Source organism: Chiloscyllium punctatum, unplaced genomic scaffold (genome assembly GCF_047496795.1).
Source record: "Chiloscyllium punctatum isolate Juve2018m unplaced genomic scaffold, sChiPun1.3 scaffold_154, whole genome shotgun sequence".
NCBI lineage: Eukaryota > Metazoa > Chordata > Chondrichthyes > Orectolobiformes > Hemiscylliidae > Chiloscyllium > Chiloscyllium punctatum.
In genome coordinates this window covers 48,962-162,638 of record NW_027309888.1, presented here as the reverse complement: position 1 = coordinate 162,638, position 113,677 = coordinate 48,962, and the positions used below count along the sequence as shown (strand labels likewise).

The 113,677-nt window shown below is 45.3% G+C and overlaps 1 long non-coding RNA gene across 4 annotated transcripts; it reads left to right on the top strand.

Annotated features, from left to right (window-relative positions):
* Positions 1 to 4,036: 4,036 nt before the first annotated feature.
* On the top strand, positions 4,037 to 80,680 carry LOC140471685 (uncharacterized). Of its 4 annotated transcripts, XR_011957171.1 has the most exons (10): positions 4,037 to 4,168; positions 5,145 to 5,260; positions 11,037 to 12,444; positions 26,961 to 27,083; positions 31,006 to 31,118; positions 40,894 to 41,166; positions 54,741 to 54,875; positions 69,205 to 69,387; positions 76,331 to 76,439; positions 78,693 to 80,680. It is a non-coding gene; the product is annotated as an uncharacterized lncRNA (long non-coding RNA). The 4 variants fall into 4 exon arrangements; XR_011957168.1 differs by lacking the exon at positions 11,037 to 12,444 and having other exon boundaries at positions 40,894 to 41,030; XR_011957170.1 differs by lacking the exon at positions 11,037 to 12,444 and having other exon boundaries at positions 69,205 to 69,316.
* Positions 80,681 to 113,677: the final 32,997 nt, after the last annotated feature.

Below are 113,677 nucleotides of genomic sequence, written 5' to 3'. Positions count from 1 at the left end.
TTTGCTTTTCTAAAATGCAGCACCTCACATTTATCTAAATTAAACCCTATCTGCCACTCCGCAGCCCATTGGCCCATCTGATCAATATCCCATTGTATTCTGAGACAACTTTTATCACTGTCCACAATACCTCCAATTTTGGTGTCATCTGCAAACTTACGAACAGTACCGGCTCTATTCACATCCAAATCATTTAAATGGATGAAGAAACAAATCCAAGAAAACAAAACATCAATTTCTCTGGGTTTGAATGTGCTCTTGGTAAATCCTACCCTCTGAATCTCTACCAGGGAGGGCTGCACATACATCCCTCTGAACTTTGCCCCCAACAAAGCTGGCGGCTGCGCACGTGTCCAGTGAATCTTTGCCCCGAATAAAGATGGCAGCGATCACACAATGAGGTTATTTTCCAGTTTACTGCAAAAACGGGACTGTATGTTTCAAATTTGTATTTTCCGATGTGCACCAAATGTTTGTAAAACCTCTCAGCCCATACCAATACCATTTCCCTCCCACTTCCTGCTGTTTATTTCTTTCCTTACCAACAGCTCTCCATCCACATGTCCCGCACATCCGCGCCCACCGCAAGGATGATCACGTGGTATAGTCTCGTCCCGTCCTTCTTTTACTCTGATTGGTCGGAGGACCAAATGCCCCGCCAGGTCCTCCAGCTCTGCCCCTGCCTTTCCATTGGTCTTCCGCTGACATCAACTACCAGGGGCCCATTGTTGCCTGGAGCATGCGCACTGCTTCGTGGCTTTTGTTGCTGTTTATCAGTTACAAGAGTGAGACACAAAGTTAAAAATCACACAACCACCTGATGAAGAAGCTGCAAAGCTAGTCCTTCCAAATAAACCTGTTGGACTATAACCTGGTGTTCTGTGAATTTTAATTTTGTCCATCCTAATCGAACACCAGCACCTGAAAGTCAAGAGTGTGGGAGGAATGCAAAATATAACAACAAAAGAACTAGGAACAGGAGAAGGCCGTCCTGCCCTTTGAGCTTGCTCTGCCATTCATTAAGATCATGGCTGATCATTTTGTGGACGCAGAACCATTTACCAACGTTCTCACCATATCCCTTAATTAATTAAGTAATTCTTTTTTAAAAAAAAGCTACCTTAGCTTTAAAAACGTTTACTGAACTAGCATCAACAATTTCCTTGGCAATGAATTCCACAGAGGTCAAGAAGTTCTTCTCAATTCAGTCCTAAATTTGCTGCCTCTAGGCTTATGGTGATGCCCTCTTGTCCTAGATTCACCTGCCAGTGGAAACATTCTCTCTTCTTCTGTTTTATCTATTCCATTCATTATTTTATATGTTTCTCATTCTCCTGATTTCCAATGAATATAATCCCAATCTACTCAGTCTCTGTTAAGCTAACCCCCTCAACTCCGGAATCAGGGTATGCAGACAATGGAAATGTGGAGCTGGTTTAAGGTATTGCGTGTCCTTCAGCGGTATGTCCCTGTCAGGCAGGCGGAAGTGATAAGGTAAAGGAACCTTGGTTTACTGCGGAAACTGCATCTCTTGTTACGAAGAAGAAGGCTAAGATGTTGATGAGGCAAGATGGTTCAGATGAGGCGATGGAGAATTAAGATCAGCTAAGAAGGATTTAAAGAGAGAGTTAAAAAGAGCAAAGAGAGGACACGAGCAGTCTTTAACAAATAGAATAAAAGAAAACCCTAAAGCTTTGTATAGGTATGTGAGGAATAAAAAGATGATTAGGGTAGGAATAGGGCCAATCACAGACAGAATGGGAAGATGAGTGTTGACCCTGTGGAGATTGGAGAGATGCTAAATGAACATTTCTCATCAGTTTTCACTCAGGAAAAGGAGAATATTTTGGAGGAGGAGAATGAAGTATGAGATATTAGACTAGAAATTATCAAGGTTAGTTACGAACAGGTGTTATCAATGCTGGAAGGAGTGAAAATACACAAGTCCCCTGGGCTGGATGGGATTTATCCGAGGATTCTCTGGGAAGCTAGGGAGAAGGTAGCATAGCCTTTGGCTTGGATATTTGAGTTGCCATTGTCTGCAGATTTGGTACCAGAGCACTGGAAGATTGCAACTGTTGTGCCCTTGTTCAAGAAGGGCAGTAGAGAGCCTTACTTCTTTTGTAGGAAATGTTTAGGAAAGGATTATAAGAGATAAGATTTATAATCATCTGGCAAACATCAATTTGATTTCAGATAGTCAACTTGGCTTTGTCAAGGGCAGGTCATGTCTCACAAACCTCATTGAGTTTTTTGAGAAGGTCACCAAGCATGTAGATGAGGGTAGGGCATTTGACATGGTATACATGGACAAAAGTAAAGCCTTTGACAAGGTTCCACATGGTAGGCTGTTGGAAAAAATGCAGAGCCATAGAATTGAGGGTGATTTAGCAGTTTCGATTAGAAACTTGCTTTCTGAAAGAAGGCAGCGAGTGGTGGTTGATGTAAAATATTCAGCCTGGATTCCAGTTACTAGTCACGTGTCACCAGGATCTATTTTGGAACCACTGCAGGTATAGGTGAATGGATTAGGAAATTTGCAGATGCCACTAAAGTCAGTGTAGTAGTGGACAGTGTGGAAGAATGTTACAGGTTGCAAGGGGACATGGATAAACTGCAGAATTGGGCTGAGAGGTGGCAAATAGAGTTCAATGCAACTAAATGTGAGGTGATGCACTTTGAGAAGAATAACAGGAAGGCTGAATACTGGGTCAATGGAAAGATTCTTGGTAGTGTGGTGTGCAGAGGGATCTTTGAGTCCATGTACATAGATCCCTGAAAGTTGCCACCCAGGTTGATAGTGCTGTTAAGAAGGCAAACGGTGTGTTAGGTTTCATTCGTGGAGGGATTGAGTTCCGAAGTTGATATACCATACTGCAACTCTACAAAACACTGGTGCAGTCACACTTGGAATATTGTGTTCAATATTCCTCTAGCTTATCTCTCCATGCTTCAGGCTCTCTGCCTTTATACCTGATGAAGGGCTTTTGCCCGAAACGTCGATTTTACTGCTCCTCGGATGCTGCCTGAACTGCGGTGCTCTTCCAGCACCTCTAATCCAGAATCTGTACCCCACCACATCACTTTGCCCCACAATCGTGGTATCTGGTTGTACAGAAGGAGGAGTGGCACAGTCTGTACTGAGATGCACTGGGGCCCTGAAACACATGGTAAAGACTGAAATCACCAGAGCATTGAGAGCCCCACCACATTGTTTGCATGTTCTATTGTTTTTACACTGTTCCTGCCTTCCCTTGTTTTTTCTTAATCAAGTTGTTATTATACACACCTGCACAAGCTGTGAAATGAACTCAGCCCTCTCGATCCAAGATTCAGGATATTTTCACCACATCACAAGGCATCGACTCTAACCTCCCCTGTCCCTTAGCCTACTGAGTCGCGCCTGAATCAACTCCGCAATTGGGAGGAAGGGGCGGAACAGGAGGACCGAGCAGCAGCCGGTCGGCTAACCAGAGTGAGTTCGGAGCGGGGCCAAAGCATTCTCGGGAGTGAACGCTTCAGGATTGGTCAGAAAGCAAACTATTTTGCAGGATTGATCATTCTCACTACATAGTGGAGCATTCAACCTTTCTCATGAATCAATGTGAGATTTTTACAAAATAGTTGAGATGTAAATCTGATAACGTACATTAGGGAGATTTAAACAATCCTTGGATAAATACATGGGTGATTTTGCAAAAGTTTAGGGCGACGAGCTGAGAATAATTCACAGGTCGGCGTGAATAATTCACAGGTCGGTTAACACAATGCGAGTAAGAAATTTATTTTCAAACTCCCAGAACGATTGGTAATTTACATACCTGGCTAGTATGGTTAAATTGGACCGAACAATCTATTTGCATACTAATGATCTCAATGACTGTAACTCGACAGAGCAACTGTTAATGACTAATATTTCACCCATGATCCTGTGTAGATATGAATATTCTCTATAAACTCACCGATAATCTCAGACGCACGCGCGGTTTGGATTCTATGTGGAGCATGCGCAGTGTCACATTGATCAGGACACGGAGAGAGAGAGAGACATGGAGCTGCTTTCTCCGGCAGCGGCTGCGATCGGATTCAGAGAGTCGCGCTTAGAGCCGGTGTGAGGGAGCCTCGCTGGGAAAAAGGAGCGAAGAGAATTCACAATTCCTGGATACAGGTTAAAAATAACTCTAAAAAGGCCCTCCAGGCCCGGGTAAGGAGGTGGCGGTCTCTGATCAGCGAAGCGGCCCAGGGTCACGGCCGCCATTTGTTTGAGGGAAGAGGGAGCGCGGGCCTCAGGGCCGCCATCTTGAGAAGGTCAAGGTGCAGGAGGGCGGGGCTCTCGGGGTCTGTAGAACAATCAGAGGAAAGGGAAGCCCCATTGTTATTGATTAATTCCACGAACACAGCTTCACTGGGCGATCCTGCAGGAATATCCTCTCTCAGTCCTGCTGGGATGTTTCACCCCATCAGAACCAGCAGCTCTCCTCCTCTCTCAGCTCCCCTTCTGTCCTTCCTGCAGCATCTGTCCCCTGGAGCATTAAGCTGACTGTCCTGTCCCTCCCTCAGCTGTTGTTTCTGTAATACCTGTGATATCCCAGTCCCACCTGAGATTACTTCACTAAAGACAGGAGTGCACCCGATGGACTTTTCTTAACATCAGCAATTGTTTAATACTCACTTACAGGTTTTAATTACATTGTTTTTGAAGCATTTACTTCACATTCAACCATTTGCAATGGTGGGATTTGAACCTGTGTCCAGAGAACACTTGCTGAGTTTCTGGATAAATTGTCACACAATAATGCCTCTAGGCCATCACTTCGCCTGCTCACAGTTTGTATATCCCAGTGCAACATGAATCAAAACTCTTTCTTCCAGCACAAGTGTTTGACCCGGCACTCTGATGATGTGACTCGGTACCTCTCCATGTGGTATCCCTCACTGTGTGGGTCTAATTGCTGCCTCTGTCAGCGTCTCTCACTTTTGAAGCTACTCCAGATCATGAGCCAACAGAATTCTCCACTCCAGAGAGATGAGGCAACACAGGTCAGGATTTTCCAGATCTCTGTGGGCTCAGTGCCATTCTATATGTGTAACCCTCAAAGCATTCATCTAATTGCCCATTCTGCCCATTTCTGTGTCCTCTACAGGTACTCATGAAGTTCCAGACTCAATAGACTTGCCAACTGCTGGTTGGGATGATGGTTGGTCAGCCAGAAAGACAAAGTCAGGGAGGTCGGGAGTCTTCAATAAATCCTGCTGCCAGGTAAGATCATTCCAGTGCACAGAGCAGAAAGTAATAATCACCACGCCTGCTGCAAGTTTTGTTGCAATGAGACAGCATCGGGAGTTCCCAGTTATCAGTCCAGGCTTGTGCTTTCTTAGGGAGCATCAGAACAACTGAGGGGAAAGCAGGCCTCCCACGAGAGGGTGGTAATGCAGCCTGGGATCTTTCTGTTCCCTATTCCCTCTCCAACATTGTATCTATGGCTTGTATTGAGGACCAGTGTCTTCAATCATTCTAACTCCTATAACAGTTCCTATCTCTGTCATCTCCTCCCCTCTCTCCAATTATTTCACATATTTGAAACCTCCAGTCCAGATGACCATCCGTATCGCTGTAACTTGCTTCAGTCTCTACAACATGCCTTGTCTCGATAGTCTCCTCCTCCAATAACTGGAGACATCGGGTCTGTTTCTGTGCTGCATGACTCTTTGGCTGAGATTTCCTAAATGGAATGAGTCGGGTTTGCCTGTGTTTGGCTCATATCCCTTCAAACCTTCTCCTCTCCATGTACCTGCCCGAGTGTCTTTTCCATGTTGTAATTGTACTTGTTTTTACCATTTCCTCTGGCAGTCCATTCCGTCTATGCACCATCCTCTGTGGATAATGTTGCCCCTCAGCTCCCTCTTTAAATCCTTGCTGTCTCACGTCACGTTTATGCCTCTAGCTTTGGACACACCTACCCTTGGCAATTCACCTTACTTAGACCATACATGGTTTCATAAACTTGTATAAGGTCACCCCGTGGCCTCCTCTGCCCAGGAAAAATATTGACGACAGTGTTACCAATATCTCCAACTCATGTACTCAATGCTCTCACCAATGCTCTCACAAGTGTGCCAATTGCCGCTTTCAACAACCTGTCACCCTGTGATGCCAGTCAAAGGAACAATGTAACTGCACCCCTTGGTCTCTCTCTTTTCTACAACACTGTTCAGGGCCCAACCATTACCCGTGTTAGTCCTCCTTGGTTTGTCTGAACTAAATCCAACAACTGAATTAAACTCCATCTTTCATTCCTTGGCCCCTTCGTCTATCATTTTGGTAACATCTTGAGCAAACTCCAGTCAAGTTTGTGGGACACGTTTTCCCATGCACAAAGCCATGCTGGCTGTCTGTAATCAGGCCTTATCTTTCCAAATGCATGTAAGGCCTACCTCTTAGAATGACCTCCAACAACTGACCCACCCTGATGTCTCGCTCATCAGTCTGTAGTTCCCTGGCTTTCTCTTGCAGCCTTTCTTAATTAATGACACAACATTATAATCATAGTTGGAGGCATACCGCACTCCGCACTGTTCAGTTAACGCTAACCATACTCTAAAACAGATCTCATCCCACCTGCCTGTTTCTGGATCATATCCCTTCAAACTGTTCCTATTCCTGTACTAATCTAAATGTCTGTTAAACATTGTAATTGTCCCCATGTTCTTGGGAAGTTCATTTCACACACAACCCACCCTCTGTGTAACAATGTGCCTCTCAAGTCTTTTTTTTAAAATGTCTCTTCTCTAAACTTAAAAATGTAGTGCCTTGTCTTGAAACTCCCCTGTCCATGGGAAAAGACAACTCCCATTAACTCTATCGATCCCCCTCATGATTTTATAAACTTCTATGAGGTCATCTGTCAACATTCAGGTTTCAGTGAAAAATACCAACCTATTCAGCCTTTCTTTATACTGAAGCCTTTCGTACCCAGCCACATCCCAGTAAATCTCCTCCCAACCCTTTCCAGCTTAATAATATCCTTCCTATAACTGGGAGACCAGAACTGGACACAGTATTCCAGAAGAGGACTCACCAATGGCCTGTATAATCTCAATGCGCCTTCCCAACTCCTATATCCAAAGGACTGAGCAATGAAAGCAAGTGAGACAAGCACCTTTTTTTAAACTATCCTGTCTCTCCATGTTACAAACTTCAAAGAATTATGTAGCTGAACCCTGAGGTCCCTCTGTTCTACAACACTACCGAAGGTCTTGCTATTAATTTTATAAGCCCTACCCGGGTTTGTTGTACAAAATGCATTACCTCGCATTTATTCAGATTGAACTCCATCGACAGTTTTTCAGCCATTCATTCACACCTTTCATCAGGATCCCTTTGTAATCCCAGAAAACCTTCTTCACTGTCCACAATGCCACCCTCCAGTCTAACAGCCTATCACACCTAGCTCTCTATGGTACAAATGTCTCTGTTCGGGGCCCTTCAATTTCTTCACCAGCTTCCCACAATGTCCTGAGATCCATTTGATCAGGTCCTGGGGATTTCTCTACCTTTGTGTTTTAAAACCTCCAGCACCTCCTTTTCTATAATGTGGACTCATTTCAAGACGTTGAGTCATAGAGATGTACAGCACAGAAACAGGCCCTTCGGACCAACTCCTGCATGACGTTTCTCGTCACATTTGCCAGAATTTTGCCAATATCCCTCTAAACTCTTCCTATTCATACACCCATCCACATGCCTTTGAAATGTATTTCTATCAGCCTCCACTATTTGCTCTGGCAGCTTATTCCATCCACTCTGCGGGAGCCAGTTGTCCTTTAGACCCCTTTGAAAAGTTTCCCTCGCCTGGGGAAATGACCTTGTCTATTGACCCTGTCGATGACCACCATGATTTTAAACACCCTTTATCGGTTAACTCCTCAGCCTCCCATGTTCAAGTGAAAACAGCCCCAGTCTATTCAGGCTTTTCCCTGAAGCACAAACCCTCCAACACTGGCACCATCTTTGGTCATTTCTTCTGAACCATTTCATGTTCCACGACATCCTTCCGATGACATTGAGACCAGAATTGCACACATTATTCCAATAGTGGTCAGGCCAAACACTGTTTAGTTCCTTGAGCGCCCCAGTCTTTATCCACAGTAAGTTCCAAAGTGAAATATTTGTTTTGGATCTTGCAGTTTCACACATTGTTGCCTTCATTGATTATTAAGGAGACCGGGTTTGTCCCGAGCTCTTCTTTTGCTCTTAATACACTTGTAGAGTCTCTTTGGATTCTCCTTAACTTTCTCTGCCAACGCTATCTCGTGTCCCCTTTTTACATTCCTGATTTCTATCCTAAGTGTATTTCTACAGCCCCGATGCTCCTGAAGGGATTCCCTTGAGCCAGCCAGTTATATCTGACATGTGACCCCCTTTTTCTTGACCACAGCCTCAACTCAGCCAGTGTTTCCTAATTCAGTCAGCATTCAGCTGCACACTAACAGGAACACACTGGCGCTGAACGCTCCTTTTATCTCGATTTTAAAATATTCCTACTTGCCAGATTTCCCTTTATCTGCAAATACTCTCCCCTGATCTACTTTAAAAATTCCTGTCTAATACTATCTTGCTCCATTGAATAACTTTAACTTGTGGATCGGGCCTGTCCTTTTCCATCGCTGTTTTCAAACTAATACAATTGTGGTAACTTTCCAAAGTGCTCCCCCACTAACACCTCAGTCCCGTTCCCTCCCTTGTTTCCCAAGGGGAGGTCAGGTATAGCCCCATTCTCCAGTTGGGCCACTTACATAATGACTGGGAGTTTTCGGAACACACTTAACAAATACCTTCCATCCAAATGTTTAACTTAGAAACAATCCCAGTCCAGGTTTGGAACGGTTAAGATCCCCTATCATTACAACCCTATTATTCTAAGAGATGTCTGAAATCTCCTGACATATTTGCTCCTCCATCTCCCATTGCCTATCGCTGTAGTCTGACCGTAGAAAACTAATGACCAATTTTTATTTCTCAGTTCTACTAATATCGTTTAACTGGGCGATCCTACATGAATCCTCCCTTGAGGTACTGCTGGGATGTTTCCCCCAATCAAACCCACCAGCTCTCCTCCTGTTTTGCCTCCTGTTCTCTCCTTCCTGTAGCATCTGTCTCCGGAACATTGAGCTGCTGCTCCTGTTGCTCCCTCAGCTGTGTTTCTGTAATATCTATGGGATCCCAATCCCATGTTCCCATCCATGCTCTGGGTTCATCTGCCTTATCTGTCTGGCCCTTTGTATTGAAATAACTGCAGTTTAATCCACCACTTTTCCATAATTGTCTGCTATGTTCTTGCCTGCCTTGTCCACTTATATTCCTCTGTTGAACCTTTGTACCAGCCTCAACTTTCTTTCTGGCCTTATGACTCTTTGGGGTCACACAGCCCTGCCAGACAAGTTTAAATCCTCTCGAGCAGCTCCAGCAACGTTCCCCACCAGGATGTGGGTCCCCCTCCTGCTCCCAGTTCAGGTGTATTCCCCACCCTGTCTACCTGTGCTGACACCTTCAGACATCCAGGGACTTGCCCACCAAGGTCCCTGTGTCCCTCAGTTCTCCAGGAGGACCGACCATTCATGATGTATATCATTCATTTATTAGACTTCCCACAGTGCATTACCTCACAGTGACCAGAAGTAAACTCTGTCTGCCATTACTCTGCTCAGTTTATCATCTGATCGATATCAGACTGCAGCCTGAGTCCATCCCCCTCACTGTGGACAACACCCTCACCTTTCATGTTATCGGCAAACCTACTAATGTTACCGTCTGCTTTCACATCTGAGTGATTAATGTCCATAATGAACAGCAATGGCTCCTGCACAGATCCCTGTGGTACATCCGCTGGGCAAAAGCTTTCAGTCACAAAACCAACCCTCCACCACGTGTGGAGCCAATTTACCAACTGACCTTGGATCCCATGGGATCTTCCCTTTTGGACCAGCGTTCCGTGTGGGACCTTGTCAAAGACCTTAATGAACTCCATATAAACCACATCATCTGCACGGCCCTCATCAATATCAGAGGACAGTCGTCTAGCAAATCCATACAGACAATCCCTCATGAAATTGCGGGGGGAATCCGTTTTTGGTGGATACATTCTTCCTCTTTTTGCAGTTCTGTGTACTGCAGTGTGTTGTGGCCCTTTTGAACAGTGTCTTGATGCAACTTCTTTTGTGTGTGTTGAGGTGGTTGCTTTCATAGATCAGGACTTGGTCTGTGTGTGTTGCTTTCCTGTATACCTTTGTGGTGAATTCTCCATTCGGTGTTCTCTGTACCGTCACGTCAAGGAATGGGAGTTGGTTGCCCTTTTCTTTCTCTCTTGTGAATCGGATTGCGGTGAGTGTGGCGTTGATGATCCGGTGTGTGTTCTCTATTTCTGTGTTTTTAATGATTACAAAGGTGTCCTCCACATATCTGACCCAGAGTTTGGGTTGAATTTGCAGTAAGACTGTTTGTTCTAATCTTTGCATTAGCACTTCTGCTATGAGTCCAGAGATGGGTGAGTCCATGGGTGTGCCGTTGATTTGTTCATATATTTGGTTGTTGAATGTGAAGTGTGTTGTGAGGCACAGGTCCAGTAGTTTGAGTATGCCGTCTTTGTTGATAGGTTCAACGTCCTGTTGTCTGTTCTGTATGTCCAGCAGGTTGGCTATTGTTTCTCTGGCTAGGGTTTTGTCGGTAGAGGTGAACAGTGCCGTTACATCGAATGAGACCATAGTTTCTTCCTTGTCTATGTGTATATTTCTGATGATGTCCAAGAATTCCTGTGTCGATTGTATAGAGTGTCTGGATCCGCTGATCAGGTGTTTCAGTTTCTGCTGTAGTTCTTTAGCCAGTTTGTGTGATGGTGTCCCTGGTAGTGATACTATGGGTCTGAGTGGGATGGCTGGTTTGTGCAATTTGGGTAGTCCATAGAATCTGGGGGTGTTGTTGGTTTCAGTTTTCATTCCCTGTCGGTCAAACCTGGTTATCTGTCCGTTTTTTATTGTAGGTTTCTCAGTGTGTTGTTTATCCTATTGGTGAGCTGCGGTGTGGGGTCAAACTCCACGCAATGTCATCCACAGATGCCTCAGGGAAAGACAACGGAATGAAGACATGCCACGACCCAAAGGACTAGCCACACTACCATGCATCAGGAACATTTCCGAACTGACAGCCAGACTACTGCGACCACTAGGACTCATAACAGCACACAAACCAACAGCCATTCTCAGACAACAACTCACCAGGACGATGGACCTGACACCCAGCATGAGCAAAACCAATGTCGTGTACAAAATCCCATGCAAGGACAGCACAAAACACTGCATAGGACAAACAGGAAGACAGCTAACGATCCGCACCCATGAACACCAAACTGGCCACGAAACGACACGACCAGCTATCCTTAGTAGCCACACATGCAGATGACAAGCAACGTGAGTTCGACTGGGACAACACCACTATTATAGGACAAGCCAAACAGAGAACATCCAGGGAATTCCTCGAGGCATGGCACTCATCCACAGATTCAATCTATAAGCACATCGACCTGGACCCAATATACTGGCCACTGCAGCGGACAGCTGGATATGACAACCGCAAGCGGCAGATACAAATCACTATAAATCCCGGAGGAAAGATCACAGAAGCGCTTCACAGGAGGCTCCCAAGCACTGAGGATGTCACCTAGACAGGGGACGAAACGTCTGCAACACAAATTCCCAACTCGGCGAACAGAACCACAACAAGGAGCACCCAAGCTACAAATCTTCTCCCAAACTTTGAAGCCCTTTAGACTCTACTAAGCTCAGTCATGAACAAGCCACCATCTCTCTATTTCCTTTGCCTTGTTCAGTGTCTGCAACTTTCGCTGTATCTTCCAGTAAAGTTCTTTAGATACTGCAGGTCTGCCTAGCTCCCCAGATAACCTGTTTCATCCCCTACAGCTCCCTCAATCACTGTAACACCCTCTGCTCTGTCTAATCCTCCCCTTTCCCACTGTCTTCCAGGCACAACGGCGATCCTGTAAGAGAGCAGTGTGGAATGGGATGTTATAAATCTCAGCTGAGGCTTGAGGCCTACCATTACCTGGGAATCACAAGGGGAGAGAAGCTGAGAGAGAGCAGCACAAAGTGGGAGAATATAAATCAGCAGCGAGGGTCAAGGCCGACTGGGACTTGGCGTTGGATATAAAGCAGAGCAGGAGGCTCGAAATCAGCACTGAGTCACAGAGGGAGTGACCGTGTGAGGGAGCAACTTGGAGCAGGAGCTTGAGGCTGACTCACACCTGGGAGAATATAAATCAGCCCTGAGGATCGAGGCCTAGTTGTACCTGGGAGTCACAGAGACGCTGACACTGTGAGGGCGCAGACTGGAGTGAGAGCTGGATAATGACATGTCCGAGGATACACATCACTGTGTGTGCACGTGTCCCTCCATTGTTCTGTGTTTGTGTGTGTATGCGTGCGTATCCCCTTCCCTCGCTGTGTGTGTGTAACTCTCCTCACTTGTGTGTTTGTACCTCCCTTGCTGTGTGTGAGCATGTCCCTCCTTCACTATGTGTGTGAGCATATCCCTCCCTCACTGTGTGTGTGCATGTCCCTCCCTCGCTCTGTGTTTTTGTTTGTGTGTGCGTATGTCTGTGTGTCACCATCCCTCACTTTGTGTGTGTGTGTGTCCCCTCTCGCTTTCTGAGCAATGTCCCACCCTCGCTGTGTCTGCGTGTCTCAACCTTCTTGTGTGTGTGCGTGTCCAACCCTCGCTGTGTGTGTGTGCGTGTGCCCCTCTTGCAGTGTGTGAGGGTGTCCTCTCCTCGCTCTGTATGTGTGTGTATGCATATCACTCACTCACTGTGTGTCTGTGTGTCCGTCCCTCGCTGTGTGTGTGTGTGTCCCTCTCTCACTGTGTGCGCGTCGCACTTGCTTTGTGTGTGTGTCCCTCCCTCGCTGTGTGTGTGTCCCTCCCTCGCTGTGTGTGTCTGTGTCCCTCCCTCGCTGTGTGTGTGTGTGTGTGTCCCTCATCGCTGTGTGTGTGTGTCTGCGTGTCCCTCCTTCACTTTGCGTGTGTGTGTCCCTGTCCCTCACTGTGTGTGTCCCTCCCTCGCCGTGTGTCTGCATGTATCCCCCTCACTGTGTGTATGTGTGTGTCCCTCCATCGCTTTGCATGTGTGTGCACCCTCTCAATTTGTGTGCACATGCCCTACCCCTTGCGGTGTGTGTGCTTGTCCCTCCTTCACTGTGTGTCCCTCTCTCGCTATGTGTGTGCGTGTCGCTTCCTCGCTGTGTGTGTGTGTCCCTACCACGCTGTGTGTGTCCATGCTCCCTCCCTCGCTGCGTGTCTCAGCGTGTCCCTCCCTTGCTCTGTGTGTGTGTGTCACTCCCTCACTGTGTGTGTGTCCCTCACTCTCTGTGTATGTGCGCATGCATGTCCTTTCCTCACTGACTGTGCATGTCCTTCCCTCGCTGTGTCTGTGTGTGTGTCTCTTCGCTGCGTGTCCCTCCCTCACTCTGCGCGTGTGTGTTCCTCCCTCGCTGTGTGTGTGCGTGTCCCTCCCTTGCTCTGTGTGTGTGTGTGTGTGTGTGTGCGCGTGTGTGTGTGCGCGTGTGTGTGTGTGTGTGTGTGTCCCTCCTCACTGTGTGTATGTGTGTGTGTGTCCCTCTTGCTGTGCGAGTGTGTGCTTGGCCCTCCCTCGTTGTGTGAGCATGTGTCTCCCCCCTCGCTGTCTGGGCGTGTGTCCCTCTCTTGCTGTGTGTGTGTGTCTGTGTGTGTGTGTCACTCTCTCGCTGTGTCTGTCTGTGTTTGTGTGCTTTCTCATGCATGTGTCGCTCCCTCACTGTCTGTGTGTGCGTGTCCCTCCCTCGCTCTGTGTGTGCGTGTCCCTCCCTCGCCGTGTGTCTGCATGTATACCCCTCGCTCTGTGTGTGTGTGTGTTTGTGTGTGTGTGTGTGTGTATTTGTGCGTGTCCCTCCTTTGCTTTGCGTGTGTGTGCCCCCTCTCAATTTGTGTGCACATGCCCTCCCCCTCGTGGTGTGTGTGCTTGTCCCTCCTTCGCTGTGTGTCCCTCCCTCGCTGTGTGTGTGCGTGTCGCTCCCTCGCTGTGTGTGTGTGTGTGTGTGTGTCTCCCACGCTGTGTGTGTCCATGCTCCCTCCCTCGCTGCGTGTATCAGCGTGTCCCTCCCTCACTCTGTGTGTGTCCCTCCCTCACTGTGTGTGTGTGTCCCTCGCTCTCTGTGTATGTGCGTGGGCATGTCCTTCCCTCGCTGTGTCTGTGTGTGTCCCTTCACTGCGTGTCCCTCCCTCGCTGTGTGTGTGTGTGTGTGTCCCTTCCTCGCTGTGCGTGTGTGTGTGTTCTCCCTCAACTTGTGTGTACGTCCCCCTTGCTGTGTGTGCGTGTCCCTCCTCACTGTGTGTGTGTGTGTGTGTGTGTCCCTCCTCACTGTGTGTGTGTGTGTGTGTGCGTGTGTGTGTGTGTGTGTCCCTCCTCACTCTGTGTGTGTGTATGTGTGTGTGTGTGCGTGTGTGTGTGTCCCTCCTCACTCTGTGTGTGTGTGTGTGTGTGTGTGTCTGTCCCTCCTCACTGTGTGTGTGTGTGTGTGTGTGTGTGTGTGTGTGTGTGTGTGTGTGTGTGTGTGTGTGTGTGTCCCTCCTCACTGTGTGTGTGTGTGTGTGTGTGTGTGTCCCTCCTCACTGTGTGTGTGTGTGTGTGTGTGTGTGTGTCCCTCCCTCGCTGTGTATGTGTGAGTTACTCCCTTGCTCTGTGTGTGTCTCCCTCTTGCTCTGCATGTGTGTGTGTGGCCCTCCCTCGCTGTGTGTGCATGAGTCTCCTCCTCACTGTGTGTGTGCGTGACCCTCTCTTGCTCTGTGTGTGTGTGTGTGTGTGTGTGTGTGTGTCCATGTCCCTCACTGGCTGTGTGTGTGCGTGCCCCTCTCTCGCTGTGTGTCTGTGTTTGTGTGCTTGGGCATGAGCGTGTCCATCCCTCGCTGTGTGTACGTGTCCCCTCTTGCTGTGAGTATGTGTGACCCGTTTACAGTGTATGTGAGTGTCCTTCCCTCGCTGCGTGTGTGTGTGTGTGTGTGTGCCCCTTCCTTGCTGTGTGTCTATGCGCGTGTCCCTCCCTTGCTTTGTGCGTGTGTGAGTGTGCCTCTTGCTGTGTGTGCGTGTGTCACTTCCTCGCTTTGAGTGTGTATCCCTCCCTTGTTCTTTGTGCATATCCCCACCATTGTGTGTCCGCATCGCCCCTCGCTGTGTGAGTGCCTGTCCCCCCTTGCTGTGTGTGCGTGTGTCCCGTCTCGCTGTGTGTATGTGCCCCCTCTCAATTTCTGTGCACATGCCATCCCCCTCACCGTATGTCTGCTTGTCCCTCCTTCCCTGTGTGTGCGCGTGTCCCTCCCTTGCTGTTTATGTGCGTGTCCGTCTCTCGCTCTGTGTGTTGGTGTATATCCCTCCCTCGCTGTGTGTGTGCATGTCCTTCCCTCCGTCTGTGTGTGTGTGTCCCACTCTCACTGTGTGTGTCCCCCTCTTGCTGTGAGTATGTGTGTCCCTTTTGCAGTGTATGTGAGTGTCCCTCCCTCGGTGTGTGTGTGTGTGTGTGTGTGTGTATGCATGCGTGTCAATTCCTCACTGTGCCTGTGCGTCACTCGCACGCTGTGTGAGTTTGTGTGTGTGTGTGTGTGTGTGTGTGTGTGTGTCCCTCCCTTGCTCTTTGTGTATATTCCCCTCGCTGTGTGAGTGCATGTCCCCCCTTGCTCTGTGTGATTGTGTCCCTCCCTCGCCGTGTCAGTGCCTGTCCCACTCACTGTGTGTGCGTGTCCCCTCACTTTCTGTGCACATTTCCTCCCCCCTCGCCGTGTGTGTGCTTGTCCCTCCTTCCCTGTGTGTGTGTCCCTCCCTCGCTGCATGTCTCAGCACGTCCCTCTCTCGCTGTGTGTGTGTGTATCTCTTCCTCGCTGTGTGTGTGTGTGTACGTGTTACATGCTCACAGTATGTGTTCTTGTGTCACCCCTTCACTGCGTGTCCCTCACTCGCTGTGTGTGCGCGTGTCTCTCCCTCGCTGTGTGTATATATGTGTGTATGTGCGTGTCCCTCCCTCTGTGTGTGTGTGTGTGTTTGTGTGTGACCCTCCCTTGCTGTGTGTGCATATCCCTCCCTGGTTGTGTGTGTGCGTGCGTGTCCCTCTCTTGCTCTGTGTGTGTGTGTGTATGTGTACCTCTTGCTGTGCGTGTGTATGCATGTGTCTCCCACTCGCTGTGTTTGCGAGTGTCCCTCTCTTGCTCTGTGTGTGTCTGTGTTTGTGTGTCCCTGCCTCACTGTGTGTCTGCGTGTATCCCCCTCTCACTGTGTGTGTTTGCATGTCACTCCTTCACATTGCGTGTGTGTGTGTCCCCGTCCCTCGCTCTGTGTGTGTCCCTCACTCTCTCTCTGTGTATGTGCGCATGCATGTCTTTCCCTCACTGTGCCTGTGTGTGTGTCCCTTCGCTGAGTGTCCCTCCCTCACTGTGTGTGTACGTCCTCCCTCACTCTGTGCGTGTGTGTGTGTGTGTCCCTCTCTCGCTCTGTGTATGTGCGTGTCCCTCCCTCGCTGTGTATGTATGACTTTCCACGCTTGCTCTGTGTGTGTGTGTGTGTGTGTGTGTGTGTGTGTGTGTCCCTCTTGCTGTGCGAGTGTGTGCTTGGCCCTCCCTTGTTGAGTGAGCATGTGTCTCCCCCCTCGCTGTGTGTGTGCGTGTCCCTCTCTTGCTGTGAGTGTGTGTCCCTCACTTGCTCTGTGTGTGTGCATGTCCTTCCCTGCCTCACTGTGTGTGTGTTTGTGTGTGTGTGTCACTCTCTCACTGTATGTGTACGTTTCACTCCCTCGCTGTTTGTGTGTCCCTCGCTCGCTGTGTGTGTGAGTGTGTGTGTGTCCCTCCCTCGCTCTGTGTGTGTGTGTGTGTGTGTGTCCATTGCTGTGTATGTGCGTGTCCCTCCCTCGCTGTGTATGTGTGACTTTTCCCCCTTGCTCTGTGTGTGTTTGTGTGTGTTTGTGTGTATGTGTGTCCCTCCCTTGCTCTTTGTGTACATCCCCCTCACTGTGTGAGTGCATGTCCCCCCTTGCTGTGTGTGCCTGTGTCCCTCCCTCGCCGTGTCAGTGTGTGTCCCCTCTCACTGTGTGTGCGTGCCCCCTCTCACTTTCTGTGCACATTTCCTCCCCCTCGTCATGTGTGTGCTTGTTCCTCCTTCCGTGTGTGTGTGTGTGTGTGTGTCCCTCGCTGTGTATGTGTATGTCTGTCCCTCGCTGTGTGTGCCTGTCCCTCCCACACTGTTTGTGCATGTCCTTCCCTCCCTAGCTCTGTGTGTGTGTGTTTGTGTGTGTCCCTCCCTCGCTGTGTGTGCATGTCCCTCCCTGGATGTGTGTGTGTGTGTATGTGTGACTTTCTCCCCTTGCTCTGTGTATGTGTGTGTGTGTCCCTCTTGCTGTGTGTGTGTCCCACCCTTGCTCTTTGTGTATATCCCCCTCACTGTATGTGCGCATCTCCCCTCGGTGTGTGAGTGCATGTCCCCCCTCGCTGTGTGTGCGCGTATCCCTCCCTCGCTGTGCCTGTGCGTATCCCCAGTCGCTGTGTGTGCGTGCACCCTCTCAATTTCTGTGCACTTGCCCTCCCCCTCGCCGTGTGTCTACTTGTCCCTCCTTCCCTGTGTGTGGGTGTCCCTCCCTCGCTGTGTGTGTGCATATCCCTCCCTCGCCGTGTGTGTGTGTGTCCCTTCCTTGCTGTGTGTGTGTACGTGTCATATCCTCACTATATGTGTTTGTGTGTCCCCCCCTTCACTGCGTGTCCCTCCCTCGCTGTGTGTGTGTGTGTGTGTGTGTAAGTGTGTCTCCTCCCATGCTGTGAGTGTGCGTGTCCCCCTTGCTGTTGTGTGTGTGTGCGTGTCCCTCCCTCGCTGTGTATGTGTGAGATCCCCCCCTTTGCTGTGTGTGTGTGTGTGTGTGTGTGTGTGTTTGTCCCTCTTGCTGTGCATGGCCCTCCGTCGCTGTGTGCATGTGTCTCCCCCTCGCTGTGTGTGTGTGTGTGTGTGTCCCTCTCTTGCTCTGTGTGTGTGTGTTTGTGTGTGACCCTCCCTCGCTGTGTGTGCATGCCTCTCCCTGGCTGCGTGTGTGCGTGTCCCTCTCTTGCTCTGTGTGTGTGTGTGTGTGTGTGTGTCCCTCTAGATGTGCACGCGTGTGTGTGGCCTTCCCTCTTGTGGGTGCATGTGTCTCCCCCTCGCTGTGTTTGTGAGTGTCCCTCTCTTGCTCTGTTTGTGTGGACCTCCCTCGCTGTGTGTGCATGTGTCTCACCCTCGCTGTGTGTGCGTGCGTGTCCTTCCCTCGCTGTGTGTGTGCGTGTGCCTCCCCCCTCGCTTGTGTGTTTGCGAGTGTTCCTCTCTTGCTCTGTGTGTGCGTGTTTCTGTGCGCGAGTTCCTCCCTCGCTGCATGTGTCTGTGTTTCTGTGCTTGCACATGTCCCTCCCTCACTGTGTGTGTGCCCCCCACTTGCTGTGAGAATGTGTGTCCCTCTAGGAGTGTATGTGCGTATCCCACCCTCGCTTTGTGTGTGTGTGTCCCTCTTGCTCTGTGTGCGTGTGTCACTCCCTCGCTCTTTGTGTGTGTATGTGTCCCTCCATTGCTCTTTGTGTATATCCCCTCATTGTGTGTGCGCATCCCCCCTCGCTGTGTGTGCGTGTCCCTCCCTCGCTGTGTGTGTGCGTGCCCCCTCTCAATTTCTGTCCACATGCCCTCCCCCTCGACATGTGTGAGCTTGTCCCTCCTTCGCGGTGTGTGCGTGTCCCTCCTTGCAGTGTATGTGCGTGTACCTCCCTCGCTGTGTGTCTGCGTGTATTCCCCTCACTGTAAGAGTGTGTGTTTGTCCCTTGCTCTGTGTTTGTGTGTATGTGTGCGTGTCCCTCCTTCGCTTTACGTGTGTGTGTCCCCGTCCCCCGCTGTGTGTATGTGCGCGTCCCTCCCTCGCTGTGTGTGTGTGTGTTCCTGTCCCTCGCAGTGTGTCTGTCTGTATTCCCCTCACTGTGTGTCTGTTTGCGTGTCCCTCCCTCGCTTTGTGTGTGTGTGCCCCCTCTCAATTTGTGTGCACATGCCTTCCCCCTCGCTGTGTGTGTGCGTGTCCCTCCCTTGCTGTGTGTGTGCGTGTCCCTCCCTCGCTGTGTGTGTGCGTGTCGCTCCCTTACTGCGTGTTTCAGCGTGTCCCTCCCTCGCTGTGTGTGTGCGTGTCGCTCCCTTACTGCGTGTCTCAGCGTGTCCCTCCCTCGCTGTGTGTGCATGTCCTTCCCTCTCTGTCTGTGTATCTGTGTGTGTTTCCCTTCACTGCGTGTCTGTGCGTGTCCCTCCCTCGCTGTGTGAGTGTGTGTGTGTATCTCCCTCGCTGTGTGCGTGTCCCTCCCACGCTGTGTATGTGCATGTCCCCTCCCTCACTGCGTGTCTCAGCGTGTCCCTCCCTCGCTGTGTGTGCATGTCCTTCCCTCACTGTCTGTGAGTGTGTGTGTGTGTGTCCCTTCGCTGCATGTCTGTGTGTGTCTCTTTCCTGCTGTGTGTGCGCGTGTCCCTCCCTCGCTCTGTGTGTGCGCGTGTCCCTCCCTCGCTCTGTGTGTGCGCGTGTCCCTCCCTCGCTCTGTGTGTGCGCGTGTCCCTCCCTCGCTGTGTGTGTGCGCGTGTCCCTCCCTCGCTGTGTGTGTGCGCGTGTCCCTCCCTCGCTGTGTGTGTGCGCGTGTCCCTTCCTTGCTGTGTATGTGTGTCCCTTCTTTGCTGTGTATGTGTGTCCCTTCCTCGCTGTGTATGTGTGTCCCTTCCTCGCTGTGTATGTGTGTCCCTCCCTCGCTGTGTATGTGCGTCCCTCCCTCGCTGTGTATGTGTGTCCCTCTCTCGCTGTGTGTGTGTCCCTCCCTCGTTGTGTGTGTGTGTCCCTCCCTCGCTTCATGTGTGTGTGTGTGTGTCCCTCCCTCGATTTGCGTATGTGTCCCTCCCTCACTGTGTGTCTGCGTGTATTCCCTCACTGTGTGTGTGTGTGTGTGTGTCCAAAATTTGCACCTTCAGTGAATTGGCCATCATAAATTGATTGTGGTATTCAGGAATGTGTGGTTTAAATAAGTTCACCACGAGAAATTCAGGGTTTAATGTATAGGTAGAGGGGTGGGTCTGGGTAGGATGCTCTTCAGAGTTTTGGAATGGACTGGTTGGGCCGAATGGCCTGGTTGCACACGATGGCGATTCTATTCAGGTTATCGTCCAGCACTGTCAACCATCCCCGTCTCTTACACCTTGCCTTATCCCCAGTATTCTCCTCAACACAGTAATCTCCTCCAGACTCTAAAACACTCCTTGCCTATGTAACCTTCTCCAGTCCTTACAAAGATCGATATGTCTGTCACCTCTTCCTGCTTTTAGAACCCTCCCTATAACTATTACCATTTGGTACAGCACTCCCAATCATTGTTCCCTCTTGAAACTCCCATAAACATTTGTGTCTCTGAAAACTAATCTGGACTGTCTCAACTTCCCTTTGACAGTTACATGCTGAGACCTGCTCTATATCAGTGAAGAAATTAAGTCTTGGCAACAACTCGCTGTTATAATCTCCCTCCAGCCTTACAGCACTGAGGATCAGTAGAAGCTCTTTTCAACCCGACAGCCATCCCTGTGTCTGTAATCTCCTCCACTCCCCACAATACATTCTCTCTGAGCTCCTCTGTAGTCCACTAAACACTCCCTAACACTGTCTGTATCAGTATAACCTTCTCCAAAACACACAACCTTCTCTATCTGTGTAAATCCCTACACCGGACCCTATCCCTCTCAGCTCCGTCTAACAATACAACTCTCCATGTCTGTGTATTCACCTTCAGCCCCTACTCTCCTCCCGATCTGTGTAACCTTCTCCATGCATTTTTGCTTCAGTCTCTTCAACTGTCCCTGTCAGTGTAACCTCTTCCAGACGAGAAAACTCTCCTCTTTTTGACTTACTCAGACCACACAACCCTCACTATCTATAACCTACTCCTGTCTGAGAAACCTACTTCTGCAGTTGCTCCAACTCTCCATAAGCTCCTGCAGCTCTTACATCCCTCCCTATCTACCAAATCTCTTCCAGTCCCTAAACACCAACAGTCTGTGGAGACCCGACCACCATCCCTATCAGTGTAATCCTCTCAGGTCTCTGCAGTAATCCTGATCTGTCGAACTCACTCCATGCCTGTGCCTCTCCCAATCCGGTCCCTACAAAATGCACTATCTATTTAACACCCTCCTGTCACTATCACCCCCATGTCAATGTAAGCTCCTTCTGTGTCTCCACCATCTACCCATCTCCATAACCTTGTCCAGCTCTTACACCACTATCTGTTTAAACGTCACCCTCCTCTACAACTTCCTCCTGTTTGTGCTATGCTCCCTTATCTGTGAAACTGTTTCTGACCAAAATTGCTATCCCAGTCTCTGAAAAGAAATCCAGATTCCACAGCCTCCATAACCCCCAGAACCTAATCCTTCCTATGTCTATAAACATCGTTAGTCACGATACCCTGCATATCTCAGTTTGTTCTTCCAGTCGATACAAATATCTTTATCTCTGTAATCTGCTCAGCTCCCTAAAACAGTCCCTGTCTGTGATTCAGCCCTGGCCTACAAACATTCTTATCCCTGTAAACTTCTCTATCCCTCCCAACATTCCCAACTCCATGAACCCCTGTCAGCCCTACAGCTCTCCACATTTCTGTAACCTCCTGTGGGTCTATGGTCCTCCCTCCCTGTGAAATCACCTCCAGTCCCCACACCCCTCCCAATCTGGGTCCTCTGCTCCAGATCAGGCCATTGCTGTCTCTGTAAACACCTCCACTCCTGACAACTCTTCCCATTTGTGTAACCTCGTTCAGACCCCATACTCTCCAGCTTCCTGAATCCTCTTCCTGCATTGCAACCAAAACCATGTTTGTGTAACAATCTCAAGTGCTTAAACCTCCCCAATTCCGTAACCTTTTGCAGTCCTAACAAAACATCTAAACTATGAAACCGCTCATTTCCATACAATCCTCCCTCCCTCCCTCCCTCCTCAAATGCCTTCATCACCATGAAACCTCACAATTACTGAAGCCTCCTTTTGGCACTGCAAACCTCCTAATATCTGCAAAATCCTCGTGTCCTGATATCCCTCCCTATCTCTGTAACTCCCTCCACCCTCCAGTGTCATTCTGGGGAGCATGGGAGAGGAGAGAACGTTTGTAGAGTTTGGACCATATTACGGAGGTAGAATTCTGGGAATTACAGATTTAGTTTTATGTCTGTGGTGTGCAGATTATTGGCGAGGACTCTAAAGACAGGATATACGACTACTTGGAAAACCATAGTTAAATTAGCCACAGTCAGTATGGGTTTGTGAGCGGTCAGGTCATGCCTCACAAACCTTATTGAATTCTTTGAGGATATGGCAGAATATGTTGATGGCTCATTCAGAAAAGAAGGAAAATTGGGATACAGGGAAATCTGTCTGTCTGGATACAGGATTGGATGGCCCAGAGAAGACAGAGGGTGGCAGCAGATGGACAGTATTGAGCCTGGAGCTCAGTGACCAGTGGGGTTCTGTAACAATCAGCTCTGGGACTCTGCTCTCTGTGAATTTTGTAACTGACTTGGATGTGGATGTTGGAGAGTGGGTTAGTAAGTTTGCCAATAACGTGAAGGTTGGTGGAGTGGTGGGGAATGTGGAGAGCTGTTGTAGAATGCAATGGGACATTGGCAGGACACAGAGCTGGGCTGGAAGTGGCAGATGGAGTCCAATCTGGAAAAGTGTGAAGTGATTCATTCTGGAAGGTCAAATTTGAATACAGAATACAGGGTGAAAGGTAGATTACTTGCCAGAGATCATGGGGTCAGTGTCAATAGATCCCTCAAAATCGCCACGCACGTTGGTAGGGTTGTTAAAAAGGCACTTGTTGTGTTGGCTCCCCTTAGAAGGGGATTGACGGTAAGAGCCGTGAGGTTTTACTGCATCTTTATAGCGTCCTGGTGAGACCACACTTGGAATATTGTGTTCAGTTCTGGTCCCCTGTTTACAGGAAGGATGCGCACGATTTAGCGAGCGTACACAGGAGATTTACCAAGATGCTGCCTGTAATGGAGGGCAGTTCTTACAAAAAAGGGTGAGGGAGCGAAGGATTTTTTCATTGGAGTGAAGAAGGGGGCGGGGCGACTTTGTGGATGTGAACAAGATGATAAGAGGCACAGAGTGAGTGAATAGTCAGAGACTTTTCCTCCTATGGCATAAATGGCTATTACAAGGGGGCGTAACTTTAAGGTGAATGGAGGATGGATAAGAGAATAGAGAATGGTGGGTGGTTGGATGGACTGCCAATGGTGGGAGTAAAATTAGGCACATCTGGGACATTTAATAGAATCTTGGACAGACACATGGATAATAGTAAAATGAAGGGTATGTAGTTTATTTTGATCTTACAGTTGGATAAAAGGTTGGCATGAAATCATGGCCGAAGGGTCTTGGGCTGAACTGTTCTGTGTTCTGTGTTCTGTCTGGTAAACTGGGTAATAAGCTCAGATCAGTGTAAAAAGGATATGGCTTTCAGGAGGAGCTCGTGAACTGGATACAAAATTTGCTTGATGGTAGGAGACAGAGGGTGGTGGGAGGCATGTTGTTTTTTTCTGGCTGGAGACATGTGATCAGCGGTGGAGTGGGTCCACTGTTGTTTGTCATTTGGATAAATGGTTTGGATGGGAATATTGGCTTCCTGGTAAGTAACTGTTTTGTGTGACACTGAAATTGGTGGTAAAGTGGATAGTGGAGAATGTTATCTGTGATACAACAGGATGAACAGTACTGCTGGGATAGTGGGCTGAAGAATAGCAGATGGAGTTTAATTAGATAAAGGTGAGGTGTTCCATTTTGGTGGAACAAACCAGGGTGGGACTTGTACAGTTATTGTTCGGGCCCTGGATCGTGTTTTCAGTCAGAGATCCAGTGACCCAGGTACACATTTCTTTGAATGTGGTGTCACAGGTAGACAGGCTGGTGAAGAAGGCATTTGGGATGGTTACCTTCATTCGGGAGAGCATTAAGTGTAAGAGTTGGGATGTCATGTTGTGGCTGTAAAAGACATTGGTGGGGCCACCATTAAAACATTGTTGATCAGTCGGAAGAACTCATCTAGTTCACTAACCTCCTTTAGGGAAGGACATCAAATATTCTAACCTGGTCTGGCCAACATGTGACTCCAGACCCACAGCAATATGACTGACTCTGAGCTGCCCTCTAGGTAATTAGCAGAGGGGCCAAATAACGTTGTTCCAGGCAGTGACACCCACATCCCATGAATGAATAAATAAAAATACCTATGTCCCTCCGTACCTCTGCAAACCCCTCCAGCTGCAGAAATCCGTCCTGGCTTTGTAACACCCTGACCACTCTCTGTAACACTCTCACCACCTCCAGCACATTCATCTCTCCCTGTTCCTATCGTGTCATTAAACCTTGACAATGATTCCCCTTCCCACTGCCCTCCTCCTGCTAGCAGACCCATTGCAATTACTCCTAAAACACTCTCTCACTTCAGGCTTTTAAGTACTTTTTGGTGATCTTCTCAGCCTCATAATCTAGTATGATTCGTTTTGTCCTGAGTAAAGGATCAGTGGGAATTTCTTGCTGAGGTTTTTACTGTTTCAATTGAATGTCCTTTTGTTGAGTATTTTGCATTGTCCCTTCAAATATTTTCCACTGTTCATTTACAGGCACATATTTCAGTCTGTTTCCCGCGTTTACCTTGGTCAGTTCTCCTGTCAAACTCATGTAATTGTCTATTTTTATTTATTGCAGATTTCCTTTCTGTGAATCACTTTAAAACTTTATTTATTTTAACTGCACTTTACCACATTTCCCGAAGGATCTCTGCAGGTGACATTACTCATTCACTAAGTTTCATTACATGGTCGCTCTGCGATAGTTATGTCCCTTAACAGTTGCACAATGTGTTTTTCAAAGAAACACTGAAAAAAAATTAACCAAACTCATCTTCCAATATCAATGGTGACTGTGTGATTGTCCCAGATTATACAAATATTGAAGTTTCCCAAAGTTATCACAATGTGTTTGTTAAAAAAATTCCAATGAGTTTGTGTGTAATGCAGTGCTGAACAATGGAATGCTGTTCAGTGGCTAAAACTGTTCTGCTGCTTGTGACCTTGGCAAGTAGTAGCCAGAATGTACATTCAGACTGACTCTACTTCATGATCTGAGGCCAAATGCTTTCTCTGTAATGCCTTTGTTATCCATTATTGCTATCGTTGCCCATTTTGCCTGAGTTTGCACAAGATTACAAACCACTGAATATTTTTGTTCACCCTGTATCCATGTCTCCCTGGTGTCTAAATCTCTTTTATCTCTGTGTCACAAATCCTTCGACCATATTGCAGCAACGTTGTCCGTTTAAAAAAAAAACATAATATATTCTCTTCCACAATTTTCCGTCACAAATCTATTTGCTGATGTACAATTTTAGATGAGATTACTTACAGTGTGGAAACAGGCCCTTCGGCCCAACAAGTCCACACCGACCCGCCGAAGTGCAACCCACCCATACCCTTACATTTACCCCTTACCTAACACTACGGACAATTTAGCATGGCCAATTCACCCGACCTGCACATCTTTGGACTGTGGGAGGAAACCGGAGCACCCGGAGGAAACCCACGCAGACACGGGGAGAACGTGCAAACTCCACACAGTCAGTCGCCTGAGGCGGGAATTGAACCCAGGTCTCTGGCGCTGTGAGGCAGCAGTGAGAACCTCTGAGCCACCGTGCCGCCCCGATAAGTCAAAACTGACCCTCCGAAGAGCAGCCCACCCAGACCATTCCCCTACACCTAACACTGTGGGCAATTTTCCATGGCTAATTCACCTAACCTGCAACTTTTTGGACTGTGGGAGGAAACCGGAGCACCCGGAGGAAACCCACACAGACACGGGGAGAATGTGCAAACTCCACATAGACAGTTGCCTGAGGCGGGAATTGAGCCCGGGTCTCTGGTGCTGTGACGCAGCAGTGCTAACCAATGTGCCATCGTGCCGCCCTCAACGTAAACATTTTCGTTAAACTCTGTCTCCTCCTGTTCCTTTCTGCTTGTCTTCAGTCACATTCCCATGCTGCTCCCATACTTCACCTTTCTTCTGTGGTTTTGGAAAGATCCTTTCACTTGAATCCTGTCCCGGCATCCTCTCTGTCAGTTTAATGCCCTGTCCATAAACCTACCAACATGATTGGCCAGGACACTGCTCCTAGCACAGTTCCAGAGGGACCATCCTAATAGATTTTTTTAAAATCAGGTATGGGATGTGTGAGTCTCTGGATGACCAGCCTTTCTTGCCCAGTCCTAGAAGCCCTTGAACTGAGAAACTTGCTCGGCCATTTCAGAGGGTAATTGAGAGGCAAATCCTTTGCTGTGGGTATATCGTGCAGACCACGTGAGGATGGGCAGATGTCCTTCTCTAAAGGACAAGTGTTTGGATTTGTTGTACATCAGTAATGGTTTCATACTTATTTGTGGATTGTTAATTATTATTTTTAAAATTATTGATTTCAAGTGTCTCCTTTTCAGATGGCGGGATTCAATCCTGCCTCCCCTGAACATTAGCTGAGGTTTTGGATACATTCTCTCGCAATAATACCACTAGGCCATTACTTCACCTGCTCACTGGGTGCTCATCCCTGAGCACTGATACCAGGGCATCATGAAGCTAAACCCATTCTTCCGACACAATTGTGTGATCCTGACATCTTCCAGCAATCTGGGACTATTACTTAATATCGCTCCATTTTCCAGATCTCTGTGGGACTCTGTGCCATTCTCCATGTGTAACCCTCACTGCATCAGTCTAATTTCCCATTCTGTCTATTTCTCTGTCTCCTGTAGGTACTGAGGAAACTCCTGAATCAATAGCCTTCCCAGCTGCTGGGTGGGTCGTCCCTCACCTCATTGAACGCAGTTGGTCTGCCAGAGAGAGACAAAGGGAAAGGAGATCTGACCAGTAGTGAGGTAAGGTCACCCACAGTGCACAGAGCAAAGAACAATGAGAGGGCTCCAAACATCTGTGAACACAACATGACATAGATACAGTGCTGGAGGGGAGCAGTGTACACACACACACCCCAGGCTCAATCACCATCCCAATGTAAGTTCTGTTATATTAAAACTCACGACTCTACAACAGTGTATCTATGGCATGTCTTGTGGTCCAGTGTCTTCGATAATTTTTAATCCTGTAACAGATCCTATCACTGTAACCTCCTCCCTTCCCGATAGTCCCTCCACATATTTGAATTGTGCTGCATTCCAGACGACCTTCCTTATCCCTGTAACTTGGTTCAGTGTTAACAACATGCTTTATCTCGGTAGTCTCCTCCTCCAATAATGTAAACACAAGGACTACAGATGCAAGAAACCAGAGTCTAGATTAGAGTGGTGCTGGAAAAGCACGGCAGGTCAGGCAGCATCCGAGGAGCAGGAAAATCGATGTTTCAGGCAAAAGCCCTTCATCAGGAACAGAGGCCGGGAGCCTGCAGAGTGGGGAGATAAATAAGAGAGGGGTGGGGATGGGGAGAAAGTAGCATAGAGTACAGTAGGTGAATAGGGTGGGGAAGAAGGTGATAGGTCAGAGTGGAGGATGGGGGAAGGTAGCAAAGAGTACAATGGGTGAATGGGGGTGGGGATGGGGGTGATAGGTCAGAGAGGAGGGTGGAGTGGATCGGTGGGAAGGGAGATAGGCCATTAGGACAGGTCATGAGGGCGGTGCTGAGCTGGAAGGCTGGAGGTGGGGTGAGATGGGGGAAGGGGAAATGAGGAAACTGGTGAAGTCCACATTGATGCCCTGGGGTTGAAGTGTTCCGAGACGGAAGGTGAGGCGTTCTTCCTCCAGGCGTCGGGTGGTGTGGAAGTGGCGGTGGAGGAAGCCCAGGACCTGCATGTCCTCGGCAGAGTGGAAGGGGGAGTTGAAATGTTGGGTCACAGGGCGGTGGGGTTGATTGGTGCGGGTGTACCAGAGATGTTCCCTAAAGTGCTCTGCTAGGAGGTGTTCAGTCTCCCCAATGTAGAGGAGACCGCATTGGGAGCAACGGATACAATAAATGATATTGGTGGATGTGCAGGTAAAACATTGGATGTGGAAGGCTCCTTTCGGGCCTTGGATGGTGGTGAGGGGGGAGGTCTGGGCGCAGGTTTTGCAATTCCTGCAGTGGCAGGAGAAGGTGCCAGGAAGGGAGGGTGGGTTTTTGGGGGGCATGGAACTGACCAGGTAGTCACAGAGGGAATGGTCTTTGCGGAAAGTGGAAAGGGGTGGGGAGGGAAATATATCCCTGGTGGTGGGGTCCGTTTGGAGGTGGTGGAAATGTCGGCAGATGATTTGGTTTCTGAGAAGGTTGGTCGGGTGGAAGGTGAGCACCGGGGTGTTCTGTCCTTGTTACGGTTGGAGGGGTGGGGTCTGAGGGCGGAGGTGTGGGATGTAGACGAGATGCATTGGAGGGCATCTTTTACCACGTGGGAAGGGAAATTCCGATCTCTAAAGAAGGAGGCTATCTGATGTGTTCTGTGGTGGAACTGGCCGTCCTGGGAGCATGTACGGTGGATGTGGAGGTATTGGGAATAGGGGTTGGGAATTTTGCAGACAGTAGGGTGGGAAGATGTGTAATCTAGGTAGCTGTAGGAGTCGGTAGGTTTGTAAAAATTGTCGGTGTCAAGTCGGTTGTCATTAATGGGGATTGAGAGGTGCAGGAACGGGAAGGAATTGTCTGAGATGGTCCAGGTAAATTTAAGGTCAGGGTGGAATGTGTTGGTGAAGTTGCTGAATTGCTCAAACTCCTCGAGGGAGCACGAGGTGGTGCCAATGCAGTCATCAATGTAGCGGAGGAAGAGGTGGGGAGTAGTGCCATTGTAACTACGGAAGATGGACTGTTCTACGTAGCCAACAAAGAGACAGGCATAGCTGGGGCCCATACGGGTGCCCATGGCTACTCCTTTGGTATGGAGGAAGTGGGAGAATTTGAAGGAAAAATTGTTAAGGGTGTGGACAAGTTCAGCCAAACGAATGAGAGTATTATTGGAAGGGTTCTGTTGTGGATGTCGGGAGATGAAGAAACGGAGGGCTTGGAGGTCCTGGTCATGGTGGATGGAGGTGTAGAGGGATTGGATATCCATGGTGAAGATGAGGCGTTGGGGGCCTGGGAAACGGAAGTCTTGGAGGAGTGGAGGGTGTGAGTGGTGTCTCAAACGAATGTGGGTAATTCCTGGACTGGGGGATAGGACAATGTCGAGGTAGGTAGACATGCGTTTGATGGAATAGGAGCATGCTGAGAGAATGGGTCGGCCAGGGTGGTCAGGCTTGTGGATCTTGGGTAGGAGGTAGAACCGGACAGTGCGGGATCCTGGACAATGAGGTTGGAAGCTGTGGGTGGGAGATCTCCTCCTGAGGTGATGACGTTCTGTATGGTCTGGGAGATGACGGTTTGGTGATTGGAGGTGGGTCATGGTAGAGGGGGTGATAGGAGGAGGTGTCTTTGAGTTGGCATCATGGCTTCAGCGGTGTAGAGGTCAGTGCACCAGACTCCCACTGCACCCCCTTTATCTGCTGGTTTGATGGTGAGGTCGGTATTGGAGTAGAGGAAGTGGAGGGCTGCACGTTGTGAGGGTGAGAGGATGGAGTGGGGGAGGGGGTAGATAGGTTGAGGCGGTTAATGTCTCGGTGGAAGTTGGAAATGAAGAAATCGAAGACAGGTAATAGGCCAGCGCGGGGTGTCCTGGTGGATGGAGTGTATTGGAGGGCAGCAAAGGGGTCCTCAGAAAATAGGCGGGAGTCTTCATTGTAAAAGTCAGCTCTGAGGCGGAGGTGATGGAAGAAGTGTTCGATGTCACGGCGTGTATTAAATTCATTGATGTGTGGATGGAGGGGGATAAAGGTGAGGCCTTTGCTGAGGACTGATCATTCATCCTCAGTGAGGGGGAGGTCCGGGGGAATGGTGAAAACTCGGCAGGACTGGGAGCTGGGATTAGGCGTAGGTGTGGAGCTGGGGGAGGCGACTGAGCCTGTAACTGGAGTGGGTGTGGTGTTAGGGGGGATGGGGATGGAGTCATGAGCAGGGGTGGGGTTCCCCTCAGGGTTCTGGGGGCAGGGATTGTGACGGTGGGACTTGGAGGTGGTGTCAGCAAAATGCAGGTGAGTGGCGTTGGTGGGGGCGGAAGTGGTGGCAAACACGGCAGTGGGGGGGGGGTGGAAGTCACTGAGTGTGTGACATCAGCGATGATGTGAGGGGCGGAAGTGATGTCACTTGTGGTGTATGAGGAATTGTGAGGGGCGGAAATGGCATTTACTTTATTTTAACCAATAATTTCCTGTCACAAATCTGTTTGACAATGTCATATTTTAATTAAACTCAGTCCCTTACTGTTTCTTTCTTTTGGTCTTCATCCACATCTCCATGGTGTTCTAATATTTCAACCTTTCTCTTTGGACTTGGGAATATCCATTCACCTCAGACCTGTCCCCCTCCTCATCTGTGTCCATTTATAGCACACTGCATAATCCTGGTACCAGAGGGGCCTATCCCAATAAAATAGCTCAGTCCTCCCTGAGTACTGGTAGCAGTGCTCACTGGTCAGAACCACTTCTGATGATGCTATTGTGTGATCCTGACACCTTCCTGCACTCTGCTGATATCACTGTCTTTCTGCATGTGGTATCCCTCACTGTGTGGGTCTAATTGCTGCCTCTGTCAGTGTCTCTCACTCTTGCAGCTACTCCAGATCCTGAGCCAACAGCATTCTCCAGTCCAGAGGGAAGCAACTGCACAGGCCAGGGACGGAGACTGGGTATTTCCAGATCTCTGTGGGACTCAGTGCCATTCTCCACGTGGAACCTTCATTGCATTAATCTAATTTGCCATTCTGTCTACTTCTCTGTCTCTTGCAGGTATTTCTGATGTCCCTGACTCAGCAGAATTCCCAATTCATGAATCGTCCATCACCACATTGAAGACAGTTGGTCAGCCAGAGACAGATGGAGAGGGAGATCTGCACCCTTCAGTAAATCCTGCAGCCGCTAAGATCACTCACAGTAAACAACACAGGGAGGAGTTAGTGGGCTTTAATTCAGACCCTGAGGGCATGATGTAGGAACAATGCTGGGCAAGGAACATGAGAAAATTCTCAGGCTTCATTATCATCATCTTGTCTGTAAATTCATCTGTTCCACAGAACCCCCCCTATGTCTGTCAGTTTCTCCATCGTCTGTTTCATTGATACCACTTCCCCTATCTCTATCAGCCCCTACAATCCTGCTTATCCCTGTAAGCTCCTCATATCAGTACAACTCTCCAAGTTTCTGCGTTTGCCTTTAATCCCGGGTTCTGTCACATCTCTCCTTTACTGGAAAAAAACAACTCTTCAGTTCCTTAAGCCATCCTGGTCAGTGTAGTCCTTTCCAGACCTCAAAACCCTCCCTGTCTTTGTGACTGTTTTGACCTCCTACTACCTTCATGATCTCTGTAACCTTCCCGTCACGACAACAAAAAAGCTCTTTTCCTTAGTAACCTCCTCCAGCTGTGAGACTCCTCCTTGTCTCTGGGCACAAAGCAGAGTGACCCTGCTTCTCTCATAAATTAGTTTCTGCATTTCTAATGATGACTATGAACTCTTCCTGTCTCTAAAACGCACTCAGTCTCTGTAAACTCTGCTGGTCCCGATTGATGTAATTTCCTTCGGTAACAACAAACCTTTATACCTTAAATCTCCTCCAGACGCGACCACACAGTTTATTTCTATAACCTCAATGAGTGACAGAGTCCTAGAGATGTACAGCACGGACACAGACCCTTCGGTCCAACCCGTCCATGCCGACCAGATATCCCAACCCAATCTAGTCCCACCTCCCAGCACCCGACCCATATCCCTCCAAACCATTCCCATTCATATACCCATCCAAATGCCTCTTAAATGTTGCAATTGTCCCAGCCTCCACCACATCCTCTGGCAGCTCGTTCCATACACGTTCCACACTCTGCGTGAAAAGATTGCCCCTTAGGTCTCTTTGATATCTTTCCCCTCTCACCCTAAACCTATGCCCTCGAGTTCTGGACTCCCTGACCCAAGGGAAAAGACTTTGTCTGTTTATCCTATCCTATCCATGCCCCTCATAATTTTGTAAACCTCTGTAAGGTCACCCCTCAGCCTCCGAAGCTCCAGGGAAAACCACCCCAGCCTGTTCAGCCTCTCCCTGTAGCTCAAATCCTCCAGCCCTGGCAACATCCTTGTAAATCTTTTCTGAACTGTTTCAAGTTTCACAACAATTCTTCCGATAGGAAGGAGACCGGAATTGCACAAAATATTCCAACAGTGGCCAAACCAATGTGCTGTACAGCCGCAACATGACCTCCCATCTCCTGTATTTAATACTCTGACCAATAAAGGAAAGCATACCAAATGCCGCCTTCACTCTTTTATCTATCTGCGATTCCACTTTTAAGGAGCTATGAACTTGCACTCCAAGGTCTCTTTGGTCAGCAACACTCCCTAGGACTTTACCATTACGTGTATATGTCCTGCTAAGACTTGCTTTCCCAAAATGCCGCACATCGCATTTATCTGAATTAAACTCCATCTGCCAGTTAGCCCATTGTCCCATCTGGTCCAGATCCTGTTGTAACCCTCTTCGCTGTCCACTACACCTCCAATTTTGGTGTCATCTATAAACTTACTAACTATACCTCTTATGCTCGCATCCAAATCATTTATGTAAATGACAAAAAGTAGAGAGCCCAGCACTGACCCTTGTGACACTCCACTGGTCACAGGCCTTCAGTCTGAAAAACAGCCCTCCACCACCACTATCTGTCTTTTACCTTTGAGCCAGTTCTGTATCCAAATGGTTAATTCTCCCTGTATTCCATGAGTTCTAACCTTGCTAATCAGCCTCCCATGGGGGACCTTGTCGAATGCCTCACTGAAGTCCATATCGATCACATCTATCACTCTGCCTTCATCAATCTTCTTTGTTACGTCGTCAAAAAACTCAATCAAGTTTATGAGACATGATTTCCCACGCACAAAGCCATGTCAACTATTCCTAATCAGTCCTTGCCTTTCCAAATACATGTGCATTTTGTCCCTCAGGATTCCCTCCATCAACTTGCCCACCACTGAGTTCAGGCTCACCGCTCTATACTTCCCTGGCTTGTCTTTACCACCCTTCTTAAACAGTTGCACCACTTTTGCCAACCTCCAGTCTTCTGGCATCTCACCTGTGATTATTGATGATACAAATATCTCAGCACGAGGCCCAGCAATCACTTCTCTAGCTTCCCACAGAGTTCTCGGGTACACCTGATCAGTTCCTGGGGGTTTATTCTCCTTTTACTGTTTCAAGACATCCAGCACTTCCTCCTCTGTTTCTCTGGACATTTTGCAAGATGTCACCATCGATTTCCCTCCAGTCTATATCTTCCATATGAATTTCTACAGTAAATACTGATGCAAAATATTCATTTCGTATCTCCCCCATTTTCTGCGGCTCCACACAAAGGCCGCCTTTCTGATCTTTGTGAGGCCCTATTCTCTCCTTCGTTACCCTTTTTTCCTTTAATATATTTGTAAAAACCCTTTGCATTCTTCTTCATTCTCTTTGTCAGACCTATCTCATGTCCGCGTTTTGCCCTCCTGATTTCGCTCTTAAGTATACTCCTACTTCCTTTATACTCTTCTAAGGATGCACTCGGTCTACCCTGTCTATTCTTGACATATGCTTCCTGCTTTTTCTGAACCAAACACTCAATTTCTTTAGTCATCCAGAATTCCCAATAATTACCAACCTTCCCTTTCACCCTGACAGGAATATACGTTCTCTGGATTCTCATTACCTCATTTCTGAAGGCTTCCCATTTTCCAGCCGTCCCTTTAGCTGCGAACATCTGCCTCCAATCAGCTTTCAAAAGTTCTTGCCTTATACCGTCAAAATTGGCCTTTCTCCCATTTAGAACATCAACTTTTAGATCTGGTCTATTCTTTTCCATCACTATTTTAAAACAAATAGAATTATGGTCGCTGGCCTCAAAGAGCTCCCCCACTGACAGCTCACTCACCTGCCCTGCCTTATTTCCTAAGAGTAGGTCAAGTTTTGCACCTTCTCTAGTAGGTACATCCACATACTGAATCAGAAAATTGTCTTGTACACACTTAACAAATTCCTCTCCATCTAAACCTTTAACACAATGGCAGTCCCAGTCAATGTTTGGAAAGTTAAAATCCCCTACCTTACCTACCCTATTATTCTTACAGATAGCTGAGATCTCCTTACAACTTTGTTTGGCAATTTCATTTTGACTATTGGGGGGTCTGTAATACAATCCTAATAAGCTGATCATCCCTTTCTTATTTCTCAGTTCCACCCAAATAACTTCCCTGGATGTATTTCTGGGAATATCCTTCCTCAGCACAGCTGTAATGCTATCCCTTATCAAAAATGCCACTCCCCTTCTCTCTTGCCTCCCTTTCTATCCTTCCTGTAGGATTTGTATCCTGGAACATTAAGCTGCCAGTCTTGCCCATCCCTGAGCCATGTATCTGTAATTGCTATGAGATCCCAGTCCCATGTTCCTAACCATGCCCTGAGTTAATCTGCCTTCCCTGTTAGGCCACTTGCATTGAAATAAATGCAGTTTAATTTATTAGTCCTCCCTTGTCCCTGCCTGTCCTGACTGTTTGACTCCCTTCTGTTCTCAGCTGGACCCGTCTCAGATCGAGCTCCCAAAATCCTCCCTGTGATTGTTATCACGTCCCATCCCTGCATTCCTCCAAAATCCATGTAAAGTCCTACCATTCCTAAAACCCACCCTGTATCTGTCACCTGTCCCAGCTTCCACATCCCTCCCTATCTCCCTATCTCCGTAAGACACCATCCCCCCACCCACCCCCGTCCCAGTTACTACATCCCGCTGTATCACGAAATGCCAGTAGTCACTATAATATCAGATTAAGGCGTGAAAGCAGGAATACTGTACTGGGTTAAATGATCAGTCGTGATCACATTGAATGGTGGGACCGACTCTGTGGTCAAATGGCCAATACCTGCTCTTCTTTCCTGTGCTTCTCTATAAATTTACGATCCATATAACCTCCTTCAGTCCCCACATCCCTCCCTCTCTCCATAAACTCCTTCAGTCCCCACGACTCTTCCTAATCATGTAACCTGAACCATTCCCCAGAAACCTCCCTAACTCCATAAACTCCAAAAGGCCCCACGACCCTCCCTATCTCCATACTCTCATCCAGACCCGATGACCCTCCCATTCAGAGTAACCTCCTTCAATCCCCATGATCCTCCTGATCTGTACAAACTCCTTCAGACCCAACAGCCCTGCAGATCTCTTTGGCCCCTTTCAGGCCCCACATCACTCCCTATCTCCATAATGTCCTTCAGTCACCACTGCACTCTCTGTGTCCATAATCTCATACAGTCCCCACATCACTCCCTATCTCCATAATTTCCTTCAGTCCCCACGACCCTCCTTATTCCCAAAACATCTATTACCTGTTGAACCTGTAAGCTACATTTTTCAGATTGATAAACACGAACTCCCATAACCCTTTCTGCTGCCAGTCTGAAACCAAACAGTGTTAACCTGATAGTAGGTCGGGAGCTGAAATATGTTTGAAAGGATATGTCAATGAACAATAACTGGACCCTTAGAAACGCTTTTAATAAAAAGAGAATATGTTTTTGAGCATGTTGGATTTTATTTTTATTGGTGAGAATATAAATGGCAGAATAGATACGGGTGTAGGAGTGGTTGTACCGAGGAAACGGTTTATTTGAATTTTCAGAAACCTTTACACAAGTTTCAATAAGGGCTAAAGAGTAACTTGTTAGAGAATAGGGCACCTTAACTGTCAGGACGTGGGTGAGATATTAGACGAAATAGTGTTGTCAGAATTTACTGTGGAGAAAGACATGGAAACTCGGGAAGTTGGGGACATAAATAGTGATGTCTTGGAAAGAATCCTCACCAGAGAAGAGAAAGTGCTGCAATATTAAAATAAATAAAGGTAGATCAATCCTCAGTCACTTGTTAGTTTGATCCTAGAATATTGTGGGAATCTGGGGAAGAGATTGCAGTGTCCCTAACAGAGATATTTATATTATCAACATACACAATGAGTTACTGGAAGACTGGAGGGTGTTCCATCACTTTAAGGCTTCAGGGAGCAGCCAGGAAATCACAGCCCAGTGATCTACTGGTATGTTGTTGGAGGAGATTCTGAGAGAAATGAGCTACATATATTTGGAAAGGCAAGGGCTGATTAGAGATAGTCAGCATGGCTTTGTGAGTGGGAAACCGTGTTTCACAAACCGGATTGACTCTTCGAGGAGTTGACCAAGAGATCGATGAAGGCAGAGCAGTCAGGGTTGTCTACATGAACTTCAGCAAAGCATTTGACAAGGTTCCAGGGATGTAGAACATCTAATCAATAGGAAGAAGGAAGCTAACTTAAGTTTGAGGAACCAAGGATCAGAAGCTCTAGAGAGTTACATGGGGCAGCACGGTGGCTCAGTGGTTAGCACTGCTGCCTCACAGCACGAGGGACGCGATTTCAATTCCAGCCGCAGGCGACTGTCTGCGTGGAGTTAGCACATTCTCTCCATGTCTGCGTGGGTTACCGACAGGTGCTCCAGTTTCCACCCACAGCCCAAAGATGTGCAGGTTAGGTGAATCAGCCATGCGTTGTTCAAGAAAGGGAATAGAGATAATCCTGGGAATCACAGACCTGTCAGTCTTCCGTCTGTGATGTGCAGATTATTGGAGACTCTGAGATCCAGGATTTATGATTCCTTGGAAAACCATAGTTTGATTATTGAATGTCATTATGGCTTTGTAAGGGATAGGTCATACCACACAAATCTTATTGAATCCTTTGAGAATGTGACAAAACACATTTATGGCTCATTGAGAAAGTACAGAGCATGGGATACAGGGAAACCTGCCTGCCTGGATACAGAATTCCTGGCCCATAGAAGACAGAGGGTGATGACAGATGGAAATCATTCAGCCTGGAGCTCCGTGACCAGTGGTTTTCTGCAGAGAGAGGTCAAAACATCTCTGCTCTTTGTGATTTTATGTATGACTTGGATGTGTGAGTGGAAGAGTGGGTAAGTAAGGTTGCCAATGACACGAAGGTTGGTGGAGTGGTGAATAGTGTGGATGTCTGCTGGAGGTTGCAATGGGGCATTGACAGGATGTAGAGCTGGGCTGAGAAGTGGCAGATGAAGTCAAATCTGGAAAAGTGTGAAGTGCTGCATTTTGGAAGGTGAGACTTGAATGCAGAATACAGGGGTAAAGGCAGAATACTGAATAGTGTGGAGGAACAGATGGATCTTGGATTTCATGAGCAGAGATCCCTCAAATTTGCCACCAACCTGATAGTGTTGTTAAGAAAGAATATGTTGGATTGGCTTTCATTAGCTGGGGGATTGAGTTTTAAAGCAATGAGGTTATGCTGCAGCTCTATACAGTCCTGTTTAGATCTCAATTAGAATATTGTGTTCAGTTTTGTTCCCTTCATTACAGGAAGGATGTGGAAGCTTTAGAGATTGTAAAGAGAAGATTTACCAGGATACTGCCTGGACTGGAGGGCATGTCTGATAAAGAAAGGTTGAGGGAGCCAAGTCTTTTCTCATTGGAGTAAAGAAGAGTGTGGTGTGATTTGTTAGAGGTGAACAAAATGGTGTGAGGCAACGATAGAGTGAACAGTGAGAGACCGCTTTATCCCATGGTACAAGGGGTCATAATTGTAGGGTGATAGGAGGATAGGTAAGGGGGGATTTCAGAATTAGTACTTTACACAGAGAGTAGTGAGTGGGTGGAACAGGACTTTTTACCAGACTCTTGGATAGGTACATGGATGATAGCAAAATGAATGGTATGTCAGTGAGTTTGATCTTACAGTCAGGTAAAAGATGGGCATGGCATCATGGCCGAAGGGTCTTGTGCTGTCCTGTTCTGTGTTCTACGTTCTGTCTGGTAATCTGGGTAATAAGCTCAGATCAATGTAAAAGGATATGGCATTCAGGAGGAGCTAGTCAACTGGATACAAAATTGGGCTTGATGGTAGGAGACAGAGGGTGATGGGAGACATGTTGCCTTCCTGACTAGAGACATGTGACCAGCGGTGAAGTGGGTCCACTGTTGTTTGTCATTTGGATAAATGGTTTGGATGGGAATATTGGTTTTGTGGGAAGTTTTTTGAGTGATACTGAAATTGTTGGTAAAGTGGACAGTGCAAAACGTTACGTATGATACAACAGGGCGAATAGTACACTGGAGTAGTGGGCTGAAGAATAGTAGATGGAGTTTAATTAGATAAATGTGAGGTGTTCCATTTTGGTGAAACAAACCAGAGTGGGTTTGTACAGTTAATGTTCGGGCCCTGGGTAGTGTTGTCAGTCAGAGACCCAGGGATGCAGGTAGATAGTTCTTTGTAAGTGGTGTCACATGTAGACAGGCTGGTGAAGCAGACATTTGGGGTGGTTACCTCCATTCGGGAGAGCACAAAGCGTAGGAGAAGGATGTCATGTTGTGGCTGGAAAAGACATTGGTGGGGCCACCATAAAACATTGTTGATCAGTGGGAAGAATTCATCTGGTTCACCCACCTCCTTTAGGGAAGGACATCAAATATTCTAACCTGGTCTGGCCGACATGTGACTCCAGACCCACAGCAATATGGCTGACTCTGAGCTACCCTCTGGGTAATTAGCAGTGGGGTCAAAGACCGTTGTTCCAGGCAGTGACACCCACATCCCATGAATGAATATATAAAAATACCGATGTCCCTCCGTACCTCTGCAAACCCCTCCAGCTGCAGCAATCCGTCCTGGCTTTGTAACACCCTGACCACTCTCTGTGACACTCTCACCACCTCCAGCACCTTCACCTCTCCCTGTTCCTATTGTGTCAATGAACCCTGACCGTGGCTCCCCTTCCTACAGCCCTCCTCCTGCGAGCAGACCCATTGCAATCCATTACCATTGACTCCTAAAACACTCCCTCACTTCAGGATTTTAAGTACTCTTTGGTGATCCTCTTCGCCTCATAATCTAGTATGATCCCTTTCGTCCTGAGTGAGGGATCAGTGGGAATTTCTTGCTGAGGTTTTTACTGTTTCAGTGGAATGTCCTTTTGTTGAGTATTTTGCATTGTTCCTTCAAATGGTTTCCACTGTTCATTTACAGACATATGTTTCAGTCTGTTTAGCTTGTTTATCTTGGTCAGTTCCCCTCTCACACACACATAATTGGCTATTTTTATTTCTACTTGTAGCTTGTCCTTTCTGTGTTTCACTTTAAAACTTTGTTTATTTAAACTGCACTTTATCACAATTTCCCGAAGGATCTCTCCAGGTGACATTACTCATTCACTAAGTTTCATTACACGGTCGCTCTGCGATAGTTATGTCCCTTAACAGTTGCACAATGTGTTTTTCAAAGAAACACTGAAAAAAAAATTCTCCGAACTCCTCTTCCAATATCAATGCTGTCCGTGTGATTGTCCCTGATAATACAAATATTTACGTTTTCCAAAATTATCGCAATGCCTTTGTTAAAAAATTCCAATGAGTTCCTGTTGAATGCAGTGATGAGCAATGAAATGCTGTTCGGTGGCTAAAACTATTCTGCATCTTGTGTTTTTGGCAAGTAGTAGCCAGAATTTACATTCAGACTGACTCTACTTCATGATCTGCGGCCAAATGATTTCTCTGTAATGCCTTTGGTATCCATTATTGTTAGCGTTACCCATTTTGCCTGAGATTGCACAAGATTACGAACCACTGAATATTTTGTTCACCCTGTATTCATGTCTCCCTGTTGTCTAAATATCTTTTATCTCTGTCTCACAAATCCATCGACCTTATTGCAGCAACGTTGTCCATTCAAAAAAAAACATAATATACTGCCTTCCACAATTTTCTGTCACAAATCTATTCGCTGATGTACAATTTTAGTTAAACTCTGTCCCATCCTGTTCCTTTCTGCTTGTCTTCAGCCACATTCCCATGCTGTTCCATTGCTTCACCTTTTCCCTTTGGATTTGGAAAGCTCCTTTCACCTGCATCCTCTCTGTCAGTTTAATGCCCTGTCCATAAACCTACCGACATGATTAGCCAGGACACTGGTCCCAGCACAGTTCCAGGGGGATCATCCTAATAGATATTTTTAAAAATCAGGAATGGGATGTGTGAGTCTCTGGCTGACCAGCCTTTCTTGCCCAGTCCTAGAAGCCCTTGAACTGAGTAACTTGCTCGGCCATTTCAGAGGGTAATTGAGAGGCAAACACTTTGCTGTGGGGATGTCGTGCAGACCACGTGAGGATGGGCAGATGTCCTTCTCTAAAGGACAAGTGTTTGGATTTATTGTACATCAGTAATGGTTTCATACTTATTTGTGGATTGTTAATTATTATTTTTAAAATTATTGATTTCAAATGTCTCCTTTTCAGATGGCGGGATTCAATCCTGCCTCCCCTGAACATTAGCTGAGGTTTTGGATACATTCTCTCGCAATAATACCACTAGGCCATTACTTCACCTGCTCACTGGGTGCTCATCCCTGAGCACTGATACCAGGGCATCATGAAGCTAAACCCATTCTTCCAACACAATTGTGTGATCCTGACATCTTCCAGCAATGTGGGACTATTTCTTCATATCGCTCCATTTTCCAGATCTCTGTGGAACTCAGTGCCATTCTCCATGTGTAACCCTCACTGCATCTGTTTAACTTCACATTCTGTCTATTTCTCTGTCTCCTGTAGGTACTCAGGAAAGTCCTGACTCAATAGCCTTCCCAGCTGCTGGGTGGATCGTCCATCACCTCATTGAATGCAGTTGGTCTGCCAGAGAGAGACAAAGGGAAAGGAGATCTGGAGCCTTCAATAAATCCAGTAGTGAAGTAAGGTCACCCACAGTGCACAGAGCAAAGAACAATGAGAGGGATCCAACCATCTGTTAACACAACATGACATAGATACAGTGCTGGAGCGGAGCACAGTGCACACACACACCCCAGGCTCAATCACCACACCAATGTAAGTTCTGTTATATTAAAACTCACGACTCTACAACAGTGTATCTATGGCATGTCTTGTGGTCCAGTGTCTTCAATAATTTTTAATTCCTGTAACAGATCCTATCGCTGTAACCTCCTCCCTTCCCGATAGTCCGTCCACATATTTGAATTGTGCTGCATTCCAGACGACCTTCCTTATCCCTGTAACTTGGTTCAGTGTTAACAACATGCTTTATCTCGGTTGCCTTCTTCTCCAATAATGTAAACACAAGGACTACAGATGCTGGAAACCAGAGTCTAGATTAGAGTGGTGCTGGAAAAGCACGGCAGGTCAGGCAGCATCCGAGGAGCAGGAAAATCGACGTTTCGGGCAAAAGCCCTTCATCAGGAATAGAAGCCGGGAGCCTGCAGAGTTGGGAGGTAAATGAGAGGGGGGTGGGGATAGGGAGAAAGTAGCATAGAGTACAGTAGGTGAATGGGGTGGGGAAGAAGATAATTGGTCAGAGTGGAGGATGGGGGAAGGGAGCAAAGAGTACATTGGGTGAATGGGGGTGGGGATGGGGGTGATAGGTCAGGGAGGAGGGTGGAGTGGATAGGTGGGAAGGGAGATAGGCTGTTAGGACAAGTCATGGGAGGCTGAGCTGGAAGGCTGGAGGTGGGGTGTGAGGTGTGGGAAGGGGAAATGAGGAAACTGGTGAAGTCCACATTGTTGCCCTGGGGTTGAAGTGTTCCGAGGCGGAAGGTGAGACGTTCTTCTTCCAGGTGTCAGGTGGTGACGAAGCAGCGGTGGAGGAAGCCCAGGACCTGCATGTCCTCGGCAGAGTGGGAGGGGGCATTGAAATGTTGGGCCACAGGGCAGTGGGGTTGATTGGTGCGGGTGTACCAGAGATGTTCCCTAAAGTGCTCTGCTCGGACGTGTCCAGTTTCACCAATGTAGAGGAGAGCGCATAGGGAGCAACGGATACAATAAATGATATTGGTGGATGTGCAGGTAAAACTTTGGATGTGGAAGGCTCCTTTGCGGCCTTGGATGGTGGTGAGGGGAGAGGTGTGGGCGAAGGTTTTGCAATTTCTGCAGTGGCAGGAGAAGGTGCCAGGAAGGGAGGGTGGGATTTTGGGAGGCGTGGACCTGACCAGGTAGTCACTCAGGGAACGGTCTTTGCGGAAGGCATAAAGGGGTGGGGAGGGAAATCTATCCCTGGTGGTAGGGTCTGTTTGGAGGTGGCGGAAATGTCGGCGGATGATTTGGTTTATGCGAAGGTTGGTAGGGTGGAATGTGAGCACCAGGGGCGTTCTGTCCTTGTTACGGTTGGAGGGGTGGGGTCTGAGGGCGGAGGTGTGGAATGTGGACGAGATGTGTTGGAGGGCATCTTTAACCACGTGGGAAGGGAAATTGCGATCTCTAAAGAAAGAGTCCATCTGGTGTGTTCTGTGGTGGAACTGGCCCTCCTGGGAACAAGTATGGCGGAGGCGGAGGAATTGGGAATACGGGTTGGCAAATTTGCAGGCGGTAGTCTGGGAAGAGGTGTAATCTAGGTAGCTTTGGGAGTCGGTAGGTTCATAAAAAATGTCGGTGTCAAGTCGGTTGTCATTAATGGGGATGGAGAGGTCCAGGAAGGGGAGGGAGGTATCAGAAATGGTCCAGGTAAATTTAAGGTCAGGGTGGAATGTGTTGGTGAAGTTGATGAATTGCTCAAACTCCTCAAGGAAGCACGATGTGGCGCCAATGCAGTCATCAATGTAGCGGAGGAAGACGTGGGGAGTGGTGCCGGTGTAACTACGGAAAATGGACTGTTCTACATAACCAACAAAGAGACAGGCATAGCTCGGGCCCATACGGGTGCCCATGGCTACCCCTTTGGTCTGGAGGAAGTGGGAGGATTTGAAGGAAAAATTGTTAAGTGTGAGGACAAGTTCAGACAAACGAATGAGAGTGTCGGTGGAAGGGTTCTGTTGTGGCCGTCAGGAGATGAAGAAACGGAGGGCTTGGAGGTCCTGGTCATGGTGAATGGAGGTGTAGAGGGATTGGATATCCATGGTGAAGATGCGGCGTTGGGGGCCTGGAAAACAGAAGTCTTGGAGGAGGTGGAGGGTATGGATGGTGTCTCGAATGAATGTGGGTAATTCCTGGACTGCGGGAGAGGGCAATGTCGAGGTAGGCAGACATGAGTTCGGTGGGGTAGGAGCATGCTGAGAGAATGGGTCGGTCAGGATGGTCAGGCTTGTGGATTAGATTAGATTAGATTACTTACAGTGTGGAAACAGGCCCTTCGGCCCAACAAGTCCACACCGCCCCGCCGAAGCGTAACCCACCCATACCCCTACATCTACATTTACCCCTTACCTAACACTATGGGGATCTTGGGAAGGAGGTAGAATCGGGCAGTGGGGGATCCCGGACAATGAGGTTGGAAGCTGTGGGTGGGAGTTCTCCTCCTGAGGTGATGAGGTTCTGTATGCTCTGGGAGATGACGGTTTGGTGATGGGAGGTGGGTCATGGTAGAGGGGGTGATAGGAGGAGGTGTCTTCGAGTTGGCATCATGGCTTCAGCAGTGTAGAGGTCAGTGCACCAGACTACCACTGCACCCCCTTTATCTGCTGGTTTGATGGTGAGGTCGGTATTGGAGCAGAGGAAGTGGAGGGCTGCACGTTGTGAGGGTGAGAGGTTGGAGTGGGGGAGGGGGTAGATAGGTTGAGGCGGTTGATGTCTCGGTGGAAGTTGGAAATGTAGAAATCGAAGACAGGTAATAGGCCAGCGCGGGGTGTCCTGGTGGATGGAGTATGTTGGAGGTGGGCAAAAGGGTCCTTGAAAGGTGGGTGGGAGTCTTGATTGTAAAAGTATGCTCGGAGGCGTCAGAAGAAGTGTTCAATATCTCAGCGTGTATTAAATTAATTGATGTGTGGACGGAGGGGGATAAAGGTGAAGTCTTTGCTGAGGATTGATCATTCATCCTCAGTGAGGGGGAGGTCAGGGGGAATGGTGAAAACTCGGCAGGACTGGGAGCTGGGACCAGGCGTAGGTGTGGAGCTGGGGGAGGCGACTGAGCCTGTTACTGGAGTGGGTGTGGTGTTAGGGGGAATGGGGATGGAGTCATGAGCACGGGTGGTGTTCCCCTCCGGATTCTGGGGTAGGGATTGTGATGGTGGGACCTGGGGGTTTGTCAGCAGAATGCAAGTGCGCGGCATTGGTGGGGGCGGAAGTGGTGACAAACACGGCAGTCGAGGGGGGGGCATGGAAGTCACTGAGTGTGTGACATCAGCGATGATGTGAGGGGTGGAAGTGATGTCATTTTGGTGTGTGAGGAATTGTGAGGGGCAGAAATGGCATTTACTTAATGTAAACCAATAATTTCCTGTCACAAATCTATTTGACAATGTAGTATTTTAATTAAACTCAGTCCCTTACTGTTTCTTTCTGTTGGTCTTCATCCACATCTCCATGGTGTTCCAATATTTCAACCTTCCTCTTTGGACTTGGGAATTTCCATTCCCCTCAGACCTTTCCCCCTCCTCATCTGTGTCCATTTATAGCACACTGCATATTCCTGATACCTGGGGAGCCTATCCCAATAAAATAGCTCAGTCTTCCCTGTGTACTGGTAGCAGTGCTCACTGGTCAGAACCACTTCTGTTGATACCATTGTGTGATCCTGATACATTCCTCCACTCTGCTGATATCACTGTCTTTCTGCATGTGATATCCCTTACTTCTGGGTCTAATTGCTGCCTCTGTCAGTGTCTCTCACTCTTTGCAGCTACTCCAGATCCTGAGCTAACAGAATTCTCCACTCCAGAGGGACGCAGCAGAACAGGCCAGAAATGGACATTAGGAATTTCCAGATCTCTGTGGGATTCAATGCCATTCTCCATGTGTAAGATTCATTGCATCAGTGTAATTTCCCATTCTGTCTATTTCTCTGTCTCCTGTCGGTATTCCTGATGTCCCTGACTCAGCAGAATTCCCAATTCCTGTCTCGTCCATCACCACATTGAAGACAGTTGGTCAGCCAGAGAGAGATGGAGAGGGAGATCTGGAGCCTTCAGTAAATCCTGCAGCCGGTCAGATCACTCACAGTAAACAGCACGGGGAGGAGTAAGTGGATTTTAATTCAGACCCTGAGGGCATGATGTAGGAACAATGCTGGGCAAGGAACATGAGAAAATTCTCAGGCTTCATTATCACCATCTTATCTGTAAATTCATCTGTTCCACAGAACCTTCCCTATGTCTGTCAGTTTCTCCATTGTCTGTTTCATTGATACCACTTCCCCTATCTCTATCAGCCCCTACAATCCTGCCTATCCCTGTAAGCTCCTCCTACCACTACAACTCTCCAAGTTTCTGCGTTTGCCTTTAATCCCGGGTTCTGTCACATCTCTCCTTAACTGAAGAAAAACAACTCTTCAGTTCCTTCAGCCATCCTGGTCAGTGTTGTCCTTTCTAGACCTGAAAAATCTCCCTGTCTTTGTGACTTTTTTGAACTCCTACTACCTTCATGATCTCTGTAAATTTCCTGTCACAACAACAAAAAAGCTCTGTACCTTAGTAACCTCCTCCAGCTGTAAGACTCCTCCTTGTCTCTGGGCACAGTGCAGAGTGACCCTGCTTCTCTCATAAATTAGTTTCTGCATTTCTAATGATGATTATGAACTCTTCCTGTTTCTGAAATGCAGTTAGTCTCTGAAAACTCTGCTGGTCCCAAATGATGTAATTTCCTACGATAACTACAAACCTTTATGCCTTCAACCACCTCCACATGCAGTCACACAGTTTATTTCTATAACCTCCATGAGTGTTGGAGTCATAGAGGTGTACAGCACGGAAACAGACCCTTTGGTCCAACCCGTCTATGCTGACCAGATATCCCAACCCAATCTAGTCCCACCTGCCAGCACCCGGCCCATCTCCCTCCAAACCCTTCCCATTCCTATACCCATCCAAATGCCTCTTAAATGTTGCAGTTGTACCAGCCTCCACCACATCCTCTGGCAGCTCGTTCCATACACGTACCACCCTCTGCTTGAAAAAGTTGCACCTTAGGTCTCTTTTATATCTTTCCACTCTCACCCTAAACCTATCCCTTCTAGTTCTGGACTCACCGACCCCAGGGAAAAGTCTTTGTCTATTTATCCTATCCATGCCCCTCATAATTTTGTAAACCTCTATAAGGTCACCCCTCAGCCTCCGACGCCACAGCCCCAGCCTGTTCAGCCTCTCTCTGTAGCTCAAATCCTCCAACCCTGGAAACATTCTTGTAAATCTTTTCTGAACCCTTTCAAGTTTCACAAAATTTTTCTGATAGGAAGGAGACCAGAATTGCACAAAATATTCCAACAGTGGCCTAACCAATGTGCTGTACAGCCGCAAGATGACCTCCCGACTCCTGGACTCAATACTCTGACCAATAAAGGAATGCATACCAAACGCCGCCTTCACTCTCTTATCTATCTGCGATTCCACTTTCAAGGAGCTATGAATATGCACTCCAAGGTCTCTTTGTTCAACAACACTCCCTAGGACCTTACCATTACGTGTATAAGTCCTGCTATGATTTGCTTTTCGAAAATGCAGCACCTCGCATTTATCTGAATTAAACTCCATCTGCCAGTTAGCCCATTGTCCCATCTGGTCCAGATCCTGTTGTAACCCTCTTCGCTGTCCACTACACCTCCAATTTTGGTGTCATCTGCAAACTGTACCTCTTGTGCTCTCATCCAAATCATTTATGTAAATGATAAAAAGTAGAGGGCCCAGCACTGATCCTTGTGACACTCCACTGGTCACAGGCCTTCAGTCTGAAAAACAGCCCTCCACCACCACTCTCTGTCTTTTACTTTTGAGCCAGTTCTGTATCCAAATGGCTAGTTTTCACTGTATTCAATGAGATCTAACCTTGCTAATCAGTCTCCCATGGGGAACCTTGTCGAATGCCTTACTGAAGTCCATATAGATCACATCTATCACTCTGCCCTCATCAATCTTCTTTGCGACTTCTTCAAAAAACTCACTCGAGTGTGTGGGATATGATTTCCCACGCACAAAGCCATGTTGACTATCCATAATCAGTCCTTGCCTTTCCAAATACATGTACATCCTGTCCCTCAGGATTCCCTCCAACAACCTGCCCACCACTGAGTTCAGGCTCATCGGTCTATAGTTCCCTGGCTTGTCTTTACCACCCTTCTTAAACAGTTGCACCACTTTTGCCAACCTCCAGTCTTCTGGCATCTCACATGTGATTATTGATGATACAAATATCTCAGCACGAGGCCCAGCAATCACTTCTCTAGCTTCCCACAGAGTTCTCGGGTACACCTGATCAGGCCCTGGGGAGTTATCCAGCACTTCTTCCTCTGTATCTGAACATTTTGCAAGATGTCACCATCGATTTCCCTACAGTCTATATCTTCCATATCCTTTTCCACAGTAAATACTGATGCAAAATATTAATTTAGTATCTCTCCCATTTTCTGTGGCTCCACACAAAGGCCGCCTTGCTGACCTTTCAGGGGCCCTATTCTCTCCATAGTTACCCTTTGTCCTTAATATATTTGTAAAAACCCTTTGGATTCTCCTTAATTCTCTTTGTCAAAGCTATCTCATGTCCCTTTTTTTCCCTCCTGATTTCCCTCTTTAGTATACTCCAACTTCCTTTATACTCGAAGGACTCACTCGATCTATCCTGTCTATACCCGACATGTGCTTTCTTCTTTTTCTGAACTAAACCTTCAATTTCTTTAGTCATCCAGAATTCACTATACCTACCAGCCTTCCCCTACACCCTGACAGGAATATGCTTTCTCTGGATTCTTGTTATCTCACTTCTGAAGGCATCCCATTTTCCATCGTCCCTTTACCTGCGAACATCTGCCTGCAATCAGCTTTCAAAAGTTCTTGCCTAATACGTCAAAATGGGCCTTTATCCAATTTAGAACTTCAACTTTTAGATTTGGTCTATCCTTTTCCATCACTATTTTAAAATGAATAGAATTATGGTCGCTGGTCCCAAAGTGCTCCCCCACTGACAGCTCAGTCACCTGCCCTGCCTTATTTCCTTAGCTTAGGTTAAGTTTTGCACCTTCTCTAGTTGGTACACCCACATACTGAATCAGAAAATTGTCTTGTACACACTTAACAAATTCCTCTCCATCTAAACCTTTACACTATGGCAGTCCCAGTCGATGTTTGGAAAGGTAAAAACCCCTACCATATCTACCCTATTATTCTTACAGATAACTGAGATCTCCTTACAAGTTTGTTTGGCAATTTCCCTTTGACTACTGTGGGGTCTATAATACAATCCTAATAAGGTGATCATCCCTTTCTTATTTCTCAGTTCCACCAAATAACTTCCCTGATGTATTTCTGGGAATATCCTCCCTTAGCACAGCTGTAATGCTATCCGTTATCAAAAATGCCACTCTCCCTCCTCTCTTGCCTCCCTTTCTATCCTTCCTGTTGCATTTGTATCCTGGAACATTAAGCTGCCAGTCCTGCCCATCCCTGAGCCATGTTTCTGTAATTGCTATGAGATCCCAGTCCCATGTTCCTAACCATGCCCTGAGTTAATCTGCCTTCCCTGTTAGGCCCCTTGCATTGAAATAAATGCAGCTTAATTTCTTAGTCCTACCTTGTCCCTGTTTGACTCCCTTCTGTTCTCAGCTATACCCGTCTCAGATCGAGCTCCCAAAACCCTCCCTGTGATTGTTATCACGTCCCATCCCTGCATTCCTCCAAATCTCTGTGAAGTCCTCCCATTCCTAAAACCCGCCCTGTATCTGTCACCTGTCCCAGCTTCCACAACCCTCCCTATCTCTGTAAGACACCCCCCCCCACCCCACCCCCATCCCAGTTACTACAGCCCACTGTATCACTAAATGCCAGTAGTCACTATAATATCAGAGTAAGGTGTGAAAGCAGGAATACTGTACTGGGTTAAATGATCAGTCGTGATCATATTGAATGGTGGGACCGACTCTGTGGTCAAATGGCCAATACCTGCTCTTCTTTCCTGTGCTTCTCTATAAACTTACTATCTATATAACCTACTTCAGTCCCCACAGCCCTCCCTCTCTCCATAAACTCCTTCAGTCCCCACGACTCTTCCTAATCATGTAACCTGAACCATTCCCCACCAACCTCCCTAACTCCATAACCTCCAAAAGGCCCCACAACCCTCACTATCTCCATAATCTCATCCTGACACAACGACCCTCCAGTTCAGAGTAACCTCCTTCAATCCCCATGATCCTCCTGATCTGTGCAACCTCCTTCAGACCCAACAGCCCTGCAGATCTCTTTGGCCCCTTTCAGGCCCCACATCACTCCCTATCTCCATAATGTTCTTCAGTCACTAGTGCATTCTCTACGTCCATAATCTCGTTGAGTCCGCACATCGCTCCCTATCTCCATAATGTCATTCAGTCCCCACGTTCCTCCTTATTCCCAAAACATCTATTACCTGTTGAAACTGTAAGCTACCTTTTTTCAGATTGATAAACACGAACACCCATAACCCTTTCTGCTGCCAGTCTGAAACCAAACAGTGTTAGCCTGACAGTAGGTCAGGAGCTGAAATATGCTTGAAAGGATATGTCAATGAAGAATAACTAGACCCTTAGAAACACTTTTAATGAAAAGAGGATGTGTTTTTGAGCCTGTTGGATTTTATTTTTATTGGTGTGAATATAAATGGCAGAATAGATACGGGTGTAGGAGTGGTTGGACTGAGGATACGGTTTATTTGAATTTTCAGAAAACTTTACACAAGTTTCAATAAGGGCTAAAGAGTAATTTGGTAGAGAATAGGGCACCTTAACTGTCAGGAGGTGGGTGAGATATTAGACAAAATAGTGTTGTCAGAATTTACTGTGGAGAAAGACATGGAAGCTCAGGAAGTTGGGGAAATAAATAGTGATGTCTTGGAAAGAATCCTCAACAGAGGAAAAAAAGTGCTGGTATCTGAAAACAAATAAAGGTAGATCAAATCTTAATGTCGCTTATTAGGTCGAATATTGTGGGAATCTGGGGAAGAGATAGTGTCCCTAACATATATTTATTTTATCAATACACACAATGTGTTACCGGAAGACTGGAGGGTGGCTAATGCTGTTCCATCACTTAATGTCTGCAGGGAGCAGCTAGGAAATCACAGCCCAGTGAGCCAGTGCTGGGTAAGTTGTTGGAGGAGATTCTGAGAGAAAGGAGCTACATATATTTGGAAAGGCAAGGGCTGATTAGAGATAGTCAGCATGGCTTTGTGAGTGGGAAGCCATGTTTCACAAACTGGATTGACTCTTCGAGGAGTTGACCAAGAGATAGACGAAGGCAGAGCAGTCAGTGTTGTCTACATGAACTTCAGCAAAGCATTTGTCAAGGTTCCAAGGGATGTAGAACATCTAGTCAAGAGGAAGAAGGAAGCTAATTTAAGTTTGAGGAACCAAGGATCAGAAGCAGGGCTCTAGAGAGTTACATGGGGCAGCACGGTGGCTCAGTGGTTAGCACTGCTACCTCACAGCACTAGGGACGTGATTTCAATTCCAGCCCCAGGCGACTGTCTGTGTGGAGTGAGCACTTTCTCTCCGTGTCTGCGTGGGTTTCCGACAGGGGCTCCGGTTTCCACCCACAGGCCAAAGATGTGCAGGTAAAGGCAGAATACTGAATAGTGTGGAGGAACAGATGGATCTTGGATTCCATGAGCAGAGATCCCTCAAATTTGCCACCAAGCTGATGGTATTATTAAGAAAGAATCTGTTGTATTGGCTTTCATTAGCTGGGGGATTGAGTTTTAAAGCCATGAGGTTATGCTGCAGCTCTATACAGTCCTGTTTAGATCCCAATTAGAATATTGTGTTCAGTTTTGGTCCCTTCATTAAAGGAAGGATGTGGAAGTTTTAGAGAGGGTAAAGAGGAGATTTACCAGGATGCTACCTGGACTGGAGAGCATGTCTTATGAAGAAAGGTTGAGGGAGCTAAGGCTTTTCTCATTGGAGTGAAGAAGAGTGTGGTGTGATTTGTTAGAGGTGAACAAGAAGGTGTGAGGCAAAGATAGAGTGAACAGTGAGAGACCTCTTTATCCCATGGCATACATGGTACATGGGGGCATGATTGTAAGGTGATTGGTGGATGGGTAAGGGGAGATTTCAGATGTAGGTTCTTTACACAGAGAGTGGTGGGTGGGTGTAATGGGACATTTTAACAGACTCTTGGATAGGCACATGGATGACAGCAAAATGAAGGGTATGTAAGTTAGTTTGATCTCACAGTCGGATAAAAGATGGGCATGGCATCATGGCCGAAGGGTCTTGTGCTGTCCTGTTCTGTGTTCTACGTTCTGTATGGTAAACTGGATAATAAGCTCAGATCAATGTAAAAGGATATGGCATTCAGGAGGAGCTAGTCAACTGGATACAAACTTAGGCTTGATGGTAGGAGACAGAGGGTGATGGGAGACATGTTGTTTTTCTGACAGGAGACATGTGACCAGCGGTGAAGTGGGTCCACTGTTGTTTGTCATTTGGATAAATGGTTTGGATGGGAATATTGGTTTCCTGGTAAGTAAGTTTTTTTGAGTGGCACTGAAATTGTTGGTAAAGTGGTCAGTGAAGAAGGTTATCTATGATACAACAGGACGAATAGTACACTGGGATCGTGAGCTGAAGAATAGCAGATGGAGTTTAATTAGATAAACGTGAGGTGTTCCATTTTGGTGAAACAAACCAGGGTGGGACTTGTACAGTTTATGTTTGGGCCCTGGGTAGTGTTGTCAGTCTGTGACCCAGGGATGCAGGTAGACAGTTCTTTGTAAGTGGTGTCACAGGTAGACAGGTTGGTGAAGCAGGCGTTTGCGATTGAGAGTAGAAGTTGGGATGTCATGTTGTGGCTGTAGAGGACATTGGTGAGGCCACCATAAAAGCATTGTTGACCAGAAGGAAGAACTCATCTGGTTCATTTACATCCTTTAGAGAAGAACATCTGACATTCTAACCTGGTCTGGCCTGCACGTGACAGCAGACCCACAGCAATATGGCTGACTCTGTGCTATACTCTGGGTAATTAGCAGTGGGGCAAAGAATGTTGGTCCAATCAGCGACATCCTCATCCTATGAATGAATAAATAAAAATATATATATCCCTCCCGACCTCTGCAAACACCTCCAGTTGCAACAATCTGTACTGGCTTTGTAATACCGTTCAGGCCCTGACCCCTCTCTGTAACACTCTCACCACCTCCAGCACCTTCAGCTCTCCCGGTTCCTTTTGTGACATAAAACCTTGACAATTATTCCCTCTTCCATCTGACCTCCTCCTGGGAGCAGACCCTTTGCAATCCCTTTAAAACTTACTCCGAAAACATTCTCTCACTTCAGGATTTTAAGTACTTTTTGGTGATCCTCTAAGCCCGATAATCTAATATGATCATTTTTACTTGAATGAGGGACCGATGGGGATTTCTTGCTGAGGATTTGTCTGTTTCAATGGAATGTCCTTTTGTTGAGTGTTTTACACTGTTCCTTCAAATGTTTTCCACTGTTCATTGACAGGCACATATTTCAGTCTGTTTAGCCTATTTACCTTGGTCAGTTCTCCTCTCAAACTCGTGTTATTGTTTATTTTTGTTTCTAGTTGTAGCTTGTCCTTTCTGTGATTCACTTTAAAACTTTATATTTCCTTAAATTGCATTTTATCACAATATTGCAGAGGATCTCTCCAGGTGACATTACTCATTTACTAAGATTCATCACACAATGGTCGCTCTGAGGTAGTTATGTCCCTAGCCAGTTGCACAATTTGTTATTCAAAGAAACACTGAAAACTAATTTTCTGAACTCCTCTTCCAATATCACTCTTGCCAGTGTGACTGTACTACATTTTGTGAATATTGATGTTTCCCAAAATTATCGCAATGTGTTTGTTAAAAAAATTCCAATGAGTTCCTGTGTGATGCAGTAATGAGCAGCGGAATGCTGTTCAGTGGCTAAAACTATCCTGCTGCTTGTGTCCTTGGCAAGTAATAGCCAGAATTTACATTCAGACTGATTCTACTTCATGATCTGAGACCAAATGCTTTCTCTGTGATGCCTTTGTTATCCATTATTGTTAGTGTTACCCATTTTGCCTGAGTTTCCGCAAGGTTGTGATCCATTGAATATTTATGTCCACCTTTTGTTCACCCTATAACCATGTCTCTCTGTTGTCTAAACCTCTTTTATCTCAGTGTCACAAATCCATCTACCTTATTGATAAGACTTCGTCCATTGAAAAAAAACATAATTTACTCTTTCCCACAATTTCCTGTCACAAACCTATTCACTGATGTACAGTTTTAGTTAATCGCTGTCCCATCCTGTACCTTTCTGATTGCCTTCATCATATCCCCATACTGTTCCGATGCTTCACCTTTTTTCTTTGGATTTGGAAAGCTCCTTTCACCTGAACCCTGTCCCTGCATCCTCTCTGTCAGTTTAAAGCCCTGTCCATAAACCTACTGTCATGATTGGCCAGGACACTGGTCCCATCACGGTTCCAGTGGGACCATCCTATTGGATTTTTTTATAAATCAGGTAGGGGATGTGGGTGTCTCTGGCTGACCAGCCTTTATTGCCCAGCCCTAGCTGCCCGTGAGCTGAGTAGCTTGCTTGGCCATTTCAGAGGGCAACTGAGAGGCAAACACTTTGCTGTGGGTATGTCGTGCAGACCACGTGAGGATGATCAGATCTCGTTGTCAAAAGGAAAGTGCGCGGTACGCTGGCTCAGTGATTAGCCTTCCTGCCTCACAGCACCAGGGTCCCAGGTTCGATTCCAGCCGCGGGCGACTGTGTGGAGTTTGCACATTTTCCCCGTGTCTGCGTGAATTGCCTCCAGATGCTCCGGTTTCCTCCCACAGTCCAAACGCACGTAGGTCAGGCGAATTGGCCATGCTAAATTGCCCATGATGTCAGGTGTATGAGGTCGAGGGAGATGGGTCTGAGTGGGTTACTCTTTGGAGGGATGGCATGGACTGGTTGGGTCGAAAGGCCTGTTTCCACACTGTAGGGAATCTAATCTAAGGGATTGTGATTTTTGTACATCAGCAATGGTTTCATATTTGTTTATGGATTGTGAATTGCTATTTTTAAAATTATTGATTTTAAATTCCACCATATCTTATGATGGGATTCAAACCTGCCTCCCCTGAACATTAGCTGAGGTTTTGGATAAATGCCCGAACAATAATGTTACTAGGCCATCACTTCACCTGCTCACTGCTTACTCATCCCTGAGCACTGACACATGAAGCTAAACTCATTCTTCCAACATGATTGTGTGATCCTGAAGTCTTCCTGCACTCTGGTGATATCACTCAGTCTCTCTCCATGTGGTATCCCTCACTGTGTGGGTCGAATTGCTGCCTCTGTCAGCGTCTCTCACTCTTGCAGCTCCTCCAGATCCTGAGCTAACAGAATTCTCCACTCCAGAGAGACTCAACAGCACAGGCCAGGGATGGAGTTTGGGATTTTCCAGATCTCTGTGGGGTTCATTTCCATTCTCCTTGTGTAACCCTCACTGCATCAGTCTAATTTCCCATTCTGTCTATTTCTCTGTCTCCTGTAGGTACTCAGGAAGTTGCTGACTCAATAGACTTCCCAACTGCTGTGTGTCTCATCCATCACCTCATTGAAGATGGTTGGTCAGCCAGAGAGACAAAGGGCAGGGAGACCGGGAGCCTTCAATAAATCCTGCAGTGAGGTAAGATCACTCATAGTGACAGAGCAGAGAGCAATGAGAGGGCTCCAAACATCGCTAACAAGACAGGACGCAGATACAGTGCTGGATGGGGAGCACAGTATAGACACACCCCGTGCTCAATCACCACGTCTACTTTAACTTATGTTGCAGTGAGACAGCATCGGGAGTTCATAGTTATCAATCCAGTCCTGTGCTGTCTTAGCGAGCATCAGTACAACAGAGGGGAGAGTAGGCCTCCGACAAGAGGTTGTGAATGCTGCCTGGGATCTTTCTGTTCTGTGTTCTCCCTCCAACACTCTACTAAGACTCACTACTCTGCAACACCATCTGTGGCATGGCTTGTGCACCAGTGTCTTCAGTCATTTTTAACTCCTACAATAGTCCCTGTCCCTGTAACCTCCTCCCTTCCCGATACTCCCTCCACATATTTGAGACATACTGCATTCTAGATTACCATCACTATCGCTGTAACTTGCTTCAGTGTCTACAACATGCCTTATTTTGGTACACTAATCCTCTTTAGTTGGATACAGAGTGATACAGCACGGAAACAGAACCTGTGGTCAAACCCCTCAAGGCTGCCCATGTTTCTTATACTCAATGAGTCTCATTTGCCTGCATTTGGCCCTTATCTCTTCAAACCTTCTCCTCTCCATGTACCTGCCCAAATGTCTTTTCCATGCTGTAATTGTTTTTGTTTCTCCCATGTGCCTGAGGCAGTCTGTTCCGTTTATGCACCATCCTCTGTGGATAATGTTCCCCTCAGCTCCCTCTTTAAATCCTTGCTCTCTCACCTCCTGTTATACCCTCTAGTTTTGGACTCACCGACCCTTGGTTATTCACCATTCTTAGGGTCACCTCGTGGCCTCCTCTGCCCAAGGGAAATATTTAGGACAAAGTTACAAATATCTCCAACATATGTAACAAAGTGCTGGCCAATGTCGGCAAATGTGCCAAATATCGCTTTCCCCACCCTGTCCACCTGGTATGCCACTTCCGAGGAACAATGTAACTTGCACCGTCTGGTCTCTCTCTCTCTCTCTCTCCGACAACCCTGGCCAGAGCCCTTCCATTAACTGTATTAGTCCTCCCTGGTTTGTCTTAACAAAATCCAACCCCTGAATTAAACTCCATCTTTCATTCCTTGGTCCACTGGCCCAGTTGGTCAAGATCCCCTTTGATAACCATATTCACTGCCCACTACACCATTCATTTGATCATCAACAAACGTTCACACAATCACTCCTATATTTTCAACTAAATCGTTTATGTCGATGATGCACATCAGTGGGCCCAGCCCTGATCCTTTCTTCAATAATGGAATCAAACCATATTCTTGTCATAGAGCCATACAGCATGGAAACTGACCCTTCAGTTGATACCCACCATAATCTAAAACTAAACTCTTCCCAGCTGCCTGTTGCTGGCCTATATCACTCCAACCCTGCCCTATTCACCTGTTTATCCACATATCTTTTAAATGTTGTAATTGTACGCACATCAACCCCTTTCTCAGGAAGTTCATTCCACACTCAAACCACCTTCTGTGTAGCAAATTGCCCCATATCTTTTTTTTGAACACCTCTCCCCTCTAACCTTAAAAATATGGCCCCTGATCTTGAGACTCCCCCATCCTGAGGAAAAGGCAACTACCATTAAATTGATCCATATATCTCATTTTTTTCATAAACCTTTATAGCATCATGTCTCAACCCCCAGGCACCAGTGAAAAAAGACTCAGCCTATCCAGCCATTTTTCAGATCTCAAGCCTTCCATACCCAGCAATATCCTGGTAAATCACTTCTGAATGTCCTGCAGCTTAATAATATCCTCCCTGTTAACTGGGCGACCAGAACTGGACAGAGTCTTGCAGAACAGGCCTCACAAATGTCTATGCAAACTCAACATGACGTCCCAAATCCTACACTCAATGGACTGAGCAATAGTCAGGCATGCCAAGCACTGTCTTATTCGTCCTGTGATGCAGCCTTCAAGGATTATGTACCTGAACCCGGAGGTCCCTCTGCTCTAAAACACTTATCAAGGCCTGAGCATTAGTTGTATAAGCTCTACCCGTGTTTGTTTTACAAAATGCATTACCTCGTATTTATTCAGATTGAATTCCATTTCTACTTTTTCAGCCCATTCATTCACCTCATCAAGATCCCTTTGTCATCTCACAAAACCTCCTTCACTGTCCATGATGCCATCCTCCAGCCTGCCAGCCCATCACACATGGCTGTCTGTAGTACACATACCTTTACTCGGGCCTCCACAATTTTTTCCCTAGCATCCCACAGTGTCCTGAGATACACTTAATCAGGTTCTGGGACTTGCCATAGTTTTGAGTTTTAAAACCTCCAGCGCCAGCTCTTTTATAACATGCACTCTTTTCAAGTCATAGAGATTTACAGCATAGAAACAGACCCTTCGGTCCCCAACTCGTACTGGCTTACCCGGTCTAAATAAATCCATTCCCTTTTCCAGCATTTGGCCCATATACGTCTATACCCTTTTAGATTAGATTACTTACAGATTAGATTAGATTACTTACAGTGTGGAAACAGGCCTTTTGGCCCAACAAGTCCACACCGGCATGCAGAAGCGTAACCCACCCATTCCCGTACATTTAACCCTTCAACTAACACTACGGGCAATTTAGTATGGCCAATTCACCTGGCATGCGCATCTTTGGACTGTGGGAGGAAACCGGAGCACCCGGAGGAAACCCACGCAGACACGGGGAGAATGTGCAAACTCCACACAGTCAGTCGCCTGAGTCGGGAATTGAACCCGGGTCTCTGGCGCTGTGAGGCAGCAGTGCTATCCACTGTGCCACCATGTCCCCCACCCTTACTATTCAGATGCCAATTTTAAATGTTGTAATTGTATCAGTCTCCATTACTTTCTCTTTCAGCTCATTCCATACACACATCACTATGTGTGTGAAGAAGCTGTCCCTTCAGTCCCTCTGTAAACCATTCACCTCTAAACTTAAATCTATTCCCTCTATTTTTGGACTCCCCAACTTCTGGGAAAAGGCCTTGAATGCTTACCCTATCCATGCCCCTCATGTTCATATAAACCTCTGTGAGGTCATCCCTCAGTCTCCGATTCTCCAGTGACAGTAACCCCAGCATATTCAGCACCAACCCGGGCAATATCTTGTTAATCTTTTCTGAGTCCTTTCAAGTTTCACAACATCCTTCTTGTAGCAGAGAGACTGGAATTGCAGAGAACTCCAATTGTGGCCTAACGTATTACTCTTGTTCCCTGAATTCCCCAGTCTTTCTCCACAGTAAGTTCTGGAGTGAAAAAAATTGTTTAGGATCTTAGCAAATATCCTGCAGTTCCACACATCGATGGCCTCATTGATCACTAAAGGACACTATTTTGTCCTGAGTTACTTATGTACTCTTAATATACTGATACAATCACTTTTGGATTCCCCTTTCCTTCTCTGCTGAGGCTATTTCATGTAGCCTTTCTGCAATCCTGTTTTCTACTCAAAGTGTATTCCTACAGCCCCTGTATATCCTCAGGAATTCCCTTGATCCAGCTGGCTATACCTGACATGTGCCCCCTTTTCCTTGACCAGACCCTCAATAGACAGCCAGTGTTTCCGAATGCTGTCAGCATTGACCTGCACACAAACAGGAACATGCTGGCGCTGATCGATCAGTTTATCTTACTTTTAAAATATTCTCACTTGCCAAACTTCCCTTTCCCTGTAAATAATTCCCTTCCCCAATCACATTTTCAAAGTTCCTGACTAATACGGTCAAGATTGGTCAGGCTCCATTTTATAACTTGCACTTGTGGACCAGGCCTGTCCTTTTCCAAAGCTATTTTCAAACTACTAGAACTGTGATCACTTTGGCAAAACGCTTTCCCAAATCTCAGTCCCTCTCCCTACCTTAATTCCCAAGTGGAGGTCAGGTTTTGCCCCTTTCTCTTTTCAGGCCATTTACATATTGATTGGGAGTTTTCTGGAACACAATTACCAAATTCCTCCCTTGCAAACACTGAACACTGGCAGTCCCAGTCTAGGTTTGGAAAGTTCATAAACGCTACTATAACAGCCCTATTATTATGGTTGATATTTAAGGTGTCCCGACATATTTGTTCCTCAGTCTGCCACAGATTATTCGGGGTCAGCAGTCGCATCGTATCAAAGTGATGACCCATTCTTATTTCTCAGTTCCACGAACATAGCTTCACTGGGCAATCCACAGGAATATTCTCTCTAAGTACTGCTGTGATGATTCATGCAATCAAAACCCACCACCACACGTCCTCTCTTGCCTCCCCTTCCTGCAGCATCTCCACCTTGAAACAATGAACTGTCAGTCCTGCCCCTCCCTCAGCTGTGTTTCTGTAATAACTATAATATCCCAGTCCCATGTTCCAATCCATGCCCTGAGTTCATCTTCCTTAGCTGTCTGGCCCCTTACATTGAAATTAATGCAGTTTAATCATCAGTTTTCCCCCATTCCCTGCTATGTTCTTGCCTGCCTTGTCTGCTGAAATTGCTGTCTTTAACTCGTGTACCAGCCTCAATCATCTTTCTGGCCTTACGTTTATTTAAGGTCCAACACCCTGCCAGACTGGGTTATATCCTCTCAAGCAGCTCTAGCAATTCACCCCACCAGGATATTTGTCCCTCTCCCGCTCCCAGTTCAGGTGCCATTCCCACCCTGTCACCCTGTGCTGACACCTTCAGGGATCTATGGACTTGTCCACCAAGGTCCCTGTATTCCTCAGTACTCCGCAAGGACCTACCGTTTATTATGTCTGTACTTCGCTTATCGTACCTCCCACAGTGTATTACCTCATTTCGATCAGAACTAAACTCTGCTTCGATTATCATCCGATCGACATCGGACAGCAGACAGAGACCATCCTCCTCACTGTGAACAACACCCTCACCTTTCATGTCATCTGCAAACCGACTAATGATACCTTCTGCTTTCACATCCGAGTTATTAATGTTCAATGATTCCTGCACAGTTTCCTGTGGTACACCCGGTGGTGAAAGTATGCTATCCACCAATTTTGCATCCAATTTGCCAACTTGCCTTGGAACCCAGTCCTTTTGAACCAGCCTTCCATGTTGGATCTTGTTTAAGGACTTAGTCAAGTCCATGTAAACCACATCATCTGCAGCGCCTTCATCAATATACTTAAGCATCATTTTAAAAAAAAAGCTGAATTGAATTCCTCGGACAGTATCTTCCTCTGCCAAATCCATGATGACTAAACCAAGTTGATCCTTACCTTTGCAAGTGTTGATTCATCCTCACAATTGTTTCCAATAATTTCCCTCCTCCTGCTGTCAGACTATCTGCTCTGTAATTACCTGGCCTATCCCTGCTGCCCTTCTTGAACAAAGGAACCATATTAGCGATCCTCCAGTCATTCAGCACTTCACCTGTGGCCAGCAAAGTATTATATTTATCCAGCAATTTCTGGGTAATTAGCATGGGGTCAAAGAATGCTGGTCCAGGCAGTGACACCCACATCCCATGAATGAATAAATAAAAATACATATGTCCCTCCCTACCTCTGCAAACCCCTCCAGCTGCAGCAATCCGTACTGGCTTTGTAACACCGTTCAGGCCCTGACCTCTCTCTGTCACTCTCTCACCACCTCCAGCACCTTCACTTCTCCATGTTCGTATCGTGTCAATAAAACTTGGCAACGATTCCCCTTCCCATTGCCACCCCTCCTGCTAGCAGACCCATTGCAATCCCTTTAAAACTTACTCTAAAACTCTCTCTCACTTCAGGACTTTTAGTACTTTGTGGTGATCTTCTCAGCCTCATAATCTAATATGATCCATTTTGTCCTGAGTGAGGTACCGGTGGGGATTTTTTGCTGGGTTTTTGTCTGTTTCAGTGGAATATCCTTTTGTTGAGTATTTTTCACTGTTCCTTCAAATGTTTTCCACTGTTCATTTACAGGCGCATATTTCAGTCTGTTTAGTCTGTTTATTTTGGTCAGTTCTCCTCTCCAACTCAGGTAATTGGCTATTTTTGTTTCTAGTTGTAGCTTGTCCTTTCTGTGTTTCACTTTAAAACTTTATAGTTCTTTAAACTGCACATTATCACAATTTCCCAGAGGATCTCTCCAGGTGACGTTACTCATTCACTAAGTTTTATCACACAACAGTCGCTCTGAGACAGTTACGTCCCTCGCCAGTTACACAATCTGTTATTCTAAGAAACACTGAAAAAAATTCTCTGAACTCCTCTTCCAATGTCACTGTTGTCAGTGTGATTGTCCCAGACTTTGCGAATATTAACGTTTCACTGAGTGTTCACCATGCTTGTATTGCCCTCCATATGAATATTTGTTTTTCCAATCTGTACAACCCACGTTTTCTCTGTAATCTGCTCCATTCACCTGAAACATTCCTGTCTATGTAAAACACCCCATCCTACCAACATCCTTATCCCTGTAAACTGCTCCATTCCTCCCAAACTCCCCATCTCCATGAACCCCTGTAGGCCCGACAGCTCTCCACATTTCTGTAACCTCCTGTGGCTCAAAGGTCCTCCCTCCCTGTGAAACCACCTCCAGTTCCCACACCCCTCCCAGTCTGGGTCATCCGCTCCAGATCAGGCCATTGCTGTCTCTGTTACCTCATGCAACCTTAGCAACGCCTCATATTTGTGTCTCTTCATTCAGATCGCATCCTCTCCCGCTTCCCGAACCCTCTTGCTGCCATCATAACCCTTGCTATTTAGAAAATGGAATAGCACATTCCAGTCCAAGTCCTTCCGCCCTCAATATTGTGCTGACCTTTTATCCTACTCTGAAGATGAAACGAACCTACATATCTTACATATTACTATCATTGATGTGCCTATCCAAGAGTTGCTTAGATGTCTGTAATGTGTCTGAATCTACTACCACGGCTGGCAGTCCATTCCACGCACCCACCACACTCTGTGTAAATAACGTACCAGTCCCTTCCATGCAGACAGGATATCCCAACCAATCTAGTCCTACCTGCCAGCACTTGGCCCATATCCTTCTGATATCTAAGCTAAACCTTCCGCCAATTACCTGAAACTTATGTCCCCTTGTGATTACCATTTCACCATGGGAAGTAGTCTCTGGTTATCCACTCTATCTATGCCTCTCATTCCCTTGTACACCTCTATCAAGTCACCATTCTTCCTCCTTCGCTGTGATCAGAAAAGCCCTAACTTCCACAATCTACCTTCTATGGGCATGCCCTCCAGTCCAGGCAGCATCCTGCTAAATCTCCTCTGCACTGTCTTTAAAGGTTCCACGTCCTTCCTACAATGAAGTGAACAGAACTGTTCACAATATTCGAAGTGTGGTCCAACTGAGGATCTGTAGAGCTGCAGCAAAATCTCACATCTCTTAAATTCAATCCCCCTGCCAATGAAAGCCAACACACCATCCGCCTTCTTAACAGCCTGTCAACTTGGGTGGGAACCTGAGGGACACAGGATCCCTTTGTTCCTGCACGCTGCTAAGAATCCTACCTTTAACCACGTAAAGGTTTTCTGCAGAATCCTCCAATCGAAAACTATCCCTATCTTTGTAAGTTCCTCCAGTCCCTACAACACTCATAAACTGTGAAACCTTCTCAAGTCCATATATTCCTAATGTCTGCAATATCCTCCTGTCCTGATGTCACTCCATATCTCTGTTACCCCCACCATCCTGCAGTGCTCTTCTGGGGAACATTGCAGAGGAAGGAGGAGTTGGAGAGTCTGGGCCATGTTACAAGGTATGAAGGGCTGCAGAACTTGGAGGATGGTACAAATGTCGGAAGGGACGTGGGACTTGAAGAAGGTTAGGTGTTCCGGGATTCATTGAACCTGCAGGATAGGACAAGGGATGGCTTGTGGAACCTGGAGGATATTATGATTTGAACCACAGGTAATTTTTGATTGGAACATTCAGCCGATCTTATAGTCATAGAGATGTACAGCATGGAAACAGACCCTTCATTCCAACCCAGCCATGCCCACAGGATATTCCAACCCAATCTAGTCCCACCTGCCAGTACCTGGCCTATCTCCCTCCAAACCCTTTCTATTCATATATACATCCAAATGCTTCTTAAATGTTGCAATTGTACCATCTGTAAGACTGGCTGAAAGATCCAATCAAACATTACCTGTGGTTCAAATCATAACATCCTCCAGGTTCCCCAACCCATTCATGGTCCCATCCTGCAGATCAGATATCCCAACCCAATGTAGTCCCACCTGCTAGCACCCAGCTCATCTCCATCTAAACCCTTCCTATTCATATACCCATCCAGATGCCTTTTAACTGTTGCAGTTGTACTAGCCTCCACCACTTCCTCTGGCAGCTCATTCCATATACTTACTATCCTCTGCGTGAAAATGTTGCCCCTTTTTATCTTTTATATCTTTCTACTCTCACCCTAAACCTCGCCCTATAATTCTGGATTCGCACACCCCAGGAGAAAGCCTTTGTCGATTTACCCTATCCATGTCCCTCTTGATTTTATAAACCTCGATGAGGTCACCCTCAGCCTCCAACTCTCCAGGAAAAACAACCACCACCTGTTCAAACTCTCCCTATAGCTCATCCCTGGCAACGTTGTTGGAAATCTTTTCTGGACCCTTTCAGGTTTCACAACATCCTTCCGATCGGAAGTAGAACAGAGTTGCATGCAGCATTCCAAAAGTGGCCGAACCACTGTCTTGTACAGCCACAACATGACCTCCCAACTCCTGTACCCAATACTCTGACCAATAAAGGAATGCATACCAAGCACCTTCTTTGTTATCCTAACTACCTGTGACTCTACTGTCAAGGAACTCTGTATTTCATTTGAAAGATTTCATAGACAGGTAGAGTGGCCCGAGGTCTTCTGGGTAATGCTAGTTCAGTCTAAGCTGGTAAGCAGAGCCAGTGAAATATTTGCAGCGCTGTCTCTCGAATGGTCGAGTGATAATGCACATGTCAAACAGGCTATTTTAAGTGCTTATGGATTGCTTATGAAAGGGAAGCCACTACAATTACCTTTACCGTACCATTGCTATCTGTCAAAGCTCTTTCAGGTCTATATCCTCCGAATTGTTGAAACCTGCTCTCACAATTGCAACTCCCGTTATTTCCTAACATTGTTGAGTCTCTAAAACCATCCCTTTCAGGTTAATCTCCTCCACTGCATACAACACTCCAAGCCTGTGTAATCTGTTCAATTCCTTCAGTTCCTATATACCTATGAAGAGGTGTGACTGCTTTGTGGCCATTGTATCCTCATTTATATCTGCAAAAGGCTCTGCTCACTGTAGCATATCCTATGCCCATAAGTGAATCTGGTCTCTCATAAGACTCTCTATCACTCTCTCCTCCAGTCTCTACAAGCTTCCCTATCCCTGTCGTATCTTGCAGCATGCACACCACGCACTCTCTCTGACATACCTTCCAGTGCATAAATTCATCTCTCCTTCTAACTGTATCCAGTCTACAACTTCATCCCTGTCCGTGCAACATCCTCCAGTCCATATACTCCTCTCTATTGCTGCAGCATTCTCCAGCTTATATCATCTTCCATGTGCTTGCAACATTCTCCAGTCCATACGACCCTCCCTTTCCCTGTAATATTCTCCAGTCCATACGACCCTCCCTTTTCCTGTAATATTCTCCAGTCCATACTACCCTCCCTTTCCCTGTAATATTCCCCAGTCCATACCATCCACCCTATCACTGTGATATTCTCCAGATCCCACAACTGTTGTTAAATGTACGACATCCTGGAATCCTGTGAATGTTTCTATGCCCTGATCAACGTTGTCCATGTAACGATCCACAACCCTACACACATCCCTATCTCTGGAATCTAATCAAATACGCTTTATTTCTCTATCTTCCTCCAAACAATAAAATGTTTTCTCCTGCGAACAATCTGTAGCAACTGTAACTATGTTTAACCCTGCAACATTGTCACACCCCCAAACATCTCTCCCACTCTGTGACCTCTAACCATCCCTCAAAGGCCCTCTCTCGGTGACACGCGCCATGCATTTGCAACAAGGCAGATGGAATGACAGCATTAACTGAAGGGAACAGATATGATCGAACTGTTATTGTGGAGGTGTGGCTGCAGCATGACCATCGCTGGGATGTGTTTATTGAGGGGTTGTAGGGATTTAGGCAGGATCAGCAAAAAACCAATCAAGGTCCCGTTTTGTTGTGAAGAAAGGACGCAGTCAGTGCATTAGTGAGACAGCCAATTTAACCTGGGAATCAAAATATAGAGTCATTTTGAATCGACAGCTTCCAAATAGCAAGGGGGATCTGGGAGATCAAATCACAATCCATGTATGTTGTTAAGGCGGATGCAATATTTTCTTGGTGATAGTGGACAGAGGCATGTGCAGTGGTCAATTTCTGATTGGACGTCTGTTTCACAAGGATCAGTGCTGTGATGTCTGTGTGTAATTTATATCTGTGATTCAGATGAAAAGGTCAGCAGTTTGAGTGGTAATTTTGCAGTCGACATTTGGAAAGGCATGTAATGATTAGGGATAGTTAGGGGAATTGTGGATAGTGAGGAAGAGTGTTCATGGTTGCAGCAGTACATACATCAGCTGTAATGTTGGGCAGAGATGTGGCAAATTGAATTTCATCGGGACAGGTGTGAAGTGATATATTTATGAAGTCAAATGGAAGAGAGAAGTACACTAATTGACTAGTTGGAAACATTGATAAACAGAGAGACATTGGAAGCAAATCCATAGCTCCCTAAAAATAACAACACAACAGGATGTGGTGGTCGAGGGGGAGTATGGCATGCTAACATTTATTGGGCACAGTATTGAGTACAGACTTTTGCATGTCATGTTGTGACTGAATGAAACTTCATTCGACCATGGTTGGAAAGTTGCGTGTCATTCTCATCGACACACCACAGGAAGGATGTGGAGGTTTTGGGGAGGTTCCAACAGAGGGTTGGCAGAATATTGCCTGGATGACTGTGTTTAAGGAGGTTGGACGCAGTTGGATTGTTTTGCGAGAATATCCGAGTCTGAGGGGTGACCTGGTACAGGTAAAGAGCATGAGGAGAGGCGTGAATAGTGTGGATAGTTGGAATCCTCCTTCCAATGTCGAAATATCAAATACTAGGGCGCATCGGTTTAAGGTGAGAGTGAGAAGTTTTAAGTGAGATGAATGAGGCCAATTGTCTTTACCGAGCAATGTGATTATTGAGGGGTTGTAGGGATTTAGGCAGGATCAGCAAAAAAACAAACAGGAGGTGGGAGAGGTGGCAACAAGAGCAAACATTTGAAGGGCATTTAGACAGAAACATGAACAAACAGAGAATAGAGGGATATCGCCCATGTGCAGACAGATGGGATTAGTTGAGAATAGCATCATGGTCAGCACAGCCATGGTGGGCCGAAGGGCCTATTACTCTGCTGTACTGCTCGATTTTCTAACTTAACGACATCTAACCTGTCAAAGCCCCTCCGAATCCTGGATGTTTCATTCAATTTCTCTCCCATTCTTCAAAACTCCAATAGGTTCAAGGGCAATCTCCTCCACCTCTTCTCATTGGAAAATCCCGCCATCTCCAGGATCAGCCGAGCGAACCTTCCCTGGCCTGCCTCCAACACAAGAATGTCTTTCCTTAGGGCACACATACTATTCATTATAATCTAGGTGTGGTCTGACTTGTACCTTGCATCGTTTTAGCAAGACCTCCCTATATTTAGACTCCATTCCCTTTGCCTTCTCGATTACTTCCTGGTCCTGTAAGCTACCTGTTTCAGATTGAATCACAAGGATTCCCAAAATCCTTTGTGCAGTCAGTCTGAAACCAAACGGTGTTAGCCTGACAGTAAGTCGGGAACGTGCTGGAACGTGCTATAAAGAATATGACAATAAATGAGAACTAGATACTTAGAAACAATGTGAGATGTATGATTTTATAAAAGGGGAATATTTTTAAATCTGTTGCATCCTATATTTTGGTGTGACCATAAATGGCAGAATAGATAAGGGTGGGGAAGGCTAGTTGCAGTAGAGGGATATTTGAAATTTCAGAAGCATTTTGACAAGTTTCAACAAGGGCTAAAAATTAGCTCGTGAGAGAATAGGGCCCCTGAAAGGTGAATGAGGCTGTCTGTGTGGAATCACTGCTGATGGGGGAGATACTGAACAAGTATTGTGTGTTAGGCTTTACTGTGGTGAAAGACATGGAAGCTCGGGAACTTGGGAAAATACATAGGGATGTCTTGAAAAGAGTTCACATTGGAGAACAGGAGGTGCTGGATGTCTTAAAATGCAAAAGTTAGATAAAACCTTTGGACATGATCAGATATACCCCAGCGCCTTGTGAGAAGCGAGGGAGGAAATTGCAGGGCCCCTCTCAGAGATATTTGTATCATTGACAGCTACTACACACCAGTGAGACTGATGGCAGGGTGGTAAGTTGTTGGAGGAGATTCTGAGAGAAACGATCATCGTGCATTTGGAAAGGTAAGGACAGATTAACGATCGTCAGCATGGCTTTGTGCACGGGAAATCATGCCTCAAATGTGAGTGTGGAGGTAGACAAGTGAGAGGTCAAAGCAGAGCAGTACACGATGTCCACATGAACTTTATCAAGGCCTTTGACAAGGTTCTACATGACAGACTGGTTAGTAAGTTTAGATCATACATAACCAGGGAGCACTCACTAACTAGATACAAAACAGGATTGAAGTAGGAGACAGAGCATGTTCATAGAGGGTTACTGCTCAAACTGCAGGCCTGTGACCAACGGTGTGCCATGGGGTTCAGTGCTGGGTCACTGTTGTGCATCGTTTATCTAAACAGTTTGGATGATAATACAGGATCCATGATTAGCAAGTTTGTGAGTGAGACTAAAATTGGTGATAATGTGGACAGTGAAGTGGATTATCGAAGAGTACAATGGAATCAACAGTACTGCTGGACCACTGAGGTTAGGAATAACAGGTGGAGAAATGCAAGATGTTGTATTGTGGTAAAGCAGACCAGGCTGGACGTGTACAATTAATGTTCGGGCCTTGGATATTGTTGTGAATCATTTCATTGATCCAGGGACGCAGGTACACAGTTTTTTGAAAGTAGCGTCACGGGTAGACAGGCTGGTGAAGCAGGCGTTTGGGATGGTCACCCTTCATTGGGCAGAGCATTGAGAGTAGGAGTTGGGATGTCATGGTTTATCTGTAGAGGACATTAGTGAGGCCACTGTATAAGCATTGTTGATTATCTGGAAAAAATCAACTTGTTCACGTATGTCCTTTAGGGAGGGATATATGATATTTTTACCTGGTCTGGCTCACATGTGACTCCAGTCCCACAGCAATATGGCTGGCTCTGAGTTGCCTCTGGGCAATTAGCAGGAGGGCAATGGATGCTGGTCCATCCGGTGATATCCTTAGGCCTTGAATGAATCAATGAAATACACATATGTCTATCCCTACCTTGGCAAACAGCTCTAGCTGCAGCAATCCGTACTGGCTTTGTAACGTTGTTCAGGCCTTTGCCCCTCTCTGTAACACTCTCACCACCTCCAGCACCTTCAATTCTCCCTGTTCCACTCCTCTGATTAAACACTGACAATATTTCCTCTTCCTACTGCACTCCTCCACATTTCTAAATGTTGGTTACTTCAGAATTGATCGGTTCTTTTTCATCTCTTAATCAAATCGGCCAAGACCGTCTGAAGTGGGAAGGAGCATTGGGAAGGTGTCAAGCACCTCGAGACTTTCTGTGGGGAAAACGGGAATCCAGGAGAAAACAACACAAGGAGCGCGCTGTCATGTCAACACCCCACCCACCCCCTTTCCACGTTCACCTTCTGCCTCAAGTGTAACAGAGTCTGTGGAAGGCCACATCGGTCTGTACAGCCAACTCCAGACTCCCCCACCCCCACTGAGAGTGGGAGAGAGTCAGCCTCATCTGTGAGCCACTGCCAAAGAGATGATGAGATAGGAAGGTTGAATCCCCTCACAATTATCCCAGTGTCTTTGTTACAAATTCAAACAATTCCCTGTTGATGCAGTGTTTAATAATGTCATATCACTCAGTATCTCTCCATGTGGTATCCCTCACTGTGTCAGTCTATTTACTGCCTCTGTCAGCATTTCTCTCTCTTACAGATGGTCTGAGATCCTGAGTCAACAGAATTGTCCATTCCAGAGAGATGCAGCAGCACAGACAAGGGATGGAGACTGGGATTATCGAGATCTCTGCTGGACTCAGTGCCACTCTGCATGTGTTATCCTCATTGCATCAGTCTAATTTCCCATTCTGTCTATTTCTGTCTCATACAGGTAATCAGGATGTTCCTAACTCCTGTCTCATCCATCACCTCATTGAAACTGGTTGGTCAGCCAGAGAGAGATGGAGAGGGAGATCTGGAGCCTTCAGTAATTCCTGCAGCTGGTAAGATCACTCACAGTAAACAGCACAGGGTGGAGGTAGACCAGGAAGACAGGACAGAGATATAGAGCTGGGTAAGGAACAGCAACATTCTAGACTTCATTCTCACCATCTTGTGAGGGTCCTGCTTTCACCTCCTCTGTACTAGTCCTCAATGCGACAGCACAGGGGATCGCAGGCATCAATCCTGGCCCATGCTGTGTTCGTGATCTCTGTAATATCCTCCAGTCCCGATAATCCTTCCTCTGTTTGAAATCTCCTCTAGTCCACACCATTCTCTGTGTCTCTGTCTCTGTCTCTGTCAGGTTCTCCAGTCCCTAACACCCTAATCCCTAACCTTCTCCAGTAGGTACTAAATTCCTTCATCCCTGTAAACCCTGACAGCCCTGTCTATCCCTGTAAGCTCCTCCCACCAATACCACCTTCCATGTCAATGTATTTGTCTTTAACCTCTCCATCGGTCCCGATCTATGTAATCTTCTCCAGCTCCTACAACCCTTCCTTAGCTGTGAAAAATTTGTAATCTCCTTATCCCTCTCCAATTCTTTGATCTTTATCTTGTTAAATTTCACCTTCATTCCCGACACCATACCCCTCCCGACCACAGGAACCTCTTTCAGTTTGTGCAACCCTCCCCATTTGTGTAACTGTCTTCAACCCAGTAACCTGGAATTCTCCATTGCCTTCCTATCTATGTAGCCTCCAGAGCCTAGAAGCCTTCTTATATCTGTAAATGTCTTCAATCACAACAACCTTCCATATCTCTGTTAGTATACACAATAATCTCCTAGATGAAACAGCCCCCTGTCTGTGTCTCTCAGTCTGCCTGCCTCTTCCTAACTCCATCCCTATCCCTCTCTCCAGAATCTAATCCAGCTCCCTCTCTCTCTGTAAATTCCTCCAATCCCCAAACACCTTTGTCCCTCTGACATTCTTGACCAGATGTAACTGTGTTTAATTCTTAGCCTCCCTATCTCTGTAACCTCTACCCATCTGTCCAACCCCCCACTACTGAGGTGCGACTCCCTGTATTCGCCATAAGGGAGATGGAATGACAGTGAACAGATCTGATGGAACTGTCATTACGGAGGTGTAGCTGCAGAATGACCATCGCTGGGAAGTGAATACTGAAGGGTTGTTTGCATAGAGTCATAGAGTCATAGAGATGTACAGCATGGAAATCGACCCTTCGGTCCAACCCACCCACGCTCTGCAGATATCCCAACCCAATCTAGTCCCAATATGCAGACTAGGCAAAAAGCTAACAAGGTATGAAGGAAGGATGAGGTTAATGCATTAATGAGACAATCATGTGGATCTGAATTTGAAAAGTAGAGTTGAGAATAAGCAAGCAGCAGCAACCGTTAGCAGGAATTCTTTTGTAGGCACCAAACAGTGATGGGAATGTCAGTATGGTTACAGTCAGGACACTGAATGTACTTATGGCAAGGGCAGTACAGTAACGGTGTGTGACAGTGGTCTCCATGCCGACTGATACAGCAACGAGCCTGTTGGATTGAATTTGTTGGTGTGAATATAAATGGCAGAATTGTAAGGGTGTAGGAGGGGTGTAGTGGTATAGGGGATATGGTGTACTTGAATTATCAGAAGCCTTTATGCAAGTTTTAACAGGGAAAAGAACGGACAAAGGAAGCACATGGTGAGGGGAAGAAACTGACAGGACAGCGTACCTGCAGAGTTACTGCCTTTGCTGTTTGAATTCATGTATCGCTGGATATCGGAGTGCATTTATCAGATTTAAAGGTTACTGCAGATTATATCTGCAATAAATGCTTCTGCTTGTGAGTCCTATCAGATCGAATAGATTGGTTGGAGAGACAGTTTAAGACAATACAGAATTGGTAACACAACAGTATGTGATGGATGGCAGTTATAGGAAGAGGGACAGTCTCAGATAGAGTTACATAGATGGGTTAACTCCAAAAAAGGCAAGAGAATTTAGTAGCTAGTGCAGGAGTCTTCTGTGGCTCTCCCTATTTTAAACAAATATGCTGTTTTGGAAAATGTAGCGGGTGATGGATTCACAGGGGAACGTTGCACAAACAGACAAGTTTGTGGTATGGAGACTGGCACTAATGCAACAAGAGATACGTCGGATTCCACGAAGTCAATTGTGTTAGGGGACTCGCTAGTCTGAGGTACAGACAGATGGTTCTGTGGACAGCAGAGAAATAAGCAGATTAGTGTGTTGCTTCCCTGGTGCCAGGATCAAGGATATCTCAGAAAGGATGCAGAATGTTCTGACAGGGGAGAGGGTCCAGCAAGAGGTCATTGACCAAATTGGAACCAACGACATAAAAAGGGAAAACGTTTGAGATTATGGACGGAGATTGCAGGGTGATAGGCAGAAATTTAAAAAAGAGGATCTTGACAGTAATAATATCTGTATTACTCCCGGCGCTATGAGCTACTGAGGACAGGAATAGAGGGATAGAGCAGATGAATACATGGCTTTGGAGCTGGTGTATGGGAGAAGTATTCACATTTTTGGATCACTGGAATCTCTTTTGGGGTAGAAGGAACCTGTACCAGAAGGGCGGATTGCACCTAAATTGGAAGGGGATGAATATACTGGCAGGAAGATTTGCCACAGCTGCTCGAGAGGTTTTAAACTAGTTTGGGTGGTGGGGGGTGGGGGGGGGGGGGGGGGAGCTGGGGGCAGGGAGATAGTGAGGAAATAGATCAATCTGAGATTGGTAAACTGAGAACAGAAACGAGTCAAACAGTCAGGACGGGCAGGGACAAGGTAGGACTAATAAAGTAAACTGCATTTATTTCAATGCAAAGGGGCCAAATAGGGAAGGCAGATGAACTCAGGGCATGGTTAGGAATATGGGACTGGGATATCATAGCAGTTACAGAAACATGGCTCAGGGATCGGCAGGACTGGCAGATAATGTTCCAGGTTACAAATTCTACAGGAAAGATAGAAAGGAAGGGAGGACAGGAGGGGGAATGGAGTTTTTGATTAGGGATAGCATTACAGGGGTACTGAGGGATGATATTCCTGGAAATACATCGAGGGAGGTTATTTGGGTAGACCTGAGAAATAAGAACGGGATGATCGCCTTATTGGGATTGTATTATAGACTCCCTAATAGTCAGAGGGAAATTGAGAAACAAACTTGTGAGAAGATCTCAACTATCTGTAAGAAAGTAGGGTGATTATGGTAGGAGATTTTAACTTTCCAAACATAGACTGGGACTGCCGTAGCGTTAAGAGTCTAGATGGAGAGGAAGTTATTCAGTGTGTACAAGAAAATGTTCTGATTCAGTATGTGGATTAACCTACTAGAGAAGGTGCAAAACTTGACCTACTCTGGGGAAATAAGGCAGGGTAGGTGACTGAGGTGTCAGTGGAGGTGCACTTTGGGGCCAGCTACCATAATACCATTAGATCTTAAATAATTATGGAAATGGATAGACCAGATCTTAAAGTTGAAGTTATAAATTCGAGAAAGGCCAATTTTGACAGTATTTGGCAAGAACTTTCAAAACCTGATTGGGGGCAGATGTTCACAGGTAAATGGACGGCTGGAAAATGGGAAGCCTTCAGAAATGAGATAACAAGAATCCAAAGCAAGTATATTCCTGTTGGGATGAAAAGAAAGGCTGGTAGTATAGGGATTGCTGACTAACTAAACGGTTTGATTCATAAAAAGAAGGAAGCATATGTCAGGTATAGACAGGATAGATCGAGTGAATCCTTCGAAGAGTATAAAGGCAGTAGAAGTATACTTAAGAGGGAAATCAGGAGGGCAAAAAGGGGACATGAGATAGCTTTAGCAAGTAGAATTATGGAGACTGCAAAGGGTTTTTACAAATACATTAAGGACAAAATCATAACGAGGGAGAGAATAGAACCCCTCAAAGATCAGCAAGGCAGCCCTTGTGTGGAGATGCAGGAAATGGGGGAGATACTAAACGAGTATTTTGCATCAGTATTTACTGTGGAAACTGATATGGAAGATATAGAATGTCAGGAAATAGATGGTTACACGTTGAAAAATGTCCATATTACAGAGTAGGAAGTGCTGGATGTCTTGAAACGTGTAAAAGTGGATAAATCCCCAGGACCCGAACAGGTGTACCATAGAACTCTGTGGGAAGCCAGAGGAGTGATTGCTGGGCTTCTTGCTGAGACATTTGTACCGTTGATAGTCACAGGAGAGGTGCCAGAAAACTGGAGTTTGGCAAACGTGGTGCCACTGTTTAAGAAGGGTGGTACGGACAAACCATGGAACTATCGGCCAGTGAGCCTGACGTCGGTGGTGAGCAAGTTGTCGAAGGGAATCCTGAAGGACAGGATGTACATGGAGTTGGAAAGACAAGGACTGATTAGGGATAGTAAATATAGCTTTAACCGTGGGAAATCATATCTCACGATCTTGATTGAGTTTTTTGAAGAAGTTACGAAGAGGGCAGAACAGTAGATGTGTTCTATATGGACTTCAGTAACGCGTTCGACAAGATTCTCCATGGAAGACTGGTTAGCAAGTTTACATCTCACGGAACACAGGGACAACTAGCCACTTGCATACAGAACTGGCTCAAAGGTTGAAGACAGAGGGTGGAGGTGGAGGGTTATTTTTTAGACTGGAGGCCTGTGACCAGTGGAGTACCACAAGGATCAGTGCTGGTTCCTCAATTTTTTATCATTTACGTAAATGATTTGGATGCGAGCGTAAGAGGTATTGTTAGTAAGTTTGCAGATGACAACAAAATTGGAGGTGTAGTGGACAGCGAAGAGGTTTACCTCAGAGTACAACAGGATCTTGATCAGATGGGCCAATGGGCTGAGAAGTGGCAGGTGGAGTTTATTTGAAATAAATGCGAGGTGCTGCATTTTGGGAAAGCAAAGTTTAGCAGGACTTCGACATTTATTGGCAATGGGTGTGTTGCTGAACAAAGAGACCTTGGAGTACACGTTCATTGGTCCTTGAAAGTGGAGTCGCCGGGAGGTAGGATAGTTAAGGTGGTGTTTGGTTTGCTTTCCTTTATTGGTCAGAGTATTGAGTTTTGGAGTTGGGAGGTCATGTTGCGGTTGTACGGGACACTGGTTAGGCCACTGTTGGAATATTGTGTGGAATTCTGGTCTCCTTCCTATCGGAAATATGTTGTGAAAATTGAAAGGGTTCAGGAAAGATTTACAAGGATGTTGACAGAGTTGGAGAATTTGAGGTATAAGGAGAGGCTGTACAGGCTGGGGCTGTTTTCCCTTGAGCGTTGGAGGCTGAGGGGTGACCTTCTAGAGATGTACAAAATTGTGAAGGGCATGGAGAGGATAAATAGAGAAAGTCTTTTCCCTGGCGTCGGGGAGTCCAGAACTAAAGGGCATAGGTTTAGGCTGAGAAGTGAAGGATGTTGGGTGGCACAGTGGTTAGCAATGCTCCCTCCCAATGCCATGAGACTCAGGTTCAATTCCCGCCTCAGGCTGTGTGGACTTTGCACATTCTCCCTATGTCTGCGTGGGTTTCCTCCCACAATCCAAACTTGTGCAGGCTAGGTGAATTGGCTATGCTAAATTGCCTGTACTGTTAGGTTAGGGGGATGGATCGGAGTGGTTTGTGCTTTGGTGGGTCGCTGTGGACTTGTTTCCACACTTAAAAAAATGAAAACGTGAAAGAGACCTAAGGGGCAACTTTTTCACACATACGGTGGTATGTGTATGGAATGAGCTGCCAGAGGATGTGGTGGAGGCTGGTACAATTGCAGCATTTAAAAGACATTTGAATGGTTATATGAATAGGAAGGGTTTGGAGGGATATGGGTCGGATGCGGGCAGGTGGGAATAGATTGGGTTGGATATCTGCTCGACATGGACGGGTTGGACTGAAAGGTCTGTTTCCATGCTGTACATCTCTATGCCTCGATAACTCACAGAGTGAGTTTGTAAATGCAGTTAGTGTGAATGGTATTTGGAGCAATACATGTAATTGGAAAGTTAAAGTTAGGTTGGAGTTTGTTTAAAGGGATTGGAATAGAGAGGTAAAGGCATCATGAATCAGTTGCATAGAGTGTTGGTGAGAGTGTACCTGAGGTATTGAGTGCAGTGTCGGTGACCTAATCGAAGAAAGATGACACTGATCACAGAGGACGTGCAATGGACATTCTCCAGATTAATTCCTGAGATGACAAGATTTTCTGATGGGGAGATTTGTCCTGCGACCTCTCCAGTTTCAAAGCATGAGAGGTGATCGCAGTGAAATTTCAAAAATCTATGATTCATGTGATGAGGTGGAAATAAACAGGATGTTTCTCTAGCTGTCTACTCTATATTTAAGGCAAATAATGACAGGATAAGGGATATGCCATTTAAGACCGTAATAAGGAGGAAATTCTTCCCTCGGAGGGGACTGACTAACACAGGGGCATGGAAGCCTGTTAGCAGGGCAAGATTAAGGAGAATCCCCAGATATTCTTCACGTATATCAAGTGGAACAGAACAACCAGGGAACATGTAGGGTCTATTAGTGACTTGGCAAGTTGTATCCAAACTCAACTTCATGGGAGAAGGCTGTTTGTGTGACTGGAGCCCAATTTCCCCGGTGTACCCGGTAGAGATCAGTGCTGTGTTCCGTATTATTTGTGGTATTCATAAGTGATGTGAATGTGAAGTGGGTAGGGGGAGTGTGATAAGTAAGTTTGTGTTTGACACAAAGATTGGCTGTGTGGTTGGCAGTGAGGAGGGAGGTCTTATATTACAGGAAGATACAGATAGAATGGTCAGATGGTCAGATCAATGGCAAATGGAATGTAACTCTGATAAATATGAGGTGATGCACTTTGGAAGAAGGAAACAGACAGGGGAGGACTCAAAGAACGGCATCACACTAGGAAGCTCAGAGCGTGCTTCTCCACACATCCCTGAATGTGACTGGATATGATAATTGATGAGTTCAGCATGACTGTAGATAAAGCCTTTATTCATTGACCCAAAGATTATCCGAGTTTTATATAGCACTTCGGTAAGGCCAAATGAAATATTGTGTGCAGTTCTAGGAGCCGCGTTACAGGAAGGATGTGATTGTACTGGATGAGGTGCAGAAGAGATTCACCAGAATGCTTCCTGGGATGGACCATACGAGCTGTGGAGAGAGGCTGGGTAAGCTCGAGTTATTTATTTTGAAGCAGAGGAAGTTGAGTTGGAATGTAATTCAGATTTAAGATTACAAGGGGCATGGACAGGGTGAATAGACAACAGCTGTTCTTTTTAGTCAAAGTTTCAGATTCTTTACAGAGTGAAACCAGGGAATGGAGAATGGAGAACAGAGAAACATGACACAGCTACTTCACTTCTGCCTTCACAGAAAAATGCATAAACAAAGCCTTCCCAGCAATAGGAAAAAACCTGAGTCTGATGAGAAAATGATGTGGAATGAAACTAGTAAATAAACTAATTTGGAGAAATTATTGGAACTGAAAATAATGGGCATAGAAAAAAAAACAACACAGATTGATGAAATGGGAAACATTTGAGAAACTCACTGGTAGATTAATTAAAGAAAATACAATAGAGGCACTGAACTAGGATTTTCAGCAAGGATTTTAATAGAGTCCCAACCCTAGTAAGCAAAGTAAAAGCACATGGGAAAGGGGGTAATATATGAACATGGTGTTAAAATGGGAGTGTTGACAGGAAACAATGAGGAGGAATAAATGGATGGGTTTCAGTTTGGAAGGCTCATGAGTCATCACAATGATTGATGCTGGGGCGCCAGATATTCACAATACATCTCAAACATCTCGTTGAGGGATTCAAATGCAAAGTTTCCAAGTCTGCTGACGGAACTAGGATTTTGAAAGTGAGGAGAATGTGAAAAAAACTTAAAGGAGAATGAAACAAACGGAGTGAATGAGTAAACATGTGGCAGATGAAGAGCAGTGTGGATAGATATGATGTTGTCTACTTGGTTGTGAAACACTAAAGTTCCAGCCAACCATTGGAAAAGGAAGTGGTTGAGAAATGTCGATCTACGAAGGGAACTGCACATTTCTTCTGTTATTGTTTAGACAGACATCTGTGTTCCATGCAGGGCAGTGAGTTCTGCAGAAAGAAGCCAATACAGGGAATACATTGGCACACTGACCAGTTTACACAGACCCACCAAGTGGGGAGCTGTAACATTGAAAAGGATCTGGGATCTCCCTGTACACCAGTCACTGAAAGCAATATTGCAGGAGCAGAAAGCAGTCAGGAAGATAAATTGTTGTTGACCATCATTTCAGAAGGACTGGAGTCCAGGGGTAAGGGTGTCTCAGTGCAGCTGTACAGGCCCTTGGTGAGACCTCAACTCGAACATTGTGCAGTGTTGTGTGCAGTTTTGGTCTCCGTACCTAATAAAGAACAAACCTGACATTGAGGGAGTGCAGCGAAGGATGACCAGACTGATCTCTGGGATGACAGACTTTTTGTGGAGCAGAGTTTGGGGCAACTGAGCCTGTATCGCATGGGGTTTAGGAAGATGAGTGGAGATCTCAGTGAGATATATAAAACACTGACAGGGTGAGTTAGATTGGAAGCAGTGATGATAATTCCCCTGGCTGGGAAGTCTAAAACAAGAGGCCACAGTATTAAATACAGATGGGTCACATTGCATTTAGATACGAATAAATGTCTGCACTCAGAGACTGGTGAACCTGGGAATTCTCTCTCACATAAGGCTGTGGAAGACAAGGCACTAAAGACTAATAAGGATGTCTAGACACCAAAGGATGGGGGAGAGGGCAGGAGTATGGTGTAGAAATAAAGGGTCAGCAATCATTATATTGAATTGGATAGCAAACTCGACAGACCAAGGGGACGACCACAGTTCCTATTTTATAGCTTCACAAGGTTAATCACATTAAGGGGTGTGTAAAGTGTGTGGGGAATGTGGATTGAGGAGATGTTCAGACATTAACTAGAATGGGGCAGGCTCAGTGTGCTGTATGGCCTATTACATTCCCGATGTTTCTGTGCGGTTTGTGGGAAAGCTCTGTAAATGTTGTCACAAGTTCACAGATGTTAGGAAGGACGTCTCTGCTGGCTCAACAGGACTGTGTTTCCCGTTCCCTTTTCCATACCGAGGTTGGGGGCTGGGTGTTCTGTCAGGTTTTATCCTTTTAGACTTCAGAGCAGTTTGATACGATAGAGTGTCTTGCTTGGCCTTTTCAGAGACCATTGAAGAGTGCATCACATGTCTGTGTGTTTGGAGTCACTTTTAGGCCAGACCAGGAGAGCACGGGAGATTCACTTCCTGAAAGTACATTGGGGAAGGAAATTGGTGTTTACAATCGACATTGACTTCAAGGCCATTGTTACTGACACCAGATTTGAGATCTCGATATTTTATTAATCGTTTTTAACTTCCACCAGCTGCCAGAGCATTAGCCTGGTCTGGATTATTCATCCAGTGACTTTTCCAAAACAGCACCATCTCCACATGGGGACCGATCGGAAACCACACTGAGCAAGTTTATGTCTGTGCTGCTTGACAGCTCTATCAAAACGAACTCCCAATTTGACTATCATGATGAGGCTGAGAGGGTTGTAATTGTCCAGATTGTAATTATTCCCCGACACTGAGTAATTTTCCACATTGCCAGGGAGATGTCAGAGTTGTAGCTGGAAGGAAACCGCTTCCCCAGGGGCACGGCTTGTTGTACAGCACAAGTCTTCAGTCCTATTGCAGGAATGGGGTCAGGACTCATTGCATTTGCCTCTCTACTGTGTTCAGCTTTTTCTTCATGGCACGTGCAGCGAATTGAATTGGTTGAAGACTGATCTGTGATCCTGTGGGCATCATGATGACGGTGAATTGAATTATCGACTCAACACCCCTGGCTGAGGATGGTACAGATACTATTTCCTTGTTTTTTACACTGATGTGCAGAGCTGATCCATTGATAGAATGGGGATAATTGTGAAGCCCTCTCTAACAGTTAGTTGTTTAATCGACTATCACGATTTTTGGCCAGATATGGCAGGCTGCAGAGGTTTCATCGGGGTGTATTGACCTTGTGACAATTTCTCTCTCTCGATCGTACGATTTGGTTTTATTTGATTTGATAGGATTCATTGTCGCATGTATCTAAGTAGAGTGAAACTCTTTGTTTATACACAGTTCTGGCAGATCATAGTGAGGGTTGGAGCTGCCTTTTTTTAGAGACATGAAGTGGCCGAAATTTAAAAGTCTACTTCAGCTGTCTGTTTCTGAAGAGCCACAAAATAGACAGAAATTAAAATAGATTGCTTCAGCATCAGTGAAAAAAGGGCCTTTGAAAAGGGAATTATTCCAAAGCAAAAGAAAGGATAATCTGATTCGCAAGATTCTGAAACATGCCAATATAGTGGTAAAGAAGGTTCTTTTTAAAAAAAAAGATGATTTGTAACAAAACACAGATGAAAAAATGAAATTGTAGCACAAAAACTTTAAAGAATCACTACAAAAAGTAACTTATTCTGATCTCAGTAAGGATTATTTTCATCCACAAAAACAGCATCTCAAGTTATCTTTCAGAAGCTAGCTGTGCCTTTGAAACTGTTTACAATAGTAATAAGTTCTAGTTAAATATCTGGTAAATAATCATGGACACAGATTTCAACATAATAATAAAACCTTAAAGAGATACCTGGCTTGTCTTGTCAAATTCACGAAGAAAAAGGTTAACCGTGGAAATAATAATATTACGTATTTTGTATCAGAATCAGCTTTTTACTGTAAAATGTGATCACGGAATTTGATAAGAGATAGCCTGCCCAATGGAGAATAGAACTCATGCAATCCTTCAAGATAAACAATGAGGGATATGACTGAAAAGAGCAGAGCCCCGAACTTTGGAATGCATTATAGAAAGATCCCAAGGCCTAGAGATACCAACAATCGTTAAACATCCGAAACAAATAAGAAACTCGGGCTGTCCATGGGAGTGTCCATCAATGATCAGTTGTTTTACAAGATTGATTCTGCAGAAGGGGAGTGGATGGTACACTGACAAAGTTGTTTATGATCATTGCAACACAGAACGTATAAAAATACTGTCTTTTTACTGTAAACTCGAAGTGTGTCATTGATTTGCCGTCTGATCTGAGCTAGAGATTAAGGAAACGATTGTTTTCTCATGTCAAAGTCAGATTCGAGGAAGATCCTTTGGTATTCTCCCAGCATTAACCAGGTTTTGCTTGAATTAAAGTCCATTCCGTGCCTGTGTCCTGTCTGCCTCCAGAGTCTTTGTCCCTCGCTGGGGAATCTCGCTCCTACAATAAGCAAGGCCATATAGATCATAGGGTAAAGGAAAAACTTAGACTGAGACATACAGGCTACACCAGAAAGGGCATGCAATAGGCAACATCAATGTGAGCAAGATCAGCATTATTTGAAGTTAGAGAGTCCATTCCTCATTTTAATCGTGGGCTGGGACGATGCTGTTCATGAGCCGCTGGTTTGTGTGTTCAAGATTCTGTATTGTCTGCATGATGGAAGAGATTGCAGGAGATCCAGGGTGCGATGGGTCTTTGATAATGTTGTCAGCCTTTCCACGGCAGTGAGCTGTGTAAATGGAGACAATGGATGGGACGTTGGTTTCCGTGATGGCATGGGCTGTGTACACAAACTTCTGTCATTTCTCTTACTGTCCTGGGCACGGCTGTGGCCACACCAGGTCATTATGCACCCAGATAGTTTGCTGTCAGTGGTGCATTTGTAGACATTGTTGAGGGTCCTTGTGGACATGTCAAATGTCCTGAGCTGCCAGAGAAAGAAGAGGCGTTGTTGTGCCATCTCGGCTGTCACATCTACATGGGAGGTCGGTTATCGTCACTCCGAGCAACTTAATGCTTTCCACTCTTTCAACTTCAGTTCCATTGATGCAGATGGGGGCATGTTCTCCTCATTTCTTTCTGAAGTCATTGATCAGTTGGTTAGTTCTGCCGATGTTAAAAGAGAGGATGGTCTCAGTGCAGCATATCACTAAGTCCACTATTTCGGTTCTGTATTTTGACTTGTTATCATTACATACCTGTCCTACTATGATGGTGTCATCAGTGAACATGTAGATGGCATTCGTTCAAAATTTGGCAACACAGTCGTGGGTGTACAGGGCGTATAGTAGGGGGCTGAGGACACATCCTTTGGGATTTCAGTGTTGAATGTTATCATGGAAGAGACACACTTACCTATTTTCACTGATTGTGTACTGTGGGTCAGAAAGCTGAGGATCCAATTTCAGAGGGCAGAGCCAAGACTAAGATCAGGGAGATTTGTGATCAGTCTGAAGGGAATAATGGTGTTGAAGATGAACCTAGAGTCAATGAGCAGGAATCTGACGTGGGTGTCCTTGTTGTCCAGGTGTTCGAGGGATATGGCACCCATTATGTACCCATTCCACTGGTAGGAAAATTGTAGGGGATCGAGGCAGGCTGGGAGACTGGGACTGATGTGGGCCATGACTAGACATTCGAAGAACTTCACTCCCCTCAGTCTCCAGCGCTCTAAAGAGGAATGTCCCAGCTTATCCAACCTCTCCCTATGACTCAGACCCTTGAGTCCTGGCAACATCCTTGTAAAGTTCCAGTTTAATACCATCCTTCCTACAGCAAGGTGACCAAAGCTGAACACAATGCTGAACTTGAACATATTTGGAACTAAGTTTTACTCTGCTGCCAATTATTATGCTGCTGTGATATTGTTTTTTTTGTGTTATTCTGAAATCTTATTATTCATTGAATCCTCTGACGGCAATCCCCTCCGGTGAACGTTCTCCTGACTGCTTGAATTTGAATCAATCTATTCTGTTTGGACTGATATTTTGATGCCGCTGTATATCAGAGAACAGGAAGAGATGATGGATGATTGTGCAGTGTGTCTCCTTTACTGGACCAGATTGACTCTCCAGGTACCTAAAGCTTTTATTGCGTGCCAGAGTACCTCAGAATCGTTACATCACAGAAGGAAGCTATTTAGCCCATTGTAGGTCCATGCACACAGAACATTACTGCTCAGTACCCACAACATCCTTCAGCACTGCTGACAGATCCACCAACCTTACTGACAACCGTAAATTTACTAACTCATCCTTCTATACCCTCATTAAGGTCATTTTCAAAAGGACAAACAACAGTCACTCCAAAGCAGATCCTTGCACTATACCACTAGCAACTAAACTCCAGGATGAACATTCCCCATCAACTACCACCTTCTGTCTGCTTTCAGCTAGCCGATTTGTGATCCAAACGCTAAATCACCCACAATTCCACGTCTCCATATTTTCTGGGAGAAAGTAAGGACTGCAGATGTTTGAGATCAGGGTCGAGAGTGTGGCGCTGGAAACGCACAGCAGGTCAGGCAGCATCCGAGGAGCGAAGAGAAAATGAAGACTGCAGATGCTGCAGACCATAAAACTGATTCCTGATGAAGGGCTTACAAGAGAAACATCAACTTGCATGCATCTTGGATGCTACCTCATCTATTCTGCTTTTCAAACACCACACTCTCCATATTTTCTTCAATAGCCGACCATGGGGGACCTTATCAAACGCTTCACTGAAATCCACATACCTCACTTTACTCTTATCCACCTGTTTGGTCACCTTCTCAATGAACTCGGTATGATTTGTGAGGCATGACATACCCTTCACAAAACCTTGTTGACTATTCCGAATCAAATGTTTCCTTTCTAGATGATAGTAAATCCTATCTCTTATAATCCTTTCCAACACTTTCCCCACAACCAAAGTAAGACAGGTATATAATTACCAGGGTTGTCTCTTCTCCATTTCTTGAACAGAGGGACAACATTTGCTGTCCTCCAATCTTCTGGCATTATTCCTGTAGACAATGGTGATGTAAAAATCCGAACAGTTGGTTGCGTAAACTCCTCCCTAGCTTCTCAGAGAATCCTAGGATAAATCCCATCTGGCCCAGGGGACATATCTATTTTCACACTCTCCAGAACGTCTAACATCTCGACGTTACGAACTTCAATCCCGTCTAGACTAATAGCCTGTTTCTCAGTATTGGCCTTGACAGCATTTTCTTTTTCCATTGTGAATCCTGATTCAAATATTAATTTACAGCCTGTCCTATCTCCTCAGACTCCACACACAACTTAACACTACTGTGTTTGATTGCCATTAATCTTCATTCGGTGATTCTTTTATTCGTGACATGCTGATAGAAAGCTTGAGGGTTTTCCGCGATCCTACTTGCGAAAGACTTGTCATGCTCTATCCTGGCTATTCTTAGCTTTTTTAAAAAGTCCTTCCAGGCTAACTTGTAACTCTCAAGCATCCGAACTGAGCCTTCATGTTTCATGTTTACATAAGCCTCCTTCTTCCTCTTGACAAGAGATTCAACTGCTTCAGTAAACCACAGCAGCCTCACTCAACCATTTCCTCCTTTCCTGGCAGGTATAAAATTATGAAGGACACACAGTAGCTGTTGTTTGAAAAAGCTCCACACTTAAATTGTACCTATCCTCTGCAGTTTCCTTCCCCAACCTATGCATCCTAAAACCTTTCCTAATCGCATCATAATTACCTTTCCCCCAGCTATAACTCTTGTCCTGCAGTATACACCTGTCCCTTTCCATCACTAAGGTAAACATAACTGAATTGTAGTCACTATCAGCAAAGTGTTCACCAACATCCAAATCTAACACCTGGTCTGGTTCATTACTCAGTACCAAAGCCAATTTGGCCTCGGCCCTTGTTGGCCTATCTACATACTGTGTCAGGAAACCATTCTGCACACATTGGACAAAAACTGACCCATAAAGTATTTCTGCTGTACCATTTCGAATCAATATTTGGAAAGTTAAATTCTTCCATAACAAATGCTCTGTTATTTTCGCTCCTATTCAGTATCATCTTTTTAATCCTTTCCTCTACATCTCTGGAACATTTCAGACGGCAATAGAGAACTTTCAGCAGAGTGACCTCTCCGTTTTTGTTTCTAACCTCTTACCATACTACCTCATTAGACGAGTCCTTATCAAGCATCCTTTATACCAACGTAATGCTGTCTTTGATTTTCAATGCCACGCTAACCTCCCCCACCCCAACCCCCACCCCCGCCCCACTGTTAGTACTTTCCTTTTTTTCAATGTAGCATCTAAACCCCGGACCCTACAACGATCAGTCCTGTCCCTGCTCTATCCATTTCTCCAAAATGGCCAAAACATCAAGCTGTACAACAGCACAATTTGGAAACAGGGATGTTAAACGAGGGTGAGTTGGATAGATCAGAAGACAGCATGAGGGGAGATAGAAAGGAACGGACAGAAAATGGAAGTTTTATTTAGAAATTCTCACGCACTGCAAGGCCTTTATCTATGGTCATACCGTTTGAGCACTGTGCGGATACTGGCTGTGGTCCTAGAGCATTTATCGCCAATAATATCACAGAGCTGAATTGCTGACAGTTAAACAGAGTCCAAAAGGCCAAGTGATTTTTTATTTTTCTACACTGAGAATGTAATTTAATTTAAACAGACTGGGTGAACAGCAGCAGGAACTGAGAACCCCCTCAATACTGAGATAATGCGCCAGAGAATCTCAATGAGGTGGATCAATGACAGAGGGGAAATCAGCATCTCAGCTGTGGGCCAAATAATGATTGAGAAAGATTGCACACCACTTCCGTGGTTTTCTAATGCACATTTCAATTTATGTAGCTCAATATCACGAGTGTATCTTATTTCTTCGTACTTCCCATAGTTTACTACGGACAGAAAATCATTTTGTCCCCGTATTTTGTGTTCAATAAACAGAACTAATACGGTGATAAAGTCCATGTTTTTTTAACTTGGTTTACATGATTGGACCCATCAGTTGGTCAGCAGGTTGGAGCAATTATTGAAGGCCTTCCAGCACTCGGGTAGCTGAAGGGCCTCTTCCCAGTGTGGACCCACCAGTGCTTCAGCAGGGAGGAATTGCTGAAGGCCTTCCCACACTTGGGGGAGAGGCCTTTCAGCTGTGCCAAGTGCAGGATGGCCTTCAGCATTTCCTCCACCCTGAAGCACTGGTGGGTCCACACTGTGGAAGACTTAACAGACTCTGAGAACGTTCCTCTCACTCCACGCCACTCCCCATTTCGATTGAGAGAGAGAGAATCAGTCTTTAACTAAACTCTTCCAACATTTACACAGTGCATTTGGTGTGTGATCATACTTCACGTTATCCACCATCGCGACAGGAGCCACAATACCTTCATTCTAAAACAGATAACCATTCCCACCAGCTTCTGAGCCCCACAGAGAACATGGGTCTGTCTTCTTGGAGATGGAAGATGCCTCCTTGAGGCTTGGCACAAAACATTTGGCTTCCTTCCTCACTGCCGACAAAACACGTTAAAGAATCATTTGTTCCACAGGCAATGGAGCCACGAGGAACATTGTGAGCAGTCTATGAGTGCAGTCTCTGCTCCATTCGTTTTCCAGGTTGGAGCATCAAAGACACCCTCCTATTCCTGTGTAAGTGTCTCGAGGGGTGAATGGTCTCCTCCTGGTTCCATAGAACAGGTTTAGGGGTCTTACTGGACTCTGCCTGTTCCTGTTTAACAGTTCAATGTGCTGACCAGACGCCTCCTCTTCCTGTGGAACAGGCAGGAGGATTGAATGGGCTGTCCCTCTTCTTAATCAGTCATTTCGATGGGCTGAATAGTTTCCACATATCGGGATGTAACCAGCTTGAGGTGCTGAATGAGCTTCTCTTTTAATTGTGGAAATTTGCAGTGCCTGGCCGTTCTGTTACATGAAAGTTACTGACACTTTAACAGCCCAAATGTGAATGTTGTTTGGGTCTTGCTGAATATGGACACAGACCGGTTCAGGAGCTGAGTGGGGACAAAATGTTCTGAATATTGTGTGATCTTCAGTGATCACTCCGCTTCTGATCTTGGGACAGATGGGGGGCGTCGGGAATGGGGGCACATAGACGTTGACGAAGGAGCTGAAGATGTTTGTGCTGAGGAAGTTAATCTGAGGATCTCCTGAAGAGATGTCCCGGGACTGAGAGCATTGTCGGCCACCGACCACAAACATCTTCCTTTGTGCTCTGAAAACCCCAACCAGTGAGGAGGTTAGACCTGATTCTCATTAAGATCAAATAAGTAGGTGGTCCCGATGACATCCTCAGTCAACTACTGCCTTGATATCAAGGCCATTCACTCTTTCCTGAGCCCCTGTGTTCACCTCTTGTTCAAATCAATAGGTAACGGTGTATGTGTAGAGTGTTTTCCTCTCACAGAGGGTAATCAATGTCAGGAATTATCTGGACTAGAGAGTTAGGGGAGCTACATTGCTGAAAGTATTTAAAGAGGTGGTACATGAATCGTTGACCTGTCAGAGAGCTGAGGAGTGTGAAGAACTGGGCATTAAGGAGTTAATGCTAACAGTAGATCAGCCATGATCGTATACAATGACTTGATCGTCCGAATTACCTATTCCTGTTCCTTATGCTTTCATTTTCTGTAATTTCAAAGTAAACGGCTGTAATTTTCCTGGATGTACTGTTATTGTATGTTGTAATCAGAGCTAGCAAAGCATTTTTGTGAGTGAGGTTTGGAGCTTTATTCATAACGAATCCTGGTCTAGACCAAGACCAATAAATGAAGCACAAGTTGCAGTGAGGGAGCACTCTGTAAACAGACCAGAGGCGTCTTTCAAAACCAACCTGGATTTCCAAATAACATTTTCCAATCTGTGCGTGACAGTTGTGAGGGATTATTTGAGATCCTGTGTTACTGTGGACCAGGTATTTGGAGCAAGTGGCCCCCATCTGCACCTTGCAGGAGCTGTGAGAGGCTGAATGCACCATCGTAACCCGGGACTGTGGAGCAAGAGTGGGTCATCAGACACTTTGTCACGGCTCTACCATGCACTATGATCTGATGAAGGTCTCAGCACCACTTTTCTGTCAGTGTACCATTTCCCGACATTCATTTGTCTTTCAAATGTCTTACATAGATAATTCTGAACAAATGGAAATATCCAGGCATCACAATCTTCTGTGGAAGGGAATTCACACCTTAACAACCCTTTGTGAATCTCTTGTTCGTGTTCTGACCAATGTTGGAGGGTCACTCATGTCTTTTCCCACTCCTCTATTGGTGAAAGCAAATTTTAAATGTAACCAGTTGAGTGCTGTGTCCAATGATATAGGTATCGGACTGGGTAATTTTCTGGAAAAATCAGAGACACAGAAAGTTGAACTGTGAACAAATGGTAAAATGATAGAGTGTCCCAAACATGTTTCTGACTTCGAACTTATTCTGCTCACACAAATGTCTGGGAAAGCGGATTTCTTCCCAGAACAGTTGGATTTGGCTGAATTCCCTTTGTTTTGAGCTGTACAGAGATTCCTATGAATCCTCATCAGGAATCCTCCGTGAGTGGTAAAGATGACTCAGGATTTTTGTGCTCTTACACCTTGTTTTCAGGCAGAACAAAGTAAGAGAGAGAGAGAGAGAGACCAATTGGGTGCGGCTTCTGAAGCAAGTAATATTTTTCTCCGTCTCTGTGCGGAAAAATTCAAGAATATCAACTGAACACCAAACTGGATCATGTGCACTCTCCATGTACATTCTCTGGAATGGATGATAATAGACTGTATGCCGTATGCAGCATCATTGCTGTTGTTGTGCACAGTGCCTTTAATTAGCAAAAGAAAATAATGTGCCCGTTTTATGATTTGATGAGATGCTTATATGCATCTGCGTAATTTTTAAAAATGGGTTGATATCTTCATAATATTTGTGTTAATACCAATGCATCTCATTCAAAAGATTATTATCTAGCTTTCGTCTTCTTAACAAGAGAAAATATGTATCCAGCTGAAAGACTTCTCTGAAAATCGTGGTTCAGTAAGATTTCTCATCTAAGATCTAAACAGATAATCCCCGATAACAAAAGGCCTTCATTTCAGGAATGAGTAAAGGGAAGCATCTTTAAACATCTTTGAAAGGAATTGTATCCGTTTTTTTAGTTTAGAGGATCAGAACTGCACCCAATGTATCTGATGTGGTCTCAGCAATGCCCTGTACAGATACAGTGAAATATTCCTAATTAAATCCAATACCCGTTGCCACAAACATTATCATTCCACTTACTTTCTAAATCACTTGCTGCATCTGCAGACAGACTTCATATGATTCATGTACCAAGAATATGAAAAACATCTGCATCACAGAGTTCTCCAATCTCTCTCCATTTAAATTGTTCCCGACTGCAATAGACAACTCACATTATATTATTTCTGCTGAGGGTACGCTCACTAACCTTCCCTGTCTACATCATAATGAAGATTCACTCCCTCCATTTGAAGATCTATTGAATGATCATTTTGGTGTACAAGGTAGTTCAGCTTTGATCCATTCCGTCCCTTCATCGAGATATTTTACAAATATTATTTATCAGTGATGACCCTACAGTGATCGCTGAGTCAAAACTAGTTACAGTTTTGTTTAAAAAGATCATATATCACTACTCTCTACTTCCTGTTAGTGACAGCATCCCTGTTCCTGTGCAGCAGTTCAGGCGGGTTGAATGGCCTCGTCCTGGGCTGTGTAATGTACTCAACGAGCTGAATTACTTCACCCTATATTCCAGTGTAATTCTTTGGAGGGGCAGAATGGTCTCCTCCCGTCTAATTGTAACGATCCAGTCAGGCTGAATGGGATAGTCTGTAATCGCACTCAGTGGTGGATTGAGGGAACAACACATGGGGTAGGGACAGCAGTATATGTCTGTAACTGCATCGAGTGGTAGATTGAGGGAACAACACATAGGGTAGGGACAGCAGTATATCTCTGTAGCAGCCGGGAGCGTGGATTGAGGGAACAACACATTGGAAAGGTGCAGCAGTTGGCCGTTTAGCGGCACCATTCAGAATGGTCATGGCTGATCCGAGTGTGTCTGACCATCCGTCTCCTGTCTGTTCCCAATAAACTTTGACTCTCCTGTCCAGCAAAGATCAGTCAAGCTCAAACTAAAATACCTGAATTTACCGAATCTTCACTGCTCCCTGAGGATGAGGGCACCACAGATAGCACAACAGTAAAGGGAAAGGGACATCCTTCTTTCATTGTGGGATACATTTTTTTAAAACTGTGTCAACCTCATATCAAATCACTGCCCCTTTTCAGATATAGTGGTACAATAACTAGGAATAGACATTTACCATTCTCCCCTCCAATCTTTTCCCACATTACCACTGACTCTTTCCAATCAAATATGCTGCTGCTGCTGTCTCAGGAAGAGAATACCAGATAGCATAACACCACACGAGCATTAAAAAAGGAGCAGAATTAGACCATTTGGCCTATCGAGTCTGATATACCTTAAAGTCATTTCTATAATGTTCCTCAACATCATTCTCTTACCTTCTCCCAGAATCCTTGATCTCCTTATAAATCAGAAACTAATTTATTTGTGTCTTAATGGCACTCATGTCTGTGTCTTAATGTGTACTTAAGTGTGTGTTTGTCCATGTACTTGTTACTTTTGTATTTGTGTGAATATGTCTGTCTGTCTTTATATCAGCCAGTGTGTTTCTATCTGTGATTGTGTCCATTTGTGTGTGACTGTTTATGTCTTTGTGTGCTTCTCCGTGTGTGCATGCTTATCTCCTTGTATGCATTGTGCATGTTAGTATATTGGGGTATTTACCAATAGTCTGTGTATTTCAATGCCTGCATCTCTCTGCAATGGGGTATCTGTTCTTCTACGAGTGAGAGAGATGAGGTTGGAACTGACAGTAGGTTTGAATTGAGAATTGCTCTTTACTAAACACTGCTCCTTATTCGGTTGGTGGGACGTGGATGTTTCCGAATCTCCACACAAGCCCTACTGGTCCTCTCCAGCTCTCTCCAGGATCCTCCCACATATCAGGGTAGGGGTATGAGGGAACGGATATCTGACACTCCCCTACCCGGCGTGGCCCTTTCTGTCCCATTCCAGGCTGTTTCTCCTGGAATGGGAGAAAGGGAGGGAATGAGTGAGGGTGGGAGTGGATGGACCTGCTGTTAGTGCTGGACTAGGTGAGGTGTGACATGGTGAGGTAGCCGGAGGGAGTCTGCCCATAGTGTTGTATCCCTGTAGTGCTATTACTGTGCGGGGCTATTGCATCAGCGGCAGAAAATGTGTGGGAGGGAAGGTGCTGAATTCAACAGTGAGTGTGGTCGTACTTGAGCCTTTTTGGAGTGTGAATCTTGGTCGAGGGTAGGTGCTTTAAGAGACATACAGTGAGTGTGAGGGAGCAGTGAGAATATACGGTGACACTTATCCTGACAGAGCGGAATGGATATTGATGCTTGTCCTATATTGCTGGACCTGTCTTCAGATCATCTCAGCATCGAGGTGAACCTCCCTGAATGTCTTATCCAAGTCTATCACTAATAACGACACAGGCCCTGTCCCTCAGATTCCACAGAATGGGTTTGGGTGGGTCTTACAAATAGCAAGGAGAAACAAAGTTGTTGTGTTATATATCTGAACCAAAACTGTCACGCAAATATTTTGTATCATATGCTCTGGAAATTATATATGCAACTATACTCAAAGGGAAGCTATGACATACTGATATTATCGCTGGGCTCTTAACCCAGAGACCCAGGTAATGTTCTGGGGACATGGTTTCAAATCCTGCCATGGCAGATTGTGGAATTTGAATTCAATATGTATCTGGGATCAAGGGTTTATGATGATCAGGAATCCATTCCTGATTGTTGGAAAAACTCATCTGGTTCACTAGTATCCTTTAGGGAAGGAAACGGCAGTTCTTATCTGGTCTGGCCTGCATGTCACTCCAGATCCAAGGCAACGCTGTTGACTCTTAACTGCGCTCTGGTATGGCCAGTAAATGCTGGTTATCGAGCTAAGCCCTCATCCTGTGAACGAGTAACAAATACTCGTGGGTTCTGCAGTAATAATGGGTGGTGTCAAGTTGCATCGAAACTGAGTTAACTAAGTGACTGCTAATGTTGTGAAAAATAAATTCCTTAAGTGTACATCAGGTAGGTTGGAGAGTATGTTGTGAACCAAACTAGAGAGCAGATTATTTTGGATTTGGTGTTGTGTGATACTGATTAAGGATGATCAGCCATGATCATATTGAATGGTGGTGCAGGCTCGAAGGGCAGAATGGCCTACTCCAGCACCTATTGTTTATTATCTATTGTGTGGTCGGAAAGACTAATTACTAACCTTCCTCTGAGGCAGCTTTGGAGGAATAGTGACATTAATATGTTGTGTTTTACACTGTGTCTGTATTCAATGTGGAATGTGTGAACATTCTGGTCAAACACCATGGAAGCCCAGAGGTTAGAGGGTCAAGTTCACTCCAGTGAATTGGGAAAGTACAATATAACATTCAGTAGGAGAACAATGATTGTTAGACCCATATAGTCTAACAGCACGGCGACAGGCCATTCGGCCCAAACTGATCCATTCCGAACAAAATGTCCATTCACACTAACCCCATTTCCCTGCCATTTCCCTGTATCCTTCTAATCCTTTCCTACCTCTGTATTTGTCCAAATGTATTTTAAATTTTGTGAATGTACCCGCCTCAACTACTTCTGCTGTCAGCTTATCCCATATGCATACCACCCTGTGTGGAAAAGAAATTGCCCCTCAAGTTCCCTTTTACTCTTTCCCCTCTGACCTTAAATTGATGCCCTCTAGTCCGTGACTGTCCAACCCTGGGGAAAAAAAAGACTCTATCCATGCCTCCCGTGACCTTATACACTACTATCAGATCCCCCTCAGCCTCATACATTCTAAAATAAAAACTCCTAGCTTATTCAAGCTCTCACTATAACTCAGACCATTGAGTCTTGGCAACATTCTTTATAAATTTCTTCTGCACTTTTTCCAGTTTAATAACATCCTTTCACGAGCAAAGTGAACAAAATTGAACATGACGCTACAAGTATGGACTCGCCAACATCTTGTATAACTGCAACATAACTCCCTAATTTCGATACTCAGTGCTCTAACTGATGAAGGGCAGTGAGTCAAAAGCCTTTTTCAGTGCCTTGTCTACCTGGGACTCCACTTACAGAAAATCGTGCACCTGAATTCCCAAGGTCACTCTGTTCCACTGCACACCTTAAAGCCCTGCCATTCGCCATGAAACTCCAGCTTTCTAAAATGCAAGAACTTACACTTATCTGAATTAAACTCAAATTGCCATTTCTCTGCCCAATTCTCCACCTGATCAAGGTACTGCTGCAATTTCTGAGATTTCTGATAACCTTCCTCACTGTCCACGACACCACGTATTTTAGTGTCACCTTGAAACTTACAAATTATACCTGTACATTCTCATCTAAATCATAGATATGTGTAATATATGAATATATGGTCCCAGCACCGACCCTGAGGCATTCCACTCGTCACAGGCCTCTAGTCTGACAAGCATCCTTCCACGATTACCCTCTTCTTCCTATCATCAAGCTAATTTTGGCCCTAATTTGCCAGCTCCCCCTCAATTCCATATGATCTAACCTTCCAGAGCAGCGTACCATGTGGAACCTTATTGAAGGCCTTAGTGAAATCTATATATACAGCCATGTCCTTGCCAATGTTACTGGTCACTTCATCAATGCAGTCTAACAAACTTGTGAGCCATAATCCTCCATTCACAAGGCCCTGTCTTTCCAAATGCACCTCAGAATATTGTCAAGTAACTTACCTGCTACATATTTTAGGTTTACTGGTCTATAGTTCCCCGGTTTTTATTTATAGCCCTTCTTGAATAACAGCACAGCATTCACTACCCTCCAGTCCTGCAGGACCTCACCCATTGATGACCGATGATGCAAAAGTACCAACCAGGGCCCCCGCTATTTCTTTCCTGTCCTCCTGCAGTGTTCCTGAATATATATGTTCAGGACCAGGTGATTGATAGAAATACTACAAAGTCTGAAAAATATGTCTATTTATTTCAGGTAAAACACCCAAGAGTGAGAAAGGGAGTTAACAATGATTAGCATAATAAATTAAAGATTACACGAATCACAGGAAGTAACTTCAGAAGAATTCCAGACATTGTGGAATCCTGAGAATTCTCAGAAAATTAAGATCCAGAAAAGGAGGGCCATGAAACGGGTAAAGAAATCAAAAAGCGAACATGCATGCAGACAAACACGAACACAAAGACTGCATAAATCTATGATATATATTTCAAAGGAAAGCGAAAAGCAAAGTCAAATGTGGAAATCTGCAATCAGGAGAGACGAGCTTATTATGGATAACAGGGAAATGGCCAAGCAAATAACCAGTTACTTTCTATCTGTCTTCATGGAGGAAGATCCAGAAAATCACCCAGAAATACAACGTCATTGTATAGGACTTGTGGATCGAAAGACATAAAGTCAATTTATATCAGTAACAAGGCTCTACTTGAACATGCAGCTGGATTGAGCATTGCTAACCTTGACAAACTAGATGTACTTCATATCAAAATCTTCAGAAATAAACCACTAATTGAAGTATTAATTGCACTGTCGATGACTGTGTTCTATTACTCAGTGCATTCTGCATAGTCTGGAACCAAGCACTATGGATGTACGGTAGTGATCCCAGCATCTACAAAGGGAAGAAGAGATAGTGTGGAGAACTACAGACCAATTAACTTGACATTGTGGGGAAACTGTTGGAGTCTATTATATAGGATGTGATATTCGTTATTTAGAAATTAACAGCAACATTGGAAAGAATCAGTATGTATTTCTGAAAGGGAAATTATACTTGACAATCTTTGGAATTGTTTGAAGTTGATTCTTACAGCATAGATAATGGGGAACCAGTACAATTGGCACATTTTAGATTATCAGAAGGCTTTCTATAAGAACTCACACAATGAGTTCATAAATGCAATGAATGTGAAGGGTATTTGGAGGAATATATGCAAGTGGTAAGTTAAAGTTTGGATTGCATTGCTTTAAGGGAGTCAGAATATAGATGTAAAGACATGTTGAAGCAGTTTAACAGCATGTTGGTGAGTACTGTACCTGGAATATTGAGGACAGTTTTGGTCACCAAATCTGAGAAAGAATACACCGACCACAGAGGAAGTTCAATGGACATTCTCCAGATTAATCCCTCAATTGGCGAGATTGCGTGATGAGGAAACTCGACCTGTGTTCTCTAGAGTTTCAAAGAATGAGAGATAGGTCACTGTGAAATGTATAAAATTCACAAAACATGTGACAAGTTGAAAATTAACAGGATGTTTCTCCGGCTGCCTAATACACAATCACGGGAAATAATGGCATGAAGGTCAGACCATTTAAGGCTGCAATAAGACGGATATTCTGCACGCGTAGGGGACTAACTAACACAGGGGCATGGAAACCCGCTGGCAGGGCAAGATTAGGGAGAATTCCCAATTATTCTACGAGTGTGTCCAGCGGAACAGAATAACCAGGGAACAGGTAGGTCTCATTAGTGACTTGCCAAATTGCATCCAAATGAAGTTTAGTGGTAGGAGACACAAGATGGTGGTTGATTCCTTGTGTGACTCGAGGCCAGTGTCCAATGGTATACCACAGGGATCAGTGCTGTATCTCTTATCATTTGTGATTCGGAGGTGCTGGTGTTGGACTGGGTGGACAATGCTGTAAATCTCATAACACCAGGTTAGAGTCCAACAGGTTAATTCTGCGGCACTACCTTTCGAAGTGCTGCTTCTTCATCAAAGCGCACAATCACCTGATGAAGAAGTAGCGCTTGGAAAGCTAGTGCCTCCGAATAAACCTGTTGGACTCTAACCTGATGTTGTTTGATTTTCCACTTTAATATTTGTGGTACTCATAAATGATGTAGCTGTGAATATGGACGAGGTGTGGGGAGTGTGAGAAGTAAGTTTGTGTTTGATACACAGATTGGCCGTTGGCTGGCAGTGAGGAGGCAGGCATTAAGTTATGGGAAGATACAGATGAAATGGTCAGATGGACAGATCAATGGCAAATGGAATGTAACCCTGATAAATATGAGGTGATACACTTTGGAAGAAGGAGAGGACTCAATGAATGGGAGCACACTAGGAAGTTCAGAGGGTGCTTCTCCACGCATCCCTGAATGTGAGTGGACAGGTTCATACACAATTTGGGAAAGCATATTGGACTGTAAACATAAACTTGATTCATTGAGGCTCAGATTATAAGAGCTATGCGGAACTTTGATGAGGCCAAGATGGAATACTGTGTGTAGTATTGGGAACCATATTACAGGAAGGATGTGACTGCACGGGAGGGTTTGAAGAGGAGATTCACCAGGATGTTCCCTGGGATTGAGCATATCAGCTATAGAGAGAAGCTGGATAAACTTGAGTTGTTTAGTTTGGAGAAGAGGAGGCTGAGGGGGACGTATTCAAAAGCATAGGATTACGACGAGCATGGACAGGGTGGATGGACAGCAGCTGTTCCTTTTAGTCAAAGGGGCACACTATTAAAGTGAAGACTTTGCGGTTTAGAGAGGATTTGAGGATTGCTTTTCAGCCAGTGTGTATTGGGGTCTGAAGTACTCTTCTTGAAAGAGGAGATGTCATGGCAAACTCAAAATCATTCGAAAATACACGGTTGTGCACTTGAAGTGCCTTAAGATTCACGGCTAGGTGTATTGTGTCGGAAAGTGGGCCTTATGTAGATCATGCTGTATTTCTGATAGAGTCTTTGCTTCTGTGATTGTATGGCTGTAGAAGGCCAATCAGTGAGTACCTTAAAATTGGAATTGATCGGTTTCTGAAGAATGTCTTAACAAAGTTTATAAGACAGAACTTGTGGTATTTTCTGAAAATATGTTAATGGCAAAATTAAGAGAAAGAAATGTGCAGCTTTCTTACAGTTTGATGTCAGATAATTGAGGACCAGGAAATGGTAGAATTATGGAACAAAAGTTTCAGTCATGCCTTCACAGAGGAAAACAAAATAAAAAAGAAAACTTCCTAGCAATACTAGGGATCTTTAGTCTGGTGAGAAAAAGGGAATGGTATGAAATTAGCAACTAAACAGTTTAGATAAAGTATCGGAATGAAATTAATGGACGTAGACAAAGTCAACAGAGATTTATGAAATGGGAATCATATTTGAGAAAGTGGCTTTTAGCAACATTATGGAGAAGGTATCAATGTAATACGAGTGGAATCTCAGAAAGATTTTTGATAAAGCCCCAAGCCTATTGTGCAAATTCGAATCCTGTGGGACTGGGTCTAACGTATGGTCATGGTTTTAGAATGGGAGAGCTGGCAGGAAACACAGCGCAGGAATAAAACAACATTTTTTTTTAAATGGAAGGCTAGGAGGATATAGCAAGGTTCGTGTCTTGGGCCCCAGCTATTCCCAATACACATCATATATTTGGTTGACGGGCTCAAATGCAATATTCCCAAGTCTGCTGACAACACTAAACAATGTCAGCCTGTGAGTTGGCGAGAAAGATGTAAAAATGCTCCAAAGTGACTGAGACAAGTGAAATTACTTGGATAATATGTGGCAGATGGAGAGCAATTGGGAGAGATGTGATGTTGTGTAATTTGATGGAAACAATAGAATGGCAGCCTCTCATTTGAAAAGGGAGTGGTTGAAAAATGTTGTTCTACAAGGGAACTTAAGCTGCATTTTCCTTTATTTCTGCACAGCCCTCTGAGTACATGTGACAGTAAGTCTGAAGCCAGAAGTCAATACTGGAATGGCATTGACACGCTGACCAGTGTATATAGACCCAGCAAGTGGGGAGCTGTAACATTGAAGGATGACCTTGTACCAGTCACTAAAGCAATATTGCAGGAGCAGAAAGCAGGTAGACAGATAAATGATGTATTTCACCTTCATTTCAGGGGAATTGAGTGCAGGAGTAAGAGTATCTTACTGCAGTTGTACAGGGCCATGGTGAGACCCCATCCCGAACATTGTACAGTATTGTGTGCAGTTTTGGTCTCTTTACCCAATAAAGGACAAACCTGACATTGAGGGAGAGCAGCGAAGGATGACCACACTGATCTCTGGGATGACAGGCTTGTTGTGGGAGCAGAGTTTTGGGCGACTGGACCTGTATTCCATGGGATTTAGGAAAATGAGTGGTGATCACAGTGAAATATATAAAACTCTGACAGGGCGAGACAGATTGGAAGTTGGCTTGGACGCCTGAAACAAGGGGCCACAGCATTAAGTACAGAGAGGCCACTTTGCATTGAGATGAGAATAAATGTCTTCACTCAGAGACTGGCGAACCAGGAGTACTCTCTCCCAGCTCAGGCTGTGGAAACCTAGGCACTGAATATAAATAAGGATTTCTGGAAATTAAAAGGATAGCGGAGTATCGTGTGAAGATAGAAGATCAGCTATCAATCCAGGTTATTCTCCAATAATTCAGTCGCTGTGTTCCTGTGCAACACCGTGTTGTGCAAATTCGTGCAATATTAATAATGGGGTCTATGGGAAAAAGAGGGTAAGGGGCGAACCCCCAAAATTATTAGTAAAGCCAAAAATTTAATTTAGTCTAACACACATACTAACAAAGTCAAAATAAAACTTTAAGTCCCATATTGTAAAAAAACAGTGTTGTAAATGTAACACTTTCAAAATACAGGCCACTGACTACAGCAGTGTACCTTTCACCACACTCTTCACCAGAAAGCGCGTGAGGCTGACTGATCACGTGATGCCGATGGGGAAACTCCAGTTCTCCTCAAGAATCTCCCCACAGTTTGAAATAAAGTTCTTTCTAAATGGATACTACAATTCCCCGTTTCAGGCTCAGTTTCAAGGTTTCCAGAGCGGATTACATTCCTGTTTTAGCTGAACACATTGTTGTACATTTTGCAGACAGAGGTTCCTGAGGCTGGGTTTTGCTGTTCAGTTGGTTCTCGGCAAGGAATTGCGTCACAATGAACGGGAATTCACTTTATGGAAAAAGGTTCATGAATCACATTGCAGCCAAATTGTATTTAATCAACACGCGTTATCTGAGAACTGCCTGTATATTGAATGGAGGAGCAAAATTGATGGGCTGAAGGGACTACAGCAGTTCTAATTTTATATTTCACAATGTTTAAACATATTAAGGGATATGAATATTGTATGGGTAAAACTGCATTAAGGAGATGTTCGACCATTAACTTGCACAGAGAAAGCTCGATGTGTTGTGTGACATACTCATTTCCCGAAGTTCCTGTACAGTGTGTGGGAAAGCTCAGTAAATGTTGTCACATTCCGTCAGATGTTAGGATGGAGGTCTCTGCAGGGTCAACAGGACTATGTTTCCCGTTCCCTTTTCCGACACCAAAGTTGGAGCCAGGTGTTTTCTCCGGGTATATCCTTTAAGAGTTCGGAGCAGTTGATACAATTGAGTGCCTTGCTTGGCCGTTTCAGGGACTATTGAGTTTATCACATGTCTGTGCGTCTGGAGTCACTTTTAGGCCAGACCAGGAAAATACGGGAGATTCACTTCCTGAAAGTACATTGGGGAAGGAAATCGATGTTTACAATCAACATTGGACACAAGATCACTATTACTGACACCAGATTTTCGATCTTGATATGTTAATAATTGTTTTTATCTTCCACCAGCTGCCCAAGCATGAGCCTGGTCTGTATTAGTAATCCAATGACAATTCCACAACAGCACCATCTCCACATGGAGACCTATCTGAAACCACGCTGAGCAGGTTCTTTCTGTGCTACTTGACAGCTCTGTCATATAGAAGTCCCACCAATTAGACTGTCGTGATGGGACTGATGGGGTGGTAATTGGTCAGATTGTATTTATTCCCCTCTTAGGAAACTGGACATAGCTGAGTAATTTTCCACATTGCCAGGGAGATGTCAGAGTTGGAGCTGGAATGAAACAGCTTCCCCAATGACACGGCTTATTGTGCAGCACACGTCTTCAGTCCCATTGCAGGAATGGGGTCAGGGCCCATTGCCTTTGTTGTATCTACTGTGTTCAGCGGTTTCTTCACATGCAGCGGGTCGAATTGGTTGAAGACTGCCATCTGTGATTCTGTGGTCATCATGATAGGGTAAGTTGGATCATCCACTCAACACGTCTGGCTGAGGATAGTGCAGACACCACATACTTGACTTTTACAGTGTTGTGCAGGACTGTTCCATTATTTAGGATGGGGATATTTGTGGAGTCCTCTCCTCCAGTACGTTGTTTAATGGTCCATCGACATTTATGCTTGGATTTGGCAGGATGACAGTGCTTCGATCTGATTTGTTACTCGTGGTATAATTTCTGCCTCTGTACAAGATGTTAGTTCTGCTGTTTCCAGACTAACCAGCCAATTGCGGTAGCTTTAATGGGTTGTCATCAGGTAAAGGTACACATGGTCCTGACCCTGGCATGTTCACCCACACTCGTCACTGAACTATAGATCGGCTTGAGGGTAATGGTGGACTGAGACATTATCCTGGGGGAAAGGTTACAGATTGTCATTGAATACAATTCTGCTTCTGCTGTTGCTGCTGTGACCTACAGCATCAGATGATAACCCAGTTTTAGCTGCAATATCTACAATTCAATCCTACTGACTGTCCCCCAGTTCACACCGAGACCCATTCACCCATTAACCCTGTATTCAGTGACATACTCTGGTTTCTGATGCGGTAACACTTCCATTTTCATATTTTCATTCTGCTGAAATTCTTTCCATGGTGTCACGCCTCCAAGTTATTACTTTAATTCAATCAATTTAAGGTACGGATCTAAATCTTTTCCTTTCAGTAAAGCCATCTTCTGTATTTGAAGTGAATGTGTTTCCTTCTGTTTTTCTCCCTGACCATGATTCAGAGCACTGCAGTGTCAGTGATGCCAGCCTTATGCAGTTCCAGAGTTAAGGAACTTGTCACCATGCGTTATCGTTCAGTTCCCAGTGTACAGCACTCCATGTTGGACAGGATGTTTGGGCATCTTTGACATTCATCGTTGGAAATTGTTCAAAAACAGAAATTACTGATGATGTTGCAGCATATTCTGGAGTGAATGCAGATATAAACTTGCAGGTCTATTGAAACTTCTACAAAGCTCTCTGTTTCTCCAGCGATTTTGGGTATTTTTATTTCCAGTATCGATCGCTATTTTTTAATTGAAAATTTGTCCTGTGCCCCGATTCATTTCTGGAGAAACTCAGCAGGTCTGTCAGCATCTGCAGAGACAGGGAAACAGAATTAGTGTTTCAAGTCTAGTGTGACACTTCTTCAGAACTCAAAATGATTGGAAAATGTGCTTTAAATCCCTAGCTAGGGTTGGGGAATGGGTGACAGGGGAAAGAGGGTGCGGCAAAAGATTAAAGAAGATTCTGTGAAACGGGTTTAAATTAAGATGCGATGGGGAAAGGTGTTCTCTCTATTGAGTGCAAGATAAGGAAGATACAAGCACAGAAGATCATTGGGAGGCCAGGTGGGGGAATGTTGACTATATGGTATTATATAGATCTGGCCATAGTTACGTTTTCATTGTCGAGATCATCACCCCCACTAGACAAATAAATTCAGGTGCGTGACTTGTTATTGGCAATAAATAAGCGTTTCATGCTCCCTCAGTATTGTAATATGGAGAAAAACAAATAATAGTATGAAGTTTTGGCTGTGTATTGTTTTACTGTCATGTTTAATATAGTTTCAAATTTGCAGCACTTGTCTTTAAATGCTTGTTCTTGAAGTTAGTATCAGATGGAGTGTAGAAGGTTGTGGACTGACATTATAGAAGTTTATGAAATCAAGAGAGGTACGCATCGGGTGAATAGCCAAGGGCTTTTCCACAGGAGGGGAGAGTTCAACCATAGGAGGCATAGGTTTAAGGTGAAAGGGGGAAGATGTAAAAGGGACGCAGTGGCAGTGTTTTTATACAGAGTGGTACGGGTATGGAATGAGCTTTCAGAGGAAGAGTGGTAGATGCCAATATAGCTATAACATTTAAAACTCATTTGGACAAACATACGAATGGGAAACATTTCGAGGCCTATGGGTCAAATGAAAGCAGATGGAGCTAGTTTAGATTGGAAAACCTGGCCAGCATGGACATTAAGAAAAGCTTCACGCAGTGTCAGTGAGGGTTTGTGAAAGGGAAATTATATTTTGCCCTGTCAGATCATGCAAAGATTTATGGAGATGCCTGGAAATAAAACAAGCGGACTTGATAAAGGGGATCTGGTAGACAAGAGGCTTTTCAGAGATTTTCCGCAGGGTATTACAAAATAAAAGATCTTACTCAAGCCGGAAGCTCGTAGGATGACGGATAATGTATTAACATGCGATGATGACTGGTTTACACATAGAAATCAATCAGTCAGGATTAATGGATCTTTATGATAAAGGTGTATCTGCTGGATCACCACACATATCAGTCCGATGGCATCAGTTATTGCAATCTATACTGACAGCCTGAAGGAGGGAGCTTAGTGCAATATACACCCGAGTTTGTGGAAGACACTGAGAACCGAAAGGCTGGCTGTTATTTAATGGAGACGACTTCCAAAAAAGGAGGAGTACAAAGTGATTGGAGTCTTCCTGAGTATGAAGCATAACGTCAGCATGCTGATGCAGCAAGTAATGCGGTTGGATCATTAACCGGCTTCCAGAGATGAAAGGGTTGAGTTATTCAGAATCTCTGTAATGGTGAGGTGATTATTCATTGGGGTTTAAATGAATGAAGAGGGATAGTGCTGAAATATATAAGATACAGGGCGGGCTTGAGGAGGTAGATGTTGAGAAGTTGCTCCCATTCCTGGGCAGAGTGCCGAACTCGAGGATATAGATACCGAATAAGGAACATCGATTTCAATCTGAGATGCAAAGTGATGCCTTCTCTCAGAAGGTAGTGAATATCTGGAATTCCCTAACCCAGAGAAGTGTGGAGGGATACAGGAGTCGGCAAGAAAGTGGAGTTGAGCCATGGAGTAGATCAGCCATGTTCTTATTTTATGACAGGGCAAGCTTGAGGGGGCGAATGACCTACTTCCGTTCCTATTTATTAATTTCACATGTTACGCTGTTGGAAACTAACAGGTTATTTTCCTGGAAGTCGTGTTGCACAATGTTGCATTCAGGGACAGCAGATGATTTGTTTAGGTTAACCGTAGGTGGGGTATGGGGGCTGTATACCCAGTGTATCTAAGTCTGTAACATGACCCACATCTGGAGCAGATGTTACAGAGAGGGGAAACCTGGAAAGAGAGCTTGGGGGTGGGGGTCAGTTCCTGACTCAGCCTGGATTTTCCAAGTAGTTTTCCAAAACTACACCTCACCATCGGAGTGGCCTTGATGTGCCTCTGTGTTGCAGGTCTGAAGGGTTGAACGTAACATCAGAACATGGGACTGAGGCACGTGAGTGGGCCATTCTGCCCATTGACACTACTCCACCAGTAAATAAGGTTGTGGTTCATCTCATTGTGTTTCCAGCTGCACTTTGCTCCCGATGCACTATTTTCCCTGATTCACCTGTTTCTGGAAAATCATTTTATATTATATCGAAGCCAGCCTCGATATAATATAAAGATTCAGCCATCCCAAACTTCCGGGAAAGAGAATTCCCACTGGAATAAATTCCCACTTGGTGAATTTCTCCAAATTCCTGCTCTGACTGAGGTTGGAGGGTGTCACTGTTTCATTTTTATCCCACTCTTCCACTGCTCCCAACAAATTTAAAATGTAGCTTAAAAATGTATTGTTGGAAAAGCGCAGTAGGTCAGGCAGCATCAAAGGAGCAGGAGAATCGACGTTTCGGGCATATGCCCTTCTTCAGCAATGAGGAGGGTGTGCCAAGCAGGCTAAGATAAAAGGTAGGGAGTAGGGACTTGGGGGAGGGGCGTTGGGAATACGATAGGTGGAAGGAGGTTAAACTGAAGGTGATAGGCTGGAGAGGGATGGGGCGGAGAGGTCGGGAAGAAGATTGCAGCTCAAGAAGGCGGTGCTGAGTCTGAAGTTGGGGAGAGGGGAAATGAAGAAGCTGGAGAAATCTGCATTCATCCCTTGTGGTTGGAAAGTTCCGAGGTGGAAAATGAGGCGCTCTTCCTCCAGGCATCGTGTTGCTACGGTCTTGCGATGGAGGACGCCAAGGACCTGCATGTCTTTGGCGGAGTGCGAGGGGGAGTTAAAGTGTTCAGCAACGGGGCGGTTGGGTTGGTTGGTGCGGGTGTCAAAGCGGTGTTCTCTGAAACGTTCTGCAAGTAGGCGGCCTGTCTCCCCAATGTACAGGAGGCCACATCGGATGCGGCGGATGCAGTAAATGATGAGTGTGGAGTTGCAGGTGAATTTCTGACGGATATGGAAGGATCCCTTGGGGCCTTTGAGGGAAGTGAGGGGAGAGGTGTGGGCGCATGTTTTGCATTTCTTGCGGTTGCAGGGGAAGGTGCCAGGACCAGAGGTTGGGTTGGTAGGGGGTGTGGATCTGACGAGGGAGTTGCGGAGGGACTGGTCGTTCCAGAACGATGATAGGGGTTGGGAAGGAAATATATCCTTGGTGGTGGGGTCCGTTTGGAGGTGGCGGAAATGATGAAGGATGATATGATGTATCTGGATGCTGGTGGGGTGGTAGGTGAGGACCAGTGGGGTTCTGTCCTTCTGGCGATTGGAGGGGTGGGGTTCACGAGCGGAGGAGTGGGAAGTGGAGGAGATGCGGTGGAGAGCATCGTCAACCACGTCTGAGGGGAAATAGCGGTCTTTGAAGAAGGAGGCCATCTGGGTTGTTCGGTCTTGGAATTGGTCTCCCTGGGAGCAAATGCGGTGGAGACGAAGGAATTAGAACATGCGATGGCGTTTTTACAGGGGGCAGGGTGGGAAGAGGTGTAATCTATGTAGCTGTGGGAGTCAGTCGGTTTATAGTAAATGTCCGTGTTGATTCGGTCGTCTGAGATAGAAATGGAGAGGTCTAGGAAGGGGAGGGAGGAGTCTGAGACGGTCCAGGTAAATTTGAGATCGGGGTGGAAGATGTTAGTAAAGTGGATGAACTATTCTCCTAGTAAACTTTAAATGTAACGAGGTTGGTGATATGGCCGATCATAAAGTTCTCAGACTGCGTCAGGTTCAGTGACAGGAACAAGTCAGGCAGATTTCTTTAGTCAGCCACAAATAACTAATAGAACTGTCGGATGTGCATGGTGGATATCTGGTTAGCACTGCTACTTCCCATCATTAAGGAGCTGCTTTCAATATAACCTCAGGCAACGCTATGTGTGGAGTTTGAGCATTCTCTCTGCAGTTTTCTGTGTGGGTTTCGTCCCAATGCTCCAATTTCCTCCAACAGTCCAAAGATCCGCAGCTTAGAGTAGATTGGCCATGCTAAATTGCCATCATGCCCAGAGATGTGTAGGTTAGGTAGGTTACTCATGGGAAATGCAGGGTTACTTGGATAGGGTAGGGGGGCAGGTCAGGTGGATGCTGTTTGGCGGGTCAGTGTGGAGTTGATGGATGGGATGTCCTGCTTACACACTGTAGAGATTCTGTGAAAATGACAAGAAATTTAGACTATACCCAGTGGGTATCTATCTGATCCACTCTCATCTGGGTCTTGTATGTTTCAATAAGGTCATCTCTCTTTGCAAGGGTGACCTGTTAAATCCTGCATAATATAAGGTACTCATTCCTGGAATGTGTGAAGTGAAACATCTCCGAACTGCTTCTAACATAATTATATTCTTTCTCAGATAAGGAGACAAAGAAAAAATAATCTCACACTCAGATCTTGAGTTTTATTTTTTTTTCTCAGTGTTGTGGTTCTTTGTAACTCTCTTCCCCACAGAGCATTGGAGGCAGAGATATTGAATAATTTTGTGGAACAGACAGAAGGTTCATAAATAACAACGGTATCGAGGATTATCAGGGATTGACAGTAATATGCAGTATGGGGGTAAATGTAGACAGTGGTACCAAATGACGCTGCTCCAGAACATCCAGGAATATAATTCAAAACGAAATGGTAATATCAATAAAATGTTAAGGGGGAAGCCCAGATGGTGGCGATTTGGAAGGTCTGTTTAACTGGGGTCTGCATCACAGCACAGGCAAAGTGGCTCTCTAACCCACCCCATACCAGCCAGTTACTTAACATTCAACACTAAAAAGAGCGATAGAATCTTTACTAATCCCGTTTCGTCAAGTGGAAATGACAAAACATGGGAAAGGTTCGAGCAAGTCACAACATGCAGTGCACCCGTCAGAAGCATCGAGCAGGCCTGAGGCTGTAGCTGTAACCCACTCTGCTCGTTCCATGGACCCAGTTACTCACCAGGCCTTGGTCACTGAGTTCACCAACTTAAGTGAAATGATTGAAGGCATGACTGAACAGAAGTCCAGCTGTGGCTAGAACCGCTCTCAGACGTGCTCCAAAAACATGAGCAGCATCTAGACAGCCTTGGAAACAGAACATACAATGTCAAGTGCCGAACTGCATTGACAGAGACTGCGATCAATTCCTCTCGGGAGAGGATCCTCCTCCTTGAAATACAGGTCCATACCTTAACTGAACAAGATGACCACCTCGAGAACAGGGACAGGACGAAGAATGTTCGCATCGTCGATCTGCTGGGCCAGACGCCAGGTGGTCAGCTTTGATCTGGCTGCTGTGATTCCTTCACTTCGAAGCTGAAGTTCATTGGGTTACGGCACGGTGGTTATACTCAGACCAACACCTTTGCCCTGTCCTTGTGCGGTTACATAGTTACAGGGATAAACAAAGACTGATGGAAGCTCAGTGTGGTTTCCGATGGCTTTAATCCACGAGAGCTCCAGGATTATGTTCTTTTATGACTTTTCAGCATCGGTGATTCAGGAAAGAAAATCTTTTGATGATATCAAGAGAAGAGTAAGGGAACTCGGGATTCAGTATCCCTTAAGGTTCCCAGCGATGCTCTGTATTGCTTTGAATGGTTCAATTAACTCGTCTGATTCTCCAGAGAAAGTGAAAACTTTGTGGATAATTTAAAGAAAGCTGGATGTTTAGATAATCATGTTTCTCCCTTAAAGAAATGTTGTTGGATTTTTCTGGTATTAACCAGTGTTAAATTATAGTCAGGGATGGGTAGAGTTCACACTTTTAACTTCTTCATTAGTATTACTACTTGTTTTCTCTTTCTTTGCTTGTGTCGGAGGTGTGGCTCAAGTTGCAGGGAGTTACAAAGGTAGTTGTGATGACAACTGCCGACCTAAGGACAGTTGAAGCCTGGTTTTTGTTATTAATTGCCCTGAATGCCATATTGGTAGCGGGGAGAAGATAAAGTTTTGGGATATGTAAGCACCTCCAATGGGCGGGGTAAATTTCCATATAAAGTATCATTGGCAGTTCGGATTTTGTTTCGTTCATTTTTTTTATGTGATTAGCTTTGGAAAGTTTTGCGAGCTTGTTAGTTGTAGTAGTAATAGTTTGTATCGTTTTTAGGGTCGCTGAGTGTTTTATCATTAATGCTCAGCGATGTGTAATTCGATGTGAAACTCTCTCGAATTCAAATGTTGCTGCAATGTGTTATGGATTATTATGTGGTTAAATGGTGTACCTGAAACATTAAGGGCAGTGATCTGCCAGTCAAGAGGAAAAATGTAATTTCTCGTCTTAAAATCAAAGAGGGTGGATGTTGCCTATTGCAGGAGATACACCGTGATGACAAGGAACATATGATGTTACAGCAGGGCGGCTTTGATCGGGTTTATTTTGCGTCTTTTAATACTGTGAGTAGGGGAAAAGTCAGAATGGATAGTAAGAATCTTCCATTTAAATCACTAGATTGTATTAAACACTCATGGAAGGATCATAATCCTCAAAGCCTTGAACTATGGGAATTAATACAGTGTTTTGAATTGCCACCCAGTGCACCCGCTTAAAATCCTGGTAGATGCAATTCCCAAATTAAGTTATCTTGCATCGTGGCACATTATTGTAGAGGATATTTCAACGGTGGACAGAATGTCCAAAGGTCCCCAATACCCTCGTTATAATGTACGTAATTAGTGGATTTGTGTGCAGAATCAGAGCTGGTGGATGTCTGGAGGCAGTTCTACTTCACAAGTAGAGATTTCATTTTCCTCTTGAACCCGCATAAATAGCACAAGAGGGTTGATCTCTTCCCCATCCCTGAACCAATCTTAGGTTCGCTGGCATCCTGCACAATTGGGAATATTACCCCAACATACTTGCCTCAGAGGTGGGATAGAAGTCACATAAGATTATGTTGTTTGTAGATGAAGGTCTTATATTTTTGTCAAATCCCGCAATTTCGGCAGCTCACGTGATGCAATGCATTAAATCGCTCGTCGCCTTTTTGGGCTTTAAGATTAATTTTGCAAAGTTGGAGGCCATGCCTATGGGAGGTCTTAGGGAAATACCAGATTTTGAGGGTAAATCCTGTTTTCCTTTTAAATGGATGGGGGTGGGTGGGGGGAGGGAGGTTTCTCTATTTCAGAATATTCATTACATCCGTTTTTGATCATTTATTTAACATGAACTATGTCCATTTGTTTGAAAAATTAAACAAGACCTTCAAAGAAGGGAGGCACCTCCAATATCCTGGCTAGGTCGGATAGCTGTTCTTAAAATGAATGTTCTTCCTCATTTATTGTAACCCGTGTGAAAGCTTCCTTTGATGTTTCCCAGACAGACATTTAGGAAATTTTATGGCTGGTTAACTTTTTCATTTGGCACCATAAGCGACTCTCTATCAAGTTAACCAAATTTTAACTACCCCACATTGTGGGGAGTAGATCTCCCAGATTAAAAGCTATGAATTCAGGTCTTTTTTATCCTATGTTAGTGCCTGGGCCGCTGAGGACTCGGCATCAATAGGATTAGATATTGAACCCTCTCGGACAAAGTGGACCCTTATTGGTCTGCTGGTCTTAGACAAAATGAGAATATTTATGGAGTATTGTCATAACCTAATAATTATCAATACTGTTAAAGCATGAATGACAATGCGTCACATTGAGGGCAATACAGTCAAAACCATGTTTCTTACCCCTATAATTGGTATACCGGGTTGTCATCCTGGGATAATGGTTTCCAGGTTTAAACTGTGGGCAGCAAAGGGTGTGTCTTACTTGAGTGATTTAGAATTAGTCGAATCCTTACAGTGTGGATAAAAGCCCTTGGGCCCATCAAGGGTAAAAACATTCTCTGCTCGAAATTGTATTTTATAACAAGACGTGTTTAGAAGTTGTTTTTGGTTTAATATCATTATGGTGAGTCAACTGAAATAACCAGAATTACATAGTGTGATTGGATATCTATAACCATAAAATAAGAGTATATTTTTGTTTGGTTTGTGTAAAGCATGCTGACTGTCGCATGAAAGTATACAGTTGATGGAATATACTGTTAGGAGAGTGCGTTCAATTGGAAATGCCCTCAAACAGGCGCTTGAAGAAAATTGGTGTAAAAGTGCCTGAGTGCCGTCTGGACAGTGACAGGAATGCAGAGGGTTGAATGACTGAAAGCTCCTGTATCTGAGAAAAGCATCAGATCAGCTGGGAACTTATTAAATGCTAGAGCACATTTGAAGGGCTGAATGGCCTCAACATGGTTTGAAATATATGTGATTTCGAAAACGTGCATCTCTACTCCTTCCTCTTTTGTAGTTACACACTGGGGCACTGCCATTTTCCTGAAACTGGGCATTATTTGGAACACTATCTGGAACATTCCATATTCCATATTCCATATTCAGACCATGCTCGGTGGGTCTGGTAGTATGGCCCCCTCTGGGAAGGCAATGGCCCCGCTCTGCACTAGCCCATCCACTATGCACAACATACACCGTCAACAAACTATCTGCCATGATCGGGGTAAACTGTACAGGGCAGCTCCAAACTGAGAAAGCTCAGCCGTGTGCCCCTTGGCCTTTTAAAGATGGCACCAGTGACAGGGAACACGGAATATCTAGGGAAATCCTGGCGACTGTGAGAACCTCCAATCATGATGGGTGGGAGAATCGGGCTGGCATTCAATGAGAGCTGGGTGGGGTGGGGTGGTATTTAATGAGGTGAGTTTGATAGGACAGCACCAGGAAACTAGCTCAGCTTCGTAAAGACAATCTTTCTGTCACACTCAATGAAAATGACACTGAGACAAATTACTGTTTTATACAGTTCAATGAGCCGAAGACTCTGCTGTCCTCACTCCCAGTTACAAAGTTGCAGAACAAATGCTCATTCAAAACTTCCCATCGCCTGAACTCACAGCATTATTCCATTCACTCATAATTCTTCATAATACTGACCCGTGTTGCATGATACTATCGAAATGTCTTCCTATCAACATTCTAAAACCTGTGAACATATCTTTCCATAACATTTTTTCTCAGTCTGTCCCTCTCTGTCTTTATCCTGAAACACACGTATTTACTGCATGGAAACAGGCCCTTCGGCCCAGCTGGTAGATGCCGACGAGAATGTGCATCCACACTCACCCCAATTCCCTGCCCTTGCTCCTTTCCTATCCATGTATTTATCCAAATACCTTTTTAATGTTGTTATTGTACCCACCTCAACCACTTCCACTGGCAGCTCAGTCCAAAGGCAAAACACAGTCTGTGTAAAAACGTTGACCCTCAGGTTCCTTTTTATTTTTGTCCTCTCCAAATATTAACAGATGTCCTCTAGTCCTTGGTTTCCCAACCTTGCAAAAAAATTGAAATATTCACCCTATGCATGTTTCTCATGATTTGATAAGAGGTACACTTCAATATAATCCCCCTCAGTTTTCTACGCTGTGAAGAAATATGTTCTAACCTGTCCAACTTCTCCCTATAATGCAGACCCTTTAGCCCAGGAAACATCTTTATAAATTTCTTGTACATTCTTTCTCGTTCAATAATATCCTTTCTAGGGCAAGGTGAACAAAACTGAGCACAATACTCCAACTGCAGCCTTACCAACAGCCTGTACAACGGCAACAGAACGTCCCAACTTCTATACTCAATGTCCTGATGTAGGCCAGTGTGCCAACAGCCTTCTTCACTGTCCTGTATATCTGCGAATCAAATTCAGACAACCATGCACCTGATTTCCAACATCCTTTTGTTCCACTACACTCCTTAAGGCCCTCTCATTCACCATTAAACTCCCACCTGAATTTGACTTTCCAAAATGAAAGATGTTGCATTTATCTATATTAAACTCCATTTGCTGTTTCTCAGTCCACTTCCCCAGCTGATCAAGGTAGTGCTGCAATTTCTGATAATGTTCCTCACTGTAAACAATACCTCCTATTTTAGTGCCATCTGCAAACTTACTAACCTGCATTGTGCACTCTCGACTATATCAGTGATCTAGATAACAGACAGCAATGGAGACAGTACAGACCCCTGAGGCACTCCACTAGTCACAGGCCTCCAGTCCGACAAGCATACCTCCACCATAGCCATTTGCTTTATAATGTCAAAGCAATTGCGTAACCAAATTGCCAGCTTACCTTAGAGTCTGTGCGATGTAACCTTCTAAAACGGCCTTTGATGTGGAATCTTAGTAAAGGCCTTACTGAAATCCATATAGATTATGTTGACCGCCCTGTCCTCGACAACTTTCCTGGTCACTTCCTTAAAAAACCCTAATAAAATTTGGAAGGCATGATCTGCCACGCACAAAGCTATGCTGACTGCTTCAAGTCAAACACTGTCTTTCCAAATGCATGCATATCTTGTATCTCAGAACCTTCTCAAGTAGTTTACCGCAAACAGATGTGAAGCTTACTGGTCTGTATTTCCCAGGCATTTATTTGCAGCCCTTCTTGAAGAAGGGCACTATATATTTGTTACTGCCCAGTCTTCCAGGACCTTGGCGTCTGTCTTCTCTCACCTCTTGCAGTGCTCTTGGATATATCTGGTCAGGACAAAGAGATTTATCTGACTTTGTGCATTCTAATATGTCCAGCAGCACCTCTACTGTGATTTAGACAGTACCAAGATATGACAATTAACCTCCCAAAGGTCACAAGTCTTCATGTCTTTCTTCATGGTAAACACAGAGGGGAAATTGAGGACCTCAACCATCTCTTGTAGTTTTACACATGCGTGCCTATTTTGGTTTTTAAGGCATCCTATTCTCTCTCTAGTTGTTCTTTTTCTTTACTATAGTGAACTTGGTTTCACCCTAATCTTCTCAGCCAAGGCTATCTCATGCTCCCTTTTTGCCTTCCTGATTTCCGCTTCAGTAAACTCCTGTATCCCCTGTGTACCTCTAGAGATTCCCTTGATCCCAGCTGCCTGTACCTGAACCACGCCTCCTTTTTGTTGGTCAGAGCATCAATATCTCTTGTCATCCAGGGTTTTCTCTTCCACCCTCACTTTCCCTTCACCCTCACAGGAATATATAAACCTTGAACTCGAGCTATCTCACTTTTACAACCCTCCCTCGTGCCCAATATCCTTTTCCCTGAAAACAAACTACTCCAATTAACCCCTGCAATCCTCTGTCTAATTCCAACAAAATACGCCTTGCCCCAATTTAGAACTTGAATCTGTGGATGAATTTTGTCCCTCCCATAACTATTTTAAAATTAATACAACGCCAGTCACTTTTCCCAAAAATCTCCCCCACTTTACCACCGTCACCTATTCATCCCTATTTCCCAACAGTAGGTCGAGTGTGTCCATTCCCGTGTAGGACCCTTTATATACTGCTTGGGGAAACTTTCTTGAACAAACTTAAGAAACTGCGTTCCATCGAAGTTCTTAACCATCTGCATGTCCCCGTCTATGTTAGAAAAATTTAAATCACCTATTATAACAATCCTAATGCTCCTGCTACTCTCACCAGCTTCCCTGCATATTTGTTCCTCTAATTCCCATTGATGATTTGGAGGCTTATAGTGCAACCACTATAACATCACTAACCCCCTCTTCCTTCCTTGTACCATTCACAGAACCTCATCGGATAATATCTCAGTTATTTCATCTTTAAATACTTGTGGGATACTCGCCTTAATCAGAACTATTGGTGTTTCAACTGTTTCCATTTACATCCCTCCCTTGCAATGATTTTCACATCTGCATCAAAACTTGTCAAGGTACAGTGGAGATATGGTGCTGTAACTGGATGGGAGCTGCACATCCTGTCACTTCCAGCAAGTTTCCCCACACTGATCTAACACAGTGTTTCCGAAAACTGGAACAACCTGTGTTTATATATGAATAAACCAGTGAGGTCTGCACATCTCCCCCCGCTGGACATTTATCTACCTGTCTACCTGTGATGGCACTTTCAAGGAACAGAGAACCTGCACCACAAGGTGACACAGTAGCTCAGTGACTAGCATTGCTGCTTCAGAGCGCAACGATCTGGGTTTAACTCCATCCTTGAATGACTGCCTGTGTGGAGTTTGCACATTCTCCCCGTGTCTGTATGAGTTTCCTACAGATGTTATGTTTTCCTCCGACAGTATAAAGATATATAGATAAGGGTAGATCGGCCATGCTAAATTGCGTAAAGTACCCAGGGATGTGCAGGCGAGGTGGATTAGCTATGGAAAATGCAGGCTCAGAGGGATAGGGTAGGGGTTTGTCTAGTGGGATACTGTTTAGAGGGTCGGTGTGGCCTCGATGGGCCGAAACGTTTGTTTCCTCACTGTAGGGATTCGATAACTTCTATGGAATTCTCCTTGATTGGCAGCTTTCCACAGGACCCTACCTACATGTCTTGCCTTGATATGTCTTGCCAAAATGCTACACCTCACATTTAACTAAAATAAACTCTATCTGCCACTCCTCGGTTCACCTAAACAAAGTCCCATTATAGTCTGAGAGATCATTCATCACTGTCGACGACACCACCAAATCTGGTATTATCTACAAACTTACTGACCATACTTCATATACTCATATGTAAATGATTTGTATCAGTGACAAAAGGCAGTGGACCCACTATTGATCTTTGCGGCACGCCACTGGTCTCAGGTCTCCAAGTTTAATAAACAAATGTCACTGTCACGCCCTGTCTCCAATATTCAAGAAAAGTTTGGACCTAAATGGCGAGTTCTCCCTGGATCCCAGGCAGTCTGACCTTGTTAACCAGTCTACCATGTAGAACATTTTGGTTTTCTTACTGAATTCCATAAAGACAACATCCACTCTCCTGCCTTCATCAATCATCTTCATCACTTCCTCAAAAAATTTCACCGAGTCAGTGAGACGTAATTTCAATTGTACAAAGCCCTCTTCAGTCCTTGTCTTTCCAAGTACATATCGATCTTTTTCCTCGAAATCTCCTCCAACAATTTAGTCACCATTGACGTCATGCTCACCAATCTAGAGTTACCTGTTTTTTCTTTACTTTCTTAAATAATTGCGCTATTTTAGCAGCCCTCCAGTCTTTTGACACCTCACCTGTGAAAATCAATGTTACAAATATATCAGCAAAATGCATAAGCAATCTATTT